This window comes from Pelodiscus sinensis, chromosome 13 (genome assembly GCF_049634645.1).
Source record: "Pelodiscus sinensis isolate JC-2024 chromosome 13, ASM4963464v1, whole genome shotgun sequence".
NCBI lineage: Eukaryota > Metazoa > Chordata > Testudines > Trionychidae > Pelodiscus > Pelodiscus sinensis.
In genome coordinates this window covers 21,931,302-22,075,176 of record NC_134723.1, presented here as the reverse complement: position 1 = coordinate 22,075,176, position 143,875 = coordinate 21,931,302, and the positions used below count along the sequence as shown (strand labels likewise).

Sequence of the window (143,875 nt, the reverse complement as noted above, 5' to 3'; positions counted from 1 at the left end):
TGCTGCTCCCGTTTGGGCAAAAGTCCTTTTCCAGAAAAACTGCTCCGGAAAAGTGTAGTGTAGGGGGCCAGTGTAGACAGCACAGTAGTCTTTTCCGAAAAAAAGCCCCGATCGTGAAAATGACAATCGGGGTTTTTTTTGTGGAAAAGTGCGTCTACATTGGCCACGGACGCTTTTCTGGAAAAAGTGCTTTTCCGGAAAAGCATCCTGCCAATGTAGACGCGCTTTTTCCGGAAATACTTATAACAGAAAACTGTCCCGTTTTAAGCATTTCAGAAAAGGGGTGCCAGTGTAGACGTTGCCTGAATGTGGAGAGAAAGGCACCCAAAAATGCAATCCAGAAAAGCAAATATACCAGGCAGGGAGTCACCAAAATTAGCCAGTGGGACATGCTGAAAAGAGGAGTGTTTCCTAAGCTCAATTCCTCTCCCAGGGTATGTCTACACTAGCCCCCTAGTTCGAACTAGAGAGGCTAATGTAGGCATTCAAACTTGCAAATGAAGCCCGGGATTTAAACATCCCGGGCTTCATTTGTATGTTCCCAGACGGGAGCCATTTTTTAAATCCTCTTAGTTTGAACTGACTGCCCGTGGCTACACGCGGCAGTCAGAAGTTAATCCGAACTAAGTCTTTAGTTCGGATTAACTATTATACCTCATTGCAGGAGGAGTAATGATCCACAGGCAAGAACCCTTTCCTGTAGTGGTGGCAGCATTACATAGACTCACAGGTGTAACTAAAGATTCAAAACGGCCTCACTTGGATTGGAATGCCATCTTCCACTCATCTCCAAACTAGATTCTGACAAAGTTATGTGCTCCAATTTTGTGAAGATCCAGGCTGATTGGAGTCTTTCCAGGGACTTATTAACATGGGGAAGTGGATATCAATTACATGCCATGATTTTATTTAGTTCCTTATAATCAACACAATGTCAGAAAGAGCCATCTTTTTAAGCTACAATGAATATAGGGTCACCAGCTGGGGAGGCGGAGAGATAAATAAACCTCTTCTGCATGTTTTCCTCTACATACTCCCAGAAGCCCTGCCACTTTGGCTCAAAGACAGTGAAAAATGCATCTGAAGAGAACCTCTGTGTCAGGGCAGAGTTCAACTGGGCAATCAGAACTACAGTGGGGTGGCAGGATGTTCACTTCCTTTTGCTTGGACACCTTGGTGAACTCTAGGTTTTTAACAAGAATCTTGGGTGTAACTGGTCCTGCTGCCCAGAGGACTGGCCAAGACCACTGATCAACCCAGATCCTGAGTCATTGGAAACCCTGCAAGAGTCTTTGTTCCCTGCAGACTGGAGAAGCAGGAACTAAGCAAGGTAGGCCCACAAGGGGAGTGGGAAGTAGTCCAGGAGTAGCTGACCCATGTCTGGCTGGAAGTGAACTGGTCAGTGTGTTGCAGCCAGGATCCCTTGTGGCAGCCTGAGCTGCCGCTGTTAGGGCCCTGGGCTGGGACACAGTGGAGTGGAGTGGGTGGGCCTGTGTCTCCCCTACTATCCCACTCCCCAGGTGACAGGCTCCCCCTGTTTTGGGCCATACCTCTGCATTTGTTGGCTCTCTGCCCAAGCAAGGAGACCCAAATGCCACTCAGTCTGAGAAAAGGCCTGAGCTCCTTAAACTGCTTGCTGCCCCACCCTGCAATAAGGCCTGGGCTTGTTGACAGCAGCTCAGCCTGGACCCAGTCCCGATCCAACTAACTCTTTGTTGCCACGTCCTGACCTAGGGCCAGGGTGCTTGGCCAGAGCATAGACTGAAGCACTGATACTCTCTGTTGCCGCTCCCTGAGCTACGGCCAGGGCAGATTGACTGTTGCTCATCCAGAACATAGGCCAGAGTTCCTGAACTGTTGCAGGCCAGCCCTGAAGCAAGGCTGAGCTGGACTAACCTAGTATGGTTGGCCTCCCTCTGCATCCAGACCAAATACAAGGCCACAATGACTCATGAAGGCCTTGAACTTGGTGTGTTCCCCATTGAATTTGTCTGGCCAAAGGACTTTGGGCTCACAGACAGCAGGTGTGAGGCTTGGTGTGGAGTTAAAGGGGCATGCAGACACCACCTGGGATAGCAGGGTTGGATTCTTGTCTCATAATGTGGCAACCTGGACCTGCAGTTCTTGTAAGGCCCTGACTAAGACTGCAAGGCTGAGGTGGGTTCCTGTTGGGGTTGTCTCAGGAAGGACCTCCATGTTGATAGGTCCATGCCCTCTCAACATCTGGTCATTAGAGCTGCTCAAACTGTACGCTGCTGGGGTTTGGGCAGCAGCCTGCTTAGTGAGTTGAAGTGTCAGTTTGAATAATAATGAACATAGGTCCAGGAGTCAAATCCCAGGCTCATAGAGCGAAGCCAGGCTCATAGTTGAAGTGCCAAGCCAAAGGTCAGAATCAGAGTTAGAATCAGGAGCAGTGTAGGAGGGCAAGTATTAGACCAGGGGTGGCCAACCTGCAGCTCTCGAGCCACATGCGGCTCTTTGGTTAATGAAATGTGTCTCTTGTTCTGAGCCATGTGCCCTAGCACCTGCTCACGGCCAGCCGCTCCGTGCACATACCCCAGCGCTTCCTCACGGCTGGCTGCTTTGCACACGTGCCCCAGTACCTGAAAACAGAAGCGCATGGCAGCGGCAGCAGCTCCAGGACCCAGGCATTGGGTTAGAGTTGCCTGGCTGTGTGGGAGAGGAGAGGGATTGGGTTAGAGCGGGGGGGTTGGGGGTGCCTGGCTCTGGAGGAGAGGAGGAGGATTGGGTTAGAGTGGGGGTGGGAGGCTGAAGTACCTTCAACTCAAAGTTTTCATGGATGCAGAATAAGACAGTCAACACAGATGTCATATTTAAATTCCAGGGCAAAAAAAGAATCAGCATGTACCTGGTTTACACTGTGTTTCTTTAAAGAATATTCAAAGGCTATTGTTAGCCAGGCTGAAGCAATTATCTGAGATATGAGTCTCTTCCTTATTGCTTTTTAACCTCTCATATTTGCAGTCTGGGACAGAACTAAATTTTTAGAACTATAAAAAAGCCATAATCTTCATAAGAAAAAAAAGGAAACCATACCAGAGATCAACAAGATGGAGAGAAAAAGTCACTTCAAATTGTGCTAATTTACTTCTCAGTTCAGTTTAATTTAAAAAAAAAAACCTCACAGGACATACTAGGGCAGTAGTGTTAAATTTAAAATATATGGTGGGGATGCTTTTTTTTTTTAAGTGTGAGAATATTACTGTATTTTTAAAGGTTTTTTTTTTAATTTGATGTTTGTTCCTTGTCAAGTTCTCTAAGGATCTATGGACTGGCTATGGACTTTTTAAGTGACTAGAGACTTTTTTTGGGGGGGGGTTGTCCGAAATGTCCTGTAATGTTATTTTTATCACTACATTTTGTGTACTATATCAATCTATCTATTGATGGATCTATAGATCAATAGATATATAGATATATAAAAATAAAAATATAATACGTGGATTTTCACACTCTATCCACAGCTATTTTGACTAGAATGAGGATGAGAAGAAGGCCTAGAGCAGGGATCAGCAATCTATGGCTCACGAGTCAAATATGGCTCACTAAGGAGCCAGTTATGGCTCTTCTAGAGCCCCAACTTAGCCCCCGTCATGGTCCCCCCACAGCAGGGAGGCAGCACTGGCACTACAGCCTTATGGCCCCACCCATAATTAGAATGCCAGCACTACCGTCCTGCAGGGGCAGGGAGAGGGGAGAAGAAAACACTGAGTCTCCCGCCAGGCCAGTATGCAAGGAACAAGCAGAGCAAAAAAAGTCTCGACGCGCTGCTCTTCTCCTTCCTTTGCATGTGGGAAACAAGCAGCCAATATGGCCTTTTACATCCCCCCAGGAAACACTTCCCTGGAGGCTTCCAGGGAATGGAAGCAGCAGAAGATCCTATTACACAGGGCCTGCCATGTGGCACGAAAACAAGTAAATTCCTTCCCACCCCTCATGCCCAGACCCGAACGCCCTCACTCACCTGCCCCAAGCCAGAATCCTCTCTGCCCCCAGACCTCCATCCCGAATCCGCCCCTTGCCCAGGCTCCCCCTGGCCAGGCAGTCAGCCCCTAGCCTGCTCCTGTCCCCTGGACAGACCTCGCCCCCTCTTACACACCACCTCCTTCCACCCAGATCCTGCACTCCCATTCTGTGGCAGCCCTGTCCCACATACTTAACCCCTCACTTTTAGCCTCACCCCGGAGCCTAGGGGGCCCACAAAATTCATTAACCCTGGAACCCCAGAAGAGTAAATCTGGCCTCACACCTTGAACCTCAGTCCTCCTTGCCCCTCCCCCACACTATGGGGCTGGAGCACCAGAGGAGTGAGGTGTTTCAGTGAGAATTGGGGGAGGGGGAGGGGTTGAGGGATTTTTTTTTTTTACTTCTCACTTGTGTGGTCTCCAACTGATTTTTATGTGAGTCAATGGCCCCCAACCCAAAAAAGGTTCCCCATTCCTGCCATAAATCAAGGCACTGTTGAAACCTTTGGGTTGGACATAATATTTTACTTTATATAAAAATGAAGCCTGGCCAACAAGCCCCCAATTAGGGCCCAGCCCCCATCTGGCTGCAGTGTCATAATACTCCTACACCTTCCACACACCAACCCTGAGTCCATCATACACTTGAACCCCTTGCCCTGAGCCTCTCATACCCCCACATCCCCAGATCCCTGCCATAACACTCCTGCAACTCCACACACCACAACCTAGTGCCCCGATTCCATCATATACCCAAATCTCCTGCCCTGAGCCCCTTGTACACCCCAACCCAGACTTCTGGACCCCCACATCACCAGTTCCCTGCCATAAGATTGACAGACGACAGCCTGAATGCATGAATGAAGTTGGATTTGACCAGTTATGATGTAAACATCAAAGAAATGTGTGAAAAGATGCAGTAGAAGTTCCATTAAATAAAGTCTGTGAGCACAATGTTTCATTTATACTACTATTAATCATTATGTCAATTAGCAATAATATTAAGTTGCATATTAAGTTGCAAGAATGCAAATGGGCATTATTATACGGCTCTTTGTTGACCACTCGTTCTGAATTTTGATGTAGTTTGGCTCTTTGGTTTGAAAAGGTTGCCGACCCCTGGGCTAGAGGCAGGCCAAAGCAAGGTGTAGAAACCACAGCAGAACAAGCACAATTACAGATGTAGAACACATCAAGAAGCAACTGTTCAGCTGCCACTGCCAGGTTCAGGATCATGACCATTTGGAGAAACCTCATTGGGCCCAGCTAAGCTTGCTGGGTTGCCTAGCAACCGGGCTGAGAGCCACTTGTGCTCCCAATGCCTACTCCGGCAAGGCACTCTCTCAGGCCTCACTAGAGTTTCCAACACGCCAGAACTGTCATGAATTCTCCAAGAATCTTTAATTAATGATTGTCACGTGATGAAGCCTGCAGAAATATGTCCAACCAAAATTGCAGGTCTACTCCTCACTTCCACAGCATTCTCCCTTGCATCTCCCTCATATACCCAGCTATAGTGACACATCTAATTCTCTCAGTTAAACTCAAACCCACAACAATACTCCAATCACATGAGATTAAATGCATTCTCTAGAGGCCTGTGCATATTGGCAGAGTCCGCACTAGGGCCGTGTCCACACTCAGGGTTTTTTTCGGGAAAAGTAGCCTTTTCCCGAAAAAACTTCCCCTGCGTCCAGACTCAAGCCACGTTCTTTCGAAATTATTTCGAAAGAACGCGGCTTTTCTTTCGATGGCGGTAAACCTCAATTTACGAGGAAGAACGCCTTCTTTCGAAAGTTCCTCTTTCGAAAGAAGGCGTTCTTCAATGTAAAGAGGCCGTCTTCGAAAGAGAGCATCCAGACTCGCTGGGAGCTCTCTTTCGAAAAAGTGGATTTCTCTTTCGAAAGATCCGCCTGCAGTCTAGACGAGATCTTTCGAAAGAGCCTCTTTCGAAAGAAGCCTGCAGTCTAGACATAGCCCAAGTGTTATTTGAAGACTGAAGTTAATGTTATGCAGTTGCCATTTTGGGGGGCCCAGGGTGGGGTGGGGATGTCATGTGTTCCCTGTTGTAGTAGCACAGTTGAAACTGGTCAGTATAAATGCACTGATTTTACAGCACTGCCACATAACATCCTCTGCATTTGGCTGCATGACAGACGACCAGTTTGATGTAAGAATCAATGATAGCCTCCACTCAGAAAGGGTTTGTGGTACTGTATGAAATAACCAGGCTTTCAGCACAGCCTATGCTGTGCTTCCATATCATATTCAGGGACTAAATGTTATTAGTGCTTTTATCCCTCTAATGCTTCAAAACATAATTGGCTACGTCTACACTGGCCCCTTTTCCGGAAGGGGCATGTAAATTTCATGAGTCGTCGTAGGGAAATCCGCGGGGGATTTAAATATCCCCCGCGGCATTTAAATAAAAATGTCCGCCGCTTTTTTCCGGCTTTTAAAAAAGCCGGAAAAGAGCGTCTAGACTGGCCCCGATCCTCCGGAAAAAGCGCCCTTTTCCGGAGGCTCTTATTCTTACTTTGAAGTAAGAATAAGAGCCTCCGGAAAAGGGCACTTTTTCCGGAGGATCGGGGCCAGTCTAGACGCTCTTTTCCGGCTTTTTTAAAAGCCGGAAAAAAGCGGCGGACATTTTTATTTAAATGCCGCGGGGGATATTTAAATCCCCCGCGGATTTCCCTACGACGACTCTTGAAATTTACATGCCCCTTCCGGAAAAGGGGCCAGTGTAGACGTAGCCAATAAGTAGCACCTCTTAACCACTAGCTATACAGTGTATCACTTATGCGCCATAGAATCCATTGCTCATAATGTTTTATTTTCTTTCCATGCCTACAACAGTAGTTACATAGTTTTTGCAGAACACTGAATGCTGTTGACTTTTTCTAGTCTCTGAGGGTATGTCTACACTTGCACCCTACTTCGAACTAGGGTTGCAAATGTAGGTACTGTATTTGAAATAGTCAATGAAGCGGGGATTTAAATATCCCACACTTCATTAGCATGATCTCGCCGGCACGTTAGTCCGATCAACAGCTGTTTCGAACCAGGAAGTGTGCACCGGGACGCGTTAGTTTGAACCAAACCTCATCAAAAAATGAGGTGTAACGTTAGTTCGAACCAAGGAGTTTGGTCCGAACTAACGTGTCCCGACGTGCACTTCCTGGTTTGAAACAGCTTTTGATCGGAGTAACGTGCCGGCGAGATCATGCTAATGAAGGGCGGGATATTTAAATCCCCACTTCACTATTTCAAATGCCTACATTTGCATCCCTAGTTCAAACTAAGGTGCAAGTGTAGACATACCCTAAAACCACTGTGCTACCTCCTTACTGTTTAATACATAACATGTGCAATGTACTTCTAAGATTCATTTATTACTAAATTGGCAAAAGAACTGAGGGATTGAAATCAATGAACTAATGAAGTTATACCAATTTACAACAGCTCATCATCTAACCATGGGTTTTCTTTCCACATACAGCTTCAATCACTCTCTTCTAGGACCACAGAGACCCTGAAAATATCCTATTCTCAAGATCAAAAAAGGAACACTAATGGAAATAGGCCTACTGGGAAATTTCAAAATACTGGCATGGCTTGATACCTTTTCCCTAACTAGGTTCTGCACAATTAAACAGTTCTCGTAAGTACATTTCTATTATTCGCATCCAATTAATGGGCCAGATTCTCAGCTGATGTAAATCAGTTAATCTGACTCTAACTCTTCTGTATTTCAACTAAGATTAAGAAGCAGGGTTTGTTGAGTGTAAATGGTAACTTGAGGTATAAAGCAATGGTAAACAGACTGAGAGGCTACGTCTACACTGGCCCCTTTTCCGGAAGGGGCATGTAAATTTCACCAGTCGTCGTAGGGAAATCCGCGGGGGATTTAAATATCCCCCGCGGCATTTAAATAAAAATGTCCGCCGCTTTTTTCCGGCTTTTAAAAAAGCCGGAAAAGAGCGTCTACACTGGCCCCGATCCTCCGGAAAAAGTGCCCTTTTCCAGAGGGTCTTATTCCTACTTTGAAGTAGGAATAAGACCCTCCAGAAAAGGGCGCTTTTTCCGGAGGATCGGGGCCAGTGTAGACGCTCTTTTCCGGCTTTTTTAAAAGCCGGAAAAAAGCGGCGGACATTTTTATTTAAATGCCGCGGGGGATATTTAAATCTCCCGCGGATTTCCCTACGACGACTGGTGAAATTTACATGCCCCTTCCGGAAAAGGGGCCAGTGTAGACGTAGCCAGAAAGTTCACTCACTAGAGTGGGACCTCCTGCTGGTTGTATCAGAAATTAGATCTCTCAGCCAGCACACCCTCTCCTGGTGCTTCTCCAGTGCCACCGCCTTCTGCAAACCCACTTCAGTCCAGGAACTGCAGCATCCTTTACATGTCTTGGTCCTCTGTCTGTGTCACTATCCATTTTCCACCATCAGGGTGGGTGGTATCTCCTTATAGTCCAACCATTGCCCTAGTTGCAAGTGGGGGGGGACCCAGACCCACACAGTACTCCTTTGAAAAGAGAAACTGCTGAGCTACAGTTCATCTTCAAGTTTGACACAATCAACTCTGGATTAAACAAAGCATACTTATATTCATGAGCCAATTTTCATAAAGCAAGGATGGGTCCATAAAAGGAATCTCCCAATCCCCCATTTTATTAATGTGCTCTTCCTAGTTTGAGCAAGTGAGTTTTGCCCATGAAAGCTCATAATGGTTGTGTGTGTGTGTGTGTGTGTGTGTGTGTGTGTGTGTGTGTGTGTGTATACAGGGCTCGACAAACACACTCGCCTGCTTGCCCGTGGCGAGTAGATTTTGCCAGCTGGCGAGTGCAGGGGCGGACTGGCCCGGTGGGCCATTGTAACAGACTGGCCGAAGCCTGCACTACGGATGGCGTGGCCCCATCCAATCCGCCAGCCAGCAGAGGAGCAGAGCACCGCTAGGGAGGGGGAACTGCGGTGATTCTCAGCGCCAGGCTGCCTGCGTGCAGCTGCGGTGCAAGGAGGCGGAGCGCCGGCAGATGTCAGGACGCTGGTGTGACGTGGCCCCGCTGATTTTAAAGGGCTGCGGCAGCTCAGCTCTGGCTGCGTGTCCCTGGCAGCTGGCTGCAGTGTGCGGCAGAGCCAGGCCCCACCCTGCCGGCTCCAGTCCTGCCACGGCCCCAGCCCCTCACCGGCGAGAGACTGCTCCCGGCCGCCCACCCGGCTCCCTGCCGCCCACCCCGCGCCTCATCTGGCTCCCGCCGCCCATTCACCACGCCACGCCTGTACCCTGCACCCCGGATCCTCTGCTCTCCCTCTGGCTCTGTGCCGCCCTTGCATCCTGCACCCCCCAATCCCTGCTCCCCCCCCAGCTCTGTGCTGCCCGTTCCCTGCACTGCCCTGCACTGCCCTCTGCCCCTCCCATTCCCCGCGTCCCATTCCCCATGCCTCCACAACACCCTGCACACTGCTCCCCCCAATCCCTGCGTCCCTCTGCCTCTGTGCCTCCTGTTCCCCGTGCCACCCCTGTCGCCCCCACCACTGTTCCCTGTACCCCGCTGGCTCTGTGCTGTCCCTGCACCCTGTTTCTCTTGTGGGTTGGGAGTGAGGGGTGCTTGTCCATAGGGAGGGGCTGGACAGGGCGGGGAAAAGGCTGCTGGAGCGCCTTTGCCTTTATGGAAAAAAATGAATGAAAATGCTATTTGCTATTTATAGGGCTAAAATGCTGGGACAAAAATGAAAACAAACAAAAACCATTGCAAAATGCAAACGTGTAAAGACAACAAAAAAAGGGGTGAGGAATGTTTTGCTTGGCCCTGGGGGAGGGGAAGCGGCCGGGCTGGGCTGTGGGGAGGGGAGGGGAAAAATATGGGGAAAGGGATTGTGCTGATGGGAGGGGAGGAGGTCAGGAGAAGAAGAAGAAGAAAGGGGAAGGCACCAAGGGACAGGGGTGCAGGAGAGACAAATTTCAGAGGGCCAAGTGCAGACAATGAGGAAAAGGGCAGGAGGGGAGGTGTCAGGGTGATGCTGGGAGAGGAGAGGGTAAGAGCTAGAGGGAGGGCTAGAGGGAGGAGGGGGAGATGCTGGGAGAAGGCTTGAAAAAAGGGGTTGGCATGAGGAAGGTGGAGATGGAGCAAGGCACGTGTGAGGGCACAGGAGCATGAGGGGAATGGGGGCAGAGAGTACTGAGGGGGTGGGTATCAGGGAAAAAGAGGGCAAAGGGGGCAAGGGCAGTGATGGAAGGGGGAGAAACCAGGAGGGTGCAGGTACCAAGAGATTCTGGGGGTGAAGCAGAAGGGCAGACATCTGCAGGGGAGGGACCAGCCTCAGAGGAGAGAGGCAGGGCGCGTGTATAGAGGGAGGTGTTAGGAGAGGGGATGAGGAGGGGTAGCTCACTTGATCAGAGTGGGGCTACTGGAGAAGTGGGCACAGGGGGGAGAGAAGGGCTGGTGGAGGGGAACAGGTCACAGGAGGGCTGAGGGCAGCGAGAAGGGCAGGAGTCAGGACAGCAGAGGAAGGTGAGGGGTTGGGGGGCAGCAGGCACCAGGGGGGTACGTCTACACTACAGCGCTAGTTCGAACTAACTTAGTTCGAATTAGTTAATTCGAACTAAGCTAATTCGAACTAACGCGTCTAGAACTAAAAACTAGTTCGAATTAGCGTTTTGCTAATTCGAACTAGCAAGTCCACATTGAGTGGACTCTGAACAGGGCTTAAGGATGGCCGGAAGCAGTGCCGGCAGGGCATAAGAGGAGGACTTAGAGCGTGGAGATGCTGTCTCAGGCTAGCCGAGGGCTGCGCTTAAAGGGTCCCGACCCCCAACCCGGACACACAGTTCTAAGGGGTGCCCCGCTTGCAAAGAAGTTCTGGCTTGGAGTGCCCGGAGTACCCACACTGGGCACATCACACCACTCGGCCATCAGCCCGGCTGCACTTGCCGCAGGCTGCCATCTGGGGAAAGGGGGTAATTGGGGGGCTGCAGGAGAGCTTCCACCCCCCAGAAGCCCGCAGAGCCAGCCCAGTCCTCCCCATCGGGGGCTCGTACACCATTCCTCCCTCACCTCCTTCCACTTACCCTTCCCTAGCCCCCCTTCTTATTGATGTACAAAATAAAGATAACGTTTCTTCCAACATTGACTCTGTCTTTATTGAAAAAAACTGGGGGAGACTGGGAAAAGGAGGTGGGAGAGGGGAAGAGAAAGGCTGGGAGAAGGGAGGGCAACTAACATGATCGGGGTTGGGAACAGGTCCCATATGAAGAAAGGCTACAGAGACTGGGACTGTTCAGCTTAGAAAAGAGGAGACGGAGGGGGGACAGGATAGAAAGGTCTCTAAAAGCAGGGGTTGGGTGGAGAGGGTGCATTCAGAAAAGTTCTTCCTGAGTTCCCATAAAGAAGGACTAGAGGACACCAAAGGAAAGGAATGGGTAGCAGGCTTCAAACTAGTAAGAGAAAGTTGTTCTTCTTCCCAAAGCAAATAGTTAACCTGCGGAACTCCTTGCTGCAGGAGGCTGTGAAGGCTACAACTAGAACAGAGTTGAAAGGGAAGTGAGATCAAGTCATGGAGGTTGGGTCCATGGAGTGGTATTAGCCAGGGGGTAGGAGTGGTGTCCCTGCCCAAAGTTTGTGGAAGGCTGGAGAGGGATGGCACGAGACAAATGGCTTGGTCACTGTCTTCGGTCCATCCCCTCCAGGGTCCCTAGGGTTGGCCGCTGTCGGCAGACAGGCTACTGGGCTAGATGGACCTTTGGTCTGACCCAGGATGGCCATTGTAAGCTCAGGGCTCAGTGTCGGGGGTCTCAGTGGACCCCCTTGATTTTCATGCACACCTGCTCCTGGGTGGCCAGGCTGGCAGCTCTCCTGCCCTAGCCGGCCACTTTCCTGTGCCTAGTGCGGAGATCGTGGACGAGGTCCACAATGTCCGCACTAGCCCAGGAAGGTGCCCGCCTCTTGTGGTCCAGGGCAAGCTCCCGGGAGCCGCCAGCCTGGTCCCGGCAAGAGGGGGTGGGCTGGGGGGCATCGGGTGGGTGGCTCTGTGCCGTGCCAGGTGCAGGGTCTGCTACCTGGGTGCTGGCAGGCTTGCACCTGGCACGGGCACCGTAGCCAGCCCGTGCCCCTTTAAGGGGTCCGGGGCCGGGAGGGGGGCATAGAGTTTCCCTGGTGTTGGCCAGAGTGGCCACCAGGGAAACCTGGGGAGGGCTAGCCTCCCACTAGTTCGAACTAAAGGGCTACACAGCCCTTAGTTCGAACTAGCTAGTTCGAACTAGGCGTTAGTCCTCGTAAAATGAGGTTTACCTAATTCGAACTAAGCGCTCCGCTAGTTCGATTCAAATTCGAACTAGCGGAGCGCTAGTGTAGCACCTATTAAAGTTAGTTTGAACTAACGTCCGTTAGTTCGAACTAACTTTGTAGTGTAGACATACCCGGGGAGCTGATGGAGCAAGGGGAGGAGACATGGCAGCTGAGGGAAAAGGTAGAAGTTTATAAGATATTTATTAATAACTTGAGTGATATTTATTAAGAACGTATTAGTAATTACTGTTCTTAATCTTGATAGGAATTTATGCCATTAAAAAAAACACTTTTTTTGGGTGGGAGGGTGGCGAGTCACTTTTTTGTCTGGCGAGTAGGGTTTTCCATAATTTGTCGAGCCCTGTGTGTGTATATATATATATATATACAGGGCTCGACAAATTATAACAATCTACTCGCCTGGGGCCAGTAGATTGTAACCCGGAAGAGCCGGGTTCTGGTGATCTGCGCATGTGCAGAACGATCTGCGCATGCGCAGCTCGCCGGACAGCGCGGCTGGCGAGTGGGGCTCGCCGCTGCTCAGTGAGCCCTGTATATATATATATATATATATATATATATATATATATATATAATGTTAGTCCCTAAGGTGCTACAGGACTACTCATTGTTCTCCCCAGGAGAGGCACTTCTCTTCTCAACACATAGGATACCATGATATTGTCTGGAAAGAGTGTCCCAATTATTGAATTGTTTCCCTCCATTCCAACTTGATGTTCTCTTTCATCCTCTTCAACAGCACATAAGCTAAGTAGGGTGGGACTGCTCTGTTGTGACCCTGAAAGCCTCATCTGTTTACCTCTCAGTCTCCCTTAGTTCATCTAGTTCAGGAGTCTTTACTGGATTTCTGAAAGCCATGAGCTTCTTGCATTATACACACACATAAGTCATGTAAAAAGCAGATAAATGTACATGCTGCATTCAGTGCAATAAACTGGATAGCTCCCACTCTGTTTCTAGACTTCTACCTTCATTATTTATACTCAAATAGAGATTTCCCCATCTTGCCCGCCTCCTTTTTTGTGGTGTGTGATGGGGCGGCCCCTCCCTGCACTCAAGGCCAGGGAAACCAGCTGGTGCAGGGGGCGGAGAGGGCTCCACCCACACAGCCCGATTGGGCATGCTCCCAGGGGAGCCAAAGTACAAGAGGCTGCAGGCCTGCTCAGAAGGGGCAGACTGCGGCTAGAGCTGGAGCTAGGGCCCAACTGCCCAAGTCGCAGACCTGACTGCCGGAGAGGGAGTCTCCAGGCCCAAGCCGGGCTCGACCCCAATGACGGAGCCGCCAGCCAGCCCCCCACAACCCAGACGCTGGACCTGCCGCCGCAAACCCCGATGCTGACAGGGGAAGTGCCGCGACAGCCACCCGACTCGCGCCGACAGGTGGGACTGCTACGGGCCGGGGGAAGGGGGTAGGAAGTGACCCAGGAAAAGCCCTTGAGGGCTCGGCATGTTGCGGGGAGGAACCCCCACTGAGCCAGTGGTGGGAGCCGCCCACCACTTATAGGGCCCTGGGTCGGGGCCCGGTGGAGAGGGAGGGCCTGGGCCCCCCTACCGCTCGTGCCCTGACCCCCGGCGAGTGGGGGCTCGGCTGAAGGACTAGGCCGCAGAGCCGGCGTACAAAGGACTAGGCTGGGAGGCCATATTTCCCCAAATACCAGGGCAGTGTACTTGGGAACTAGACCTGAGCGGTCTGAATTATGCCCCAGACAGGGGATGGCAATCCCACGCGAGGGGGGAGCCCCCCGACACGATGTCTGTGGTGGGGTGTGTTATTGGCCTAAGTTTGGAGTATGTTTGTTAGGTGAAATGTGGTTTTGTTTTCTCTCTCGCCCTTCTTGCCCTCCCACCCATGTTTTTCTTCAAGGGAGATTTTCTGTCACCCTTCTAGCAGTTATAGTTCTCAGCTAGGGTTTGACAAGAGCATCAGCAAGACTCAGGTTGAAGAGAAGCCCAGAAAAATTAAATAAAGTCATGGTCTCAAGGAACCTAAGAGGGAAAGAGGTACAAATGAAAAGGCTGACTGCAGAGTTACTAAGGGATGTCATGTAACTGGGCAACAAAAAAGGCAGATAAAATTAGATATTGATGACTGCACAGTAATGCACATTGGAAAACATAATTCCAGCCTAAGTTCCCTCTGAGGTACGTGCCTGCATGGCCACGCACAAAGAATTTGAATCCTGCTCTCCTCCTCAGCAGAGCCATGCAGCAGCACACGCCTTCCTTGAACGTGGAAGGTAAGCATCTTGGCACCCAGCTTTAGCCCTGACACATGGGACACATGCTCCCAACCCAGGAGCAGCCGGGCAGCCATCACATGTCCCTGGCCCCAGCTTTAGCCCTTTCCCAGGGCTGGAGCTGCGGCCAGGGCACCACATGGCAGCTGCCGGAGCCGAGGCCACGGTGTGGCTGGTCCTGGTGACGGGGCCAGAGTACAGTTGTCCCCAGAATCAGCCACACCATGTCCTCGGCTCCAGTCCTGGCACACACGGGGCAGCCTCCTGCCACGTGGACCCGCCCCAGAAGCAGCTAAAACTGGGACCACATGGAGAATGCATGAGTTGGGGCCGGGAAGCAGCTTCAGCACGGCTCCAGTTCCAGCCCCAGCACTCAGGGCAGCTGCTGCCACAATGGCTCTGCCCCAGGAGCAGCTCATCAGCCATCACGTGGCCCTAGCTTCAGCTTCAGCCTTTCCCTAAGGCTAGAGCTGCAGCCAGGGCTGTGTGGTGGCTGCCCAGCTGCTCCTGGGGCAGGCCGCACAGATCCATGCCACTGAGGGTATGTCTACACTACAAAGTTAATTCGAACTAACAGACGTTAGTTCGAATTAACTTTAATAGGCGCTACACTAACGCTCCACTAGTTCGAACTTAATTCGAACTAGCGGAGCACTTAGTTCAAACTAGGTAAACCTCATTGTACGAGGACTAAGCCTAGTTTGAACTTACTAGTTCGAATTAAGGGCTGTGTAGCCCCTTGATTCGAACTAGTGGGAGGCTAGCCCTCCCCAGCTTTCCCTGGTGGCCACTCTGGCCAACACCAGGGAAACTCGTCTGCCCCCCTCCCGGCCCCGGACCCCTTAAAGGGGCACGGGCTGGCTACGGTGCCTGTGCCAGGTGCAAGCCTGCCAGCACCCAGCCAGCAGACCCTGCACCTGGCACAGATCGAGCCAGCCACCCGATGCCCCCCAGCCCTCCCCCTCTTCCCGGGACCAGGCTGGCGGCTCCCGGGAGCTTGCCCAGGACCGCAACAGGCGGGCACCCACCTGGTCCAGTGCAGACATCGTGGACCTCGTCCACGACCTCCACACTAGGCACAGGGAAGCGGCCATCTAGGGCAGGAGAGTTGCCAGCCTGGCCACCCAGGAGCAGGTGTGCATGAAAATCAAGGTGGTCCACTGAGACCCCCGACCCTGAGCCCTAAGCTTACAATGGCTGTACTGGGTGAGACCAAAGGTCCATCTAGCCTAGTAGCCTGTCTGCCGACAGCGGCCAACCCTAGGAGCCCTGGAGGGGATGGACCGAAGACAGTGACCAAGCCATTTGTCTTCCACAAACTTCGGGCAGGGACACCACTCCTACTCCCTGGCTAATACCACTCCATGGACCCAACCTCCATGAATTGATCTCACTTCTCTTTAAATTCTGTTCTAGTTCTAGCCTTCACAGCCTCCTGCAACAAGGAGTTCCACATGTTGCCTATTTGCTTTGTGAAGAAAAACTTTCTGTTATTAGTTTGAAGCCTGCTACCCATTCCTTTCCTTTGGTGTCCTCTAGTCCTTCTATTATGGGAACTAATGAAGAACTTTTCTTGATGCACCCTCTACACCCCACTCGTGCTTTTTATAGACCTCTATCATATCCCCCCTCCATCTCCTCTTTTCTAAACTGAAAAGTCCCAGTCTCTTTAGCCTCTCCTTCATATGGGACCAGTTCCAAAACCCTCATCATTGTAGTTGCCCTCCCCTCTCCCACCCTCTCTCTTCCCCTCTCCCACCTCCTTTTCCCAGTCTCCCCCAGTTTTGTTCGAGAGATTCTATTTTTGAACACAATTGTCCTTTATTTTGTACATCAGGAAGGGGGGGCTAGGGAGAGGTAAGTGGAAGGAGGTGAGGAAGGAATGGGGTACGAGCCCCCGATGGGGAGGACTGGGCTGGCTCTGCGGGCTTCTGGGGGTGGAAGCTCTCTTGCAACCCCCCAATTGTCCCCTCTGCCCAGATGGCAGCCTGCGGCAAGTGCAGCCGGTCTGATGGCCGAGTGCTGTGATGTGCCCAGTGTGGGTACTCCGGGCAATCCAAGCCAGGACTGCTTTGCAAGCGGGGCACCCCTGAGAACTGTCTGTCCGGGGTGGGGGTTGGGTCCCTTTAAGCACAGCCCTCGGCTAGCCTGAGACAGCAGCTCCACGCTCTAAGTCCTCATCTGATGCCCTGCCGGCACTGCTTCCGGCCATCCTTAACCCCGGTTCAGGGTCCACTCTGTGTGGACATGCTAGTTCGAATTAGCAAAACGCTAATTCGAACTAGTTTCTTAGTCTGGATGCGTTAGTTCGAATTAGCTTAGTTCGAATTAGCGCTGTAGTGTAGATATACCCTGAGAGAGCTTCAGCTGGGAAGGGAAATGTCTTCCGGCCAGGAAACCACAGCAGGAAGTGAAGTGTGTTGGTGCATTGCTAGGAGCTGCTGGGCAGCAAGCACAGCTGGATGGGCAGGGGAGCAGCGTTAGCAACAGGACTCAGGGCTCACAAGGGGGCAGTGTTGGAGGATGGCAGCATGGATGCCCTGGCAGGACTTTCCATGGGTTTTAGCCTTTATTGTAAAGACCTCCTTCCCCAGTCAGCACCATTGGTATCACCCCCCACACTCAAGGTGCTGCACCTTGGGCACAGACCATTGCTGCACAATATTGTAGCATTTCCAAAAGACAAGGCACTAAATTAAGTGTTGTCTGTTTGTTTTGCAGGTTTTCTTGTCTCTGTGAAGTGAGATGAGCCACACTCTGCTTCATAGATAATTCAAACATCCTCCTTTCTGTCTGGGAGCGTCAGCTGTTTTTGTGATCCAAATAGACCTTCTGGTGTGAAGAATGTATGTTTAATAGCACAATAATAACTATGGAACAAAAATAAATTTAGGGGTTATAAAATCTGATTTAATTAATTCAAGCATCTTTGTAACTAGTGTGTGTTTGAAATAATTGTGTTTATTGCATTTATAACTCAATATACAGATTTGTTCAATTGGAGACTTTGCAACTAAGAGCATGGATTTAGTGATCAGACAGCAACTGTCTGCAGCTCAGAACCACCAAGATAAATGGTTGCATAATGTAGAGAAATGTTACTCACTATCTATTTTATATAAAAGAGGACCATGAAAGTTCTTGCCCTACAAGGACTTTTATCAGTTCTTGTTTTTATGCATACAAAAAGAGAAAATAATTTTCTCTGAATTTTTTGAAAGGCTTTATTAGCGGACATAAAATGAAATAAATACGATAATACGTCACTATTTTTAGTTACAGGCAGTCCCTGGGTTACGTACAAGATAGGGACTGTAGGTTTGTTCTTAAGTTGAATTTGTATGTAAGTCGGAACTGGTACATATTGTAGGGGAAACTCTAGCCAAACATTTTTTTTAGTTTTGGATAGCATAGGGAAAGGTTAACTCCCCTCTAATGTTCGTTTTGCTGTCTGTTCCCCTGTTCAGAAGATTTCACATCTATTTCTGTCCCTGTGACAAACTCAGGACTAAAGGAGTAACTCATCAAATACCAAACAGCTCTGCACCATGCTTTGAGCTAATAGCTTTATTTCCACACACCACCCAGGGTTCTAGGAGGAGGGTCCTTTTTTTGCTAACACAATGAGGCCAGCACTTTGTTTGTTTTGGTGGAGTCTTTGTTTGCCCAGGGAGCCCAGCATGTATAGGGGGAGGAGGGGCGGAGGGGCTGCTTTTGTCTGCTGTTCCGCAGCCTGTTGCTCAGGGGAGGGGGGCATCCTGTTGCTGGCAGGGGGGGAGGGGGGAGGCGTGCAGGATGCGAGGCCGCGGGGGGGGGGGGGGCAGCGGGCGTGGGGAGGCACTTTTCCTCTGCCCGGCAGCTCTGCGGGATCCCTGTCCCTGTGGCCAGCTGCTGCAGGCAGAGGCCAGTTGGAGCCGGCCGAAGAGGAGGAGGTGGTGGATTCTAGGACCCAGGTGAGCGAGCCCTGGGGACGCTGCTGCGCTCCGGGAGCCCGGCATGTATAGAGGGGAGGAGGGGCAGAGAGGCTGCTTTTGTCTGTTTGGCAGCCTGTTGCTCAGGGGAGGGGGCAGCCTGTTGCTGGCAGGAGGGTGGGGGGGGCAGCGGGCGTGGGGAGGCACTTTTCCTCTGCCCGGCAGCTCTGCGGGACCCCAATCGGAGCCGGCCCGAGGAGGAGGAGGATCCTAGGACCCAGGTGAGCGAGCCCCGGGAATGCTGCTGCGCATGTGCGGGAGTTGCCTCACCCAGTTCGTATCTAGGGATCCGACGTAAGTCGGATCCACGTAAGTCGGGGACTGCCTGTACATTGTTTTGAAGTCAATATATTTAAAATAACAGCTTTAAGAACCAGATCCAAAGTTCAGTGAAGTGAATGGAAAGATTCTCATTAACTTCAAGAAGTTTTAGAACAGGACTTAAATGTGCTTTGTTTTCTTGTCTGCTTGATTTTTTTTTTTTAAATTTAAAACTGCAAGAGATTCATTAAAACTCTCATCAACCATGTGCTTAGCTTCACATACATTCCTCTGAGAACCTTTCCATGCAAATACACAATTAATTACTTAGACTGCAGGGTTTTTGTGCAAGGAGCTTTTTTGGAAGAGATCTTCCGAAAAAACTTCTTGTGAAAGAGCGCGTCCACATACAAGTGCATCAAAAAAGCAATGCACTTTTGCGAAAGATAGTGTCCAGACTGATTAGATGCTCTCTTGCATAAAAGGCCACCCAGAACCACTTTAGCCAGGGCTTTAAGTCACCAGTTGCTGCTGAGTGCTGGTGCCAGAGCCTTGCAGAGACATGCACTTAAAGGAACCCCCTTGGACAGCCATTTTTCTGCTTCTGCTGCATGCTTGCCTACCTCTTCGAGGGACAGCAAAGTGTTAGCAGTGGCTGCCCTGTTCTTTTGGACACCACAGCTTTTTCCTTTGTGCCATGGAGCTGGAGCTGCCCCCAGGCATGTGATGGCCCCACGTGGCCATGCTGCAGTTTCTGCAGCACTTTCTGCCAGCTGCCTTCCTGGTTCTGCACAACCTGGACTCTGAACCCATTCTGGGGACCCTCTCCGTGGCTGCGGCTGCTCCACTCTGGCAACTGCAGCCCACTGTGGAAAGGTGTTTGTAGAGACTCCACACCAGTTCGGACAGCTGGTCATGGAGCGGTGGGATGACCAGCAGTGGCTCCAAAACTTCAGCATGCAGAAGATCACCTTTTTGGAGCTAAGTGTCTGGCTTGCCCCTGCCCTCCAGAGATGTGACACCCACCTGTGGCCTGCCACCGCCCTGGAGAAGTGGGTTGCTATCACCCTCTGAAAGCTCATCAACTCCGCCAGCTACCAGTCTGTGGGCAACCAGTTCGGCATGGGGAAGTCCACTGTCGTGGCCCTCCTCATGGAGGTAAGGAGCTCTTGGCCTGCAGTCCCTTCTTGGCCTCCACCCTTTGGGGTGGAGAGAGTGTTGCATAAGGGGGACCCTCGGGAAAGAGGGCAGATGGCTGTGGGGGGTGGAGTGGGAGTGCAGGGGGAAGCCCTGTTCCTGGGGGCTTGTGCTGTGGGGGGTGGCTCCTGGGGTGTTTGGGAGGGGCGGGGGGAGCAGGGTGGGCACCTCCCAAGGGCTCATGCACCCCCTCTCTCATTCTTTGTTTTGTGTTTTCTTTGCCTCCTTCTGGTTGTGAGGGCCATCAATTTGATCCTGCTGCGGAGGGTCGTCCATCTGGGAGACCTGGACATGACCGTGACTGGATTTGCTGCCCTGGGGTTCCCAAACTGTGGTGGAGCCATAGATGGGACCCACATCCTGATCCAAGCACTGGAGCATCAAATGTCCCAATATATTAATCAAAAGGGCTACTTTTCAATGATGCTGCAGGCCCTGGTCGACTGCTGGGGACACTTTACACACATTTTTGTTGGGTGATTGGGCAGGGCACACGATGCCTGTGTCTTCAGGAACTCTAGCCTGCATAGGAATCTGGGGGTGGGCACAGTCTTCCCCCGCCATGACTCTCTAGTTGGGGAGGTGCAGACACCAGGGTCTGGTGGACGTCATGAAGGACACTGATGTGCTGGCGCATCAAATCTTCATGGACCCTGGCATGCCTTTGGGTCCCCCTGGGCTCTGGCGGGTGGCTGCAGTGGTGTGGCTCACCCCTGGCTGCTCTGGCTGTGGAGAACACACAAGAGGGAGAGGTGGTCAGTCATCCCTGCAGACACTGTCCCTGAGGCCGTGCCCTCCTCTGTGAGCAGTGACCAACAGTCCGTGGCCCAGAGGAGGGGGATGTCCCAGGTGCAAGGCCTTGTGAGGCCTGCACAGCAGGCCCTGTCTCACAGGGGCCCCAACCTGCCCAGAGCACTGTGCTGCCTGCTTTCCCCTACCCTGCATCCCACAGTCAAGCAGCCAAGGGAAATGTCTGGCCACAGTGGGATCCCCTCATGGGTGGCAGAGGAGCTGGGAGCAGCCTGGGCTTCACTGGAGTACACACACACAGCTGCGGCTCACTGGCCTGTCTGTGTGAGTGGCTGCTGCCTTGCACATGCAGACATGCCCGTGTGCTGAGTGCAGCACTCCTTAGTCTGTGTGGGGTCATACCTGTGCTCTTGTGGCTAGCCTGTTTCCAGCCAGGTTGCACCCCCCTTCTCCCTGGTCCAGGACATGTGTAGCCTCCCGAGCCTGGGAGCAGGATCCCACCCATGCTCAGAGGCTACCTGCTGCATCCACATACTGCACAGTAACACAGCACATGGTTATACATGCACGGACTGCAGCATGATGTCCAGTCCAAGCAGTCTGAGCGACACTTGCCCCCCGTCCCTTGTGCGCCTGCCTTCCCTGCCCTATGTGTGTGAAAGTGAGACCACTCACCTGAAGATCCCTCCTAGGCATCCAAGGAGGCCTGGGAGATGCCCTGGCTCACTTGCACCACCTCTACCTGTCCCTGGTTCTCCGGCTTCTCTTCCATGGAGACATCTGGCCAGGCGGGAACAGCGGTCTCCAGGCCGAAGTCCACCAGGACGGGTGAGGAACATGTTTCCCTATCCCCCCAGGATTTGGTGCAGCTCCTTGTAATAGATGCAGATGTGGGGTCCTGCCCCTGAGTGGGAGCTGTGCTTGGTGGCCCGGACATATCCCTGGCAGAGCACTTTGACATTACTCTGGACCTGTTCCAAGGTCTGGGATGGGTGTCCACGCTCTGCCAGGGAGTCAGCCATCCAACCATAAACGTCTACGTTGCGGTGCTTTGCCCGGGGATCCTGCAAGGCCTCCTCCTCGCCCCACAGTTCAAGTAGGGACTGGATCTCAGGGCCTTACCAGGACAGGGTGCACCTCTTTATCCCCCTGGGTGGGTCCTGGGATCCCTGGGGCTGCTCCCGGCAAGGACCAAGGACGGTCACAGAGGGCTTGAGGCTTGGCCATCTAAGCAAGCCTGTGGCAGGGAGAGCTGCATAGAGAAGTGCTGCTCTCTGGACAGCTTCTGGCCACAAGGCTTGTCCAGGGTGCCTGCAGGTTTAAGAGGGGCCAGAAGACAAGAAATATAGAGTTGTGATTACTTTGTATCATAAAGTATCACCAGGGCACCTGTGCTATTTCCTGGAGACCTCTTCTTCCAAAAAACCCCCTCCTCCCCGTCCACACACACCTTTTTGTGAAAAAGCTCTTTCGCAGAAAAGATTTTTCCTCATAGAATGAGGATTACTACCGTCGGAAAAATCCCTCCATTTTCTCAATTTACTTGCAAAAGAATGTGATTGCAGTTTGAATGTTCCTCAAGTTTTGTCAGAAAAATAGCTGTTTTTCTGACAGAACTCTGTAGAGTAGACATACACTTAGAGGAAAAATAAGAACTCTTGTTGTTGAGTTGGATCATTTGAAATAACATAGTCAAGTGCCTGTGCACTCTGGCATAAAGCAAAGAATATCATTTGTCACCTTTATTATACATTATTTTTATTAATAGACATTCAAGCTTTGAAGAATGCTTATGAATTGATCAAATCAGACAATCAATGGAAATCTGCACTTGACTCATCAGAGAGCTTTAGCTCTAATTTATATGTTTTGTGTACAGAACAAGCATTCCAGGTAACTACATTTTCTAAATTGGCTATTTATCTGTAATAAATAAAAAAAACATGTTAAGAATTATACTGAATTGACTTCACCTCTGATCCAAAATAACATATAGCCCAGAGACACGATGTGAATGAGGAGAAATATTCAATAAGTTGTTTTCTAGGTGTGCAACGGAGAGTGTATCTTATACTAGCTCAGAAATGTTAGTTTGAAAGGCCAATTAACATAGTTCCCAAAGGATAACCAGATTTAATTGAAGAAGTCCAGATGGGTAGGGTCAGGGAGAGGGTTATAAGCAGAGGAGGTTGGCTACTGAAAATTTCACAGTATTAATTTTCTTTTTATTTCACTTAATCATAAACATGTAAAGTCATGCACTATATATATATATATATATATATTTATATATATATATATATATATATATATATATATATATATATATATACACACAAGATATTTTTTAATAACCTGGGTGCCATGATGGCACACATCCAAACAAGTGCACAGGATATCAACATTGGTGCACAAGACAAAACTCACTCTGCTCATGGATGGAAAATCTTAAGAGGGAACACTGATCCCAACCATACGTACACAATGATGGGGTCTACATTAGCTGTTAACACTAAAGAATTGTGGCGTCAATGTGGATAGTTCTGTGAAAACATTTGCCCAGTGCACAGCAGCAGTCAAAACAGATAATAGAGTGTTAGGAACCATTAGGAAAGGGATCACTAATGAGACAAAATATCATAATGCCACTACATATATTCATGGTACACCCACTCCTTTGATGCTATATTTCAAACAAGATATATTAGAATTTGGAAAGGTATAGAGAAGGGCAACAAAAATGCTAAGAGGAGGCTTAAATGTAGGGAAGGCTGATATCCTGTGAGGACCCTTGGTCAAGGAGACGTGGGGGGCAGATCCATTCTCCATTACTGGAAGGCACTTTGGTTAGAAGGGACAGGCCCTCAGGTGCAAGGAGCAGGCAGGACAGTCAGCCCTCCACACTGCCCAGAGCGCAGCGCATCTCCCCCCTCCGTGCCACATGGAGCATGCAACACAGTGTTCCAGTGGCAATTTATAGGAACCAGGGCTCTGGCCACCACCACTGCTGCATAGCAGTGACAGCAGTAGCCACGAATCCCAGCAGGCCCTTTTGAATTGCTGGCCCCTCAGGCAACTGCTCCCTTTGCCTCTCACTGTCAGCGGGCCTAGGGATATGGATTAGCATCTATAATAGGAGAAAATAAAAACAGACTGTTTAGCTTAGAAAATGAAGGATTCATGAGAGAATATGACAGAAGTTTATAAAGTCATGAATGGTGTGGAGAAAATGAGCAGGCAAGTGTTATTTACCCTTTCATACACAAATCCTGGGGATCGGCCAATGAAATAAATAGGCAGCAGGAAGAAAGTACTTCTCACAATGCTCAATCAAGTGCCATAATTCACTGCCAGGGGATACTGTGCAGGTCAAAAGTATAAATGAGTTCAAAAAAAGAATTAGATAAGTGCATGGAGGACAGGTCCATCAATGGCTATTAGCCAAGAGGGTCAGGGACACAACTCCCTGCTCTGGGTGTTCCTAAACCTTCAACTGTCAAAAGCTGGAACAGGACAACAGCGGCAGATCACTCAAAATTGCCCTGCTCTGCATGGGCGGTTGGTGAAGGTAGGGATGGGGAAGCAAGCCCCCAGCCCCACCTCCAGCCCTGCCCCTTCTGCTGCGGCCCTGCCCCTTCCTCACCTCCACAGGGAGGTGGGGCAGCATGCTGTGCATGCCCTCCCTCCCCAGCCACAGGGAGGGAAGGTGAGCGGGCGGGCACCGGGGAGGGAGGAGGGCGTGCTACACGGCCACAGCCTCAGAGCACCGGGAGAGCAGGCACTGGGGGCAGCAACACTCTGCCTTTGGAATGCCTACAGCAGGCTCTCTGGGGGGGTGGAGTGTGGGCGGGGCCATGCCTGGCAGGTTGGGAAGGCAAAGCCTTTGCCCGCCTAGGCTACCAGATGCCCATGCTGCTCTTTTAATTTCCTCTGAAGCATCTAGCACTGGCCACTGTTAGAAGACAGGGCACTGGGCTAGAGATGGACCACAGGTGTGTCCTGGCATGGCCATTCATATGTTGGCTGGAAAGATAACACCAAGTGCATGCATTTACCTGGCCTTCTAGTAGCAGAAGCCTTCTATGTTCCTCTTCCTGCCTGAAGTGTCAGGGAAACAGTCAGCACCTGAATTTGGAGATGGACGGGTGATGGGAAAAATCTATTTGAATGTATTTAGCAGGCTTCTGTTGCCTTCCTGAATCCCTCCAGAGGTAATCTTCCTCAGGCCCTTTCGTTTAGTGTGACTTTCATGCATAGCCTCAGTAAGTTCCATTTCTTAGTTGCTTTGGGCATTGGAGGAATTGCAACAGCTCCAATAACTTCAGATCATTCAGCCTTGGCCTGTAAAGGAAAGCTATAACTGAGCTCAGTGAGTTGTAGGGGAGAACAAAGTGTGTCTGTGCTTGCAGCCAGCAATATAGGGGCACTGTGAACTCATATATTTTTAAAAATCAATTTTGTCTTACCTTTTAGATTATTCAACTGAGAGGATTTTAAAACTCTAATGCACCAGTCATCATGTGTGTGTTTTACTGTTTGCTCCTTGTAACTATAGCCTGCACCAGTTGTCATACGGTGAATTTACACTGCATCCATAGGTCGAAATAAGATACTCAGTTTGAGCAACGCAAATTGTGTATTTTATTTCAATCTAATTTTGAAATAAAGCACTATTTTGACAAGTCCCTTAACCCCCACGGAATGAGGGTTACAGGGACGCAGGAACAGAGCACCCGTTATTTCAAAATCTATTTCAAAGTAACGGGTGTGTTTAAAGACACAGAATAGCTATTTCAGGATATTTCCGGTATCCCAAAATAGCACTGCTGTCTAGACGTACCCATAATAACAGAAAAGGATAAGCTGGGTGCGAGAAAGGCCACTATGTCTCCATACCACCTTTATGGAGGGTATCACTGTGAGCAAGTTGAGACAGTTTTAGGGCTGCTTTGCACCCTGGAGCAATGTAAGTGACCCCTTGCTGAGGAGTGAAGCTGTTACATTAACAAAGTATGGTAGCTGAGTGTCTCTTCCACCTGTATTAGACTGTATCTGCCAAAAAAAAAAAAGGAATCCTCCTCCAAGTGCAGGTGGTTAATTGTCCCTTCCAGCCATCTGAACCCATTCAGGGTCTCATGTAGGATGAAAAGCCCATCACAAGTAAGGAGGGGGGAGACAGTTTACCCCGAAAGTATCAGAGGGGTAGCCGTGTAAGTCTGAATCTGCATGCATCTGATGAAGTGGGTCTTTGCCCATGAAAGCTTATGCTCCTACACTTCAGTTAGTCTATAAGGTGCCACAGGACTCCTCGCCGCTCTTACCCCTAAAGTGACATTTCATTTTGAGCATTTAACATTTTTAATGAGACACGGGGAAAGTCTGAAACAAAAAGTTGCTTCATACTGAAACCTTTCATTTTTTCAAGTGTTAAAACAAAACATGTGACTTTTAAAAATTGTGTTTGTGTCTCTTCTCCCCCTCCCCTAACATGAATAATTCAACAAAACCAAAGGTTCCCATAGAATTTTGGTAACATTGAAATTGCATCTTTCATTGAAAGAGTCAGCCAAATAATTTCTTCCAGCTCTACTAGGGTATGAATTGGCTTCTTATATGGACTCACCCCAGTCTTGCTGTCCCCAGTTCTGATGCCCTAAAGAAGAAAAAGAAGGACCTTTGCTTGTCAGTACAAGTCACCGACCACCATCCTTGGATTGAGAACCACATGCTGGATTCTTCATGGGTACAGGTCAGGCAATGGCCTTTGCTGCCCTGAAGAAGGGGTCACACAGACAAGAGATCTCTAAAGTCAGGACAAGAGCAGCATGCTGCTGGGAAAACCCATTTGCGCTGTGCAGGTGAAAACTTCAGTCTACAAAGTATATAATAAACAATACTCTCCCCATGTTTCTTCTTCATCCCTGGGTCAGAGGTTGCAAAGGGATGTTTCAAGAACTTCATGCTGTTAGGATCACAGAGCTTTAAAAAATCCTAAAAATCTAATGGTTAAGTGGGCAGTATCCCTAGCCTCTGAGCTGTCACAGCTACAGAACAAGAGGAACATCTGTGAATGCTTGTTCCAAAGACAACCCCACAAGAAATACATCTGCTATGAGTGGCTCATCTCTTGCAGACTGAAGAATTACCAGGCATCAAGTTTATATGCTTTGAATATCCTTGTAGTATCTTAGTATCCCAGCTGGAGATGCCTCCTCCACTCTGGCGGTTCAAGGGATTGGCAGCACATTAGGATGCTGGGGTGCATGCAAAGTTTCTGCAAGCTGGGGCTGATAAATCAACAGGAAGGAAAGGCAGGAGCTAGCTTTGTTCGAAGAGAATGGTCATAGGTGACTGCCGCCTACAAAGGGGAGGGGGTGAGGGAAGCCCGCACAGGGTATCCGGGAGTACATATGGTGGTACATATGGGGTAAATATAGGAGTACATATGGGGGTACCCCATTCAACCATTAAAATTTTGCAAGGGACATTCTGGGGCGGTTCACTTCCAAGTGCTACCATGAGTCAGCTATGGGAATGGTGGTTTTCATTCCCCCCTTCGCTGCTGGGATGGGATAGGCTCTTCCTGGCAGCTGCTGACTACAGATTGCTAGCTTTTATTCACAATAGCATGAATAATAACCCTCCTCCCCCCCAATGCCAGAGCTGTTTTTTGAGCAGGGTTGTCCCCCTACGCTTGTATGCAGCAGGGCCTCCCCGGGCTTTCTCCTGGGAGCTTGGTTCCAGACTCAATCCAGGCCTTTTCTCCACTCTTGCAACCAGAGTGGGACTGCAGAGCTCTTCTTCTCTCTCCCTGCATTCCCCCTCTCATCTGGACTTCCTCCCTTTATGCTCACTAGGGATGTAAAAATTATCTGGACTAGTTAACTAGTTAAATGATATGACCAGGCTTCATATCACTAAGCCAGCAGTTCCCAGCTGCCGGTCCCTGGCCCTCTGCTGGGCTGTGAACTGCTGACTGCCAGGCCACAAGGGCTCTGGGAACCGGAGTCAGGGTTTCCCTGGGCTCCCCCTCCCATTCTCTTAAGCAGGTCCACCCCAGGAGCATCTGGGCAGCCACCATCCAGCCCATGTGGTGTTTGCCAGACCTGGAGCCTGGGCTGCAGTACTTAAAATAGCACCATGTCCCTGGCTGCACTCCTGGCTTTGGCCCCATCTACTCCATGACCCCACCCCTGGGAGCAGCTGGGGCAGGACCGCAGTACTAAAAATAGCACTGCAACCCTGCCTCCAGTCCCGGTATATGGGGCAGCACATAAGGGCGGAATTATGGATGTGGAGCAGGCAGCAGCTATGCATTCTGGGACGTGGCTTGCTTTTCATCCCATTTCCCAAACGCTAAGGGAGTGAGGGGAAAGTGAAGGAGCTCACCAGCCAGGTATGAGGGGCAAGCACGGAGTGCAAGCACTTTCCCCTCGCTCCCTAGCATCTGGGGGATGGGATGAAAAGCAAGCCACGTCCCAGAGCACACTGCTGCAGACTCCCTACACGCCCCAAATTCCACCCTTAGCAGCATGCTGGGACTGGGACTGGAGCCAGAGCCACGGTGCTATTTTAATACCATGGTCCTGGCTCCAGCCACCATGCAGTTGTGGCCCCAACTGCCCCTGGGGGCGGGGCCACGTGGTGGATGGGGCTGAGGCCACGTTGGGAGTGGCTGCTGCTGGGGCTACGTCTGCATGGCGGGCAGCAGCTGCTGCCAGGGACTGGGGCCACAAGGCTGCGTGGTCCATAACAGGAGGCTGGCACTGGGTGGTCTGGTGGGGAGAGGGGCTCTAATGGGCAGAGAGATGAGGGATCTGAAGACTACTGTTCGCAGTTGCTCTGGGGGGGCTGGGATTTTTGGCAGGCCAGTAACTTAATTTGAATATTTGTATATTCATATTTGCATAATTCATATGCAGATAAAATGTTGCCAGTGCACCAAAGGCTTATGAATGGGTTTGCCGGCCCCCTGGCATAAAAAAGGTTGGGAACCACTGCTCTAAGACAAAATCAAAAAATCGGCTTGGTACCTTAGAAACACTCCCTCCAGCACTGAACCAGGACTTTGGATGGACCTAGGCAGGCACATTTTACTCAAGACATCAGTCCTGGCAGACCAGTGGAGATTGTTTATACTGTGGAGCCCTCCAACCTGGCAGACCATGCTCAGCACAACTACAGGCAGTCCCCGGGTTACGTACAAGATAGGGACTATAGGTTTGTTCTTAAGTTGAATTTGTATGTAAGTTGGAACTGGCTCCAGATTCAGCTGCTGCCACTAAAACTGACCAGGGGCTGACTACAGGAAGCCGGAGGCAGAGTTGCTCTGCCCCCAGCTTCCTGGAATCAGCCTGATCAGTTTCAACAGCTACTGAATCTTGAGCCTGGGACAGAACAGCTGGGGCGCTGCCCGGTAGGTTCCCACAGGACCAACCCGGCAGCACCCCAGCTGCTCTACCCGAGGCATCCCGCAACAAAAGCCTGGTCTGCTGGGGGGGGGGGGCGCACTAGCTGCGCCCCCTCCCCCCCCAGCAGACCAGGGAGACCCGAGCAAAGCCGCACAGGCGGAGGGACCCCGCCGCCTGTGCGGCTTTGCTCCTCTCCCCCTGGTCTGCTGGGGGGGTCCTGCAAAGCCGCTGGACCCCCCCAGCAGACCAGGGACACCCGAGAAAAGCCGCCGCCTGGGCGGCTTTGCTCGGGTATCCCTGGTCTACTGGGGGGGTCCAGCAGCTTTGCTGGACCCCCCCAGCAGACCAGGGAGACCGGGAGAAGCTTTTCTCGCCCCGGAGGACACGGGTGGCGACCCGCCACCCGTGAGCTCCGGGGCGAGAAAAGCCCCGTTCGTAACTGCGGATCCGTCGGATCCATGTAAGTCGGGGACTGCCTGTACTAGGTGTACAGTTCAGTATTCACTCATATGTGTATGCTCGGTTAGGCACCTGCAATTGGCCAGGACCAGATGGCTTGGATTAAAGGGCTATCTAATTGCAATGTATACATTCAGGCTCATTTTGGAGCCTGGTCTATAGGATCCTGCAAAATGGGAGAGTCCCTGAGCTTGGACTTCAACCCAACTTCAAACTTCTACAGCCCCTTAGTCCATGTCAGCTGGCAGCGTCCAGCTGTGGGTGTCTAATTGCAGCTCAGACACACTGTTACCTGGGTATTGTTTTAAGCATCTTTGAAAATGGAGACACAATAGTGCCTACTCACTTCCAAGAAAGCAGCTTCTTTAGCAGCTCCACACCTGGCCCACGTTCTGTGGTTCTGTTGTGTCTTCACAAAAGAAGTTTCACTGACCTTTTTCACTAAGGGCTCATCTACATACACATTGTACCAGCATCATTAAAGTGGTACAAAACCCTTAGGCTACGACTACACTGCAGGCTTCTTGCGCAAGAATGGCTGTTCTTGCACAAAAACTTGTGGACCGTCTACACTGCATGCATGCTCTTGCGCAAGTAAATTTACAGTAAAGCGTCAGAACAGAGGGCTTTTTGCACAAGAGTTATTCCTCTCCCCATGAGGAATAAGCTCTCTTGTGCAAGAGCTCTTGTGCAAGAAGGCAGTGTGGATGGGCAACAGGGCTTTCTTGTGCAAGAAACCCCTATGGCTAAAATGGCCATCAGAGCTTTCTTGTGCAAGAGAGCATCCACACTGCCATGGACTCTCTTGTGCAAAAGCACATGGCAGTGTAGACGCGCTCTTGCGCAAGAATTTTTGTGCAAAACAGTTCTTGTGCAGGAAGCCTGCAGTGTAGACATAGCCTTAGTGTGGATACAACTATAGCACTACAAAGATGTTTGTAGAGGTATAGCTTATTCCTGTATAACATATTCTCCTTCCTATCCAAGTATACAGTAACTTTATGCAAGCATAACTATGTCTGTGTTAGGGTTTGTACCAGAAAAAAAAATGCAGATCAGACTAATATTTCCAAAGCTGAATGCTTGAAGTTAGGTAAACCCCTATACCTAAATAAGTAGTCTCACTTTTAAGATTAAGAATCACACTCCAACTGGAATTATTACACATACAACCTTAACTCTGTCCCTTTATGTGTGCTCATATCTTATTTCCTCACATTGTTTTGTTTTCCCTACCAATTTAGACACACATATTTAATTCTGTGCACTATTTTGTGTATGTCCAACAAACAGAATCAGAGAAAAACTCAATGAAAATCACCAGTATTTTCTTTAAAAATGTATTTAATTGCAAATACAAAAAACATCCAAGATCACTAACGCCAGGATGGAATGTGGGAAGCCCCCAAAACATTCCCTAGTACGTTAAAATACAGGATTTTAAATAAAAAAAAACAACAGTTGCCGGGAGGGAGGGGGAAGGAAAGAGCTACAGCACTGAGTTACAATGCCAATGACTACAAAAATATTTTAAAAACCTGTTTTCAACCTTTATAAAAATAATATTCACCATAAAAAAACAAAACAAAACCTATGTATTTCTATGGGAAGTCCCTGACTACAGCAATTGAAAAACAACAACAAAAAACCTCATGAGAAGCACCAGGACAAGCACAATGAGAACCAGTATCCCTGCCGTTAAAGTTAACTGGACTTAAGCATACACTCAAAAGTAAGAATATGCTTTATCGCTCTCCTGAACATAGAAGGACTTAAGAATGTTAATAAATGCCTTCCTGAATTAGGGTCTGAGACATGACTGGGGAAAAGGAAATTGAGCAAGGAAATAATTCCATGTTTCTAAATCATTTATTCCCAACTGAACTTGAACAAAAGTTGAATAATTTTAATTATTTAAGCTCTTTAAAAACCATCTCTACTTAACATTTGTGGCTTTCAACACTGAAATGTACACCTCCAAGTTTGCTCAACATTAGAACAGAAACTGTAAGTCAGATGTCTGGAAATTTCATATTCCATTCACTGTGCAGAAATTTTTCTTAAAAAAAAAAAAGAGTTAAGGACAAAAGTCACTGATTTTCAGCCAGATCTTCAAAATGGTCATTGTGGGTACCAATAGGATGACTCACACAAGGACTGCTTGATTAAGGGGTTGCTTGGCCCCCTAATATCCTTCATGAAGAAGAGTAACTATATCCAGCAGGGATGTAGCTACGGCGGGGCCTGGGTGGTCCATGGCTCACCTGCTTAGTATTCAGACCCATCCAAATCAGGGCTGGAGCCCTCCAAATTCACATCTTGGTTGCATTGCTTTCCTGGAGGCACTACATGCTGTTGCCCTAGTTTCTGGCCCCAGCACTAGCCTTGTGGGGGTGTGTCTCATGGAGGAAGGTCTGGGCTAGGGTTGCCAGATGGTTTCAACAAAAATACCAGACACGCTTGACATTACATCACAATCTACATTACATCTTATTTAGAAAATACCGGACGTTTATATTTTCTCAATTTGTTTCCCGAACAGAAAGATCAAATACTGGACTGTCCAGTTCAAAACTGGACACCTGGCAACCCTAGTCTGCACCCCTCTTGCCAGAGCTCTGAATCCCTTCTGCTGTCACTCCCCTTCCTGCCCCTCTTCCTACAGCACTGGATCCCTCCTGTACATCTGATCCTTCCTGACCCCCAGAGCCTTCCATCCCACTCCTCTGCCCCCCATCTTTGCCTGCCTGAAAGCTGGGTTTACCCACTTTTCCTGCCCTAGTTATGCCACTGGAATCCAGTTAAACTCAGTCATTAAATACATAACTGAAGAGCTGTGTTCTCATTGGCTTAGGGCATGTCTAAACTACATTCCTCTTCTGAAAGAGAAATGTAAATGAGGCTGATAGAAAATTCAAATGAAGCACGGATTTACAAATCTCGTGCTTCATTTGCATAATCATGTGACAGTGCTTTTTGAAAAAGGGTTTTTTGAAAAAAAAAAAAAAAAAAAAGGTCTATATGGAGTTCTTTCACAAAAAACAACAACCCTTTTTCAAAAGAACCCGTACTCTTTTGTATGTAGTTTAGATGTGCCCTTAGAGTACACAGCCATAGTGAGCTTTAAAATAGCTTATCTGCAAGCCGTATTTGAACAAAGAAGCTGCTTACATAGTAACCACTTCATTATTAATGCAGATGTTAATAAGGTTTGTTAATGAATATATATTTATAATGGTGTCCAACCATTTTAAGTATATGTATAGACCTTGAACTAGGGAAGGGACATGACTCTTTGATCAAATTCTCAAAGAGGAAAAATACATGTTGATCAGTACATTATGCTTTGTCTATTCAAGAATTGGCAACCCACATTGTAACACTCACATACAGAAATCAGTTAACACTTACAAAAGGATTGTCAGCAATTACTCAAGTTTAACTTTTTCTCTCCAGAGTCTTATGCTTCCTCATGAACATTTATTCCTAGTTACATGATTATATTGTCGGGCAGTAATATACAAAGCAGACCCTAAAGCAAATGGAGGAACAAGAAGCTGAGCATGATCCCATATGGGGGCACTGCTGGGTACACTCTGCTCCCCCTGAAATCAATGGGAGCTGAAGAACTCAGCTTGCAAAACTAACTCATGTGGGCAGAACTCCCACTGACTCTAATAACCCATCGTTGAAGGCATGAAGGGCAGGTGAAAATCCATCGCACCTAATTTCACTGACATAGGAGTAAATCCAGACTAGCCACTTGCATCAATGACAGTACTACACATTTCTGTTGGTATAACTGAGAGCAGGATCTTGAGCCCAGATTTACATTTGCTGAGATGTTTTACACTTCAGGCACCTTTTTAACTTAGTGCTGCATAGTTAAGTAGCCGCACAATGAGTAATAATTTACTAACATTTTAGAAGGGATAAAATGTTCTGTACTTATTTGTCAGCAGTGAATGGCAGGCAGGGAAGCATGTGTTCTGCTTTACGTGGCTATAAGCTGATTTTGTCCTCAGCAGATTCTGGTGTTAAAGATGTTCAACAGATATCAATGTCTATTAGTAACAAACCACATAAGCTAAAATGTGCGCTTGAGTTTAAACAAAGCAATACTGCCCCCTGCTGGCTGCCTGGACACACCATGCTCCATAAAAGGCAAACATCAATTAATTATAATCTAATTACACATTCCCAAACGGCCTGTGTTCTCAGCCAACTTCAGGCACGCAGCATTGCAACAGCCAAGGGATTGCTATGATTAGATTAACCCAATGGATTTGGCATTACATGAAATTCCTATGGTCCAATTTTCAACGGTAGCATTTAATAATGAAATCACAATATATGTCAGTCTATTAAGATAGTCTTTACATGCTAGTTAATTAGTACTTACATGATTTTATCTAGCCCAGCACTGCAACTGTTAATACCAGGGACTCTCTAATCAACCATTATTTTACAAATATTCCAACATTTGCAAGTTCTCCTACTCAGAAAAACAGTTCAGGCGTATCACTGGCTACATCTAAACTGCATCCCTCTGTCAACAGAGGGATGCAAATCAAGCACGTTGAAATTGCTAATGAAGCAGGGATTTAAATATCCCGCGCTTCATTAGCATAAACATGACCACCGCTTTTTTTTTTTTAAACGGAGGTTCGGAAAAAAACGGCAGTCTAGACGCGCATCTGTCAAAAATAAACCATTTTGACAGATCCTGTATTCCTCAAAAATAAGGTTTACAGGATCTGTTGAAAAAGGGTTTATTTTCAACAGATCCGCATCTAGACTGCCATTTTTCTGAAAAAGCTGTTTCGAAAAAAAGTGGCGGCCATGTTTATGCTAATGAAGCATGGGATAATTAAATCCCTGCTTCATTAGCAATTTCAGCGTGCCTAATCTACATCTTTCTGTCGACAGAGAGGTTTCGTCTAGACACAGCCACTGTATAGTACACCCAGCAGCCTGTCCTGGGGTTATAATAAGTACTGCTGTGGCAATCCATATTGCTGAATAATTGCAACTGGGATACACAAGTGGCAGCAAAAAAGGGCAGACTAAGAATATTAGGGTACGTCTACACTACATGGCTCCGTCGACGGAGCCATGTAGATTTGTTTATTGGGCAAAGGGAAATGAAGCGGCGATTTAAATAATCGCCGCTTCGTTTCAATTTACATGGCTGCCGCGCTGAGCCGACAAACAGCTGATCAGCTGGTTGTCCGCTCAGCACGCTAGTCTGGACGCTCCCCTGCCGACATCAAAGCCCTTTGTCGGCAGCCCCGGTAAACCTCATCCCACGAGGAATGACGGGGCTGCCGACAATGAGCTTTGATGTCGGAGTGTCCAGACTAGCGCGCTGAGCCGACAAACAGCTGATCAGCTGTTTGTCGGCTCAGTGTGGCAGCCATGTCAATTTAAATGAAGCCGCGATTATTTAAATCGCCGCTTAATTTTCCTTTGCCTATCTGTCTAATCTACATGCCTCCATCAACGGAGGCATGTAGTCTAGACACACCCTTAGGCTACGTCTACACTGGCCCCTTTTCCGGAAGGGGCATGTAAATTTCACCAGTCGTCGTAGGGAAATCCACGGGGGATTTAAATATCCCCCGCGGCATTTAAATAAAAATGTCCGCCGCTTTTTTCCGGCTTTTGAAGTAGGAATAAGACCCTCCGGAAAAGGGCACTTTTTCCGGAGGATCGGGGCCAGTGTAGACGCTCTTTTCCGGCTTTTTTAAAAGCCGGAAAAAAGCGGCAGACATTTTTATTTAAATGCCGCGGGGGATATTTAAATCCCCCGCGGATTTCCCTACGACGACTGGTGAAATTTACATGCCCCTTCCGGAAAAGGGGCCAGTGTAGACGAGCCCTTACTGTGTACTTCCTGGAATGTAAATAGCTTGAAAATCCTGATCTCACTGAAGTTGTTGATTATTTTGCCTATAACTTTAATGATTTATGCTAGAACAGTTCTGTCATTTTTGTCTCCTCTTTGAGAGTCTCAACATTAATGGATTAATCCTTACAACAGCTTTGTGAGGCTGGAGCATATTACTGTGCGTATATTAGAGGTGGGGAAAACAGGAACGAAGATGTGAAGTGACTTGCAAGCATAATCAGCATGTATGGCACAGCTCTGTGAAGATCTCCTGACGTCCAGTGCTGTGCTTTATCTGCAAGACCATCCTTCTATTTTGTCCCTTTATAGCATTATGGTTTCCCAGCACCCCTGGAAACTGGCATAAACAATATATTTTTCACTCTGGAATTGTTTACTAATCACAGTGAAAAGCAGCAGCCTTTCTGCTCTCCACCCCTCAATGGCTGCAGAACATACCTGGAACACCCGATAGCAGAGAAACTGTGATGCCAAATATTCCAGTGCGGTCCTTGGCACTCCATCAATGGTTAAGCAAAGTGAATGAAATTACGGCAGCACAGCAGTGTCAACAGCTTATGCTTCTTAGCTGGAATGTGTTGAAGGGTTTAATCAGGGGCAGCTCAGCTCACTTTTCCCAAAGTTCAAGGAAAGATGAATAGTACCCACAATGCTAAGTGGCCGCAGATGGTTTGGTATCTTGCACCTTTTGCCTATGCACTTTGACAATGCTATGGATGCTCAGCAAAACTCTCACCTTACAACACAGTGTTGTTCCAGGGACCCTAGCACTAGTGAAACTCCTTGGCTGTGTCTACACTGGACCCCTTTTCCGGAAAAGAGATGCAGATGAGACAAGTCGGAATTGCAAATGCAGCGGGGATTTAAATTTTCCCCACTTCATTTGTATAAACATGGCAGCCGCTTTTTTCCGGCTCGGGGCTTTGCCGGAAAAAAGCGCCAGTCTGGACGGGGATCTTTCGGAAAATAAAGCCTTTTCTGAAAGGTTCCTTATTCCTCTTAAAATCAGGAATAAGGGATCTTTCAGAAAAGGCTTTATTTTCCGAAAGATCCCCGTCTAGACTGGCGCTTTTTTCCGGCAAAGCCCCGAGCCGGAAAAAAGCGGCAGCCATGGTTATACAAATGAAGCGGGGAAAATTTAAATCCCCGCTTCATTTGCCATTCCAACTTGTCTCATCTGCATCCCTTTTCCGGAAAAAGGGTCCAGTGGAGACACAGCCTTTGAGTATGTCCCAGAGCTCATGAGGTTAGTCATTCTACATTGGACTCCAACCCTCAAGGGTGTAGCTAAAAGAGATGGCCTTGTAGCTAAATGGGGCTACTCTAACGGCAACCCCAGGTATCAGTCTCAAGTTTTCACTTAAAAAGGTAATCCCATATTGAGGGGCAGAGAAATACAGCACCCATGGGAAGTGTTGTGCAGTCCTACACTGGCTCCCGTGTGCAATGTGGAGCTAGCTACATTCTTCTCCATTCTTACTTGAGCCTACTCAACAAGACTGGCAAGAATCCAGGAGAGTATTAGAAAGGTATTACCTCTCCCACCGGCTAGGTGTCAAGGCTGTGCCATAAATTAAGGAAAGATCCACCTGGCTGTGGCATTTTATGGAGCCTATGTCATCTGCCACCTGACAGAGCCATATAAAATCCCACCTGGAGTGAAGCATAGTGAAACTGTGTTTGCAGGGAATCTGAATTGAAGTCCCCATCTGTCTGAATACATGGCAAAACCATGAGTGCAACCCTGCTTCCAGCAATTCCTCTCCTTCTAGAGCAGCTGCTCTGTGCAAATGACCTCACTATGAAAGGAATCCCATCACAGCTGAGTGCCAGGGCTGAAAAACACATCAATATAATAGAGTATGTCTCATGCCCTTATTGCTAGGGTCCTCTCATGAATGGACCATGGGTGTGTCCTGCAACCATAAAACAGACCACCACAGCTGATCACCAAGGCTGGATTCCTGTCCTGCCTCCTCTCTCTGGCATCTCTCCCGGAGGTGTGGGGTGTGTCATGTTTTCTCCTGAAGTATTTGCCCCTGACAACGATACTGCATTTAAAAGCTTACATCAGTCTAGTTGCTTCTATCAGTCAGGGCAGCGATCCAATGGCAGGATTTCTCCAGCCTGACAGGAGACTGGGATTGTTTCATATGCTATAGCTTCCCCCAACTAACGTAATGTATCAGCTAGCAGTTCAACACTAAATCTGCTCCTGCTTAATGTACAGGAACAAGAGAAGCTGGTTGTGGCTTTGAGAAAACACAGCCACCAACCTGAGAAGCTGCCTCCTGGCACCAGCTCCAAGGAGTCTAACAGCCAAACCATGGCAAGCTCTGACAAATCCTCCTAGATAAAATAAAGAGAGAAGGGCACGTCTCTCTGGAACAGCTGCTCTCAAAAACCAGAACATGAGGTCATCGAACAGAATTACTTTAAAATAAGGCCTCTCATCACTAATGGCACAATCACTTTAACTGACAGCTTAATGGGTGACACAAACCTCTTGACACTGGAGTCATCAGCTAAATCAAACCCACAAGGCACTGGGATGAGAAGGCATACTTTCCTGTTCTTCAAAGCAAATGGCAAACTTCCTTACTTGTTTGCAGTGGTTAGCCTCCCATTTCCTTCATAAGATCATCAGAATTGGACCTCACAAAGGACTGATTAATTCCCGTAGGGGGCAGCATACAGATGGCAGTACCTTACACTAGCAGTGAGAAAATAAACTTTTGAGAATACTCCATGGCTGAGTCTAGACTGGCAAGTTTTTCCGCAAAAGCACTTGCTTTTACGGAAAAACTTGCCAGCTGTCTATACTGGTCTGCCAGGACTGATGTCTTGAGTAAAATGTGCCTGCCTAGGTCCATCCAAAGTCCTGGTTCAGTGCTGGAGGGAGTGTTTCTAAGGTACCAAGCCGATTTTTTGATTTTGTCTTAGAGCAGTGGTTCCCAACCTGTCTATACTGGCCTCTTGAATTTCCGCAAGAACACTGATGATCTCATGTAAGAAATCAGTGCTTCTTGCGGAAATACTATGCTGCTCCCGTTCAGGCAAAAGTCCTTTTGCGCAAAAGCTTTTGCTCAAAAGGGCCAGTCTAGACAGCTCAGATTTGTTTTGCACAAAAAAGCCCTGATCACGAAATGGCGATCAGGGCTTTCTTGCGCAAAACTGCGTCTAGATTGGCACGGACGCTTTTCTGCAAACTTTTCCGTTAAAAGCATTTGAGGAAAATCATGCCAGTCTAGATGTGTTTCATCAAGCGGTTTTCTTATGAACTTGGCATAGCTAGTTCTGGAGGGGTTCTATCCTTTTCATTTTTAATTGACAAAGGCAAGGGGATACAGTCGTTGTGCCAGTGAGATGCTCTCCATTGTTATACGGAGTTTATTTTGCTGTAGCGATATACAGTGGTGCAGGAACTATTTTTAGGGTGGGGGTGTTGAGCTGCACCTCCCCCACCTCGACTACCCATGGCTATTGCTATGTAATGTACTAACTAAATCCCAGACTCTATTTCCCCACCAAAAGATACTCTGAAGCCAATGGGAATGGCCTGTCAGCAAGAGACGTGGGCACTGGATGAGATAAAATCCAAGTCATCTTTCCTGTCTGTACTTCAAAAGGGTGCCATCCAGGCCAAGGGACCACCATGTAGTGTTTAGAAGATTAGACACATGGGCTATGTCTAGACTACAGGGTTTTTCCAAAAGAAGTGGACTTTTTTAAAAAAAACTTCACCTGAATCTAGACTGCTGCCGCGTTCTTTCGAAATTAAAGAATGTGGCTGTTTTTTCGACAGCGGTAAACCTCATTTTACAAGAAAGAATGCCTTTTTTCAAAAGAGCTCTTTCAAAAAAAGGCATTTTTGACCGCAAACAGAGCTTTTTCGAAAGAGAGCATCCAGATTGCCTGGGTGCTCTCTTTCGAAAAAGCTGGCTGCTTTTTCGAAAAAGTTGTGGCTGTCTAGACAATTTCTTTTGAAAGAAGCTTTTTTTCACTGCCAGGTTTTCCCAGCCAAAACGCTGCCAGGAGTTATCCCACACCCCATGTGCTGGGCCAGCGAGGTGTGTTTCCCCTAGCATTGGCAGCCCTGGGCCTGGCTCAGAATGAAGTGATCACAGAGTACAAGCAAGGCGTCGAAGCGCTGGAGTCACTCTAGGACCAGGGCCAGGGCAGGAACAGTGACTGTGCCTCCCGAGGAGGTGAGGTGAGCGGCGAGCTGCTTGAATCCAGACATCCTGCTTACCAGAGAGTATGGGACGCCCAGCTCCATCCCCACATGGATGAAATTCTTGAGACCAAATAAGCCCAGGCCCAAATGGGAGCTAAGCATCAGCACCAAAGAGTGGGGGAGCTGTGCAACGGGGAGATGGCAGCAAAGTGAAGTAAGAGCCTGGGGGAAGGGTGTCCTGAAAATAAGGCAGCGAGGCCCATACCATGACCCCTGCTCCTGCCTATCTGACAAGCTGCTGCCACACTACCTTCTGCCTGTCCTCACCACGGAGGGAACCTCTGCCATGGGGCACCAATGCATTTCTTTTCAGACTGAACTTCACGGCAGCTGGCTCTCAGCCCCAGGGGAGTTTAATCCTCACCGTTAATAGAGGTAAATTAGGTGCCTGACCCACCCCTCCACATTCAAGGGAGTGTCCCAGAAGGGATGTCTTAATTAAAAGCCTATCCCCCGCATTAATATCTCAGGCCCTGGGAAAGAGGAGTCCGAGATATCTTTGTCGACTGTCGGCATCACATTGCCCAGGCCGGGGCTCTGCAATTGTTCCTCTGCCCTGTGGCCTGCTTCCATGGGAGCAAGAGTGTGGCTGAAAAATGGGGCCCAGACATCCACTCACCCTGAGTGGCGCTGCTAATCTCACGCACACGGCTGGGGACATCAGTCACTGATAAGACAGACCCCAAGGATGGGGGAGATTCATCAGCGGATGAGCGACAATCACTGGTGGTTCTTGTCAGTGCGCCAAGAGGAGCTGTCATGGTTCATCAGTGAGCTGGGTATTTCTGTTCAGGACATCACCACTCAGCTAGGGCAGCAACCCCATTAAATTCTCTCAATAAACAAGCACTTGAATCTAAGCTAGTTAGTTAATTACCAGCTGTGTTAGACTTGAGTTATGTTAATGACTAATCCATCACAAATTGGTGACAAGTCCCCGAACGACTCAGGGGACTAGGAAGCAGAGTCATTACCACACAGGCGCAGCCGTGGGTGGGTCTGAGTGGGCCGTGGCCCATCCACTTTGCACCCAGAGTGGGGGGCCACTCGCCCCCTGCCACACCACCCAGTGCTCCAGCTGGGGAGTGGGACAGGGGCACTGCAACTTACCCCAGCCCATTTTGCCCAGCATTACAGCCAGGGAGCAGGGAATCAGGGCATAACCCATCATTGGCCACATACCCGAAGTTGGAGCCCACCCAAGTGGGCCCTTCTAGCTACATCACTGCTCAGCTCATCTTTCCATCCTGGCAAACATGCACAGATGATAATGGGTGATGTATGGCTCTGTGGGTAAATGCAGAGATTCTGCTGAGTTAAGAATGTACTTGGACTTAGCCATTTTGCCAGGCCCAGGTAGGTAGTGACTGAGTTTTGCATTTTGGTGAACCACATGAAACAAGATGGTGAGTCTTAGAGCAGTTACTTGCACACAATAAAAGCACCACAATTGGTAGATTTCCTCGGGCTCTCAATGCCTGTGGAAGTGGTGGATGCTTCCCAACCAATGGGAACTGGGCTCTGTCCCCACCACATTCATATCACACAGGTCACTGAGTAGCAGGCGGTGATGTCTTTTGGTCACTACCAGCCAGTTCTGGGTCTGAACCTGTTCAGGGGTAAAAGGGTTTGTGCCCTGAGCCTCTCTGCTATCCCCTCTCCCTGTGCGAGGCCCATAGTAGCTGTTGTTCTTACACAGAGGGGGACAAGATGGGAAGAACTTACAGCCTGTTCCCCACTTTCAGCAACGGGATTTTGGAAGGATGACAATGATCCCCTTGCAGCTTGCAGAACAAGTTCACTTTGTGTTATCTCAGGGGCACCGCTCACAGGCACTTCAAGGGTTAGCTCATCTGTGTGTCTCTGAGCCGCCTGCTTCTCCACATCCTCCTGGGTTTTGGTACCTGGGAACTCAACTTGGGTGGAGAATCTCTGCAGGTCTAGCTCGGTGCACTCCACTGGGGCATGGGGCCACTTGGGCTGCATCTCGGAGGCACATGATGAGAGAGGAGTCGGGGCCTCTGTGAATCCAGCTGGGTCATGCCGGGCATCTGAGGATGAACAGCCACCTGCAGAACAGTCGCTGCTCTCTGAGTTTCTTATCAGGGGTTGGGTCTCCAAGATGCTCCTTGCCAGCTGGAATTTAGGACTGGAGCTGACGGCTATCACCTGCGCATTGGGCTGGAGAGCAGGGATGTGCAGGCCTATGGCTTCACCATCCGAAATGAACTGAACTGGCTCAACAGGACCTGGAAGCAGAAACCTCCTGGCTTAAAAGTACAGGGGTTCCCCCCCCCCAAGCTTCCCCACAGCCTGGGCTCCCTCCAATCAGCCATTCCTTTAAACCCCATCTCCACAGGGCATTGCACTGCAGTTGCTTGTCTCCAGCCAGAGAAGACAGGACTACTCAGTGCCTTTTGTCCATGAGGTGACAGTAACCATTGTTGAGCAAAGCAAGGCTCCCCGCTCTTCTGGGGCTAACCACCAGCCCTTCTCCCCAGAAAGCACTCCCTTCTCCCCAGCCCACACAGCCCCAGGTGAGACACACTGAAGCTGGCCGAGAGGAACCTACATGTTCTTGGTGTGAGTGCAAACGTCTTTTGAGTTCAAAACCATCCCCAGGCTTCCACCCTTCATCCAGAACCTAGAGGAAGATTCCTAGTGGCATTGGGCTCTTCCACCTCCATTTTCCCAACTTCTGGACACGTGGGCTATGTCTAGACTGGCATGATTTTCCGGAAATGCTTTTAACGGAATGGAAAATGGAAAAGTTTTCCATTTTCGCGATCGGGGCTTTTTTGTGCAAAACAAATCTCAGCTGTCTACACTGGCCCTTTTGCGTAAAAGTTTTGCGCAAAAAGGACTTTTGCCCGAACGGGAGTGTCAAAGCTTTTCCGGAAAAAGCACTGATTTCAGACAGTAGAACGGCCAGTGTAGACAGCTGGCAAGTTTTTCCGGAAAAGTGGCTGATTTTTCGGAAACAGTAGCCAGTCTAGACACAGCCCAGGAGTGACCCTGGTAGCAGAGATTTTGATCCCCCCAGGGGTTGCTCCTTTCTGCCTGAGGAATGGAAACTGAGCAGACATTAGCGTGTGGGGGTCACACCCCAGCCTGATCTCCCCACCCCCCCGATCCAAGCAAAAAGAGCAACAAGGGAAGTTACCTTCTGCTTGTCTGGAGCAAGGGCTCAGGTTCTCCACACCCAAGCAGCAGGGACTAGACATCTGTTCGTCACAGGGAAATCTGCTTGGCATGGCTGAGGCCTGGAACATCACCCTCTGAGCCGAGAAATTATGAGTCTTCAGAAATACTTTAAGGATAAAGAGAAATTGATATCAGCAAAAACCTGGCTTGTTCTCCCAGAATACACTAGGCTAGCAGTTCTCATCCAGCTGTCTGGGACTGTGAACATGTTTCAAGGGGTCTGCCTAGCAGGGCCAACATTAGAATCACTGGGGCTCATGGCCGGGGGGCCTGATTCCCACCTCTTGGGGCTGATGCCAAAGCCTGAACAACTTAGCTTTGCAGGCAGCCCTGTGGTATGGAGATTTGGGCCGTGCTGCTGGGCTGTGGAGTTTTCATGCCATGTTGTCGGGGTGGAGGATCCTCAGAAAGAAAGCAGCTTGAGAATCTCTGTGCTAGGCCATCTGGGGCAGCTATTTAGTTGGTGACTGTAAAAGTCAGGAGCAATCAGGGCTCACCGCCTGGCATGGAGAGGGCTAGTGCTGTGCACTGTTCCCCATGCAGCTGTGCCAATGGACCCGAACTCCTCCTCCTTCCTCCTCTTTGCCTCATCCTCTTAATTGCTTCACTCACTGCTGTTCCTGTCCTGTCCTCCCTACCCCCACAACTGCCAACATCTCAGTCTTGACCCAGCATCTGGAAGAGAAAGCATTGGCCTTGAAAGCAACAAGCCAGCGCTCTGAATCAGAGCCCTAGCACCCTCCTCCTCTTCCGTGCTATTTCTAGGGAAGACGGGGCAGGGGAAGGAGAACCAGAGGGATCCTCTGCATTCATTCACCTCGCTGACACTGGCTCTTCCAGAAGCGCTTGCCGAAGATGATGGCGAGTGCCAGCAGCACCAACACAATGATGACCGGTACACTGCTGGTTAGCGCTAGGAAGGTGGCATTTTGGGAGGGCACCAGGGCAGTCCTGGAGCTGCCTGCAAACACATCAGCCAAAGAAATGTGTCAGAGTCGCATCACCACATGGTGTGTGGCAGGATGCTACAAAGAAAGCAGACAGGGCCAGTGCAGCTTGGATCCAGCCTGGAGTGATTACTGCATGACCAGTTACCAGGATATTAAACACATACACACAGATGTCCCTTAGGACAAGAGGGCTCAACCTGCAAGTTAAAAGCACTTAAGGGGCTTAGGAGCCTACTTCCCACTGATGGTCAAAGAAAGTTAATGGACTTAGACACTTAAGTCATTCCTAAGTAGTGACTGCCAGACATAGGGGATATTTAATTACAGCCAGACATAGGGGATATTTAATTACATGCACTCTGGCCTGATCCACTCCTTCCACCTCCGGTCACTCCTAGGAGTCTAAGTCCATGAACTTTTTTTGACTGTCAATGGGAATTAGGTTCCTAAACCCTTGAGGTGCTTTTGAAAATGGAACATTATAATCCAGCGCCATTCAACAGCACAGTATTTTTAGCTCATTTACAGATGGAGAAACGGAGACACAAGCAGTTTAAGTGACTTGTCTGCAGTGAGTGTGACTCATGGGCAGAACCAATTCCCCAGGAGGACTGAGAAACAACAGCTAAAATGATCTCCCGGCTGGAGAATGATTGCACAGCGATGGGGCTGATTTTCCTTCATTTTTAACAATACAAATAATAAAACACTGCAGAGTAAAGAACAGCTGAGCTGTTGTGTCTGACCATATAGATGCCCCCATTTATCATGGCACCTCTGGCCTCACATGCCTCTCTCTTCCCTACATACGCTATCTGTGCTGCCTTGGTTAGAACTTACTGGGGTATCTACTGCATGAAACTTCAGAACAAAGACTAGACATTCACATGACCAAGTGCAGCCTCTGCAAGGACAGAAACAACAAAAACTCTTAATCTTCATGTTCCAGGGTAAAAGATGATCGACAGTGGGGATCAGGAGGGAATTTTCTTTTGCACACTTAAGGCAAGTCTGCACTACAGAATTATCGCTACGTCCCTTGAAGGCATAAAAAAATATAAACCCCAAACGACGCCTCTTATGGAGGTAAATTAACTAAGCAGGCAAGAGAGAGCTTTCCCATCAGCTTAGAGCAGTGGTCCCCAATCTTTGGGGCTGCCAGGTGCCTGGGGGGCGGGGCCACGCAAGTGCCACGTGCCCAGGGCTGGCTCGAGCCATTCCTGCGCCCTGGACAGCAGGCGTGCGATGCATGTGCGGCTCCACCCCTGGGCGCACGGCACATGCGCAGCCCCTCCCCCCCAGCGCGTTGTGCACTGTACAGCTGCAACTGGGTATGCGGCGCCTGATGGCAGCTCTAAGGGGTGTCACGTGGCTCCTGGCCCTGGCGCCTGATGGCAACTCTAAGGGGTGCTGCACGGCTGGGTGCGCGGTGCTCCTTACAGCTGCCATCAGGAGCCTCCCCACTAGGTTGGTGCCCTGGGAAGCTTCCCGGCTAGCCCCCCCCCCTTAATTTGGCCCTGCATGTGTACGGGGGTGGTGCCACACATGCGCCACACACCGAGGGGCGGAGCTGCTCATGCGCCACGTGCTCGGGGCGGGGGCTGCGCATGCACCACGCGCCCAGGGCGCAAGAATGGCTTGGGCCGACCCTGATCACTCGGAGGGTGCACATAAATGCCCCAGCGGGTGTCATGGCGCCCGCGGGCATCGCATTGGGGACCACTGGCTTAGAGTGTCTTCATTAAAGCACTGCAGCAGTGCAGCTGCACCAGAGAAGCATTTTTAAGTATAAACCTGCCCTTAGTTATACTATGAGGGGATGGACATCAGATCAAGCATGGAACAGGGCTATTGTCGGAGACAGGGATATTGACTCTCATGCTCCACTGGCCCTCTCCACGCCATCACTCCTCCCACTTCCTGTTACACCTGTAGGGCTGTACCGTGTGCCCTGTGACATGACACGTTACATAGTGAAAGGTAGCAGGTTGGAGTGCTGCTGGGTACATACATTGAGGCTCAGAGGAAGGGGTCTGCTTTGTGCAGGGGATGCATTCCAGATCCTGCAGCCCGCCAATCCGGGTTTTCCTGTAAAACCTGCCAAAGAGAAAGCAGAGAATGTTTTAGCAACTGGACATGCAGTTAAGGAATTGTATATATCATCTTTTTGAACAGCACCTCCCTGAGTCCTACACGTGCGTCTGTTGCTACTCACTAGGGATGTCAAATATCGGTTAATTGAATAGTCGAGTAACCTCATGAATTCTTATTGGTTACTTGACTATTCTACAGTCCCCGGGGGCAGGGCTGGCAGCCAGTGCTTTCCGGCCTCACTCTTGAGGATTCCCCTGTCATTCCAGGCTGCTGCATCTCTATCAGAGGCAGCAGTGCAGGGTGCCAGGTGGTGGCTGGTCCACAAGGAAAGCCAGTTTAAAAACCAGCTCCCCACACAGACTGGCTGACTATCATCTTGTGCTGCTACCTCTGATAAAGAGGTAGCAGCATGGGGTGGCAGCAGCTCCTGTCTAGGGTTGGTCTGAGCTCCCGGACCCAATGTGAGCTGCAACTAACCCAGGCTACCTGCTCCTAATACACTTTAAATGCAGAGCTGCATCAGGGGTAGGTCCCAGACCTGTTTCAAGCCAGGACTGAGCCAGACTGCTGGCAAGCCCACTAAAAAAATGTACAGGCAGTCCCCGGGTTACGTACAAGATAGGGACTGTAGGTTTGTTCTTAAGTTGAATCTGTATGTAAGTCGGAACTGGCGTCCAGATTCAGCCGCTGCTGAAACTGATCAGTTTCAACAGCGGCTGAATCTGGACGCCAGTTCTGACTTACATACAGATTCAACTTAAGAACCCCAGGCATCCCCAAGTCAGCTGCTGCTGAAACTGATCAGTGGCTGATTCCAGGAAGCCCGGGGCAGAGGCTTCCTGTAGTCAGCCACTGGTCAGTTTCAGCAACGGCTGACTTGGGGACGCCTGGGGCAGAGCAGCTGGGGTGCTGCTGGGTTGGTCCAGTAGCGCCGTCGCTAGACCAACCCAGCAGCACCCAAGCTGCTCTGCCCCAGGCGTCCTGATTCAGCCGCTGCTGAAACTGACCAGCAGTGGCTGAATCAGGACGCCTGGGGCAGAGCAGCTGGGGTGCTGCCGGGTTGGTCCAGTAGCGCCCAGAGCGGCGCTACGGGACCAACCGGCAGCGCCCCAGCTGCTGTACCACAGGCGTCCGGAGCAAAGCCGCGGAGCACACGGGCAGCGGACAGCCCAGACGCGTCTGGGCTGCCCACTGCCCGCGTGTTCCGCCACTTTGCTTCCTCTCCCTGGTCTGCTGGAGACCAGGGAGAGGTCCCCATTTATAACTGCGGATCCGATGTAAGTCGGATCCACGTAACTCGGGGACTGCCTGTACTGGCAAATGTGTGGGGGGAAGGGGGGAGGGTAGTGCGTGTAGTCTATAGCATTAACCTATACGCTTTTGGTTATCGATTAATCGACTATACTATTACATCCCTACTACTCACCCTGGCAGACATTCCCCACAGTCGCCATTAGAAGTGGCAGTGCAGTTGGATTTCTGGACTCGGTTAATGAGGAGGCAGGAAACACAAGGTTTGCAACCATGATGCCCCCAGCTGTCCTTAAACCTCCTGGGAGGGCAAGCAGAGCACAGTGCATCTCTTCCTTCGCCATAGCCACACTCCTGCAAGAGACAAGTGCAGGGCCTTGACTGAGACAAAGAAACAGCTTCACAGAGGGAAGCAGCTGTCCCATTCTCCAGAGGCAGAGAGAATTCTCGGTTGCTTTTGCACTTTGGGGATCCCACGCCTTTTCACTGCACTGAAGCAGACAGCAGCAGTACTGTGCCTGTGCAAACAAATGGGGCAGCCATTCTGCCCTCAGCAATAGCTCACACATTACCTCAATCACTTAAAACTTGTTCTATTGCGGGGAGGGGGGAGCTGGTGTAATGTGCCCCAGAGGTGGGAGGCAGGGTTGCTGTCAGCTGGGATCAAACAGTATGAGCTAGTCATAATTATAGCAAGCTCACTATCCACAATGGAGTGTGTAACTCACACCCATTCAGTGTGGCGTCCTCTCCCCTGTGAGTGGTGACTAGATCACATCTAGAGGCTGACAAGTCAACAGTTTCAGTGAACAGAGATAGCTTTTAGCTCAGGCCTACAGGCTCATTTTTAGAGCCAGGGGTCCCAGATGGACACCCTCTGCCAGGGACCCACACAAGGACAGAAACTGGGAGTGGGTGAGGTTCTGTGATCTGCAATGTGCAGGAGTTCAGACTAGATGACCAGAATGGACCCATCTGACCTAAAAGTCTATGAGACATTGCATAAACCTGACCCGGGCACTGGAGGTATCTGCCAGAGGGATCTTTGACTTCCCTTGGGAGGTGGGGACGATACACTCTTCTTGGTGTTTATGGAATAAGATGCACCAGTTTGAAACCTCTCCTGACTTACTGGTACTTCCATCTTCCCATCCTCCTAGCCCCATCCCTGCATCACTTATCATGATGAGTGGAATAGTCTAATGTCCCTAGCCAATGAAACTCTGTTCTTATGAAAGGCAAAGACACCCATATCAGAGAAGGTTCTAACACTACAGTACACTTCTAATAAAGACTAGCAGAGGATTCATCTAGCACCCCCAGTGCCAACAATCCAGGTTCACCCAAGAACAGCCAAATTACCTTGGAAAGTTCCAGTCCGGGGCCACACTCCCTACAGGGAACACACTTCCTGTGTTCATCCAGATACTCACTCTCTTGGCATTCCATTGGGTTTAGAGCAGTACCTCGGACCTGGAGAAACAACAAGGGTTATTACAAGTTCCAGAACACTCCTGAGCTGAACCAAGTGTGTCTTTCTCTGGGAAAAGCTCTCTCATTGGGAGGAACTTTCGCCTGCACTCCTTGTCCCAAATTACCATGTGCTCTAGCAGACACTTGAGCTGCACCAGGAAAACCTCACTTTAACAAGAGCAAAGCCATGTGCCTTCTTCCCAAAGGGCAGCATCAGGTGCAACTAGCTAAGCAGAACCACAGGAGGGATGTAAGTAGTGGGTCATGCATCTGCACTACCCATTCCTTGTGACATTAGGTGGCATTTACAAGGAAGTGAGGTGCAGTCTGAGGAGTCATGTTCATGTGATTTGGTGTGAAAACAGTGCAAGAGAAAATAAGTTAATGACACAGTCTTGGGTCAGAAGGCATCTGGTGATATGTAAGATGGGACACGGAACATAGCAAGGGATAACTAGCAAGGGAACCCTCCTCCTGCCAGCTCTGCTTCCAGCCCCCCCTTCCTCCTGGCCCCCTTCCTCCTGGCTTTTTGGGGGGTCTACCTGGTAACTCTAGCTATGATTAAGTTATTTATTAAGTTTTGCAATGGTAGACAAAAGTTTTGTGTGTCTGAAAACTATAGGTACAGGGGACAATTTTTCTTTTTTTGAAAAAGGGGTTCTTTATACAAAAAAAGATTAAGAAACACTGCCCTAGGCCACTGGAAAACCCACCTCACTGCTCAACCTTTAGTCCTTGGGAGTGGGACTGGATTGCACTGGCTACTGCCCCTGCCCCTGCCCCTGCCCCCAGGGACTGCAGAATAGTAGAGTAACCGATAAGATTTCATGAGTCTACTCAACTATTCAATTAACCGATATTTAGCATCCCTGCTCTCTACTTCTCTTATTCCTCCAGGCCCACAGACATAACCCATTTCTATCTATGCCACCATTAGAAGCTGTAAATGAAAAGGGTCCCTCACTAAATGTTCCTTGTTATGCCTTGTCTGCCTGCTCAGATCTGATCCCCTACCACTCTCCTGTGGGCTGCTGGACAGGCTTTTCCTACTATCCAAACCATCAGAACTCATCTGATGTGGACTCTCCACTAGGTAAGCACAAAAAGCAAGATATTAGTTATTACTAACTACTCAGAAGCACTGAGCATTATAAGCTAGAAAGAAAAGCAGCAAAATGCTATGAGGACTGCAAGCTAAGCCATGTGACAACAAGAAATTAAGGGTGCTAAATTTATCAAGCCAAGTAAAGCAACGATCGTAGGAGGGATGAGATCAGGGTCCATAAATAGCTTTAAGGTTACTGATACTATAGAGTGAATAAAGGGAATTTGTCATGGTCAAGGAAAGGAGGAAATGTTTAGGTTCAATATGAATGTGTAGTTAGGGCCCAGTTCATTAGACAAAATAGACAGGGTCCTGAACCATTGCCCCAAATATGAACCAACCACAGGTTTCAATCCAAGCTCATATCTGAAACTTTTCTCCACAATAGGCTGTATCCCAACACCCTCATCTTTGCATACATTCAGAGTTTGAAGTGCCAAGTTCACCATTGTTTAGTTTCATGGGTTTGCATCTGCCCATTGTAGAGGTAAAAACTTCAGATATGGTGGAGCCAGATATGGAATTTGGAATGGAGGTTGATTTGGGCCCATATCTATGAATAAAAACAAATGGAAGAAGAGCAAGCTCCCAAGTGACATGGAAAGGCACCCTTTACAAGGGACTCTTAAGAACAACGGGGATCTGATCTTGGTGGGGGACCCCAAGTGCTACCCTAATATAAACAATAAATAGTAATAAAAAAAGACCAGGCAAGGTGTGACAACAATAGGAACGGTGGAGGGTGTAGGCCTGCCAAATACAGTTTTATCCTGCATAATCTTTTCTATCCTTTGTATCTATGATTCCTTGCTCCTCACTCTGGTTTAGCAATACACGCTGTTGAAAGTTTTATTGAATTTCAGGTGTGAGTCACAGCAGTGGGATTTTTAAATTTTTCTTCTATAATAACAAAACCAGCGAAATCAATTTACTTGTGAAGTCTAATTTGTAAGTGATATTTACATTAAAAAAAACCAAGCTCACACATCATTGACATTGTGGGGGCCTCAAATACAGGGCACCACAGTCCCTCCTGGTCTCTGCTTGTGACACATAACAGTCTAATTTCCTGTTGCAGAGCTGAAGAATGAAATCACCCTTTAAATGAATTATAGCTACCAATGTGACATTATGTAACCTCATGAATTGCGGCCCACTTTTATAAACGGGATTTGGATTAATTTGTTGGTAATCTGTTGAGAACTACCTGTGAAGAATCTTCAGGGGGTAACCGAGTTAGTCTGTACAGGATAAACTTAAAAAGCAGCAAATGTTCTGGTAGCACTTTATAGACTAACAAAACATGCATATGGTGTCATGAGCTTTCGTGGGCACAGCCCACTTCTTCAGATGACCGGAATTTTGAGTTTAGGATGTGCAGACCCAAAATAAATAGGGGAGAAGGGAAAGAGGGGAAGGAAAAAGAAGAAGGGGGAGGGAAACAAGGAGAAGAGGGTATGAAAATATCCAAGGGAAAAACAAGTAGGCAGAGCTGGTAACCTATAAGCACCTAAAGATTGGATAGTTATTAGATAGGAAGGGTACTAACACAAGAATCTACATAGACAAAGAGCTGTTAGTACCTTCATTGAATGTTAATGTGTTACTGTAACTTTTTTGTAGTTTGTTTATATATTGTAACTGAAACCCCATTTTAAACTGTTAATACATTGTGGCTGCATCTAGACTGGCAAGTTTTTCTGCAAAAGCTGGAAAAACTTGCCAGCTGTCTACACTGGCCGCTTGAATTTTCACAAGAACACTGACGATCTAATGTAAGATTGTCAGTGTTCTTCCGCAAATACTATGCTGCTCCCGTTCAGGAAAAAGCCCTCTTGCGCAAATGTATTTGCGCAAGAGGACCAGTGTAGACAGCTAAAAATGGTTTTGCGTAAAAAAGCCCCGATGGCGAAAATGGAGATCGGGGCTTTCTTGTGCAAAACCGCATCTAGACTGGCACAGACACTTTTCCGCAAAAACTGCTTTTGCGCAAAAGCGTCCGTGCCAATCTAGACGCTCTTTTCCGCAAATGCTTTTAACGGAAAAACTTTTCCATTAAAAGCATTTGCGGAAAATCATGCCAGTCTAGACATAGCCCGTAAGTAAAGTGATTCGTCATGCATCTGACGAAGTGGGTCTTTGTCCACAAAAGCTTATGCTCCAACACTTCAGTTAGTCTTTAAGGTGCCACAGGACTCCTTGCCACTTTTGCTGATTCCATATTGTAACTGAAATCCGATTTCAAACTTTGTACTGCCTTATCTCTGTTTGGGTATGTCTACACTACCCCGCTAGTTCGAACTAGCGGGGTAATGTAGGCATACCGCACTTGCAAATGAAGCCCGGGATTTCATTTGCATAAGCGGGGAGCCGCCATTTTTAAAACCCCGCTGGTTCGAACCTCGTGCAACGAGGTGTACCGGTAGTTCGGAATAGGAATCCTAGTCCGAACAATCTAGTTCGAGCCCCGTGTAGCCGCGGGGTTCGAACTAGGAGGGTAGTGTAGACATACCCTTTGAAGTTAGGTGTGTGACTGTCATCTCATTTAAAAGTGTGCATGTTAGTGTGGGTATAAAGGGATCAGTCCTTGAAGCCAGCCTTTCTGAGTAACTAACTGCCAGCAAAATCTTGACGGCCAAAGAACAATGCAAAGCCCTGTAAAAGAACCTATCCAAGAAGCACTGACAAAAGCCCCATCAAGAAAAAAAGATTAAAGTTCCATCTGCCATTAACTGATGACTCTCGGTCAGACAGTGCCCTGGCGCAGTGAGACAGGACAAGATCTATAGACTAAAATATATAAAAACTACAGAATTAGGACTTTCAGTTCTGTAATCATCCTCCAGGAGCATCAGTGTGCACTGTCATGACCCAACTCCCCTCCTTCCCCAGACCACCTGGCCAATGGAATAACATAAACAACTGAGGCTGGTAATGATATCCCAACTTTAGAACTGTGGTGGACAATTTTGGTAGCTAGGGACTATAAATGAATTCTGCCAAATAAGATTCTGATAGTTCTATTTCTACAAGTGTAACACCGTGGACTATAATACTTGGGTTAGTTCTGGTTGTTGGATTTAATGTGAAGGTACTGCTGGCCTGTGACGTGCTAGTAGTCAAACTATATGATCTGGTGGTCTTAAACACTGTAGGTACATAGACTCATAGACTTTAAGGTCAGAAGGGACAATTATGATCATCTAATCTGACCCCCTGCACAATGCAGGCCACAGAATCTCACCCGCCCCCTCCTAGAATAATCCTCTCACCTATATCTCAGATATTGAAGTTCTCAAATGGTTTAAAGACCCAAAGATGCAGAGAATCCTCTAGCAGTGATCTGTGCCCCATCCTACAGAGGAAGGCGAAAAACCTCCAGGGCCTCTGCCAATCTACCCTAGAGGAAAATTCCTTCCCGACCCCAAATATAGCGATCAGCTAAACCCCGAGCATGTGGGCTAGACTCATCAGCCAGACACCCAAGAAAAGTTCTCTATAGTAACTCCAATCATCCCTCCATTGGCCTATTTATCACTGATAGAGAAAGGCCAATTAGTTACCAAGATCATGTTATCTCATCAAACCACCCCCTTCATAAACTCATCTAGCTTAATCTTAAAGCCAGATAGGTCTTTTGCCCCCACTATTTCCCTTGGAAGGCTGTTCCAGAACTTCACTCCTCTAATCAGGGGCAGATGACTGTTTTGCGGGGCCCCGGGCAGCATAACTCCGCGGCCCCCCCCTTTGCCACGGCGCATGCGCCGCAACGCCATGCGCATGCACGGTGGTGCCACGGCGCATGTGCGGGGCTTTTTAAGCGCGGGGCCCGGAGCGGCCGCCCCATTCACCCTGCCCTATATCCGCCCGTCTCTAATGGTTAGAAACCTTCGTCTAATTTTAATTCTAAACTTCCTAATAGCCAGCTTATATCCATTTGTTCTTGTGTTCACATTGGTATTGAGCTTAAATTATTCCTCTCCCTCCCTGGTATTTATCCCTCTATGTTTAGAGAGCAATCATGTCTCCCCTCAGCCTTCTTTTGGTTAAGGTAAACAAGCCAAACTCCTTGAGTCTCCTTTCATAAGGCAGATTTTCCATTCCTCAGATCATCCTAGTGGCCCTTCTTTGTACCTGTTCCAGTTTGAATTCATCCTTCTTAAACATGGGAGACCAGAACTGCATACAGTATTCCAAATGGGGTCTCACCAATGCCTTGTATAACGGCACTAACACCTCCTTATCTCTACTGGAAATACCTCACCTAATGCATCCCAAGACCATATTAGCCTTTTTCACGGCAATATCACAATGGTGGCTTATAATCATCCTATGATCAACCAGGACTCCAAGGTCCTTCTCCTCTTCCATTATTTCCAACTAATGTGTCCCCAGCTTATAACTAAAATTCTTCTTATTAATCCCTAAATGCATAACCTTACTTCTCACTATTAAATTTCATCCTCTTGCTATCACTCCAGTTTACAAGATCATCCAGATCTTCCTGTATGATATCCCGATCCTTTTCTGAATTGGCAATACCTCCCAACTTTGAGTCATCTGCAAACTTTATTAGGACACTCCCACTTTTGGTGCCAAGGTCAGTAATAAAAAGATTAAATAAGATTGGTCCCAAAACTGATCCCTGAGGAACTCCACTAGTAACCTCCCTCCAACCTGACAGTTCACCTTTCATAGTCTCCCCTTTAACCAGTTGCTTATCCACTTCTCAATTTTCATATTAATCCCTATCTTTTCCAATTTAACCGATAATTCCCCATGTGGTACTGTATCAAATGCCTTACTAAAATCGAGTAGATTAGATCCACTGCATTTCCTTTATCTAAAAAATCTGTTACTTTCTCAAAAAAGGAGATCCGGTTGGTTTGGCACGATCTACCTTTTGTAAAACCATGTTGTAATTTGTCCCAATTGCCATTAACCTCAATGTCCCTAACTACTTTCTCCTTCATCATTTTTTCCAAGACCTTGCATACTACAGATGTCAAACTAACAGGCCTATAGTTACCCGGGTCACTTTTTTTCCCTTTCTTAAAAATAGGAACTATATTAGCAATTCTCCAGTCAAATGGTACAAGCCCTGAGTTTAGAGATTTATTAAAAAATTTTGCTAATGGACTTGCAATTTCATGTGCCAGTTCCTTTAATATTCTTGGATGAAGATTATCTGGGTTTCCCGATTTACTCCCATTAAGCTGTTCGAGTTTGGCTTTTATCTCGGATATGGTAATATCTACCTCCACATCCTTATTCCCATTTGTTATGTTGCCATTATCCCTAAGCTCTTCATTAGCCTCATTAAAGACTGAAGCAAAGTATTTGTTTAGATATTGGGCCATTCCTAGATTATCCTTAACCTCCACTCCGTTCTCAGTGATTAGCGGTCCCACTTCTTCTTTTTTTGGTTTTTTCCTATTTATATGGCTATAAAACCTTTTACTATTGGTTTTAATTCCCTTTGCAAGGTCCAACTCTACATGACTTTTAGCCTTTCTCACTTTGTCCCTACATGCTCTAACCTCAATAAGGTAGCTTTCTTTGCTGGTCCCTCCCATCTTCCACTCCTTATATGCTTTCTGCTTTTTCTTAATCACCTCTCTGAGATACTTGCTCATCCAGCTTGGTCTAAAACACCTGCCTATAAATTTTTTCCCCTTTCTTGGGATACAGGCTTCTGATAGCTTCTGCAACTTTAACTTAAAATAATCCCAGGCCTCCTCTGCCTTTAGATCCATAAATTCTTTAGTTCAATCCACTTCCCTAGCTAATTTCCTTAATTTATTAAAGTTAGCCCTTTTGAAATAAAATACCCTAGTCTCAGATTTATTTTTGTTTATCCTTCCATTTAGTTTGAACTGAATTAGCTCATGATCTCTTGAGCAAAGGTTGTTCCCTACAACCATTTCATCTATGGTCCTCACTACTCACCAAAATCAAATCTAAAATGGCATCCCCCCTTGATGGTTCAGCAACTACTTGATGAAGGAATTCATCAGCTATCACATCTAAGAAAATCTGAGCCCTATTATTATTACTAGCACTTGTTCTCCAGTCTATATCTGGAAAGTTGAAGTCTCCCATGATTACGCAGTTTCCATTAGTATTTACTTCATTAAAAACATTAAAGAGGTCTCTATCCATATCCAAATTAGATCCCGGTGGTCTATAGCACACCCCAAGCACTATCCCAGGGGAGGATCTGATAGTTTTCTTCCCCAATGTGATTTTTGCCCAGACAGACTCTGTCTTCTCCATTCCATCACTTTTTATTTCTTTACAATCTACCTCATCATTGATATACAATGCTACTCCACCACCTTTACCTTTATTTCTGTCTTTCCTAAACAGCACATACCCTTCAATACCTGTACTCCAGTCATACCTAGTATTCCACCATGTTTCTGTTATTCCTATAATATCTGGTTTTGCTTCCTGGACCAATAGCTCTAGTTCCTCCATTTTGTTACCTAGGCTTCTCACATTGGTGTACAAACATCTTAATTTTTGCTGTTTGGCCTCATTCACATTCTTTACCCAATTTTGCATGGACATTGAGCCTCCAATATGACCTATTAGACTAGTATCCTCTCTACCCTTCTTTTTTATGTACATTCTCCTACCCCCGGCTATATCCTTTCTTACTTCGTTTTTCTCCCTCTCAATACTAAAATCCGGCATAGAGATTACCTGAACATCTCCCAACCGTCTCCCCCAAATTCCTAGTTTAAAGCTCTCTTAATCAGTTGTGCCAGCCTCCATCCTAGAAGTCTATTTCCCTCCCTACTTAGGTGAAGTCCATCCCGAGAGAACAGTTCTCTATCTGTGAATGCCTCCCAGTGGCCATACAGCCCAAAGCCCTCCTTATAGCACCACTGCCTGAGCCATCTATTGATCATCATAATCCTGTCACACCTTAGTTGCCCTTCTCTAGGAACAGGCAGAATCCCACTAAAGATCACCTGAGCATCAATTTCCTTAAGCATCTTCCCCAGCCTGGCATAGTCTCCCTTGATTTGTTCCAGCGAGAATCTAGCCATATAATTTGTTCCTACATGAAGGATGATCAACTGATTCTTTCCCACTCCCTTTAGGATCCTCTTCAACCTCAGTTCCACATCCCGTATCTTAGCACCTAGCAGACAGCACACCCTTCTATTCTCTGGATCAGCTCTGGTTACAGGCCTGTCTATTCTTCTCAATCAAGAGTCCCCAATCATGTAGACCTGCCTTTTCCTGGTAACAGTGCAATTCTCTGGTCTATCTCTTGCTTCCTCTGGATGCAAGTCCTTTCCATTCCTGTTTTCCCTTGTAATCCTCCGTGTTTCAAGGGGCAGCACATCCCTGGCTCAGCTGTGTGGTAGCTCCCCTTTGAAACACCACCTCTGCATTTCAAAGGGACAGCGTTGGAGCCGGGGTCAACTGGAGACTCCCCAGCTGATCCTGGGCTCTGTGCGGCATTTCCCCAGAACCCGGGGTCAGCTGAGGAGTCCCCAGCTGACCTTGGGCTCCGCGCAGAATGAGTCCCCCACTTTGAGTCCTTCGCTGACCCCAGACTCCGTGGCTTTGAAATGCACAAGAGCCCCCGCTGGGGCTTGTACATTTCAAAGCAGGCACCCCTGTGCAGGCTGGAGTCAGCAGGACTTCCCACTTCCCAGCAGGGGCTCTTGTACATTTCAAAGAAGGAATGCAGAAGTGCCTATTGACTAGTCAAGTAGGCAATTAACTGCAATTTAAGAACCTTCATCTAAACATTCCAGTATCAGCCTGCTCATTGATTTTATAGGGAAACATTTATATTTTTCTGTAGTAAGGAAAATCTACAAACTTGGTGTATCAAGCCTATTAAATTATTGAACCAAATGATTTCCTGATTTGTTAAAAATCTCAGTGAAAACATTTTCCCCGTATTTAAACACTTCTTTGTATTTGCAATAGCCATTCAAAATACTGCAGTAGAATTATTGTAAGATGTATCGGGAGTAGCCGTGTTAGTCTGTGATTTAAAAAATGAGTTGTCCTGTGGCACATTAGAGACTGGGGCTCGCCAAGTAGCGGCAAGCCCTGCTCGCCAGCTGTGCGGTTCTGCACTCTGTGCATGCCGCTCCCAGAGTTACGAATATATTACAGACCAATACTTGGTCCGTAACTCAAAGTGTTCGTAACTCGGATCAAATAGAGATACATGGCGACCGCACTGTAAGCGCAGATCGTCGTTCGTAACTCGGACCCGCATTTACGACCGCTTTGGTCATAAGTGAGGATGGTTGTTAAGTGGAGGTGGTCGTAACTTGGGGAGCGGCTGTATATATATATATACAGGGCTCGACAAATTAGTCAATCTACTCGCCCGGGGTGAGTAGATTTTAAGCCGGCACAGCGCCGCAGCACAGTCTGCACATGTGCAGTGTGCCAAACTGCGCGGCTGGCGAGCAGGACTCACCGTCACTTGTCAAGCCCTGTTTTTATATATATATATATATATATATATATATATATATATATATATATATATATATATATATATATACAGAGAGAGAGAGAGAGAGAGAGAGAGAAAGAGAGAGAGAGAGTCAGGGCTTGACAAACCTGGTGAGAACCACTCGCCAGCCCCGCACTGCGCATGCGCCAGACCAGCACTGCACATGCGCGAAGCACCGGTGAATGGTGCACTCGCAGCGACCGGCTGAAATCTACTCGCCACAGGCAAGTAGATTCAGCCGTTTGTTGAGCCCTGTATATAGTATTATGAGCTTTCATGGGCAAAACCCATTTCTTCAATCAAGCTCATCTGATGAAGTGCATTTTGCCCAGGAAAGCTCATTATACTATAGATATTTTTGCTAGTCTCTAAGGATACGTCTTCACTAGCTCGTTAGTTCAAGGTAGGTAGGGTAATTAGGGCAAGCAGAGTTGCAAATGAAGCCCGGGATTTAAATATCCCGGGCTTCATTTGCACGTTCCCGGGCGCCGCCATTTTTAAATCCCCCTTAGTCCGAACTCCGTGCCCGCGGCTACACGCGGCACGGAGTAGGTAGTTCGAATTAAAGATCCTAATTTCGAACTACTGTTACTCCTCGTAGAATGATATTTAAATCCCGGGCTTCATTTGCAACTTCGCTTGCCCTAATTACCCTACCTACCTTGAACTAATGAGCTAGTGTAGACGTACCCTAAGGTGCCACAGGACCGCTCATTTTTATTGAGAGTTGGATTGGTTTGGATCATTCGTGTAAAAACATTTGTTCTGGTAAACTTGCAGTTTTCTGCAGTTCCACCTTTCTTAGCCCACTGGGTTAGATTGTGGTATTTCTGCCAAGCCTCTGTGAAGGCACAGGAGACACAACCTCTCTCCGGGATGGACCAGTGACTGCAGTGGATGAATTTGATTGTCACCCAGGTGCTCCAGCCATACTCTGTAGTACAGTGCAGATGAGAGGCTGGCCCAGCCTCATCCTAAACCCCTCTTATAGATAGCTTCATACATCTCAAGGGAAGTGCAAGACCCTGCATGCTCAGAGCCCAGGGAATGCATAGACTACAGGTAAAGAAAGCCCTTAGGTAGCTGCAAAAGGGAAAGGAACCTTCATACATGCACAGCACTCCATCTTGCAAGAACCACTCACAGTATGGCCTTTTAACTGGACAATAGGATATTTCACAGAGAACTTAACAAGCTAGACTGGCATCTTGTACTACATAGATCTACAACTACAAACTGAGGCCCTGATCCAAAGTCCATTGAAGTCATTGAGAGTGTTTGGATCAGGCCCTATCTAACTCCCACTTTCCTTAAACATTGGTCAGGCTTCATATTCAACTGAAAACTTTTTTTTTTCTTGAGTAGATGCTTGATTTATAAGTATCTAAAACACTGAATTGAAATAAAAATTCAGGAACTGTTAGCAACACTGAGATTCTTTTCAGGAAGCTTCCTGGCACTTGAGAGTAGATTTTTTGGTTTATAATCTATTTTTGGTTTCTTACCCACTGATTTTAATAGGCTTACTTGCACAATGAGATATTGCTCAATATAAATAAAAAGTGGCCGATTCTTTTATCTGGGTTTGGAAATAAACATGTCTTTCATTGAACTTGTATATTTTCTCTAAGTCACAAAAAAGTCCAATAAGTGTGTAATTGGTAATCACTGAGGCTTTTAGCTTGTTTACTTGTTTGTTTTTAGAAGAATATTTTTCAGTGCCTCAAATTTTGGACAACCAACCTTAGCATCCATCTTATAAAAATCAAACCTTTTGAAAGTGTCTTAAGCTGACTTCCCACTTGTATCTTTTGAAAAGCTTGATCTGTTTTTGTCTTATTTTGACCCTTGACCCAACCATAATTAAATGGCCAGTTTCTTGAGGATTGTAACAATTTTTGTACCACCCAAATTACTCCTTTTTGGTTTTGTCCTCTTTAATATCTAATACACAGAACCACAGATAACCCGCCATTCACACCCAACTCACAGGAAAAAAATACTGACTCATTTGTAATTAATGTTAACTACATAAAAGTGCTTAGTAAATTTCAGTTGCTAGACAGAAGTATTTAAAATATTGATACAATGAAGCACACACCCATAGACAACATAATTATAAACATAGCTCAGGAAATTAATTTTTATGACTTACAGAAACCATTATTGACTACTATAAACTGCTAGCTCATAATTTATTGTTCAACTTTAATATGAAGTTTTGGAACAATGGAAAAAGTTGCTCATAGCCATTAATAATTGCAGGTGCTAATACTAAGATCAGTATCATAGTTTATAATAAATGACTAAATCACGGGATTATTAATATGCACTCTTCAAATAGTATTTTTCGCTGCCTGCAATCTCAGCCTTGAAATCTACTCTCAGAGCTCTGCCTTAGGCTGTGGTTTATCATCAGACACGCCACCCCCGCAATGGCTTACACAGTGTTCCAACTTGCAGCCCGCCCTTCCAAGCTCAGGGGCACAGTGGTGTCACCTACCACTCTTTGGCAGGCAGGCAGGGTAGCGCGGGGCTCATTCCAAAGTCTGCCTTTGCAGGGATCAAAATATCTGGGCCGTCTGCTTCCCGGAGAAAGCGCTCAGCTGAAACCCCATCTGCTGGGAGTGGGAGGCTGAGCGATGGCTCCAGACTGTACCTGCAAGTCCAGACTTGCCCAATTACCCACGTGCCAGCATGTTTCCTTCCTCGGCGGACCCTTGGCACCGGTATCCCTCGGCTCCGGTATCCCTCGGGGAACAACTGAGGGCCCGGCCTTGCAATTCAGTGCCGGGCAAACAGAACCTGGTTTGGGAGCGCGGAAAGTCGTGGAGGAGAGTTAAGAAAAGGAGCGGCCCGTAGCCCGCTTTCCTCCCTCTAGCAGCTGGGATAGGCTCGCTCACCACAACCGCCAGGAGCCTTTCCTCCCCTGAACCACGAACGGGAAAGAGCGAGGGGCGCTCCGGCGCGCTGGGATATGCCCAGGCGTGTACTCAGCACAGCGACTCTGCAGCCTGCATGAGCCGGGCACGCACCTCCCCACGCCGGGCAGACCCAGCTCGAGTGGAAGCAATGCACGGGGCCGGGACGGGCACACGCAGCCCTGCAGACAGGTAGGTGCAGCGTGCCCTGGGACCTAGCGATTACAGCCGCTGCGAGTCGGCCCTTCACGGCTGGCTTAGCATCTAGAGAGCGCCTGGCACCTGATCTGTGGGCACATCACTGCCCTGTCCACGAGAGACGGGCGGGCAAGTGCCAAAGGCATCAGCTGCCAGGCAAACCTGCCCCCTTTTACCTGCTTCCCCGCCGCAGCGACCCGATGCGGGCTCCTGAGCGAGTGGAGCTGTGCTGCTCTGTCCCCCACAGACGGGCCTGCTGGCCCAGGTCCCCACTGATGAAATCAGCTGCAACACCCCCCAGCGCTCCAGTCACCCTCCTGCCCTGGAAGGACCCACGAGAAGCGAAGTTCCACCCCGAGTCTCCTTCCCCCCAGGCAGGACCGGCTCCCCATTGGATATAAGCAGCCCTCCTGGGCGAGGCTATGCAGATCAGCCTGCCCAAAGGGGCGTGGCCTGGAGGCGCTTAGCAAAGGAATTGATGCTGAAGGAGCCTCTGGCGAGGCCGGGTTGGGGACTGTCTAAGGGGCAGAGTAAGCAGCCGTGAGGAGAGGGCTGGGAAGGGGTCGCAGCAGCATAGCAAACCCGAGTAGTTTGGGGTTATTCCTAAAACAGCAGCGATGCAGCGGGATTCTGCAGAGCAGCCGCGCGAGATGCGGGAGAACACATCAGGACAGAGCAATGCAATGAAATACAACAGCACGACCCTCACAGGGAGTAACGCCGTCCCTTATAGCCACCCAGGACAAGAAAAAGAACAGGGGAAGTGCAACGATAAGCTAGGAGAAAATAGTGAATAGAAATACAATGGAAGCATGATTAGAACATTAACACAACTGAGCTGCCTCAGGATATAGGGTGGAATATCCTGTAATGAAAACTGCACCACAGTTCAGTGACAACAATCAAGTAAAATATAACACATGACAACTATGAACCCATACACAAGAATGGCAGGGATACCAGCAAGCCATATAGGACTGCCACTTGAACAGAAGAGTCATGCTGAACACAGACAGGGAAAACCAATCACAGACATGCCCTTATTTGGGGTAGATGCTAAATATATTGCACCTGTTGGAGAAACAATACTTTGGTCCACTATTATTAATTTTTTACTACTGTACACTGGACTGGATCCCATTGTTCTAGACACTGTGCAAACAGTAGAAAAAACAGCCTCTGCCTCAAATATGTTCATAATTTAAGTCTAAAACAATAGACAAGAGCTGGAGACAGAGAAAGGGGGGAGGGTACAAGGAAATATTAAGGCTAGAAATGGTCATACAAACTTGGATGGAACTGTCAGAAAATACAGCTTGTGAACACAGAAATACTTTGTGAAATCGTATCAATGTTGCTGAGATGTTGTTTTGGAGAAATGAAGGTGAAAATTTCCCAACAATGTTGAAAGGTCCCATTTGTATAGTTTCAGCACAAAGCATTTCAATATTTTTGAAAAACTTTTTTTTTTTTTTTAATATTGCATTACTAGCAGATGTACCGGCATTGCTCAGGTCTTTAACTGAAGTAATTTTTTTAAAGTACATGCTTTATTTCAGTTGTTGTATTTTTACAAAATGAAAGTAACTGAAGGCTAGAGTGAGAGTTTGGGGATAAGGAGAGGCACGGGTGGATGGCTTAGGTCAGAAGATTGGGAAGTGGCGGGGGGAGGGCCTTAAGATATAGGAAAGCAGAAGGAGGTGGGGGGGCCTGGGGGAAGGAAATGGGAGTGCAGAAGTCAAGAAGTCCATGGAGCCTAGCCAGCACCCCACCCCCAACCCCGAGTGTCCCCTCAAACAAGCTGCAAGATGGAGCGGGGCACTGGAGACTGGGGTTAGCTCCTGATGCACCACCACCACTCAAGGCTCAGGACAGGGGGCTGGGAGGTGTGTGTGGGGGCTTATTCAGGCCGTCCATGGCAGTGAGGTTGGCGCTGCTCTGATGATGGCTCCTACCAGGGGGCCATGTCAATGCTCTCCAGCCAGCGGCTCCTCCCAAAAGGCCAGGGCTGTGTTCCCCAGAGGGAAGCACCTCCTGGGAGGGGGAGATCCAGGTCTGCACACTTGTTGGGTGGGGGTTAGAGCTCTGTGGGCTGGTCCTGGCTTCCAGCTGCCCCTGCAGCCTGCAGCTGCCTCAGGAGGGGCCTTGCTTGGGGTAGTGGCCCCTCCCATCCTACAGCTTGTTGGGGGGGAGCAATGCTTTGCGGGCTGGTCCCGATCTCCAGCTGCTCCTCCCCCCCATCAGCTGGTCTGGGGGGGGAGCAGTTCAGGGACTGACCCTGGTCTCCAGTGTCCCCCTCCATCCTGCAGCCTGTTTGGGAGGGTGCTCTGTGGGGCTGACCAGGCTCTGTGGGCTGCCCCTATCTTCAGGGGCCACCATGGTCTGACGGCTGTTGAGGTAGAAGTGAGGCTCTGGGGGCTCACCCTGACCTTCAGTAGCTCCCCTGAGGTCTGGGGGGGGAAGCTCCAGGGGGATCCCACCAGTCTCCAGTGCCTCTCCTCCTGTGACCTGCAGGCTCTCGGGTGGGGGGACAACTCTGGGGGCAGCTCCTCCCTCCAGGGGCCCCTCCACTTGCCTCCAGCCCTCTAGGCAGCCCGTACCACTCTCAGGCACAGAAAACAAGTCTGACTGGGCTTGAGCTCTGCCCACTGCTCCCAGCTCTGGCTCAGGGTCTGTCTCCCTCTCCAGCCATATCCTCAGTTCAGCTGGCATCACCCTGTCTGTGCATCCTACACCACACCCTGCTGCCCCAGTCTCTGGAGAGCTGCTCATGCCCAGCCCCATCATGCACTTAGCCTGACTCTGCTTTGGCTCCAGCATTAGCCCTGCCCAGATCCCCCCTCCCAGGGGTCACTCCTTAGCTAGGATATTTCACTCCTGCTCACGCCTGCTGTCTGGGTGGGAGGGGCTCTGGCCCTACCTGCTTTCTGTCATAGAGTTCAATTGTCCAAGTGATACTCTTGGCCACTGTGGCAGCACCTACACCTCTGCTCTGCCTGGATGTAAGTGAGAGAACTGTGGCCCACCCAGGCTCACCTAGGGCTAGACCCAGTTTGCCCCACACCAATCTGGAGGGGGTTAATGATGCTGAGATGGGGCCGATTAACCAGATAGGCCAGAGCTGAGGGGAATTAGATGGCCCATGTAATCCCCTGAATAGTGATGGAACCCAGTTGAAAAAGAAGGGGGAAGGGTAAATCCAGGAAGCTGAGAGAAAGGGGAAGGTGTTTGGGAACTATAGTGACAAGTAGCCAGCAATTTCTCCATGGGAGAAGGGAGTTTGGTGTGGCAAACCCACAGAGTTGGGGAGCCAGAAGGTAGGGCTGAGATGTAGGCAGGAATCCAGGGAAACAGCAAACAACTCTTCTCTGGAGGGAAAGCTGACCCCAGTTACAGGCATAGGCTCCCTGGACTGGAGCTTGGAGCAGCAGGGAAGCTGAGATTCCTGTACAAGCAAGTGAGGAAATGGCACAGACCAGGCGGTGGAGCACAGCCTGCCTCGGCTGGTTGTCCAGGGAGACTTTGTTGCTCCCAAGAAGGGAGGACGATAGTGAGCTGGTTGGGAGATGGAGTCATGAAGAAGGAGACCATGGGGTAAGAAACTGACAGGAGGGGGTATTAGGCCTACAACCAGTTAATCCCAGAATAACCAGGAGTGCTCTGATGGTGAGTGCTGCATGGCATAACTATCACTAGCCCAATATATGATCAAGGGACTTGTGCATATTGAGCTGAAGAAAGGAATTAATTTGTAACTCAACCATAAACTAATAGTGGACTGAAAAAACAAATAGGAAACTAAACTTTAAGGGGCTGTGCTACAACAGACATGTAATGGTTTGATCTTTTGAATTTGTTATGCCACAATAGTATTACTTTGAAAAGATTCAGTGTCTTTAAACATAGCTAACTAGAGAGAGCACTACAAATACCTAATTTTAATACTAATTCATGGAAACCTTTAATCTCTTCACTCTTGCACCAATCGATTTTTATCTATGGAACATCCTTGATTAACTGAGAACATAACCAGGCAGTGGTACAGCAATCAGGTGTATAAACTATGAGATTTCTTGATCCTGAATACTGCACCAGTATTCACATCACCCTCAATACAACCCCCAAATTCTATCCCAGAATGCACTTTGCCTCAGTATAAAATGTGGGGTGTATCCTCAGGATTTGAGTTTTCCTTTGGTTATTCCAGAATTCTGGCCAGGAAGCTGAAGGTGAACCTTCTCTTGTGCTTTACAACTGGGACATCAAGAAGGACCACATCCATTTATCTGCATGGTAAGAACACATCTCTTGGAATGCACCTTATCCTAGAAAGCAGTAAAGGGATTAGAATGGAGAATACACTGTAGCAAAAAATTCATCCTCTGGTTCCCAGAGGGAATGGACTACAAGGGATAGTAATTAGCTAACTTGCCCTGGAGCTGGCGAGCCTAGGATCATGCCAACCCTGACTACAGAATGAACCCCACCTAAGGAGAATCAGACATTTTCCTATAAAGAGCAGAAGATGGCTGCTGTAAGGAGGAAGCACAGGAGACTATGCTAGGATTTAAAGTGAGGCGCCTGCAGAGAAGACTCTTGAACTAGAACAAAATACAGGACTGTGTAGCACTTTAAAGACTAACAAGATGGTTTATTAGGTGATGAGCTTTCGTGGGCCAGACCCACTTCCTCAGATCAAACAGGGGAAGAAAATAGTCACAACCATATATACCAAAGGATACAATTAAAAAAAAATGAACACATATGAAAAGGACAAATTACATTTCAGAACAGAAGAGGGATGCGGGGGGGGGGGGGGGGGGTAGAGGAAGGTAAATGTCTGTGAGTTAATGATATTAGAGGTGGGGAAAGTATTTTGTTTCAGCTACAACAGACTAACACGGCTACATTTCTATCACTATTCTTGAACTAGAGGAATTGTTCCAGCTAGGAAGGGCTGGGAATAGACAAGCAAGACAGTAAGGACTAGTCAGACCAGGGGAGTTTAGGCTGTACCCCACTGAAGGCTGGAGAGAAGGCATTTATGTTTAGTTTTGAACTTCAAGTTAATAAAGCAGCAGATGCTAAGAAGGGTTGTTGTGAGTGGATGGGACTGGAAATTTCTGTGGGGCAGTGGTTCTCAACCATGGGTACAGGCACCCTTGGGAATACACAGAAATTTTCCAAGTGGTATGTGAACCAATGTCAGTAATGTAGGGCTGCGTCTACATTGGCATGATCTTGCGCAAAAGCAGCTGCTTTTGCGCAAAAACTTTCTGCCTGTCTACACTGGCCCCGAGTTCTTGCACAAGAACACTGACATTCTAATGTGTGAAATCAATGCTTCTTGCGCAAGAACTATGATGCTCCTGCTCAGGGATAAGCCCTCTTGTGCAACTGTTCTTGTAGACACGCTATATGAATTTCTTGCGCAAGAAAGCCCTATGGTTAAATTGGCCATCAGAGCTTTCTTGCGCAAGAGAGCATCTATACTGGCATGGATGCTCTTGCGCAAAAGCACATGCCAGTGTAGACGCTCTCTTCTGGAAGAGTTTTTGCACAAGAACTCTTCTGCAAAAGAGTTCTTGTGCAAGATCATGCCAGTGTAGACGTAGCCTAAGTACAATATTTATATTCCAGGTGACTTATTTTATAATTATAGGGTAAAGTAAGAAGTGTTTCAGGAATACCATGCTGTGACACTTGTGCATTTTTGACTGATTGTGTGAGCAAGTTGTCTGTAAGTGAAGTGATGTGTGGGGGCCTCAAGACAAATCAGACTTGTGAAAGGGGTGCAGCCGTCTGGAAAGGGTGACAGCCACTGAGTTGGTGGATCCAAGAATGGAAACTGAGATGAAGGGCAGTGTGCAGGGCTGCCGTAAGGTCAGCCTAGGGCTCTGTGAGGCAGCCACTAATCTGCAGTGGTCAAATAGGTCTTTTCCCCTTCCCCTAAATTCTAGGGACCTACCTCCTACAAGAGTATGCTGGGAATATTTAATTGATCCTCAACACCATGGGGTCTTTAACTTCCCCCTGGAGCTAAGTTCCCCCTCAGCTGCACAGCCATGCAGCTTTCCATTAAGCCCTGTGCAGAGGCTCAGGTCTGCAGCGGGGAGAGATCTCTCTCTCCCTTCCCTGCCAGTCCCAGCACAGACTGCTGGGGGCAGAAGGGGAGGCGCCTCTCCCTGCCAGCTCCAGCACAGCATGGCCACAGATGGAAGCCTCTCCTTGCTGGCCTTAGCAGGGAGCCACCCAGGTAAGCCCAACCCCTCACTCCACTGTCAGCCTTCCAGCCTTGAGCACCCTCCTGCACCCCGGAGCTCTCAGCCCCACCCTAAAGCCCACACCGCAGTCCAAATCTTTCACCCCCCCCCCATCCCCGCACACCAACTCCCAGCCCTGAGCCACTCTCCCAACCAGGATCCTCCTTCTGCTCCCCAAGCCCTTCATCCCCAGCCCCACTCCAGAGCCTGCACCCCCTGCTAGAGCCCTTGCAGTCCAACCCTTAGCCCCACCCTAGAGCCTGCGTCCCCAGCCAGAGTAACCACAGCCTTGCACCCCAACCTGTTGCCCCAGCCCTGAGCCACCCACACTCAGAATCCCTTGGCACCACTCCCACCACATGAGGTTATATGCTCCAATGTGGAGGTGACACGCAACACGTCACCTTCATATTGGTGAAATTCATTTGGCTCAGAGGTAGAAAAATTAGAGGGAACACTGCCAGAGAGCCTCCGGGTGTGATCAGAAAGGGTCTTAGTTTCACAGCGATTCCAATCTTTTTACTTATTGGCAATGCTTACGTACTTTACTGAACCAACAAAATATTTCTGAGTTTCATTTTAATACCGCTTGAGTTTGCTGATTTTTTTCTGGGTATGTTGAAAAGCACTTTTATTTCCACAAGCTTTTTAAGATAGAGCGGAATTAGCTGGGGATTGTCCGTTTTCTTTTCGATGGCTTGGGGAATAGACCTTGGTGTCAATTTGTGTGAATTTGAATTTGAATGTCTTGACATTTTGTACTTTGAGGTGCGGAGTACTATGCATATCTTGTTAGACTGTGTCAAAGTTGATTCAGGACTCACAATTTTCATAGACCACTCTGTTTTGCATGAATGACAGTTCAGAGGTTTCTCTTTCAAGTCTGGTGTTAAAATGTCTTTGAAGCAGTATGCAGGTAATCAAGTCATTGAGACAATGCCCTTTCTGGTTGAAGAAACTGTTTTTTCTTTGTGATACTGTCTGATATCCATTTTGTGTGCATTGATTCTTTGGCGAAGTGTCTGAGACGTTTGTCCAATGTACATAGCACGTCCAACTGCTATGGATATTGGACAAGCATACTGCTTCAAAGATATTTTAACACCAGACTTAAAAGAGAAACCTCTGAACTGTCATTCATGCTTAAATTTGACACTTTACGCCTGGGTCTTAACAAAGACACTAATTATCTTACACATTACAAAGCTAGCTTCCCCAATTATCACTTCTAATACCATTAGCTCACAGACATTTACCTCCCCTCCCCTCATCCCCCCCTCTGTTCTGAAATTTGATTTGTCCTTTTTATATGTGTTCACTTTTTTTGTATTGTATCCCTTTGGTATATATGGTCATGCCTATTTTCTTCCACAATTTGATCTGAGGAAGTGGGTCTGGCCCACGAAAGCTCATCATGTAATAAACCATCTTGTTAGTCTGTAAAGTGCTACATAGTCCTGTTTTTTGTTTCAGCTAGACTAGACTAACACAGCTACATCTCTATTACTTATCACCCTTAAGTGGAACATTTGTCCTCTACCTTAACATCCTTCTTCCTGCTTACACACGAACAACTTTACCTTAACATCTCTCTTCCTGCTAGAGGAACATACAACATTTCTTTAATTCATTCATTACAATATATTTTAGTCTACTTTCACAATCCCTCCTTTTGGTCAAGCTATGCCATAACCAACAATTACTGGGTTCCACATACCAACTGTTCTTTGTCTCTTTGTTCATCAGTGATATTTTAGAATCATCGTATTAGCACTCTGGTTTGGGGCAACGACCTGTGTGGCGTGCACAACTAGATTGTTCATGGCAGAAAAGGGAAAAAGGCTTACAGTAGTCAGGTAACCCTAGAGCAGGAGCAGAAGCCAACCCTTGATTGAGACACACAAAAGCTGAGTCGGCCTCAGGGGGCCATGGCATGGGATCAGGCACAGAGAACCAAGGGTATATCTACACTACAGCGCTAATTCGAACTAGCTTAGTTCGAATTAGTTAATTCGAACTAAGCTAATTCGAATTAGCGCATCTAGACCTAAAAACTAGTTTGAATTAGCGTTTTGCTAATTCGAACTAGCATGTCCACACTGAGTGGACCCTGAACCGGGGTTAAGGATGGCCGGAAGCAGTGCCGGCAGGGCATCAGAGTAGGACTTAGAGCGTGGAGCTGCTGCCTCAGGCTAGCCGAGGGCTGTGCTTAAAGGGACCCAACCCCCAACCTGGACAGACAGTTCTCAGGGTTCCCCGCTTGCAAAGCAGTCCTGGCTTGGAGTGCCCTGAGTGCCCACACTGGGCACATCACACCACTCGGCCATCAGCCCGGCTGCACTTGCCGCAGGCTGCCATCTGGGGAGAGGGGGCAATTGGGGGGCTGCAGGAGAGCTTCCACCCCCAGAAGCCCACAGAGCCAGCCCAGTCCTCCCCATCGGGGGCTCGTGCCCCATTCCTCCCTCACCTCCTTCCACTTACCCTTCCCTAGCCCCCCTTCCTGATGTACAAAATAAAGGACACGTGTGTTCAAAAATAGAATCTCTCTTTATTGAACAAAACTGGGGGAGTCTGGGAAAAGGAGGTGGGAGAGGGGAAGAGAGAGGCTGGGAGAGGGGAGGGCAACTAAAATGATCAGGGGTTTGGAACAGGTCCCATATGAAGAGAGGTCCCATATGAAGAGAGGTCCATCCCCTCCAGGGTACCTAGGGTTGGCTGCTGTCAGCAGACAGGCTACTGGAGTAGATGGACCTTTGGTCTGACCCAGTATGGGCATTCTAAGCTCAGGGCTCAGGTTCGGGGGTCTCACTGGACCACCTTGATTTTCATGCAAACCTGCTCCTGGGTGGCCAGGCTGTCAGCTATCCTGCCCTAGACGGCCACTTTCCTGTGCCTAATGCGGAGGTTGTGGACGAGGTCCACGATGTCTGCACTAGACCAGGCGGGTGCCCACCTCTTGCGGTCCTGGGCAGGCTCCCAAGAGCCGCCAGCTTGCACCTGGCATGGGCACCGTAGCCAGCCCGTGCCACTTTAAGGAGTCCGGGGCCGGGAGGGGGGCATACGAGTTTCCCTGGTGGTGCCCAGAGTGGCCACCAGGGAAAGCTGGGGAGGGCTAGCCTCCCACTAGTTCGAATTAAGGGGCTACACAGCCCTTAATTCGAACTAGTAAGTTCGAACTAGGCTTAGTCCTCGTGGAATGAGCTTTACCTAGTTCGAACTAAGCGCTCCGCTAGTTTGAATTAAGTTCGAACTAGCGGAGCGCTAGTGTAGCGCCTATCAAAGTTAATTCGAACTAACGTCCGTTAGTTCGAATTAACTTTGTAGTGTAGACATACCCCAAGTGAGTTCCTGGAGTGGCTTAGCGAGAGAAGTATATTGGGAAATCCATTGCCTGCGAAACCCAGCCATGCCCAGGAACTTCCGGACCTGGCATGAAGAGTTCGGTCGGGGAAAGTTAAGGATAGCTTGAACACAGGCGGGAGAGAGTGTACGAGAACCATGAGAGAGGAGAAAGCTGAGGTACGTGACAGAGGGTTGACAGAACTGTAGCTTAGAGTGATCCTTGTGGCCCTTGTTTGCCAGGGCAGTCAGGAGCACTAAAATATCAGTTTCTGAAGCAGACAACAAAGGGGAACAGAGGAGTAGATCATCTACATATTGGATCAATGTGGACCCAGAGGGGAAGACAAGGTCAGCGAGTTCTTGGGCTAATGTTTGAGAAAAGTAAGATGGGCTTTCAGTATACCCCTGTGGGAGCATGATCCATGTATAATGCTGCCCCTTGTAGGTAAAGGCAAAAAGATACTGGGAATCAGGGTGAACTGGGACAGAAAAGAAAGCAGAACACAGGTCAACAACAGTAAAATGAGTTGCATCCGGTGGGATAGAAGCCAAAATGGTTGCTGGGTTAGGGACAACAGGAAAGGTGGGCATAACAATTGACAGTCAGGACACATTCACCCGTAGGAGACAGCAGTAACAAGGGGGCCAAAATTTCCTGAGGTTCCCCTAGATCCCGTCATTGCTGGGGAGTGAAGTATGGTTGGGGACCAGCGGACGTAACATAACCTTGTTGATCACTTACGGGGCCATTAGGTCAGCTCGGACACTGGTTTTTCCAGTGTCCAGGTAGCTTACAATAATTACAGACACCTTCAAATCCTGAAAACCCCTGCGGCCCCTGTATTGTCTTCCCCTCCCCGAGTAATGCTGTATCTGGAATGCCATTAACTTTTGGGAAGACTGTTCCTCTTTTCCTTTTAGAGTGAGGTGGCAGTGCTCTGCCACTGCTCGCAATTTGTCCATGGTCTTGGTCTCCCATCCAACACTTATTCACTTTAGCATACTGCCAATAGCAGGTAGGAGGCCATTAACAAATGCATGCGCCAGGGTGCCCTGTCCATTTTCACCTGGTCACTGTATACCAGAATGTTGCAGAAAAAAAAACATCAGTCAGTCGGGTGTGATAGTTGCCCGGGCTTTCTCCCTGTTGTTGTTTACTGCATTGTATGGTTGTCCAGTTGGTTTTTGGAGTCCATACTTGGGGAATGGCCTCATGCAGGTGCTTAGCTTGATCCTTACATTTGCTCCGGTAGGCAGCGTCAGGACCAGTGTCTGGCAAATTAGAATGATGCTCAGCGGTGGGCCAATTTGCTGTCGTGAGCCATTTTTCGTGCTTGCTAGGGGTTAGAAGTAGCTTACACTGTTGCAGGAGGTCTGCCTCAGAGGGTTCATAGGCGTTGCACACTAGCAAAAATTCCTCTGCAAATTTGGTAGGGTTTTTTTCTGGGGCTTTGAAAAACCTTTTACAATTGAGTGGAGCGCCGTATGGGTCCAGGGTTTATAGTTCCAAGTGGGACCGGCCTGGGTCTTCTCGGAGGGCAGGGTAAAGGGGAGCGCTCGGTCTGGTGGTGGGAGAGGAGGTTTCCCATAAAGCTTTTAACTTATCATTAGAATCTTTGAGAGACGAGTTTCTATTCTGTCCACCAACGATTTGTGTCTTCCCACCACTGCATGAAACAATCGACCTCTCCTCTAGCCAATTTAGTTTTTGGTTGGCCGAGTTTGTCTTTTAAGACATTCACTCGGTCTTTGTCCCAAGATCCTAACAGTGGCCACTGAGTTTTGGGATCCCCCTGAGTTAGCCTAGATCATTTCTCCAGAAATTTACAGGAGACCGGACCCTTTCTAAAATACATAAACTGAGCGGATTTAGACCTCTGATTTCCCATACAGGAGGACTTAACACACATCACTCACACAAGAAGGAAAATCGGGTTCGTCAGAGTGGTGCCCGGTGCAATACACAAAAGAAGCCCACAGGCTACTGCCTCAATCGCCCTTGCATTCACTCCAAGGATTTTATCCAAGGCGCGGTGCAGCTGCGATTGTGCAGATTCCAGTCACACAGACCGTGGGGACAGGAGCCCCTTGATCGGCCAGTCCCTGGACAGGGACGGTTCCCAGACTCACTTACACCACAGGGAAGACAGATAGACACAGAGACAAGTCAGTCCTCAGGTTGGACCAAATACCAGAATACCAGAGGTAATTACCTGACCAGATGCCAGATTCCAGATCCCGGGATTCACCAGAATAGAGTGGAAACCTACAGGTTCGATGGCGTAGACTTCACTGCAGAGCGGAGGACCGTTCGGGCCAAAGTGCCCGGGTGCCAGCTACCACGGTCGTCTGTTAACTGTCAGTACACAGGATCCAGCCTTTTTCTCACAACAACTATTTGCTTTTTATAATACACTGATCTGGCTGAGGAAGACAATCATAACACAATCCTCACATGAAGCAAATGAGAACAAATCTTGTAATATAAAAGAGCAAGCATGATTTCATCTTTTGTGAGGAGCTGCATGTCTCCTGTGATTCCAGAGTCTGATGCAATTGACCTGTGCTGATGCTTGTCTTGCATCATTTGAATGAAAGAGTGCATCCAGCCAGTTATAGAATCATATAATACTAAAACTGGAAGGGACCTTGAGTGATTATCAAGTCCAGTCCCCTGACATCATCCTTGACTGATATCTGTCTAACCTGCTTTTAAATATCTCCAATGATGGAGATTACACAACTCCCCCCTCCTCCACCTTCCCCAAGCTATTTATTCCAGTGTTTAATCACCCTGACAGGCAGGAAGATTTTCCTGATGTTCAACCTAGACCCCCCTTGCTGCAGTTTAAGCCCATTGCTTCTTGTGTGATCATCAGAGGCCAAGGAGAATATTTTTTTTTCTCCTTCTTCCTTATAACATCCTTTTAGACACCTGAAAACCGCTATCATGTCCCCTCTTAGTCTTCTCTTTTCCAAACTAAACAATCCCATTTCTGTCAGCCTTCCCTCATGAGTCATGTTTTCTAGCCCTTTAATAATTTTTGTTGGTCTTCTCTGGACCTTCTCCAATTTCTCCACATCTTTCTTGAAATGTGGTGCCCAAAACCGGACACAATATTCCAATTGAGGCCTGATCAGTGGAGAATAGAGTGGAAGAATGACTTCTCGTGTCTTGCTCACAACACTCCTGTTGTAAGCTCATAGATGGGACAGGTCAAGAAATTTACATGAGCTTCTGCAGCCAGTTTCTATGACAGACTGCAGTTCTGTTCTTTCCTGGGCAGCTATTTCAATAATATTGAAAGTTTTGTAGCTAGTGCATAATGCACAAATTGTATGAGCTGACCATAAGTCTTGCTAGTACAAGACTCTGAGAGTAGTGTGTCAGTCTGCCCATAGTCAGTGCTCTTCGTTGCTGGAGAACTGTCAAATAATGTATGTGATAACTTCCCAGATGTGGTGCACAACAGTCACAGAAGTCCACTAGGTCTAGAAAGCTTTGTACTTCTGTGTGCTTTATAGTTGGGGTTGTCAGTACAAAACTGTCCCTTAAAAACCACCTCTCATACTCACTGTGCACTGTCATGTTATGCTCTTGAAGTAACACTGTTATAAGGTGAGAATTATGCTCTTCCAATGTTTTCCTGCAGGCCATGGTGTTTGAAACTCCAGATGGCACTAAGGCTGCACAGATTGTGTTTTGAAAGAACCCCGCAGGTGAAGAGCTTCTAAAATCATGTGTAGCATGGCAGGCATTGTGTATTATGAATGTCCTGGACCTGAACTCCTGGTGAAGCTCAGTTTGGTGATACTCTGATGCAGATACTCTGATCCATTTAGCTCATTTGTTGTCTGATCCAGAATGTGGTGGTGGTGTTCTCAGGCCTTACTCTTTTTTAGGAGGTGCCTCTTGACATGGCTTCAGATCTTGCCTTCGGCTGTGTCTAGACTGCATCCCTTTTCCGTAAAAGGGATGCAAATTAGACACATCACAATTGCAAACGAAGCGGGGATTTAAATCCCCCTCCGCTTCATTGCATAAACATGGCTGCCGCTTTTTTCCGGCTCGGAGCTTTGCCAGAAAAAAGCGCCAGTCTAGACGCGGATCTTTCGGAAAATAAAGCCTTTTCTGAAAGATCCCTTATTCCTCTTAAAATAAGGAATAAAGGATCTTTCAGAAAAGGCTTTATTTTCCGAAAGATCCGTGTCTAGACTGGCGCTTTTTTCCGGCAAAGCTCCGAGCCGGAAAAAAGCGACAGCCATGTTTATGCAAATGAAGCGGGGGGGGGGGGGAGGGATTTAAATCCCCGCTTCATTTGCAATTGCGATGTGTCTAATTTGCATCCCTTTTACGGAAAAGGGATGCAGTCTAGACACAGCCTTCATGTTTTTAGTTTTTTAACTATCACAATAAGAGACACCGAGGGGGTGAGGCCTTCTTCATTAAACATCGAGCTTTTCCAGGCACATCGGTCCTTCTTCCCCAGTTTCCTGCTGTGGATTAGGCTTCTCAGTTGTGTAAGTTGACTCAATTTCCTCTCTGCTTCCAGTGCCTTGGAACAGAGTGTGTTTGGCAGAATTGAGTCAGTAGTCACATGTCTCAGCATTTACTGCATGTGCCCATCCTACCTCAGTGGCTGTTGTTTCTGTCCCATGATCACTTGTTTAAATTGGGCTTTTCATAAGATTACCTCATGTTAGCTCTGACTCCACCACATACACTGCTGGTGATTGCATGTGGACAAATTTAGACTGTTGCCTTTTTGCAGAGGTATGAAACTCTTTTGGCCTACTTGCTTCCTGTGTTATTCCAAAATCCCGGTCAGGAGCTGAGACAGGATTTTTCTTAAGATATTGCACACAGCGTGGTGTCATGGTTTTGCTATGGCAGGGGTTCTCAAACTTTTTGATACCGCGACCCCCTAAAATGCTCATTGAATTTGTGTGACACCCCCCCCCATCAAAGTTGTTAAGCAAAAGAAAAAAAAAAGGTGGGGGAGCCAAAGAAAGTTATTAAGCAAAAGAAAAAAAAAAGCCCCACTCACACTTGACTCACTCCTCCTGCAGTCACTGTGCTGCAGGGAAGCCACCGGCACTGCGCTTCTCCTGCGGGGCTGACACCCCCTCCCACAGCGTGCCCAGCATGCTACACAGCTGTGGGAGGGGAGCGCACATCCAGAATCCCTGGAAGTGATGCGAAGAACCCTGGGGAAGCCGGCAGCTGCGACCCCCCCCCAGGGTCACGACCCACACTTTGAGAAATGCTGTGCTATGGGACTCAAACTGGCTAGCTAACCTAGAATAGTGTTTCTCAACTAGTGGTACGAGTACCCTTAGGGGTACTTGAGAAAAGTCTGGGGGGTATGTCAACACAACTGAAATTTGGAGAAAACTGAATTTTTGATTTAAGTTTTACAGTATTTTATTATTTTTGTACTTTTTACACCCAAAAATTTAATCATCCGCCCAGCTATGATTAAGTTGTTCAAACAAATGTGTTGTGATGGTAGGGGGGGGAAATTGTGTGTCTGAAAACTATAGGTACTGGGAGGTACTTACAGTTTTTTTTTAAAAGGGGGTGCTTTATAAAAAAAGGTTGAGAAACACTGGCCTAGAAGTAACTAGTGACAACTAAGTGCACAATTAGCTTCAAACCCCAACAACCAGGCCAGCATAGGCTCAGTCCTGGGTCTTTACCAGTGATTTAGATAATGGCATAGAGCAAGGGTGGGGAACCTAAGGCCTGGGGGCTGGATACAGCCCCAGAGGCTTGGGGCTCCCCCCAGCATTGGGGAGCCCATGCTGGTGAGGGGTGGGGTTTTTTTGTTTCTCACTTGTGTGCAGCCCCCAACTGATTTTTCTGTGGGTCAGTGGCCCCTGACTCAAAGGTTCCCCATCCCCAGCAGAAAGAGCACACTTATAAAGTGTGTGGCTGTTGGGAGGAGTTGCTAATCCTTTGGAGGACAGGATTAAAATTCAAAATAATCAGCGCCTTTTTCCAGTGTGTCCAAAAGTAAATGCAGGTCGATCCTCTCTAACCCAGGCCCCAGACTTCCCTAGTCTGGCAACATGCCTGGTCCAGCATTGTCGGAGAAAAGCTGTCAGGTTGGGTCCAGGAGCATTGCTGGAGTAGGGGAAGCCTCTGGCCAGCTGCAGCAGTGGAGTCCCCTGTTGACAGCAGCAGAGAAGCCCCCATCCAGTCTGCAGCTGGAACAGCAAAAACATGGCACCCCAGCTTCAGAGCAACAGCACCCACGGTCTGCAGCAGAGCTCGGGTTGGGGAGGCAAGAGCCTTGGTACTAAAAGCAGTGAAGTCCCAGAGGGGGATCAGCGGCTAGGAGTGGAGAGGAGAGCATTGGCCTCCCCAACTCCTGCGAATTCCCTGATTCAGGGCTGGTCAGGTCTCAAGGGTGCCGGACCAGGGAGTTTCAATATGTAGGATGAAATTCCCTAAGGACAAATGCAAAGTACTCCAGTTTGGAAGGAAGAACAATCAATTGCAGACCCATGAAATGGGAAATGACAGCCTAGGAAGGAGTATTACAGAAAGGGATGCAGGGGTCATGGTGAAAAACAAGCTAAATATGAGTCAACAGTATAAAACTGCTGCAAAAAAAAGTGACTATTATTCTGGGATATATTAGGAGGGGTTTTGTAAGTAAGACAGCAAATTCTTCCACTCGACTCTATGCTGATTAGGCCTCTGCAGCAGTATTGTGTCTAGTTCTGGCTGCCACATTTCAGGAAAGATGAGGGCAAACTAGACAAAATTTGGAGGAAAGCAACAAAAATGACAAAAGGTCTTGAAAACATGACTGCTGAAGTAAACTAGGGTTGTTTAGGCTGGAGAAGAAAAGACTCAGGAAGGGACATAATAATTTTCAAGTACATAAAAGATAATTACAAGGAGAAGGGTGAAAAACTGTTCTCACTAACCTCAGAGAATAACACAAGCAGTAATAGACTTAAATTGCAGTAAGGGAGGTTTAGGTAGGACAATTAAGAACAGCTTCCTAACTGTCAGAGTACTTAAGCACTGGAACATACTGCCTAGGGAAGGTCTGTGATTTAAATAATTTCTAACCTGTTCTTAAAAACCTTTAAACATCTGTCAGGGATGGTCTAGTAAGTTGTTAATCCTGCCTTGAGTGCAGGAGGATGACCTGATGAGGTCCTTTCTAGTGCTAGGACTCTATATTGATGGGATATGTTTATGATCTGTTGATCTCCACATTAGAAGACATTACCTCTACATTTACTTCATCCTTAGGCCAGATCTACACTATAAGCTAAGGTGGAAGTTAAGCACATTAGGTCAATTTTATAACAAATGAGTCTACACCACCAAGTCCCTTCCATTGACCTTAAGGACTTTTAAAGTTGACTTTGGTACTTCACTTTCACAAGAGGAGAAGTGCTAAATTTGACCATTCATGATCAAATTGGGGTAGTGCAGACACAGTGCTATTCAAGCTGATATTCGTGGGCTCCAGGAGGAGTCCCACAGTGCCCCAATGTGACTGATCTGGCCAGCACTTTCAACTCTGCTGCACTCCCAAGTGCACAGGAAAAGCTCGGAAACTTGAATTTCATTTCTTGTTTGGCCAGTGTGGGGAGTCCAGCAGCACACCTGACCATGAATGCCCAGGGTTGCAAATGAGCTCCAGCATGGAGCATGCAGGAGATACTGGATCTGATTGCTGTGTGTGGCGAAGCATCTGTGCAAGCAGAACTCTAAAGCAGAAGAAGAAACACTGATATCTATGCCAAACTTACACAGGGCATGCTGGAAAAAGCATACAGCAGAGATCCCAAGCAGTGCTATGTGAAAATAAAGGAGATCAGGCAAGCATACCAGAAGACAAAGGAGGCAAATGGTCAGTCCAGGTCAGAACCTTAAATTGGGCTTAAATTGCAACAAGGGAGGTTTAGGTTGGACATTAGGAAAAACTTCCTGTCGGGGTGGTTAAATGGTGGAATTAATTGCCTAGGGAGGTTATGGAATCTCCATCCCTGGAGATATTTAAGAGCAAGTTGGATAGATGTCTATCAGGGATGGTCTAGATGGTACTGGGTCCTGCCGTGAGAGCGGGGGACTGGTCTTGATGACCCCTCCAGGTTCCTTCCAGTTCTAGTGTCCTATGAGTCTCTGAAGGTCCAGGTTTCTGGCCACATTCACTCAGCACCCACTCCCTACCATGCTTTCTTATTTGGAGAAGACTGATCTCCTGCATGGTAACCTGGATGAAATGGGAGAAGTTCTGTAACTGATAGCTCTGAAGCAATCCAGCTCAGTTTGCTCATCCCCAACAAATTATAACACCAGGTTTGCTGCCCTGTGTGCAATGGGCTGAAGGGATCATCTTGGAGAACAGCCACGCTGTTCTGGGGGGGGGGGGGGGGGGGGAAAGGGCATCAAATGCCAATAAAAGATAAATGGCACAAATCAGAAATCAAGAATGGTCACACCCAAAAAACTTGTAGGGGAACACCCCATGGGAATTCAGTAATGGATTTAAAAGTAGCATCCTTTTCCAAAAGAATTTCAAAACCCGATTACAAAGTAGCAAATACAATACTGACAAATTAGGATTGAATAAGGATCTAGATGAGTCTCATTTACACAAATACTGTCTTTCTTTTGTCATATATATACAAACTATGTAAACTCCACTCCAGTTCATCTGATGAAGTGAGTTTTACCTACAAAAGCTTACGCCCTAGTAAATCTAGGAGTCTCTAAGGTGCCACAGGACTCCTTGTTGTTTTTTGCAGATACATACTAACACTGCTACTCCACTCAGACAGATTAGCAGGTGAAAAAAGCATACACAGGATGAAATATGTTTAACAAGCTCATGCAATCTTCCCGCACAGATAGGGATTAACTGAATGCACAGAGGTGAATGTTGTTAGAAGTCATCCTCACCAAACAGGAGGACAGGAAAAGACACATGAAACATGAGCATAAGATGCAGGAAGAGATGTTGAAGCTCATGGAGGGGGGCAAACAGCTGATGAGGGGCCTGGTAGAGGTGCAGAAAAAGCAGCTGGGTTCATTCTATAACCCACCTTCCTTCCTCACCAAGTTCCATAGCCTCATCTCCCAGACATCCTAGCAGGCTGATTAGGGGAGCAGAGGGCAAGGCCCAACAAGCCTTTCACTCAGCTCTCTGGGATGGCTCCTGGAGCAGAAGGCTGTCATTCCCACAGTTTTGATTGCTGCACAGGGAGATTGTAATAAGCCACACGTCTTTGTGCTCCCTCCCTCTGTTATCAGACCTCCTGCCAACAGCAGCTCTTCTGTCAGTGTTCCATGTGTTTCCAAAATAAAAAGACATTATTTCACAACAGGTTCCTTATTCATTGAGCCAACTGCATTTGGGAAGGAGGAATTGGTCTACAGGGCAGTACACATATAACAGGGGATAGCTTGGTTAGCGCAACATACATAACTATCACATCATTGTCTGATCATTCATGAAACTGATGTTCAAAGTTTCCCAGATGCACAGTGCCCCTCAATGCGCTCGCCTTATTGCCCCTGTGTCTGGCTGCTCATAACTGGCTGTCAAGCAGTCTGCTTCAAACACTTCCTCCCCCTATCATGCCAGAAATGTTTCCCATTACTTTCACAAATATTATGCAGCACACAAAAAGCAACAACAGCAATGGGAATATTGCTTTCTCTGAGGTCTACTCTAGACTGCCAATCAGTGTCCCTTTAAATGGCCAAAGGCACATTCTACCACAATTCTGCACTTGCTCAGCCTGTAGTTGAACTATGCCTTACTGCTGTCCTCATTTTTTGAGGAAGAACGGCTCTTGCGCAAAAGGTTTTTTTTGTGCAAAAAAGCACCATCTATACGGCGCCTTTTCACGCAAAAAACTCTTGTGCAAAAGGGAAAGGAAGAGGAAATGCAAATGAGAGCACAATATATGCAAATGAATGCTCCATTTGCATTTGCTCTTCTACAAGAAGATCATAGTTTAGACGTAGCTTAGGTGTGTGGGATACATAAGCTTCCACAGAGTTATCACCATTTGCTTCTCAACCGTCAGAGCAGGTCTCATTCTGGTATCACTGCACTTCGGGGGGGAAAGCAATTTACAAAGTTCCATAAAATTGTCCTTATGCATGCAAAAGCTTTGCAGCCACGGGTTTTCATACCATAGACGCATAATTATGCAGTCCCACCAGTCTGTGCTTGTTTTCCAGGACCAGAATCAACATTCCACTGTGTCAGCATGCCCGACTGCTGCCAGCATATGCCAACTGCTCCATTCAATGGGTTCTTGCACATCTTTGCACATGGCCTCCTCACATTCTTCCTCGTGCCAACAGCTCGTGGCTACGCTCTGGACAAACTGCCACATAATGTGTGAGGTGTTTGCAATGCTTGCTATAGCAGCGTGCAGCTGAATGGGGTGCATGCTTTACATACTATGGCATCTGCACAGATAACAAGGGAAAAAAGGTCACAAAACAATTGTTTACCATTGCTTTTAAGTAGAGAGGGAGGAGAGAAGTGCATCATGGGAGGCTGATGATATGTACCAGAACCACCCACAACAATGATTTTGTCCCTTCAGGCATTGGGTGCCTAATCCAGAATTCAAATGGGCAGCAGGAACTGTGGGATGGCTACCCACAGTACATCAAAGATAGAGTCAAAGATAGCCATGATAGTGGGGATGCCCTTCGACCTCCGGTGCCTAGTGAGGATGTGCATCTTCAACTTTGTAATCAGAGGCTCAATGTTGACCTCAATAAATTTTACCTAATTTTGAGGTACAGACAAACACTGAGTTACTTCCCAGATGTTATTTTACCTCTTTTCCAGCAGAGGGTGACCTATGTCTGCTATAAAATAGCCTCTGAATCCTTCAGTCTAGTAGCATTCCATCTTCACCCTCACACTGGCAGTCCCAGAAGAACAGAGGAATATAGTTTATTCTAATAGCAGTTTGGCCATGGCACCTACTTGAACTTGAATCCTAGCAGGTGCAGATGTACACTTGTAGAGAGGGGCATAAATAGGAAATAAGACCTAAACCCTCAAGAACTTTAGGGACGTTCAGATCCAAATCTGGTTTAGGGTTGGATTTTTGTGACTCAGGCTCAACTGTTTCTTTCCTTCCTCCTCTCCCCCAGCTGACAAGGGAATCAGAAGATTGGGGATTTTTAGTGCTTTTAAAAATGCCTGTGACAACTTTTGGAGGGCTTTGGCACATAAGCTGCCTTTTGCCCAGGAGAGGGCACTGAATCTCTACTTTGAAAGAGCAGCCAGAATAGCTGCCCAGTTGTGCTACTCACAGGAAAGTCTTTGGAATAATTTTGTTCTCGTTGCTGAGTCTAGTTTTGAGGATCTCATGATCTCGCTCACAGAACTCATTTTCTTTAGCCTCTGGCTCTACTCTCCCTGCCTATTCCAGGCCCTCACTGATCTGCTAACATTTATCCAGATGCCCTCTTTCAACTGTCTGCCTACCTCACTGTTCACCTTATTCTCTGTCACCCAGAAGACAGGGTTTTCTAGACATCTCTAATCTCCCTCCCCCTTCCCCCGCAATGCCTTCAGTGCTACTCTTTGCCACATCTCCCCACAACTGCTGCAGGCGCGTGACCGGGCAGAGCAGAACAGCCCTGCTACCACTCTTTCACAAAGATATATACAATATGCAGTTGTATTTATAAGGCTAGCAGGGAGCTCCAACAGAGGGCCTCCACTGAGATAACTGGATGTTTGTGAATTGGCCCTTGGGAGAACATGCCACAGGTCTCATTGTCAAGACAAGCTTCCTAATATCCCCCCTCTCTTTGCCCTCTTTCAACTTCATCCCTTTACTCACTTGTGGTGCCACTGAATGTCCTGTCTTCTCTGTCCTTGGTGTGTATCATCCCCACCCAACCCTACCCTCTTCAGACATGGTTAGAATGTAGCCCACTTAATGACAGCTGATTAGACAACAGAGATGGATTTAGTCCTTCTCTGTCTTTGTAAGTCAGTGCTTCCAGTTTTTACATCACTTGTATTGAACTCCATTCAGTCTGTCAATCTCTCTGGCCTTGAGGTGGCCTGAACTAAATTTCACGTGGTTCTCTTCTTCGCTGACTATTCTCACTCTCAAATTGGCCTTACTGCATTCTCCAGTCCAGGGCTACTCAATTTTGGAAACTCTAGGGGCTACAATGATACTCACAGCACATGCCGAGGGCTGCAACTTAAGTGTGGTTGCATATACATACAAATATATATTCAAATAAATGAAAATAGCTTCTTTCACACTGATGGGCATGAATACAAAGATTAAGGCAAAACTACACAACACGCAGGCCCCATTTAAGTCAGTTCTGCTGATATTAATAAAATGCAATTTTGACCCATTTTCCATCCCTATGACAACACTTTTAATGAGCAATGACAGTCCAGGAATTGAACTACTAAAATGCATATCAACAGAAGACCATTATATTGACTACTTTTTTATTTTGGCTGCCACCCGCGGGCCATGTGTTGAATAACCCTGCTCTAGTCCATCAGATTATTAATATTATGGTAACGACTAGAATCTCTGAGAGCACACCTGGGCCCCATTTGTGATGTACCAGCTCATAGTGAGAAACAATTCCTACACTGAAAAGCTTACAGTCTAAATAGAGGCAGACACAGCTATAAGGAAATAATAAAGTGACTGGCCCAAAGTCACAGCCCAAGCAGAGAACCATATCTGAAACTCTTGAGTCCAGTGCTCCGACCACTGGTCTGCACTGCTTCTCAGGGCATGTCCACACTAGGAAATTATTTCAAAATAACTAAGTTCGAAATAAAACTCCCAAAATAACAAAATAGAAATAGTGTGTCCCCACTACAAGAGAGCCTCAATTAGTCTGAGGCAGGCTCTGTTAATGTGGATGCACTACCTTGACTCAGAGCCCCAGGAAACACTGGGGAGTAATTACTTTGAATGACTCTTGAGGGTAGTTATATTGAAATAGCAGCAGCAGAGCATCCACACTATTTTGAAATAAGCATTATTCCTTGTGGAAAGCAGGAGTACAGCTTTCAAAATAACGGGCTTGGTAGTGAGGGGAGACTGCTTATTATTTCAAAATAAGCAGGGAGGGGAGTCATTTCAAAATAACTCCTTAGTGTAAACCAGGGTTCAGAGTTTGTTTTCTACCCAATTTTCCCCAAATATATTAACTTGACCCAAGATGAGTCCCTATTCCCTTTTCCTGCCCATGGGGTCTCACCTCTTTAGACTCCTTTGTGGTGTTTTATCTGTCCCCACTCATTATTTACAATGCCTCTGAACATTTAGTGCCAGTTCCAAAAATCACTGAGATGCTGTTTATTTGCATAAAGCTCTCATCTTCAGGACCATTAATGAGGTTTTAAACAAGAGTACGTATAATGATGGTAAGTTGCTAAACATCTCCCCCTCCCCAATTCGTTATTACTTGTGATTTGCATTTGGCTTTTCAGTCAAGTCTTCAATCATCTCACAGTGCTGAATATAGAACTGTGAAAGTAAAATGTCATGATACGCTTGAACAAACGCATTACTAAATACAAAACACGGACTCTTAAACTGCTGTTCTCTGAAAAAAATTAGTCATATTTTCCCAGCATGATTTTATATAAGTCCAAATTGTGTCCTCTGTGACACTTCTGCAACCCCTGGTGTGTTTGATGCAATTATACAGATGTAGTAGTTTGGCCTTATATCCAGAACACAGGACATCTTCCAGCCCCTGTTGACTTCAAAGAAAGCAGGTTCAGACCTTTAGTAAACAGTAATAAAGATTTTTCTTTTGTCACTGGAGGGAGCAGATGTGTCCCAGGCTCCCTGTCAGTGTCCTGAGTAAGAAGGAGCTTTATTGTTATACTGCCATAATATTTCAGAGCAGATCAGCACTTTTAAAAAAATGATCCTATTATCATGTCCATGTCCATTTTTCATTTGTAGCAGATACAGCTAAGTGAATAATAACTTTCTGGGATAGTGGCTGAACCAAAATATTGCATATATAATTTTGAGGTGAACATTTTTGTTTGACCTGAAACATTTTTTTTATTTTGTTTCATTAATGGATGTCCTTCAGCATCTCTCCTTTAAAAAAATATTCCGTAAATTTCAAAATGAAAAGCCAAAACCATTTTCTGAAACAAAAAGGCTTATTTTTCAATTTTTTCTTGTATCTATATAAACTTTGTACTTTTAGAAACTGATGACAGAGGTAAGATAAATATACTAACTAGAGGAATTAATGCCACATGGAACTTCAATTAACTCAGTGGGTGAAATGCTAGACCATCTACTTATCCACCGCCTTTCAGTCTAAGGTTTCCTAGAGCATCTTACGAACTTTCAGTGTAAGAGTATTACTGTTGTGCATATGACCTATCAGATATCTAACATTTTTGTTTCTTTCTAGACCTCTTCAGTCTCCACTAGATGTTTCTTAAAGGGAGAAGAGTGGAGAAAGTTCCACCCAATCCTTCAGTCTAGTACTTGCTTTTTGCATGGTTAAAGTCATGAGTAAAAGTGGATGTAAAATGCCTAAAGAACACTAGGGGAATGACTGCAATTGGGAACATATTGGTCATTAAAGCAGAAGTGTTTCCTAGTGGATTTGTTGTTCAAGTTTTCCACCAGATGTTTGCAGCTCTCTAAGTTCAAAGCACACGATGCTCACTTGCATTAGCCCAGTTAAAAGGACAAGGTTGCAGTCTCCCCTTCATGTTTTTTTTCACCCTCACCTTCTCCACGTCCAGTGCCTTAGATACGAAATGAACTCTTCCTCCTTCCTTGGCTTCATCTGGGGCACTCTTATCTCGTAAAATGCCAATAGGGCTGCAATGGAGGGTCACATTTGTGTTATCAGAAAACACAATGAAAGGAAACTGAATTTCAAAGGACAAGGGCTGTTTTTAGCTTTCTTGCATTCCCAGACTGAAAGGCGAAGAGCTATGTCCTAGGAGGGGAGAGCCCACATGCCAGCCAGTCATAACTCCAGCCCAGCTGGGTCATAAACACTAGCAGAGTAGACCGGGTGTGTTGAATGTTGTATTTTGATATCTGTGTTGCAGTTCTGTGTGAGTTTGTCAGCTATTACCACTTGATGTTTATTTACTGGCTGAGGCAAAATCAGTCGTGGGTGAAGGACTTGTCTGCATGGTGGAGTAATGCACTTCCGAAATTACATCCTCATACAGAGCACTAGCATTTGTCATTGGAGCACTACCATGTTGTCCATGGAGACCCTTTGCCAGTGCACTTTAATGCAGTGCTGTTTGAAATAGTATTAAGCTGAAGCATAGCAGGTAGCACATAGTCTATGTCTGCACTATGCAGCTTATAGCAACAGAGCTGTGCCACTAAACCCATGCCACTGCAGGACACGCAATGTAGCCATTCTTTTTTGAGAGAGCACTCTTGCTGACAAAATAAAACCACCCACCAAAAAGGGCATTAGCTTTGTTGACAGAACATGTCCTATTGACAAAGCACTGTCCACATCGGTGCTTCTTGGCATTCAAACTTTTGTTTGTTAGGGGTATTTTTTTTACACTCCTGACCAACAATTTTTATGACAGAAGTGCAGCTTAAACATAGCTGCAGTGAGCACCAGCTAGGTTGACTGGTCTAATTAATATGCCACAAGTTAATGTGCTTTAGAAACTGTCAATGTAGAACCCATTACCCCACCACTTTAGACAAGCCCCATCAATCCCATATCTGGTTGGCACGTGTCCATGTATAGAAACTCTCCCTCCGCTCCCCCCTCCACACACCCTTGGTAACTGTATAAGGGTTAAAACTGATACATCCATATACCCAATAGCCTTCCACCACTCAGCCACTGAAAAAAAACCCCAAACACAACCAAGTCAGAGAATCAAAATAAATAAACCTAAGAAGAGGCAGAGACTCCATGAAGGTCACCACATAAACTTCACTGTTACTGTGGGGCGGGGAGAGGAGGGGGTAAGACGTCCTGGCTCATACAATCACCCGTTTTATTGTGTCCTCCGTCACCTTTACAACCCCCAACGGTACAGGTCCCATACAGTTCCGTTTGACAATTACACACAATGGACAATCGCACCGGCCTGGGCACCAATATTTGATCTCCAATGGTGGAGTAGGGGGACCTGGGCCTGCCCACTCTCCCGAGTCCCAGCCCAGGGCCCTAAGGTAGGGAGCTTGGCTCCCTAACCTAGCAAATGGGGGAGATGCCCCTAAACTCGTTTGCTCGCGAGCTGCGTGACCTCGCCCTGGGCCACTTCCTACCCCCTCCATCCAAGTCTCTCCCTCTCTTTCCCTTGAGAGGGGGGCATCCCCTCACAGCCCTGGCAACCTCCTCCTCCTGTTCCCCTCCCTCACCTTCAGTGTCAACGCCTTTTATCCCCGCCCTGGCGTTTGGCGGGTAATGTCATGCCGGCTCCTGCACCCACTCCCCCCCCTTGCTCATTTCCCGGTGCCGGTTCGATGTCATGCCATATTGGCGTATGATGTCATCCCCCGGCTCTGTGTTTGTGGCCGTTCTCGGGGCTCTCACTCCCAGCATGGCCCCTCCCCCTTCCCCGAGTGGAGCTTCTAAATCCGGCCCCGCCACTTCCCAATCATGGTGGGTGCCAGCCAGCCTCGGCTCCTGAGACTCCCCCGACCCTGGGTTAGAGCGGGGTTGCTTCACCTCACCACACTCCTCCTCCCTTAAATTGTCCCTTATACTCACCCCTCTCCTATTTTCATATTCTGGAATCTGCAAAAGGAAGTCCACATTTTGATTCTCCATCCCTGCTCAGTGTACCACTTCAAAATGGTAAGGCTGAAAGCTCAGGTACCACTGCAAGATTCTGGGGTTTGTGTCCTTCATCGTTTGGATCCATTTCAGGGGGCATGGTCTGTCATCAGCGTGAAGTGGTTTCCTAAAAGAAAATAACGCAGAGCATCGACAGCCCCCTTAATGGCTAAGGCTTCCTTCTCTATAGTAGCATAGTTTTTCTCTCGGGAGAATAGTTTCCGACTCAGGTACAGTATTGGGTGCTCAGCCCCCCCTTCCTCCTGGGCTAGTACTGCTCCAAGACCCACTTCAGAAGCATCGGTTTGGAGTACAAAGGGTTTTGTTAAAATCCGGTTGATGTAACACCAGCACAGCAGTTAAACATTTTCGTAAGCTATTGAAGGTGCGAGTGCCCTGTTCAGTCCACACAACCTTTTGAGGCTACCCATTCTTTATGAAGTCTGTCAAGGGGGTGGCCAATGAGGCAAAGTGGGCTATAAACTGCCGGTAGTTCCCCTCCAGACCTAAAAATTGGTGCACCTGCTTTTTTGTCATCGGAAGGGGGTAGTCCTTGATAGCCTGGACCTTGTCTACTAGGGGTTTTAGTCGGCCTCTGCCTACTGTATACTCCAGATACGATACCTTGCTCTTACTGAAACAGCATTTCTTAGGATTAGCTGAGAGACCGGCCCAGATTAGGGCATCTAGGACCGTGGCTATATGTTGCAGGTGCTCTTTCCACGATATACTGAAAATTACAATATCGTCAATATACGCTACCATGTATAGACGATGGTCGTTTAAAATGCAATTAATCAATCTCTGGAAGGTGGCTGTGGCCCCATGAAGTCCGAATGGCATATTTATAAAATGGCATAGGCCAAAAGGCGTCGCGAATGCTGTTTTCTCTCTAGACTCGGGGGATAGTGGTATCTGCCAGTACCCTTTTGTTAGGTCACTCGTTGACAGGTATCTGGATTGCCTGAGTTGCTCTAAAAGTTTGTCTATGCATCAAAGCGTGAAATGGCATTGACCTTTCGGAAATCTATGCAATATCGCATGGATCCATTGGGTTTTGGCACTAACGTGATGAGGCTTCTTCACTCACTATAGGACTCTTCAACCACCCCTACCACCGTATCATGGATTGTAGCTCTGTGTACACCATCTCCCATAGCTTCTGGGGCACGGGTTGGATCGCGTCACATACCTTCTGCCCGGGTTCGGTGACTATAGTATGGTTGATCAGGTTCATTTTTCCGGGTCGGCTGTTGAGTCCTTGCTGGAACGTCGCGAGTACCTCTCGTAGTTCTTTTTGCTGGGCCACATTTAGGTCCTCTCCTACCTGGATTTCTTCTACGGTTACTTCTTTCTCACCCCAGGGGCCAAATTCCACATCTCTCGGCATGGGGTTCAATGAAGAGCGCGTCTCAGGGGATCCACTTCTTTCATAGATTTACATGGTATATTTAAGTACTTTTTCTCTTCCCGTTCAACTGGAACTCGTAATTCACTTGTCCCATCCGTCTCACTATTTTGAACAGCCCTCGCCACCGTGATAATAATTTGGGATCTCCTGTGGGCAGTAATATTCAAACCTGATCTCCGGGTTCAAATTCCCTCATTTGGCATTTTGATTATACTGGAGAGCTTGAATCTCCTGGGCTTTCTGTAACTTCTCTTTAGCCCACTTGCCCAGGGAACTGAGTCTTTGTTTTAACTTTATCACATACTGGGCTGAACCCATAGCTGGGGAGTTCTGTTCCTCCCACCCTTCCTTATCACTCTATAGAGTCAGTCCCCTTGTACCTCAAAATGGGGGCCCTACACGGTGTGCAGGTCGTCCCCTTCCTGTCCTTCCTCCAGTTGTTGAGTGTTTTCCCAGGCTCTCTAAAGAGTTGGATCCTCTTGCTGGAGTGTCAGGAAGTTGCCCGCTTCTGGCTCTAGGGCTATGGGCAGTAGCCAATTGTCCTCCCTGGTCTCTCATGTGGTGGAAGGACTGGGGTCTTCTTCTATCTGTGCCACCCAGGTAGCTTCCACCTCTGTTTCCCTGGCCTTTCCTTCTCTGGCCGCTCCCCACTGTCATAACAAGCGGTGGAACCCAGGCCAGTCTCTACCCAACAGTACGGGGTGCACAAGTCAGGGGGCCACCTCCACCTTACACGTCGACTCCTCCCTTCCATCACTGATCCTGACTCAAGCTGTCAGGTATGGGCGTGTATCGTCATGTATGCACCGTATCCAGAGTTGAGATCCTCTAGATAAGTGGGGTCCTGCTAAGTCTGACCTAATCATTGTCTGTCCACACCCCGAATCAATAACTGCTTCCACCGGTCTCCCATTTACTCTTACACTTTTCATTACTTGCCGATGACTTACCTCCCTTCGTGGGACTCTTCCTGGTGTCGTCTATCCAAAGGTGCAGTCCATGAGGGGGCATTCCCTCTAGAATCATAGAATCATAGAATCATAAGACTGGAAGGGACCTCGAGAGGTCATCGAGTTCAGCCCCCCGCCCTCAAGGCAGGACCAAGCTCTGTCTACACCATCCCTGAAAGATGTCTATCTAACCTGTTCTTAAATATCTCCAGAGAGAGAGATTCCACCACCTCCCTTAGCAATTTATTCCAATATTTGACCACCCTGACAGTTAGGAATTTTTTCCTAATGTCCAATCTAAACCTCCCTTGCTGCACTTTAAGCCCATTACTCCTTGTCCTGTCCTCAGAAACCAAGAGGAACAAATTTTCTCCTTCCTCCTTGTGACACCCTTTTAGATATTTGAAAACCGCTATCATGTCCCCCCTTAATCTTCTTTTTTCCAAACTAAACAAGCCCAGTTCATGAAGCCTGGCTTCATAGGTCATGTTCTCTAGACCTTTAATCATTCTTGTCGCTCTTCTCTGTACCCTTTCCAATTTCTCCACATCTTTCTTGAAATGTGGCGCCCAGAACTGGACACAGTACTCCAGCTGAGGCCTAACTAGTGCAGAGTAGAGCGGCAGAATGACTTCACGAGTTTTGCTTACAACACACCTGTTGATACAACCTAGAATCATATTTGCTTTTTTTGCAAATATGAAATGTCCCTCCTGCCCACACGGGTAGCAAGCTCCCTTTGGGGTGGGGTTCACCTTGGGATTCACCCCTTTTTCTTCTCTACCTGCTGTTGCCCCACTGTCCCTTGTCTCTGGCGTGCACCATATGGGGGCCAGCCTCCTCTCTACTCCCGGTCCGGAAAACGGTTTCGGGGTAGGTGTAGGGTCACTGCGGTTGTCTCTTCCCCAAGTGGGAGGAGCAGGTCTGTGCCCTGCATTGACGTTCGGCATCTTCTCCTTCTTCAGCAGCTGTAAAGTGCTCCATGAGGGTGACGGCTTCCTCTAAGGTGGTGGGAAGGTGGCGTCGGACCCACCGTTGACCTTTGGAGGGTAGGATCTGGACATACTGCTCCAGAATGACCAGTTCCGCTACTTGCAAAGCTGTTTTATTTTCAGGTTCCAGCCATCTCGTTCCTGCCTCCTTTACCCGCTGAGCTACTGCCCTCGGTCGTTCACCTGATCCGTAGTGTGCCTCCTTGAACCTTTGGCAATACGTCTCTGGTGACACACCAATCTGGTCCAGAATCGCTTCCTTCACCTGGTCCAGAATCTCGTCCCTGTCTTACATGCTCCGATAGGCCAGTTGCGCTGGCCCCAACAAGTAGGGGGCCAGCTGGGGCCATTTCGCTGCCGTGGCCACTCTCTCGAAGGTGACCAGGAACACTTCTGGATCATCCTGCGGTCCTAACTTCGAAAGTCGAATAGGTAACTGAGTGCCCACATTTAGGCCTTTTTCCCCACTCACTAGGCTGGTGCCTCCTCCACACTGTCCTCTCGTCGCGGAGACTGTCTCTTTTAATTCGTGGACAAGTTGGTGCTGTTGTTCCTGAAACTAGGCAGCAGTTTGCTGAGGCACTTGGGTCTGCTGCTGCTGTTGCTGCCGCTGGCTATCCATCAGCCACTTCAGGAGTTTGTTCAATTCCATCTCTATTTCCCATTTAACCAAAACCATAACCACATCAATCAGTTCCTTCCCACAGGGCTGGAATCGAGTGCCTGTATCCTCCACCACGTGTAAGAAGTCCTGGCTCATATCTCATACAATCACCTGTTTCATTGTGCCCTCCATCACCTTTTCAACCAACGTACAGTGCCGTTTGACAGTTACACACAATGGACAATCGCACCGGCCTGGGCACCAATATTCTATCTCTGACGGCGGAGTAGGGTGACCCAGACCTGCCCAATCTCTCAAGTCCTGGCACAGGGCCCCAAGGTAGGGAGCCTGGCTCCCTAACCTAGCAAATGGGGGAGATGCCCCTAAACTCGTTTGCTCGCGAGCTTCATGACCGTGCCCTGGGATACTTCCTAGCCCCTCCATCTGAGTCTCTCCCTCTGGGTATGTCTACACTACAAAGTTAGTTTGAACTAACGGACTAACGGAGCGCTTAGTTCGAACTAGGTAAACCTCATTCCACGAGGATTAAGCCTAGTTCGAACTTACTAGTTTGAATTAAGGGCTGTGTAGCCCCTTAATTCAAACTAGTGGGAGGCTAGCCCTTCCCAGCTTTCCCTGGTGGCCACTCTGGCCAACACGAGGGAAACTCTACTGCCCCCCTCCCAGCCCCGGAGCCCTTAAAGGGCCATGGGCTGGCTACACAGTTTGTGCCAGTTGCAAGGCTGCCAGCACCCGTGTCAGTACACCCAGCAGCTGACACCCTATGAGCCAGAGACCCGATACCCCCCACCCCTCCCCCTCTTCCCAGGACCAGCCTGGCGGCTCCCAGGAGCCTGCCCGGGGCCACAAGAGGCGGGCGCCCACTTGGTCTAGTGCGGAGATTGTGGACCTCATCGAGATTTGGGGGGAAGCCTCCAATGTCCACGATCTCCGCGCTAGCCACAGGAACGCAGCAGTCTGGGCCACCAGCGCAGCCGGGAGCAGGTGCGCTGGAAAATTAAGGACTTGCGGCAGTCCTACTCCCGGGCCTGCCTGCCAGGGGCCGACCCGGAGGCGTGCCCCCACTTCCAGGCTCTGGACCTCATCCTGGGGGCTCATGCCGTCCCTGCCCCCGGGAGGTGATAGACCCCGGGGCAGAGGGACCGCTCCCAGACACGGAGGAGGAGGGCTCCAAGAGCCAGGAGCCTGCCGGCAGCCTGCCCAGGACCCAGGACCACCGAGGCACCCCACAGAGCCGCTCTCCTGTGTCGTCCAAGGCCGGGGAGGCGTTCACCTGTGAGTACCATCGTGCTCCCCTTATGTGTACGGGGGGCTGGGGCAAGAGGGAGCCCCGGGACCGTGCGCCTGGGCCTTGCCCACCACGGAGCAGGAGCTGGGGATCCTGCAGGGGCCCTGGCCTTGCAGAGGGGAGCTGGGTTTCAAATACCTGTGCCTCTGGGGTAATTGACCGCTGTTCTTGTTTCACCACAGCCGCAGCACCTGGGACTGCAGGGCGCACCACCCCGCCTGCAGCAGCCTCCCACGCCCGGGCCAGCAGGAGAGCCAGGAACCAAGAGGACTACCAGAGGCAGCACCTCCGGTTCCTGGAGCACCAGCTCCGTATCCAGGACCACTGGGTCCAGGAGGACCTGAGGCTGTGCTGGAGGAGCTTGGAGGCACTGGAGGAGCAGGGCCGTGCCCTGCGAGGCCACCTTCAGAGCCTGCTTGACCGCTTCCCAATTCCTCCTGCTCCGGCTCCTGCTCCTGCTCCTGCTCCCCCTGCTCCCCCTCCTGCTCCCCCTGATCCCCCTGCTCTCCCTCCTGCTCCCGCTCCTGCTTCCTCCACACCCTCCGTCCCTCCTGCCCCACCCTCCACAACCATTCCCCACCAAGGCCCCCGGACCTGCAGTGTGGCGAGACAGGAGAAGCAGCCGGACCCCCCACCCCTGAGCTTTCCTTTTCCTTCCTCCCTTCCCTCCCCTTCCAGCTCCCTCGTCACAGGTTTCCCCCTCCCCTCTCCCACCCTCCTTCCTCCCTCCCCCCACCCCAGTTATGTTAAATAAAAAGACGTTTTTGTTTGAAAAACAGGTGTCTTTATTTGACAGTAGGTAGGGAGGGGAAAGGGGAAGGGGGTAGGGTGGAAGAAGGCTCCAGTGGGGCATGCAAGGGAGAGGTCAGTCCTTCTCCTCCACCAGGAAGCTCTCCTGCAGGGCTTCCCGGATCCGGACGGCCCCCTGCTGGGCTTCCCAGACAGCGGCGGTGCGGGGCTGACCGTAGTGGCCAGCCATGCAGTCAGCCTCAGCCATCCAGGCTGGCAGGAAAGCCTCCCCCTTTCTCTCACATAAATTGTGGAGCACACAACATGCTGCCACCATGGGAGGGATGTTGTGCTCGGCCAGGTCCAGACGGGTGAGGAGGCATCGAAAGCGGGCTTTCAGTCACCCGAAGGCCCCCTCCACCATGATGCAGGCCCTGGTCAGTCTGGCATTGAAGGCCTGGCGGGACGGATTGAGGTACCCCGTGTAGGGCTTCATCAGCCACGGCTGCAGTGGGTAGGCGGCATCCCCCACCAGGCACACGGGCACGTCCACGTCCCCGACCCTGATGTGGCGGTCGGGGAAGAAGGTCCCGTCCTGCAGCCGCTGGCAAACGGAGGAGTTGCGGTACACCCGGGCGTCGTGTGCTTTGCCAGACCAGCCCACATTAATGTCCGTGAACTGTCCCCGGTGGTCACACACGGCCTGCAGGAGGATGGAGAAGTACCCCTTGCGGTTGACGTACCGGGACGCCTGGTGTTCCGGGAAATGGATGGGGATGTGCGTCCCGTTGATGGCCTCCCCGCAATTGGGGAAGCCGAGGGCGCCGAATCCCCGGATGACGGCGTCCGGGTCGGCGAGGCGGACCACCCTGCGGAGCAGCACTCTGTTGATGGCCTTGACCACCTGCGGAGAGAGACACAGCAAAGCGCCAATCAGTGGGGTGCCCGGGTGGCTGGGAGCATTTGTGCCCTGGCAGTGCCCCGCGCCCCACTCCCGGAAGCAACCCCCCTGGCGGCGTGTAGTACGGCCGGGACAGACCGACCCCTCCGGTGCGGGGTGATTTCGCCTCCTCCCGCCTCCCCTTTGTCCCTGGGGCGGCCCATCCCCTCCTTGCAGCCCCCCTTCCTCCCCAGCGCAAAGGCCGACGAGTGCCATACCTGCATGAGCACCGCTCCGACGGTGGATCTCCCCACGTCGAACTGGTTCCCGATGGATCGGTAGCTGTCCGGCGTGGAGAGCTTCCAGAGGGCGATGGCCACACACTTCTGGAGGGGGATGGCGGGCCTCATGCAAGTGTCCCTTCTGCACAGAGCAGGGGCGAGCCACTCGCAGAGCTCCAGGAAGGTGTCCTTCCTCATCCTGAAGTTCTGGGTCCACTGTCGGTCTTCCCAGCGCTCCAGGACGATGCAGTCCCACCAGTCACTGCTGGTGTCCAGACGCCAGATGCGATGGGGCACGCCGGTGCCGGGGCACTGCTGCGACTCCTCCTCGGCCCCCAGGGCGGCCAGGTAGAGAGGCAGGGGGCTGACGTGCACCAGGTGGTGCCAGGCAGCCTCCAGCCATTGCTGGCAGGCTTGCAGCAGCAAGTCCAGAAAGTGAACCAGAAGGTGCAGGGCGAGCTGTGGCTCCATGTTGCCACCTGCAGTGGCGGCCCCGAAGGGAAGCACCGACACAGACGGGCACAGAGACCAACGCTTTGCTGTCCCTCGGTGAGGTTGGCAAGCAAGCAGGAAAAGCTGAGAACCGGCTGTCCAGGGGGGTCCCTTTAAGCACGAGCCTCAGATAGCCTCAGACAGCAGCCACACAACGCAACTACTGACCTGATGCCCTGCCGGAACCGGTTTTAGCTGCCCTTAAATGCCCCCCTGCGTCCAATCAGTGTGGACGCGCTAGTTCGAATTAGCAAAACGCTAACTCGAACTAGTTTTTAGTTCTAGATGCGCTAGTTCGAATTAGCGCTGTAGTGTAGACATACCCTCTCTTTCCCTTGAGAGGGGGGCATCCCCTCACAGCCCTGGCAACCTTCTCCTCCTGTTCCCCTCCCTCACCTTCAGTGTTGGCGCCTTTTATCCCCGCCCCAGCGTTCAGCGGGTGATGTCATGCCGGCTCTTGTGCCCATTCCCCCCACCCCCGCTCATTCCTCGGTGCCGGTTTGACGTCACACCATATCAGTGTATGACATCATCCCCGGTGCCGTGTTTGAAGCCGTTCTCTGGGCTCTCGCTCCCAGCATGGCCCCTCCCCCTTCCCCGAGCAGAGCTTCTAAATCCAGCCCCGCCACTTCCCAATCTTGGCAGGTGCTGGCAAGCCCCGGCTCCCGAGACTCCCCCAGCCCTGGGTAAGAACAGGGTTGCTTCACCCCGCCACAGAGGGGTTTTTTTTTTATGTGGTAACTGAGGAGGACAGCGAGTGTATGGACCATGGAGTCTGAACTCCAGTATTGCCTATAGCCAAAAAGGGATGGGGAGGAGCAATGTAGGAGTATTGTTCAGTGCTGCTGTTTTTGCTATACCAGGAGCTATATCTGGAACATCAGTTTGCAGGGCTGTTAATCCAGCAGTTTTTATTAGCATTAAATAACGGAGCAAATCACAAACTAGATTTAATTAAGTTCCTGCTTTATTGACTGCATAGAAAGTAATCATCCTGAAGCAACCATCCAGTGCTAACGCAAGGCCCTTCTTTGAGTATGAATGAGTTGGCGATCTTGTCATTGAACATTATCCACTGTGCAGAGAGCCATGGGATTCTATGAGAAGAACCAGAAAACCAAAATCAAACCCAAAACTCCTGAACATAAAACAACCCTAAGATAGTATTACTATACATGGATGGTTTATTAGGTGATGAGCTTTCATGGAGCAGAAGTGGGTCTGCCCCACAAAAGCTCATCACCTAATAAATCATCTTGTTAGTCTTCAAAGTGCTACATGACTGCTTTTTTTGTTTTCCCTCGATCAGACTAACACGGCTACCTCTCTGTTACTCTACATGGGAACATTCTCCTGCAGCTTTAAAAGCTGCCTATCAAGTTGGAATACCCAGTTCCCATTAACACAGGGGTGGGCAAAAAGGCCTCCGTGTGCTAGATCCAGCCTGCCAAGTGGGTTGATCTGGCCCATGGAGGCCCTGCCCTCCTGCCCCTAGGCCAGTTAGGGCCTGGGAGCAGGGGGGAAGAGCACAAAGTTTCCTCTGCTCTGCCAGGACTGCTCCTAGCAGGGCAGGAGGAGACTTTGCTCACCACCCCACCCCCAAGCCTTGACTGGCCTGGGGGCAGGGAGAGCATAAAAGGTTTCCTCTGCCCTGCACCACGCACTCCTGGCGGGGCAAGAGGAGGCTTTGCTTGCTCCCCCATCCCCAGGCCAATCAGGGCCTGGGGACAGAGGGAGCATGTGACATTTCCTCAGCCCTGTTCCTGCTCTGCTAGGAGTACATGGTGCTTAGAAACAGCACAAGGCAGGGCGGGAAGTGACCTTGTGCATGCTCCCCCACCCCCTAACCCTGAGTGGCCTGGGGACAGAAGGGGGAGTGCGCAAAGTCTTCTCTCATAGCCAGGGGCATGGGCACCTCAGGGGAATCTCTGGGGGGGGGGGGGCAAAAATGCTCCCCCACCCCCAGACCAATCATGGTCTGCGGGTGGGGAAGCAGGGAAATATCTTGGTGCAGCCCGGGGCCACTTCAAAAATTTCTGTAGTGGCCCCCGGCAAAAAATGATTGCCAACCCCTGCATTAACATTAACTGAGACTTTGGCATTCTAGTTCGTTATATGTCTTTAAAACTTTTCAGCATTAGAATTTTACAGGTAATATTCAGACACACCCCTACCTGTGGGCCACAGACACAATCACACATAAGCAAGGACAGAAGGAAAGAAAATAATATGCCAATGAATCTATTTGAGAGATAGGGTATGTCTACACTACCCTGCTAGTTCGAACTAGCGGGGTAATGTAGGCATACCGCACTTGCAAATGAAGCCCGGGATTTGAATTTCCCGGGCTTCATTTGCATAAGCGGGGAGCCGCCATTTTTAAAACCCCGCTGGTTCGAACCCCGTGCAGCGCGGCTACACGGGGCACGAACTAGGTAGTTCGAATTAGGCTTCCTAGTTCGAACTACCGTTACTCCTCGTGAAATGAGGATACACAGATTGAAAACCATTGATCTATATACCAACTTCCTGAACACTTACCTCTTTCACATTATAGCTATTTCATTGCTTATGTGCAATGTTTTCTTAAAGGCTTCTAATTCTTCCTCTGGGCTCCTCTGCATATACCATCTAGTAAATTGTATTAAATTGTAAGCTCTTAATGGTAAGGTCTGTACTCATATTTTGCATGATGCTCTACAAGGCACAAACCACAAAATAGCACCTAACAAATAATAGAATCAGGGTGTAACTTTTTGTTAATTGGGCCTACTCATTTGACCTAATTGTGAGCTCAATTGTAAGAAGTAAGTAAAAGGTATTAACAAATCACAATCTGTAACAATCACTGTTGAGGGGGAAAAGATGCATAAGAAAGACAGACTGAATTTGCACAAATAAATGGTCTAAGGCAGTGGTCCTCAATGCGGTGCCCGCGGGCGCCATGGCGCCCGCCGGGGCATTTGTATGTGCCCGCCGACAACCCGGGCTGGCCCCGTCCCCCAGCGCACGGCGCACTGGAGGCGCTGGCCCCAGGCGCGCGACACTCACCGGCGCCTGGTGCGCGGCGCTCGGGCAGCCCCAGCCCCGGGGCACATGCGGGCGCGCGGCGCCGGTGCCGGCCCCAGGCGCGTAGCTCGGGCTGCGGCGCCAGCCCCGGGCCCACGGCACAAGGGGCTCAGGCGGCCCTGGCCCTGGTGTGCCCCAGGATGCGCGGCCCCGCCCCCGGGCACCCGGCGCGTGAGTGGCCCCGCCCCCGGGCGCCCGGGAGCCCATAAATGTTGGGGACCACTGGTCTAAGGATAGAACACAAGGACAGTGTTAATATCCTGTCTGCTAAACAAGAGAAATGTGGGCCTGAAAATCAATAGACCACAATCGGCATGTCAGAAATTAGGCCTAATTTGATTAGCAAATTAACGAGAGGATCAGCTATTCTGCACATCACTCCCGTTATGGGTCTTTAAAAAAAAAGATGACGGTGGAGGGGGAGGTGGCATGATGAAGACAGCAAACTAGTTAATATAACAGTTTCTGACTGAAAGAAGAAGAAGGAGCGTGCATCACCATCAAGATTTTCACCCTCGCCGTCTTCTGGGACTCTGGGATCCACCTGGACATTGTTAAGTCTTTGTCTTGATTCCAAAAGTGGACGGCCTGGTCAGAGCTTGAATGGAGACCAGGTGATACCGTTACATCCACTGGCTTTGGCTAAATTCCAAATATCATTTGAGATGTGCGCTTTTGTCTTTCCTTCTTTGTATGTCCTTTTAATTTCTTTTCTTTCCTATCATTCTCCTTTTGCTTTCCGTCGAATGTCTCATTAGCCAAGAATGTGTATTCCACAACACTGCTATAAGTCTGTCATCACCAAGAGGCAGTTAAAAGAAATATTCTATCTCACCCAGCTCTGGCACAAATTTGCCATGTTTCAGAGTAGCTAATAAGGCTACTTCTATACTACTGTGGGGATCGATGTTCTGAGATCTATCCACCAGTGGTCAGTTTGACAGGTCTAGTGAAGACCTGCCAAATCCACTGCAAATCACTCTCCCATCAATCCTATTACTCTCCTCTGGACAAGAAGGCTATGTCTACACATTGTGCTCTCATTTGCACATCTTCTGCCAATCCTTTTTGCGGAAGAGGTTTTGCCGATAAAAAGCCCGTGTACATGGAGCCATTTGTCGGAAAAAAACTCCTTTTTCGCAAGATCCCTTATTCCTCAAAAAATGAGGTTTACTGGATCTTGCAAAAAAGGGATTTTTTTCCGACAAATGGCCCCGTCTACATGGGGCTTTTTAGCGGCAAAACCTCTTCCGCAAAAAGGATCAGCAGAAGATATACAAATGAGAGCGCGATGTGCATCTCTTCTGCCGAAAAAAATGGCAGTGTAGACATAGCCAAAGACTAAAGGAAGTTGACAGGAGAGATTCTCCCATTGACTCTTCACCCCCATGGTGTAGAGTGATCCCTGATAACTTGACTTACAGTACATTAACTCCAGCTATGTTATTCATGTAATTGGAATCGTGTACCTTAAGTCAACTTTCTGCTGTAGTGCAGATGTAGCCTAAGATTGCATGTTGCACCATTGTTTCTTTCCGGTAAGGCCACATCTGGAGTATTGCGTCCAGTTCTGGGGCCCCCCACTATAGAAAGGATGTGGATGCACTGGAGCAGGTCCAGTGGAGGGCAACCAAAATGATTAGGGGGCTGGAGCGCATGACCTATGAGGAGAGGCTGAGGGAATTGGGTTTGTTTAGTCTGCAGAAGAGAAGAGTGAGGGGGGATTTGATAGCAGCCTTCGACTTCCTGAAGGAAGGTTCCAAAGAGGATGCAGAGAAGCTGTTCTCAGCAGTGACGGATGGCAGAACAAGGAACAATGGTCTCAAGTTGCAGTGGGGGAGATCTAGGTTGGATATTAGGAAAAACTATTTCCCTGGGAGGGTGGTGAAGCACTGGAATGGGTTACCTAGGGAGGTGGTGGAATCTCCATCCCTGGAGGTTTTTAAGTCTCAGCTTGACAAAGCCCTGGCTGGGTTGATTTAGTTGGGATTGGTCCTCCCTTGGGCAGGGGGCTGGACTTGATGACCTCCTGAGGTCTCTTCCAGCTCTATGATTCTATGAGAAGCTGCAGTTTCTATCTTTACTATTCTTTTCTCTACCCTCATGTGTGCTTGTCATGTTTAATCTTGTAGGATATGGGAACAGACTTTACCAATAGCAGCCCTAGCCCAGCTCAATTAACTAACTTCAGTTCCTGCCATCTTTAATACTATGTGAAAGATTGTCGGCCAGTGAACAGGAGGTGATGTTAGACTTTCTTTTTAACTTCATACTTTACATTTTGAATGTTTTAGCTGTTTTCCTTTTTCTGATATCTTTAGTAAAAGGTTAAAATGGTTTTCATGGTGGTTTTGCCATAGTAGTAAACCAGCTGAGGCCTTTGCATTCCATTCCTGGATTAGCATTGTTTAATATTGGAGAATGACAGGGACATGTAACAAACCTTTGGTTCTTTGGGCCCATATGTTCTATCTAAATGAAAACATGCTCAACAGCCAATGAAACAGTGAAAGTGTCCATGTCCCTTGTCGTCCTGAGTAATTCATGCATCTCGGTGTGATTACAGATTGGCCATTGCAAACTAGGAAATGCTGAGTCATGAGCTCTGGCTTCACTGAGATATCAGAGGGTACGTCTACACTACAACGTTAATTCAAACTAACTTAGTTCAAATTAGTTAATTCGAACTAAGCTAATTCGAACTAACACATCTAGAACTAAAAACTAGTTCGAATTAGCGCTTTGCTAATTCGAACTAGCGCGTCCACATTAAGTGGACCCTGAATCGGGGTTAAGGATGGCCGGAAGCAGTGCCGGCAGGGCAACAGAGGAGAAATTAGAGCATGGAGATGCTGTCTCAGGCTAGCTGAGGGCTGTGCTTAAAGGGTCCCGACCCCCACCCCGGACAGACAGCTCTCAGGGGTGCCCCGCTTGCAAAGCAGTCCTGGCTTGGATTGCCCGGACTGTCCACACTGGGCACATCACACCACTCGACCATCAGCCCGGCTGCACTTGCCGCAGGCTGCCATCTGGGGAGAGGGGACAATTGGGGGGCTGCAGGAGAGCTTCCACCCCCAGAAGCCCACAGAGCCAGCCCAGTCCTCCCCATCGGGGGCTCGTGCCCCATTCCTCCCTCACCTCCTTCCACTTACCCTTCCCTAGCCCCTCTTCTTGATGTACAAAATAAAGATAACATGTCTTCCAAAATGGAATCTGTCTTTATTGAACAAAACTGGGGGAGACTGGGAAAAGGAGGTGGGAGAGGGGAAGAGAGAGGCTGGGAGAGGGGAGGGCGACTACAATGATCAGGGGTTGGGAACAGGTCCCATATGAAGAGAGGCTAAAGAGACTGGGACTTTTCAGCTTAGAAAAGAGGAGATGGAGGGGGGATATGATAGAGGTCTATAAAAGCACGAGTGGGGTGTAGAGGGTGCATCAAGAAAAGTTCTTCATTAGTTCCCATAAAGAAGGACTAGAGGACACCAAAGGAAAGGAATGGGTAGCAGGCTTCAAAGTAGTAACAGAAAGTTGTTCTTCACAAAGCAAAGAGTCAACCTGTGGAACTCCTTGCTGCAGGAGGCTGTGGAGGCTAGAACTGGAACAGAGTTTAAAGGGAAGTGAGATCAAGTCATGGAGGTTGGGTCCATGGAGTGGTATTAGCCAGGGGGTAGGAGTGGTGTCCCTGCCCAAGGTTTGTGGAAGGCTGGAGAGGGATGGCACGAGACAAATGGCTTGGTCACTGTCTTCGGTCCATCCCCTCCAGGGTCCCTAGGGTTGGCCGCTGTCGGCAGACAGGCTACTGGGCTAGATGGACCTTTGGTCTGACCCAGGACGGCCATTGTAAGCTCAGGGCTCAGGGTCGGGGGTCTCAGTGGACCCCTTTGATTCTCTTGCACACCTGCTCCTGGGTGGCCAGGCTGGCAGCTATCCTGCCCAAGCCGGCCACTTTCCTGTGCCTAGTGCGGAGATCGTGGACGAGGTCCACGATGTCCGCACTAGCCCAGGCGGGTGCCCACCTCTTGCGGTCCCGGGCAAGCCCCCGGGAGCTGCCAATCTGGTCCCGGGACGAGGGGGAGGGCTGGGGGGCATCGGGTGGGTGGCTCAATCCGTGCCAGGTGCAGGGTCTGCTGGCTGGGTGCTGGCAGGCTTGCACCTGGCACGGGCACCGTAGCCAGCCCGTGCCTTTTTAAGGGGTCCGGGGCCGGGAGGGGGGCAGACGAGTTTCCCTGGTGTTGGCCAGAGTGGCCACCAGGGAAACCTGGGGAGGGGTGTGTAGCCTCTAGCTACACACCCCTTAATTCGAACTAGCTAGTTCGAACTAGGCTTAATCCTCGTGGAATGAGGATTACCTAGTTCAAACTAAGCGCTCCGTTAGTTCGAATTAAATTCGAACTAGCGGAGCGCTAGTGTAGCGCCTATGAAAGTTAGTTCAAACTAACGTCCGTTAGTTCAAACTAACTTTGTAGTGTAGACATACCCAGAGTGTGTAAGTGCAGCCTGGCAGTGGGGAACAGTAACTCCTCTGTTACTCCTCCTAGTCTACTCTACACACCCCTGTTGATCTAAGATATGCAACTTCAGCTTAAGGATGTTAAATGTAGATTAATCGGCTAATCAAATAGTCAATGCAATTTGCGGTTGCTGCTACACTTCAAAGGCAAAAGCGTGCAGGGAGCACGGGGCTAGTGGGGATCTCAAGCAGTGTCCCGCTGGCCCCGTGCTTCCCACAGAGTTTCAAAGCGGCAGTGCCACATGGAGCCTGGAGTCAACAGGGGAGTCCACAGCTGACCCCGGGCTCCATGTGGCACTGCTGCTTTGAAATGCTGTGTGCAGCCCAGGGCCAGCTGGGGACTGACCCTGGGATGCATGCAGCGTTTCAAAGCGGCAGCACCACGTGGAGCCCAGAGTCTGGCCCCGAGTTCCACGCAGCGCTGCCTCTTTGAAGTACCCCTTCCTCTTTCCCCTGCCCTTGCTGTCTCTTTCTGATAGAGGCAGCAAGGGGAGGGAGAGAGAAGCGACTAGTCAATTAGGGTATGTCTACACTACAAAGTTAATTAGAACTAACAGCCGTTAGTTCGAATTAACTTTCACAGTGGCTATACATGCAAACTGCTAGTTCGAATTTAATTCAAACTGGCGGAGCGCTTAATTTGAACTAGGTAAATCTATGAGGAGTAACGCCTAGTTCGAATTAAGTAGTTCGAATTAAGGGCTGTGTAGCCACTTAATTCGAACTAGTTGGAGGCTAGCCCTTCCCAGGTTGCCCTGGTGGCCACTCTGGGCACCACCAGGGAAACACGTCTGCCCCCCTCCCGGCTCCGGAGCCCTTAAAGGGCCACAGTCTGGCTACAGTGCCTATGCCAGTTGTAAGCCTCCCAGCTATGTTATCCATGTAGCTGAAGTAGGGATGTGAACACTAAGAGTATGACTACACTACAGCACTAGAGGACAGCAAATGAAATTAATGGGCAGCAGGTTTAAAACTAATAAAAGGAAGTTCTTCTTCACACAGCACATAGTCAACCTGTGGAACTCCTTGCCAGAGGAGGCTGTGAAGACTAGAACTAGAACAGAATTTAATGAGAAGTTAGATAAAGTCATGGAGGTTGGGTCCATGGAGTGTTATTAGCCAGGGGGTAGGAACGGTGTCCCTGGCCTCTGTGGAAGGCTGGAGACAGATGGCATGAGACAAATGGCTTGGTCATTGTCTTCAGTCCATCCCCTCCAGGGTAGCTGGTGTTGACCACTGTTGGAAGACAGGATATTAGGCTAGATGGACCTTTGGTCTGATCCAGTACAGCCGTTCTTGTGTTCTTCTGTTCTAAGCTCAGGGCTCAGGGTCAGGGGTCTCACTGGACCACCTTGATTTTCATGAGAACCTGCTCTTGGGTTTGCATGTGGCCTTTGGTGGCCAGGCTGGCAGCTATCCTGCCCTAGACGGCCACTTTCCTGTGTCTAGTGCGGAGGTCGTGGACGTTGGAGGCCTCCCCCCAAACCTGGAAGAGGTTCACAATCTCTGCACTACACCAGGCGGGCACCCACCTCTTGCGGCCCCGGGCAGGCTCCTGGGAGCCACCAGCCTGGTCCCGGGAAGAGTCATAAGGCTGGGTGGCAGCGAGTGGCTGGCTCATGCCGTGCCAGGTGCAGGGTCTGCTGGCTGGGTGTTGGCAGGCTTGCACCTGGCACAAGCACTGTAGCCAGACCGTGCCCCTTTAAGGGCTCCGGGGCCGGGAGGCGGGCAGAAGAGTTTCCCTGGTGTTGGCCAGAGTGGCCACCAGGGCAAGCTGGGAAGGGCTAGCCTCCCACTAGTTCGAATTAAGTGGCTACACAGCCCTTAATTCGAACTACTTAATTCGAACTAGGCGTTAGTCCTCGTAGAATGAGGTTTACCTAGTTCGAATTAAGCGCTCCGCTAGTTCGAATTAAGTTCGAACTAGCGGTTTGTATGTGTCGGGCCTATGAAAGTTAATTCGAACTAACGGCTGTTAGTTTGAATTAACTTTGTAGTGTAGACATACCCTAAGAGAGCACTCCGAGGTTGATTTATTGCATCTGAGCAGACATTGATCCACCATGTAGTGAAGACAAGCCCTCACCCTGAAACACTAACAGCCTGATTTGTCCTGTTCACTAGGTGTGAGGAGCATTAGATCATTGTTTTTCACCCTCTAGGCTATGACTCATCTGCTAGAGAGTGCTTTGATCCAAGCCATTCCCATTCCCCATCTCCAGTCTTCCAGTGAAGTGAATTTGCTAAACTATTTGCAGCTAAATCTACCTTAGGTTTCCAAGACATTTCATAAACCATTGCATCAGTTCCTCTAGAATGTCTATGCGACACTCCTTGGAAGGGTTCTCTTTGCTTGGTCTGGTCACGAGCACTAATAAGCAGGAATTCAGCTGTCTTGTTAAGGTCTTCTTAAATGAATTACAGCTCATGCCTTTTGAGTATAGAAGGAATTGTCTGAGAATGTGCGGGAAGCAGAGTGGAGCCAGTACTACATAATAGCATGCTGCAAAATAGCCAGAGTGGTGGCAGAACTTCCTAGCCCAGTGGTCACCAACCAGTAGATCGGAATCTACCGGTAGAGCTTGGAGCCTTTGACGGGTGATCCTGACTGGTTTGGCTGCCCCTCTCAGCACTGCCATGCTGCTCCTGTCCTCTGCCTTGGAGCTTCCCCCTACCCCCACCCATGGGAGCCTCTTGCTTGATATGCAGGGCACAGGAAGAAGAGGAGGGGGTGCCTCTCCCCCACCCTATACCCCATCTCCACAGAGCAAAGGAGAGCAGGGATGGAGGGAGTTTGCTAGCTGCTTTTTGGAGTGGTGCAGGGCCAGACTAGGGGTGATCCTGCCTTAGTCCCCTGCACCATCACCCAGAAGCCGCATGTGGTAAGCAGTGCCCAGTTGGAGCCTGCATTCTGAACCCCTCCTGCACCCAAACTCCTGCGCTAACCCTGAGTCCCCCTGTACTGAAACTCCCTCAAAGAGCCTGTACCCTGCACCTCAACTCCCTGCCCTGGGCTCAGCTCCAAACCCCTCCCACTTTCCAAATCCTTTAGCCTAAGATCAGAGTCTGCATCCCCCTCCCCTGCACCCCTCTGCCCCCAGCCTGATAAAAGTGTGTGAGGATGAGGAAGGAGGGTGGAGTGAGCAGGGGCGGGGCCTCGGAGAAGGGGCAGGAAGGAGGCAGGGCAAGGGTTTGAGATGGATCCTGGATTGCACTTAAATTCAAAAAGTGATCTCATGCTTAAAAAGGATGGAGACTACTGACCTAGTCCCAGATTCCTCCAGCTTGGGAGATTCCTAAAGTGGTGCAGAGTCAGCTCCTATGTCAAAACCTGCCATAGAATATGCAATATGGGTTCTGCTCGGGACATGTTTGAGGGTCAGTGTTGTTGGATTAAGCTATGTGGTAGCGATCTCTGACTAGCAGGTAGCAGAGATCCAGAGGCCCTTTTCTCCCTCACCTCATGCTTTGCCCCAGTAAACAAGAAACTAAATAATAAACATGAAAAGGAAGAGCTTGAACTAACCCAGGCTTGGGAAAGACACGGCCCGTGGGCCACATCCAGCCCACCAAACCACCAGATCCAACCTGCAGATGCTGTGGAGAGCCCCAGGCAAGCTTCCCGCTTGCCTCGCCTCACCCACACGCCTCTCAGAAATGTGGCTGCAGGGCAGTTTCACTTTAAAAACTGAGCCTGGAGGGGAGGGGGACAGGCTTTAGGAGCTGCTCCCGCCCCCAGCACAATCCCACTGGCCAGCTTCTGGCCAGAAACCGGCCAATGAAAGATGCCTATTTCAATAACAGTTAGGAAGGATGAGGGTCTCATAGGTATTCACAGAGCACATAGCTGCAGCCTGTGCAGGGGCGGGGCAGGCAAGGAGGCTTGTTTGGGAACGGGCTGCTGGCTGGTAAGTCTCCTGGTCAGAGCCTGCCCATGGCACCCTATCCCCTCCTTTCCCCAACTCTCTGCCCCCCATTCCTGCCCCCTACTCCACATACCCAAATCCTCTGCTTCCCTCCTGCACCCATATCCCCTCCCAGATCCAGCACCCCCATCTCCTGTCCCAGATCACAGTCCTCTTCTGCCCTAGCTCATAACCCAATCCCCTGCACCTCCTCCTCTACCCCAATTCCCTGCCCTAGGTCACAATCCAACCCCCTGCAACCCAGTCCAGTGCCCCAGGTCACAACTGCCTCCTTCATCCAAACTCTCTCCCTTACCCCAAGCTCCCTTCTGAGCCTAACCTCCATTCCAGACCCTGCATTTCCTCCATTAATATCATGGAAGAGTGCGGCCCTTGACCACTTTCCAAATTCTTGGAGTGCCGCCCCACCCCCATCAAACGTTATTGCCCACTCTTGAACTAGCTTATCATCATGCTGTCTGCATGGTGCAGCACTTTAACTCACCTATCCTCTTTATTCCTTTGGGTTTTCAGATAGTAAAAATTGTCTTTTACTACTGTGTTTTATGCAGTGCCCCAAAAAACAAAAAAAACCCTACATTTGTAAATTGCACTTTCATGATAAAGAAATTGCACTAGAGTGCATCTGTGAGCTGAATTCAAAATACTATTTTTTTGGTGTTAGCAGTGCAAATATTTTGTAATAAAAAATAATGTGGCCAGTCTAGACTTTCTATTCTATTTTATAATAGTAATCAATATTTGAAAGTGTAAAAAACATCAAAAATATGTAATAAATTGTAATTGATATTTAATTTTTAATAGTGTAATCCAACTGCAATTTTTAAAATAATTAATTTTCAAGATCATTGTGTGAGTCAGCTCGATTCATTGTTTTAATATAACATCAGTGTGGCATCTAAGCCCTGCCCTCTCAAGATGTGGCTCAGGGAAATATGTTGGCACATCAGTGTAATCAGTATACTAATGTACTAAGTGTAATCAGTATACTAATAACATGTTTGTTCTTGCTGGTGTGTAGCATCCTGGCCATCTGTGATGCATAAGAGGAGTACTTTCATCCCTGGGTCAAACTGACCGGCAAGGAAGAAGTTACTTCCCTCAGGGTATGTCTACACTACCCTCCTAGTTCGAACTAGGAGGGTAATGTAGGCATACCGCACTTGCAAATGAAGCCCGGGATTTGAATTTCCCGGGCTTCATTTGCATAAGCGGGGAGCCGCCATTTTTAAAACCCCGCTGGTTCGAACCCCGTGCAGCGCAGCTACACGGGGCTCGAACTAGGTAGTTCGAACTAGGATTCCTATTCCGAACTACCGGTACACCTCGTTCCACGAGGAGTACAGCTGGTTCGGATTAGGAAGCTCCCGGGAGCCGCCAGCCTTGTCCCGGGACGAGGGGGAGTGCTGGGGGGCATCGGGTGGGTGGCTCGATCCGTGCCAGGTGCAGGGTCTGCTGGCTGAGTGCTGGCAGGCTTGCACCTGGCACGGGCACCGTAGCCAGCCCGTGCCCCTTTAAGGGGTCCGGGGCCAGGAGGGGAGCAGACGAGTTTCCCTGGTGTTGGCCAGAGTGGCCACCAGGGAAACCTGGGGAGGGCTAGCCTCCCACTAGTTCGAATTAAGGGTCTACACAGCCCTTAATTCGAACTAGTAAGTTCGAACTAGGCTTAATCCTCGTGGAATGAGGATTACCTAGTTCGAACTAAGCGCTCCGTTAGTTCGAATTAAGTTAGAACTAACGGAGCGCTAGTGTAGCGCCTATGAAAGTTAGTTCGAACTAACGTCCGTTAGTTCGAACTAACTTTGTAGTGTAGACATACCCTTATAGACTAACTGAAGTGTTGGAGCATAAGCTTTCATGGGCAAAGACCCACTTCGTCAGATGCTTGTAGTCACACAAAATCCTGTGTGTCTGAACACAGAAGGAATCAAATAGCAGGAAATAGCTTATATTACTTACAGCAGCAAGAAAACACTCTTTTCAGTCCACACCCCTCACCCAAAAACTTCTCCCCAGGTTTTTTCCAGGGTTAGATTTTTTTATTTTCAGCTGCTCTTGTTTCTATCTGATTTTCTGTGGTCTGCCTTCTCTCGTTCACACACACCCATATGTCCCCTCCATCCCAGCTTCCAATAGTAAAGAAAAACTCCTGGGTGAGGTCACATACTCCTTTTGTCCTAGGTGAGGCTTATCCTTACAATTTATCCCATCAACCTCCCACTGTGAAGACAATGCCAAGCTCAGCTTAAGGTATGTCAACTCCAGCTATGTTATTTATGTAGCTGGTATTGTGTCCCTTAAGCCAACCTTCTGGGTCTAGTATAGACCTGGCCTCAATGGAGATTTAACTCACCTCTTAACAAGGTTTCTTACAGCTCCTGGCAACTAATTTCCATCAACACACAATTTGATCCAGGATTTCTGTGTGTCTCAGATGCTGTTGCAAAACAGTATTGCAGACTGAAAATAATTAAGCAGAAACACACATCAACCCTAGTGTATTGACATCTATTGAAACCAAGTGCCATCAACCACCTGAGATAGGTGCCTATCCCGGTGCATGGTCTGTCGCTCTCACTACTGTGTGGTGTAGTGTGAATATTATTAAACTAGCCAATTAGCCCATCATAAGACAGGATTTTCAGGTCTCTCCTTCACGTCAATCTTCACTCCTGAGCCTCCAGTCTCTTGCTACATCTCTCTCTCTCCTCCTCCTACTGCGTCCCCCCTCTCTCTCAGCTTTCCTCTGCCTTCTGCCTCTCTCTCCATCTCTCTCTTTGTCTTCTCCCTCTCCTGCCTCTCACTCTCCCTTTCTCTTCTCCTTCTCCCCCTGTCTCTCACTCTCTCTCCGCTCCGTCTCTCTCTTTCTCTTCTCCCCCTCCTGTCTCTCACTCTCTTTCTGCTCTCCTCTGCCTCTGTTGGGGATGCACACTAGTCCAGGCCTCGCCCCCTGGGCATGTACATCACCACCCTGCCACCCTTCGCCTCCCCCTGTGGCGCTCAGCTGACTTCTGCACCACTCAGCTGGGCTGCTGCGCGGGAGCAAGAGGCGCAAATGGCCTCTCTCTCTCTTCTCCTCCTCCTACTGCCTCACCCTCTCTCTCTCTCAGCTCTCGTCTGCCTCCTGCCTCTCTCTCCATCTCTCTCTCTTTCTCTTCTCGCCCTCCCGCTTCTCACTCTGTGTTTCTCTTCTCCTCCTCCTGCTGCGTCTCTCTCTCTCTCTGTCCTACGCCTCCTCCGTTCTCCTCTTTGTCTCCTCCACATCCTCTGTGTCTGCTCCACTTTCCTCCTTTTGAATCTGGCACCCTTTCCTATTGTTAGAGACACTCGCTCATCCAGGCCCCACCCCCTGGCTGTTCCCTCTGGGCGGTGCTGTTGCCTCCCGCCATGGCACTCGGCTGACTTCTGTGCCACTCAGCTGGGCCGCCGCGTTGGAGCAAATGGAGCAAGCGACCATTTGGGCCCTGCGCTACCCATGACGCACCCCCTTGCTGCATGGGGATTGCGGACCCCAAACAGCCACTTGCGCTGCTTGCTCCCATGCGGCAGCCCAGCTGAGCAGCGCAGAAGTCAGCCGAGTGCCACGGCAGGAGGCAACAGTGCCCAGAGGGAACAGCCAGCATTACAGAGTCACAGACATTGGGCTATTATATATATGATATTTCAGTATTTGACCAACATGTAGATTAGTTTAGTTTCGTTTTATACATAATCATTGCATGATGTTACCCAGAACCAGCAGGGGAAAAGTTCAGGCTGGCATTGAAGAATAGGGCTTGAGTCACTCCTAGAAGGGTGCTTTTAGCAAACTGATACGTACCAAAGCATAAGCAAGACTGCCTGGCATTGGAGGCAGGGGAAAAAAAGGTCACTTAGGCTACTCTACACTTCAGACTTCTTGTGCAAGAAGGTTTTTGTGGAAGAGATCTTCCACAAAAACTTCTTGCACAAGATTGTGTCCACACTCAAAAGCGCATTGCAAAAGCGATGCACTTTCGCGAAAGAGTGCATCCACACTCATTGGATGCTCTCTTGCATCTAAAGCCTCCCAGAACTAGTTCTAGCTGGGCTTTAGGTCACCAGTTGTTCTCGAGTGCTGTTGCTGGAGCCCTGCAGAGACACGCGCTTAAAGGCACCCCCCTGGACAGCTGTTTTTTTGTTTCTGCTGCCTGCTTACGGACCCCTGTTGAGGGACAGCAAAGCTTCAGCAGTGCCTGCTGTGGTTGCCCTGTTCTTTTTGGGGATGCCAAACCTTTTTTCCTTGGTGTGTGCCATGGAGCCGGAGCTGCCCCTAGGCTTCCTGCTGCCTACATTTTCCTGCTGGATGTGGACTCAGAACTCCTTCTCATCACCCTCTACGTGGCTGCAGCTGCTCCAGTCTGGCTGCCACAACCCACCATACATAGACACTGGCATGATTTTCCGGAAATGCTTTTAACGGAAAAGTTTTCCATTAAAAGCATTTGCGAAAAAGAGCGTCTAGATTGGCACGGACGCTTTTCCGCAAAAGCACTCCTCGTGGAATGAGGAGTACAGCTAGTTCGGATTAGGAAGCCTAATCCGAACTAGCTACTCCGTGCCGCGTGTAGCCGCGCGGCACGGGGTTCGAACTAGCCGGGATTTAAAAATGGCGGCGCCCGGCTTCATGCAAATGAAGCCCGGGAAATTCAAATCCCGGGCTTCATTTGCAAGTGCGGTATGACTACATTACCCCGCTAGTTCGAATCAGTGGGGTAGTGTAGACATACCCTCTGTGTTTTGTGTGTTTCTTTATCTCCTTCTGCAGGTCGTCCAGGCCATCAACTGCCTGCTGCTGTGCACAGTGATCTGTCTTGAGGACCTGGACGCAACCATGGCCGGATTTGCTGCCCTGGGGTTCCCCAACAGCAGGGGAGCCATCGATGGCACATACATCCCCATCCAGGCCCCAGACCATCAAGCAGCCCAGTTTATTAATAGAAAGGGCTACTTTTTTGTAGTCCTGCAGGCCCTGGTGGACCACCAAAGCCAATTTACAAATGTTTATGTGGGGTGGTCGGGCAGGGCACAAAATGCCTGCGTTTTTAGGAACTCCAGCCTATGTGCCAAGCTGGAGGCGTGCACCTTTTTCCCCAACCGAGATTTTGCAGTAGGTGACCAGAACATGCCAGTGAGCATAGTGGGGGACATGGCATACCCACTCATGCCCTGGCTAATGAAGCCATACATCGGCCACCTCGATCCCAGCAGGGAGCTTTTCAGTGCCCACCTCAACTGAGCCCAGATGCAGGTGGAGTTTGCCTTTGGGTGCCTCAAGGCAAACTTCCGCTGCCTCTTTACTTGCCTGGATGTCAGGGAGCAGAATAACCCCGAGGTGGTGGCGGTATGCGGGGTGCTCCACAATCTTGTGACATGCAAGCAGGAGGCCTTCCTCCCAAGGCAGGAGGTAGATCCCAGCCACGAGGGCCAAGAGTTTGAGCAGCCCCAGACTGCTGCCACTTGCCAGGCCCATCAGGCTGGGGTGCGCATCAGGGAGGCCTTGGGTATGTCTACACTACAAAGTTAGTTCGAACTAACGGACGTTAGTTCGAACTAACTTTAATAGGTGCTACACTAGCGCTCCGCTAGTTCGAATTTGAATCGAACTAGCGGAGCGCTTAGTTCGAACTAGGTAAACCTCATTTTACGAGGACTAACGCCTAGTTCGAACTAGCCTGTGTAGCCCTTTAGTTCGAACTAGTGGGAGGCTAGCCCTCCCCAGGTTTCCCTGGTGGCCACTCTGGCCAACACCAGGGAAACTCTATGCCCCCCTCCCGGCCCCGGACCCCTTAAAGGGGCACGGGCTGGCTACGGTGCCCGTGCCAGGTGCAAGCCTGCCAGCACCCAGCTAGCAGACCCTGCACCTGGCACGGCACAGAGCCACCCACCCGATGCCCCCCAGCCCACCCCCTCTTGCCGGGACCAGGCTGGCGGCTCCCGGGAGCTTGCCCTGGACCGCAAGAGGCGGGCACCTTCCTGGGCTAGTGCGGACATCGTGGACCTCGTCCACGATCTCCGCACTAGGCACAGGAAAGTGGCTGTCTAGGGCAGGAGAGCTTCCAGCCTGGCCACCCAGGAGCAGGTGTGCATGAAAATCAAGGGGGTCCACTGAGACCCCCGACACTGAGCCCTGAGCTTACAATGGCCGTCCTGGGTCAGACCAAAGGTCCATCTAGCCCAGTAGCCTGTCTGCCGACAGCGGCCAACCCTAGGGACCCTGGAGGGGATGGACCGAAGACAGTGACCAAGCCATTTGTCTCGTGCCATCCCTCTCCAGCCTTCCACAAACTTTGGGCAGGGACACCACTCCTACCCTCTGGCTAATAGGACTCCATGGACCCAACCTCCATGACTTGATCTCACTTCCCTTTCAACTCTGTTCTAGTTGTAGCCTTCACAGCCTCCTGCAGCAAGGAGTTCCACAGGTTAACTATTTGCTTTGTCAAGAACAACAACTTTCTCTTACTAGTTTCAAGCCTGCTACCCATTCCTTTCCTTTGGTGTCCTCTAGTCCTTCTTTATGGGAACTCAGGAAGAACTTTTCTGAATGCACCCTCTCCACCCAACCCCTGCTTTTAGAGACCTCTATCCTGTCCCCGCTCCGTCTCCTCTTTTCTAAGCTGAACAGTCCCAGTCTCTGTAGCCTTTCTTCATCTGGGACCTGTTCCCAACCCCTGATCATGTTAGTTGCCCTCCCTTCTCCCAGCCTTTCTCTTCCCCTCTCCCACCTCCTTTTCCCAGTCTCCCCCAGTTTTGTTCAATAAAGACAGAGTCAATGTTGGAAGAAACGTTATCTTTATTTTGTACATCAATAAGAAGGGAGGCTAGGGAAGGGTAAGTGGAAGGAGGTGAGGGAGGAATGGGGTACGAGCCCCCGATGGGGAGGACTGGGCTGGCTCTGCGGGCTTCTGGGGGTGGAAGCTCTCCTGCAGCCCCCCAATTACTCCCTCTCCCCAGATGGCAGCCTGCGGCAAGTGCAGCCGGGCTGATGGCCGAGTGGTGTGATGTGCCCAGTGTGAGCACTCAGGGCACTCCAAGCCAGAACTTCTTTGCAAGCGGGGCACCCCTTAGAACTGTGTGTCCGGGGTGGGGGTCGGGACCCTTTAAGCGCAGCCCTCGGCTAGCCTGAGACAGCATCTCCATGCTCTAAGTCCTCCTTTTATGCCCTGCCGGCACTGCTTCCGGCCATCCTTAAGCCCTGTTCAGAGTCCACTCAATGTGGACTTGCTAGTTCGAACTAGCAAAACGCTAATTCGAACTAGTTTTTAGTTCTAGACGCGTTAGTTCGAACTAGCTTAGTTCGAATTAACTAATTCGAACTAAGTTAGTTCGAACTAGCGCTGTAGTGTAGACGTACCCCTTGAGGGAGAGGTTCTCTCAGGCCCCCCAGCAACTCTCCCCAGGGCCTCCCCAACGGGGACTTCTGCCTTTCTGCTCTATCCCTTCCCCCTCTCACCTCCTCCTCTTGCCCCTCCCTGACCTCCCAATAAACACACGTTTGGGTTTCACAACAAAAGGAGTCTTTCTTTATCATACATGAAGAAAAAGTGGGCAGAGGGAGGAGGGGGATCCTGAACTGGGAGGAGGGATTAGGACTGGGAGGACTAGTGCCTCACAGTGCCACCTTGGGTGCGGGGACTCTTTGGAGTTGAGAGGCTCTGGGGATCACAAAGGGGTGGACAGGAGGGAGGATAGCGTGGGGGCAGAGTTTGCGGGGGGGGGAGGAGCAGGAGAAGGGGTCATAGGCATCACTTGGGGAAGAGGCATGGGCATTGCTATGGGACGGAGCAGAGACAAGGCATGAGGAGGGATCAGAGGCATAGCAGGGGGGCAGGCAGATGGGCAATGGCCATAGAAGAGGGGGCAGGAGCACCCAGCATGTGGGACATGATGCCACGTATGGTGTTATACGACACCATCATTTGCTCCCAGGCATGCTCCTGCCATTCCAGGTCCACGTTGATCCTGCACGACAGGGTGTCGTGGATTTCTCAGAGGATGCTGACATGTTGCTGTATCAGGTCCTCCTGCACCCTAACTCGTCTGCAGGTTCCCTGGCAGGTGGCTGTAGTGGTGTGGCTAGGCCTTTGTCCCGGCTGGTTTGGCTGTGGAGAACACACAAGAGGAGAGGCCGTCAGTCATCCCTGCACATACATTTCCTGAGGCCATGCCTTCCTCTGTGAGTGGCGACTAACAGTCCGCAGCCCACAGGAGGAGAATGTCTTGGGAGCAAAGCCACGTGTGGCCTGTACAGCACGACCTGTCTCACAGGGGCCCCGATGTGCTCAGAGGACTGTGCTGCTCACTTTCTCACACACACACACACCACGGCCAGGCAGGCACGGGAAGTGTCCGGCTACAGTGGGATCCCCTCATGGGCGGCAGAGGGACTGTGAGCAGCCTGGCCCTCCCTGGGGTTTGCACACACAGCTGCGGCTCACTCTGCTGTCTGTGGGAGCGGCTGCTGCCTCACACGTGCAGGCATGCCTGTGTGCAGCATTCCTGGGTATGTCTGGGGTTGGGTCTGTGCCCTTGCAGCTAGCCTGCTTCCAGCTGGATGCACCTCCCCTCCCCTCTAGGGGCAGGACGTGTGTGCTCTCCCCTGAGCCTGGCAGCAGGATCCCAGCCATGTTCAGGGGTTGCCTGCTGTGTCCGTGTGCTGCACCCTCCCACTGTACATGGTTGCACGTGCACAGACTGCAGCACCATGTGCTGCCCAAGCGACACTCACCCCCCACTTCCTGTGCGCCCGCCTCCCCCACCCTGTGTGTGTGTGTGACAATTCACCTGAAGATCCCTCCCAGAGCCTGGGAGATGTCCTGGCTGGCTCTCACCGGCTCCACGGACAAGGTCACTGTCCCTGGCTCCTGCTCCTCCTCCTCCTCCAGCTGGGGCTGGCCCTGGCCCTCCGGCTTGTCCTCCGGGGCAACCTTTGGGCAGGTGACAACCAGGGTGTCAAGGCCGGAGTCCACCACAATGGGGGGGGGGAAGAGGTTTCCCCTCCCAAGATGTGGTGGAGTTCCTGATTGCAGGGACATGTGTGGGGGTCCTGCCCCTGAGCGCATGCTGCACTCAGTGGCCCTGACATACCCCGATGGAGTTCCTTCACTTTTGCCCGGACCTGTTCCATGGTCCAGGTAGGGTAACTTCGCTCTGCCAGGGATACGGCCATGTGCGAAAAAATCTGTGTGTTCCGACGCTTGGCCCAGGGATTTTGGAGTGACCTCTCCTCACCCCACAACTCCAGGAGGGTCGCTATCTTCGAGCCAGACCAGGTCAGGGTGCGCCTTTTTGTCCCCGGGGGGAGGGGCAGAACTGGGACCCTGGGGCTGCTCCCTGGAAGGGCCGGGGGTCTCGGCGAGCTTGCTGCTCTGCCATTTCTGGAATGAGACAGAGCCACATGGTGCAGAGACCTGATCTCTGCAACTTCCTGCCACAAGGCTTGTCCAGCTTTAAAAGGGGCCAGCAGACAGGAACTATAGAGTTCTGATTATCTTGGATGAAGTGGCCAAGAGGCCACCTGTTTTTTTTCCTGGAGGCCATTTCTTGCACAAAACCTCCTGTTGCCCATCCACACACACCTTTTTACACAAGAACTCTTGCGAAAAAAAGGAGTTATGCCTCATAGAAAGAGGAATACCTACACCACAAAACCCCCTCTGTTCTGTCAATTTACTTGCGCAAAAACTCACTTGAGGTATGGACACCCCACGAGTTTTTGCGCAAAAAACGGTCATTTTTGCGCAAAAAACTCTGTCATGTAGATGTAGCCTTACAGTCCTGGTATCCTGAGAAGCATCTAGCAAGCATCCACAGTTGTCCTGTTGTACAGCAATCCCAGTGTTTCTTCAACAAGAGGGAAGGCAAAAAGGAAAAATTATAAATAAATAAAAAAAATTATAAATAAAAAGGAAAATTATTTTTATCCCCTTCTCAGGCTCCATACTTAGCCAGGCTGCCATTGCTATGGTAGTTTAAAGATGTGGACACATATCTTTTAGAAAATCAGTAGGAACAACAAATCTATCTTCTCTTCTGACTCAGCTCGGGATTTGTGCATAGATTTCCAGAAGTAAGAGACTAAGTTCTTCAAAATTCTTGCCTCTATTTCCCTACGAGGGTTGTAAACCTGAACATGCTTTCTTTGATTATTTACTGTGTCCTTTGCCACATGGAACGAGTAATTTACAGGACCCAGAAGACTCTTCCCAAGCTGAGTAGCATGTGTGTGAGGGAGAGATGTGGTTAGTTATGCAACTTCTTATTTTATAGACCTTATTTATGGTGGCATTATTGTTTGGTGGCCTTTTGTCCTTTTTTTTTCTGGCAGTGACAATGATTTTTCTGCTGTAATATAAACCAGGAGCTGTGTCCATGAGAGTATTCCAGGTCATTTTCACAGTACACTGCTCATAAACACTGGGCAGACTGCTTGCCAGAAGTTCCCTGCCTGACATGGGGCAGACAGCTCTAGTATTGCTGTGCACAATGGGACCATTATAATATATGCTTTTTAAAAACAGAAATTTTATTTTAAAGATGGCCCAGAACCAAAATCTCCCCCCTCTCCCACTCTCCTGACTAGAAGCCCAGGACTGAATTAATAGGAGATGCTGCAGGTCAAGCCTGAGGTTCTTTGGCAGAACTATGGGAGGGTCTATGACTGCAGTAGCAGGCGCTGCAGGTCAGGATGGAGATACACAAGTAAAGCTTCCTATAGGAAGCCTTCAGAGTTCCTGCCTGCACTGAACTTGCCTGTAGACTGTCAGCCCAGCACTTGCATGAATACTGCATGCCTTCAGAACTTTACATTTAAAAAAACCTCTCTAGCTCCATGGCAATTAGTCTCACCAGGAAGCTTACTATCATTTTCCCACTGTCTGCCTTGTTCTTGGACTCATTTTCCTTTGTGAAGACAATAGTGAATCATATAATTTGCTACTTCCTGCCTGCAGCCTATTTCCTTTGTCAGAACGGCAGAGAAATATTTGAGCAATCTTTGGCTGTGACTTTGCTTGCCCAGCTCCAGTCTTCACAACTCTGGGCAAACATGAGAGCTGGAGGATGAAATGCATCCCGAGAAAACCTCCAATCCAGGGAATTCCCAAAGTGTGAAATTGATTTACTCAGGCTGTCTAGAGTTCAGCAGCGAACTCATTCCTAGCCATTTCTCCCTGATTGAATATCACCAATAACAGGTGGCAGGGTTAGGAAGAAGCAGTAAAGAAACCAAGAGAAACAAGTTGTAGGCTGTGGAGACTCTGGGAGATTAGGGAGGAAGATGTGGGAAGAAGCTGACCTGTCAATTGGTTGAGTATTAAGGATCGGGATCCATTGGAATTAGTGGGTTACTTGCACTGGAGTGAGAAGGAGAAGAAATTCTATAGGTGGGGATAGGTCTTCACAGATGGGTCTCACCCCAGCAGGACCATTCTTTTGAGGTGGGCCCTTCACACATTTTATACAATTGGACATGATCCTGTGAGCTGCTCAGTGCTCTCAACTCCCATCGTGGTCCTGTCAGAGTTGAGAGCACTCCAAACCTAGCAGCTTGCAAGACTGGGATGAATATTGGCAAAGGCCATGCTCACTCTAGAAAAAATGAGGGAGGGCTTGATTTACCTGGGAGGCAAATCATAGGAATTTGACCTGAGATCCCAGGAGGACCTCTCTGGGAACACAAAATGAACTCGGCTTAGGGAATATGGAGCGGGGGGGTCCTTTTGCTGCTCCACTTATCCTACCTGAAAACAATAGATTAATCAATCATTTCATTCATTGCAGCTGATTTTGCCCTTGACTCTGTTGATCTTTCGAAGGCAAATATCAAACAGTTTTGGCCTTTCAACTGTAGTGAAAACAAGCTTTCAGTGATTTATTTCTGTAATACTTAATTAAAAATGTCTTTTGTAGCTGCTCACTCATATGAAACACCCTTGGCTTCCAGAGGAGTTGGGAACATAGCAATGAATACAGCCTGGGTTTCCTTATGGGTGGCACTACCTCTTGGCTCAGACACAGCTAATTCATCTTCGCCCAGAAGATATAAAGGGTACAGCTTGCTCAGGAAGGATAGACAGGGAAAAAAGGGAGGAGGTGTTGCCTGATATATTTAAAATGTACACACTTGGACTGCGGTGAAGATAGACGTAGGAGACGGAAATGTTGAGAGTCTCTGGGTTAGGCTAAAAGGGGTAAAAAACCAAGGGTGATGTCATGCTAGGAGTCTACTACAGGACACCTACCCAGGTGGAAGAGGTGGATGAGGCTTTTTTAAAACAACTAACAAAATCATCCAAAGCCCAAGATTTGGTGGTGATGGGGGACTTCAACTATCCAGATATATGTTGGGAAAATAACACCAGCGGGGCACAGACTATCCAATAAGTTCTTGGACTGCATTGGTGGCAACTTTTTATTTCAGAAGGTTGAAAAAGCTACCAGGGGGAAGCTGTTCTAGATTTGATTTTATCAAATAGGGAGGAACTGGTTGAGAATTTGAAAGTGGAAGTCATCTTGGGTGAAAGTGATCATGAAATCATAGAGTTCACAATTCTAAGGAAGGGGAGAAGGGAGAACAGCAAAATAGAGACAATGGATTTCAGGAAGGCGGAGTTTGGTAAGCTCAGAGAGCTGGTAGGCAAGGTCCCATGGGAATCAAGACTAAGGGGAAAAACAACTGAGGAGAGTTGGCAGTTTTTCAAAGGGACATTGTTAAGGGCCCAAAAGCAAGCTATTCCACTGCATAGGAAAGAGAAAATATGGCAAAAGACCGCCTTGGCTTAACCATGAGATCTTGCATGATCAAAAATAAAAAAGGAGTCCTATAAAAATGGAAACTAGGACAAATTACAAAGAATGAATATAGGCAAACAACAGTGGAATGCAGGGGCAAGATTAGTAAGGCAAAGGCACAAAACGAGCTCAAACTAGCTACAGGAATAAAGGGAAACAAGAAGACTTTTTTATAAATACATTAAGGTGCCACAGGACTCCTCTCTGAGTACGGTTATCCAGCCAGTTATGCACCCACCTTATAGTAGCCCCATCTAAGTTGTATTTGCCTAGTTTATTGATAAGAATATCATGCGAGACCGTATCAAATGCCTTACTGAAGTCTAGGTATACCACATCCACCGCTTGTCCCTTATCCACAAGAGTCATTATCCTATCAAAGAAAGCTATCAGATTGATTTGACACGATTAGTTCTTTACAAATCCATGCTGGCTGTTCCCTATCACCTTGCCTCCTTCTAAGTATTTACAGATGATTTCCTTAATTACTTGCTCCATTATCTTCCCTGGCACAGAAGTTAAACTAACTGGTCTGTAGTTTCCTGGGTAGTTCTTGTTTCCCTTTTTTATAAATGGGCACTATATTTGCCCTTTTCCAGTCTTCTGGAATCTCTCCTGTCTCCCGTGATTTTCCAAGATGATAGCTAGAGGCTCAGGTACCTCCTCTATCAGCTCCTTGAGTATTCTAGGATGCATTTCGTCAAGCCCTGGTGACTTGCAGGCATCTAACTTTTCTAGGTGATTTTTAACTTGTTCTTTTTCAATTTTATCTTCTAAGCCTACCCCCTTCCCACTAGCATTCACTATGTTAGGCATTCCTTCAGACTTGTCAGTGAAGATTGAAACAAAGCAGTCATTAAGCATCTTTGCCATTTCCAAGTTTCCTGTTACTGTTTCTCCCTCCTCACTGAGCAGTGGGCCTACCCTGTCCATGGTCTTCCTCTTGCTTCTATAATCTAACCAAAGTGTTGGAGCATAAGCTTTTGTGGGCAAAGACCCACTTCGTCAGATGCATGTAGTGGAAATTTCCAGAGGCAGGTATAAATATGCAGGCCAGAATCAGGCTAGCGATGACAAGGTGGATCCAATCAGGAAGGATGAGGCCCACTTCTAGTAGCTGATCTAGAGGTGTGAATATGAAGAGAGGAGAAGCTGCTTTTGTAGTTAGCAAGCCATTCACAGTCTTTGTTTAATCCTGAGTTGATTGTGTCAAACTTGAAGATGAACTATAGCTCAGCAGTTTCTCTTTGAAGTCTGGTCTATAAGTTTTTTTGCTGCAGGATGGCTACCTTTAGATCTGCAATTGTGTGTCCAGGGAGATTGAAGTGTTCCTCTACAGGTTTTCGTATATTGCCATTCCTAATATCTGATTTGTGTCCATTGATTCTTTTACGTAGGGACTGTCCAGTTTGGTCGATGTATATAGCAGAGGGTCATCACCTACAGTCCCCAGCTAAAACCTCTCCAGCACATCATTAGTGATCTACAACCCATCCTGGACAATGATCCCTCACTTTCACAGGCCTTGGGAGGCAGGCCAGTCCTCGCCCATAGACAACCCGCCAACCTGCAGCATATTCTCACCAGAAACTATACACCTCACCATAATAACTCTAACTCAGGATCCAATCCATGCAACAAACCTCGGTGCCAACTCTGCCCACATATATGCACCAGCAACACCATCACAGGACCTAACCAGATCAGCCATACCGTCACTGGTTCATTCTCCTGCACATCTACTAACGTAATATATGCCATCATGTGCCAACAATGCCCTTCTGCTATACACGTCCGCAGGGGCTGGAGCAGCAGGAGGCAGCAATTGGTCCACCAGGGCCTGCAGGTGCTCGCGGAGGGCATGACCCTCCTCCCGCAGCTCCCATAAGCTCTCCCACCGCAGCTGCAGGTCTTCTTGCACCCATTGCTCCTGGCTGTGGACCTGCCTTCCCTGTATCCGCAGCTACTGCCTCTGGAACTCCTCCTGGTTGCGGGTGCGCCTGCTGACCCGGCTGCGGGTGGATGTTCCAGGAGGGGTGGTGCATTCTGCACTCGCAGGTGCTGCGGCTGCGGTGAAACAAGAGAAGTGGTCAGTTCTCCCTGGGGACACAGTGGAGGCCCCCTAATTCGAAATAAGTGCTCCACTATTTTGAATTTATTTCGCAATAGCAGTTTGGCTGTGTAGATGCTATTAAAGTTAATTTGAAATAACTGCTGTTACTTCAAATTAATTTTGAAGTGTAGAGATACCCAATCTGTTCTATGGGCTACCAATGTTCCATGGACAATAAGGGTGTGTCTAAACTACATGGCTCCGTCGATGGGGCCATGTAGATTAGGCTGATCGGCAAAGGGAAATGAAGCCGCGATTTAAATAATCGCAGCTTCATTTAAATTTAAATGACTGCCGTGCAGAGCAGACAAACAGCTGATCAGCTGTTTGTCGGCTCAGCGCACTAGTCTGGACGCTCCTGCGTCAACCTGAAAGCCTTTTATCGACCTCCCCGTTATGCCTCATAGGATGAGGTTTACCGGGGAGGTCGATAAAGGGCTTTCATGTAGGCAGGGGAGCGTCCAGACTAGTGCGCTAAGCCGACAAACAGCTGATCAGCTGTTTGTCGGCTCAGCATGCCAGCCATTTAAATTTAAATGAAGCCACGATTATTTAAATCACGGCTTCATTTCCCTTTGCCAAACAAACAAATCTACATGGCTCCGTCAACAGAGCCATGTAGTTTAGATGTACCCTAAGAAAAGAATGTCCACTGTTGGAAACATTCTAAAGTATGTTTTAGAAATACTTTATCCAGCTCTTTTATATCCTTCTTTCATATGTGTTCTTACCTATAGTTTTCAAAGGTCATATTAACCACCTCCATCCAGTGCTACCAGAGTAGAAATGCTATATGAGCTCGGTATCACAAAGCTGACATGCTAGGGTAGCTCTAGTTAATAACTTAATCATAAACCAACGTAATCTTCATATTACATGAATTTTCATATGCTATTTTCATGGTAGTGAGGCTGCATATGCAATTTTCACACTGCCAAAGCAGTGTCATATAATACTATCTTTAGGGACCTTGACATTTTAATTTGTCTGTAAAATTCCATGAACATCTCTTGCACTCTATAAGTAATAGAAATTTGACCGTATTTTGAGGTTGTTCAAGGGACAGCAGTATGAAAATAATATTGCAACAGAGAGAGAAATGTTTATTGTATACAAATGATCAAATTGATCCTACAAATTCATCCGGGGAAATTAGAGGTGTCATTTCAGAAAAATCCAGGGGAGGGAGAAAAGTTGTGATAATATATATAACATGATGCGATTATGTTATATTTGTAAAAGGAAGGGAATGCAAAACGTGGCAGACTTAGTGAAGCATATAGACCTATAAGAAGTTAGGGTAAGAGCAACTGCACCCCTTGCCTTTTAGCAAATGATGCTCCGATGGAAATAGCAAGATGGCAGTGCAAGATGGAAGCATGTTCTACATTGTCTGAAATACATTACCTTTCAGAAGGGAAGTGGGTTTTCTTTAACATGCCATCTGTGGTGCTAGCCAGTGTTGTGGATCAAAATATTCTTTTGCCTTACATGTACATATACAAGACAGTACATCTAGTATGTTCCTTCTTAACTTCAGTCCTTATATACTGGAAAGAGAGCAGAACAGTGTCAGTCATGAAAGAGAAAGCACAATTATCTTTTTGTATTTAACCTTTAAAAAAACCACTCTCATTTTGGCTGATGATTAGCCCGTTGGAAGATAGATACAGCATTTCCCCAGTTCACATTGTTTCTTCTCTGTTGCATCTGCAGTGTTGCTCTGAAGTGCTGGGCTCACATGGGTTTGCTGTTGAAAGGTTGTTGTTTGAAAACATTTTCTTTATGCCTTTATTTTGAAACAATGTCCCATCCTGGGTTGGTTTTGCTAGCTAAGGGCTTCTGTAAGCACAGTTCCCAGTGATAGAGAGAGTTTCCCCTTTCCCCTCTCTCAGAGGCAGGAACAGAGGACGTGATAAGGGGATAGCTGGCAATAAGTCCTTTCTCTGGGGGCAGCTGAGGTCACATTCTGAGCTGTGCAGCATGATATTGTTCATTAATAAATGAGATTTAAATAAATTCATCAGAAGAGCTTTGTAAAAAACTGAAAAAGTGTATCTGATTTCCCTTCTCGTCACAAAGAGCTTCTACCTACTACACATATATATTCATTCTATTCAGCTCACTTTCACTCCTCAGCCAGATAATCCACAAACAAACAGAGAAAGCCAGGAATTCATACAGTACTGACAGAGCAACTGGAAAGGCTGTTTCCCCAGTAAATCATGGCTGAGCCTTGGAGTGGTTGTCTATATTACAGTCTTGAGAGCTAGGGAGGTCCTGTGTATCAAATCTTCATTTATAATCTGTCCAAGGAACACTGCCATGTTTACAAGGGTGTCCTTGCTGCCAAGGAACTCTGTTGTGTAAACAAGGCAAAAGCAACTTTGAGATGCATCTGAACCACCTTCTTGTCTCCCCAATAATTAATAAGGCTTTGAAGCAAGAAGAGGAAGCAGGAAAAGATACATTTACCAAAAAAGGGGCAAGCACTTCAGGAAAACCAAAGACATAACATGTACTGTCTGACCTCTACAATGGGGGCAGCAAGAGTGATGCCAGTAGAAGAGTGCATTCTTAGTAAAGGAATAAACTTTTTTATAGTGAAGTGTTTTCTTTTTACAGATCTCAAAATGCCTTTCAGCAGTTTTTTTTTTATTTAATAACATATGTAGTGTAGCCCTGCTACTCCCTTTTATTGTCTGCCCTGCTACTTTCCATCTACTGAGGCTTCATCCTAAAATTCAAAACAACCAAATCAAACATTTGAACCATCAACTTGTATGTGAGGCTAAACTGAGTAAGCCTAGCTCCCTGATCTATAGCCCTCCCTGTCTGGCATTATATTCCCACATCTGTCAGTTAGGTCTCAGTTCAGGAAAGCACTTAAATTTCTGTTTAACATGGGACTTCAATATGAGCAAATAAATCATGTGTTTAAATGCTGGCTCGAATATGCTTTCCTGAACCAAGGCCCAAAATGTGTGCCACTCAGAGAAGGTGTTTATTATGAAGTATCTATGCTGTTTGGAAGCTCTATTGGAAAATAAACACTGTAGTTATAGGTTTACAGTTCTGCCATTAGCTGTGTATATAGAAAAATGCCTGATGCAAGAGTACATAACACAGCAGCCTGCTCAAAGAATGAAATGTAAAGATCTTGGGGCATAGGTGTGACCCAGAATGAAAGCCCTTTTAATGGGAGTTTCTCAAGACATTTTGCAAATGTTAATTTTAAGTCTCACCTGTAAAAGAACAGCATTATATGGATACTATAATTCTGGGAACCACTGTGTAGTGCTGGCTAGCGTAATAGGGTTGTAATTAGAACACTTCAAAAAGTCACACAGCTCTACATAGCCCATGTTCTCATTGCTGGTTTTCTAATCTGCACTTTTGGTCCCTTTTGTCTCATCTACATTAGACCTAAACTTCCTAAAGTTTCCTACCACTGGTACCATCAATGTTAGCAAAGAAGGTGTACTTAGGGGGAATAAACAGATGGTGCTTCATTCATGATGACACCTAGCCTGGTTCTGGACTAGACAATAAAGAGGATAAAGTGAAGACTGCCCTCCACATTTAGCCTCCCACTTTGCTACTGCCACTGGAACTGCCCAGTGGCTAGCAAAGAATTTTGGAAGGGGAAGAGGTAAGTTCAGGCACTCCCATCTTTATTGTGGGTTATTTCAAAGCCAGAAGCTAGCTCTTAGGTCAGTGCAAACATTCTATCTGTGACCACATGGAGAAGATCTTGTTCACCAAGGCTGTGTCTACACTGGCATCCCTTTCCGGAAAAGGGATGCTAATGAGACACTTCGGAATTGCAAATCCGCGGGGGATTTAAATATCCCCCCACGGCATTTGCATTTACATGGCTGCCGCTTTTTTCCGGCTCGGGGTTTTTGCCGGAGAAAAGTGCCAGCGTAGACGCGATTCTCCAGAAAATAAGCCCTTTTCCGGAAGATCCCTTATTCCTACTTTCAAGTATTCAAGAAAAGGGCTTATTTTCCAGAGAATCGCGTCTACACTGGCGCTTTTCTCCGGCAAAAACCCCGAGCCGGAAAAAAGCGGCAGCCATGTAAATGCAAATGCCGCGGGGGATATTTAAATCCCCCGCGGATTTGCAATTCCGAAGTGTCTCATTAGCATCCCTTTTCCGGAAAGGGATGCCAATGTAGACACAGCCCAAGGGTACATCTAGACTGCAAGCTTATTTCGAAAGAGAGCATCCAAACCTCAAAACCGGATCGAAAAAGGGATCTGCTTTTTCGAAAGAGAGCGTACAGACTGCATGGACACTCTTGAAAGAAAGCCATGATTGCTATTCACAGAAAGGCCAGCAGGGTCCCTGTGCTTTTTTCAATTGCCTCTTCTTTCGAAAAATGCCTCTGTTCTGCGTCCACACACACCTTTTTTCGAAAGAACTCTTTCGAAAAAGGTGGTCTTCCTCGTCATTTGAAATTTACCAATGTCAAAAAAACCCTGCATTTTTTCGATTTAATTTTAAATGATAGAATCATAGAATACTAGGGCTGGAAGGGACGCGATTTTGAAAGAACGCAATTGCAGTGTGGACACAGGTGAAGTTTTTTTCAAAAAAGGGCAGTTTTTTGAAAAAACAATGTAGTCTAGACATACCCTTAGGGCCCATTCGTGGAAGACACTGCCTGCAGCTTCAGAGGGTATTGAAGGTGCTCTGCACCTCTCAAAATCTTGTCTTAATCAAGGCAGAAGAGCTTTTCACTTTAGGAAAATGTCAGCATGCATAAGTAGCTCAGTGAAGTGCTGCGGACTCATGCTATGTTAAAGTCAATATTGGTTCAATTTTTGTGATAAATTCTGTTATGCTGGCAGGTCTGCTAGGCATTTCATGTTGATTTTTTACTTGCTTCAGTCAAGTTAGAGCCTTTGTATGTTGGCTAGAGATGTCTAAAAAGTGCACTTGGATTGCAAATTGTTTTAGCCGCTTCTGTGCTGTGAGTGTCTATGGAACATACAACCCAGCCGCCAGCTTCAACATGAACATATTCAATGGTGCTAGTGTTTTACACATTCCACTGGCTGCACATTTACTTCTGGAGTAAATTCCAAATCATATCTTAATCTACAAAGCCTCGAACAGCCTAGGACCCGATTACCCCCGACTGCCCTCATCTAAGACAGCTACATTCCATAATGATGAAGCCTAGCACAAGGTCTGACGGAGCATTCCCGTCAGCTGTTTTGGAATTCCTTCCCAGAGGGGAACAGACTGAGCCCCAGACTAACCACATTTAGGTCAATGTAACAGAGTCACCATTGGGTTAAAGTTTTCGGCCCAGTAACAACTTGCCTAGGGCTGGCAGGAAGCCAAACTCTAGTTTAATATTTGCTAAAATGATTTCAGATTATTTGGAAAGAAAACTGGGACTTTTGGGGAGAGAGAACTAAATTTTTTCTCAAATTTACATAGCAGTTGAAGGATTAATTGGTGGCAGGTGGTGAGCGTTGACCTTTGGATGTATCTGAGCCCTGGGTGTTTTCAATAATAGCTATGACTAAACATTAACACGTGACTACTAACTTGTTGGTGTCCACAGCAAATGGTGATAGCAGTGACAGGAGACTGAGAATGGTATAAAATGGCCAAATGTACGTGGCAGGAGAATGACACAGCATTGCCAGCTAACAGAGAGACACCATTAAAATAGCACTTCTTTGATATTCCTTGCTCAAAGATTTTATCTTGAGCATATACAGAGACACCACCACGCCCTTTACAACTGGATCTGTGCACGCGCGCACACCAGTTAAATTGCTTATAGTAGAACAAGTAAATTTCACCATTTTAATCTCTTTTGTCCCAGCTTCCTGTTCCCCTTCCAAATGTTGACATGGCACCAATATGTTCTTCTTGAAAAGGGCTGAATTCTGTGCTTGGAATATGCAGTGAGAGAGCAAGCATCAGTATTCAAGGGCATTTGCAAGCTGGTGCCATTACTATCAATGCCAGACACTTAATGGACTTAATTTTCCACTTCTTTTCTTTGAAAGACCTTGTCTTACAGTGATGCGCTCACCTCCTGCAAATGGAACAGTATTTGTTCTCTACGGCAGATATTTAAAATTTAAATGGTAAATTCTGAACAAAAGTAAAAAGGCAACATACCTAAGCAAATAATCAGCTAAACATTTCTTTCATTGTTCCCAGAAGGGAACACCCGAGACGCCTTGCAGTCATAAAACCTGTCTGAAGAATTTCTGGATCTTTAGTTTTAGACATATTTATTAGGTTCTCAAAGGCTGCTTATGTTACCTTGCTGGGCACAAACTTATTTCTTGCAGTGACAATGAGTTTCAACTTCAGCGAGATGTTCAAGTTAAGGGCAACATTTTCAGAAAGATGCTGCATCCTGTATATGACCCTGGCATAAAACTGAGTAGAACTCCCTGTTCGCTGTTTAGCTATATGGTGCACTTGATCATTAATTTCTGATAAAATGGTCTCAAGATGATTACTGAAGGTTTGGTAAAAATTCACTTGATAGTTTTAGTTGTTGATAGTTTTAGTTGTTTCATCTTTAGGTTTATTTTTTCCTGGCTGTTACTATACAGATAAGCCTGCCATGAGTGCAGGGAACAGGACTAGGGGTGTGTCTAGACTACATGCCTCCGTTGACGGAGGCATGTAGATTAGCCAGATCGGCAGAGGGAAATGAAGCCGCGATTAAAATAATCGCGGCTTCATTTAAATTTAAATGGCTGCCCCGCTCTGCCGATCAGCTGTTTGTCGGCAGGTCGGGGCAGTCTGGACGCGCCGCACCGACAAAGAAGCCTTTCTTGATCGGCACAGGTATGCCTCATGAAACCAGGTTTACCTGTGCCGATCAAGAAAGGCTTCTTTGTCGGCGCGGCGCGTCCAGACTGCCCCGATCTGCCAACAAACAGCTGATCGGCAGAGCGGGGCAGCCATTTAAATTTAAATGAAGCCGCGATTATTTTAATCGCGGCTTCATTTCCCTCTGCCGATCTGGCTAACCTACATGCCTCCGTCGACGGAGGCATGTAGTCTAGACACACCCTAGGTGTCCCCTTGAGGTCTCTTCACGACAATGTTCTACAGAGAGTGTTTGAAGGCGCGGGCGCGCGCGCGCGTGTGTGTGTGTGTGTGTGTGTGTGTGAGAGAGAGGCATATAGGAGAGGACTCATCTGCAGTGAGAGTTGAATGCCCTCCTGTCCTTTGAACTTTAAAAAAAAAACCTTCCTTATTGTTCTAATTTTTCTTCCTTGGATTATCTTCCTTGTAGTCCCCATTGTCAAGAAAATCTGTTAGTTTGTGATGCCATACGAGCGTCACCCGAACAGACAGATTTTTAAAACGATGATGAAAGGTTTGTTCATGTGAATTTGCATGTCTAATTAGTACACGTACCTACTACCCTTACGATAGTACTGACTATGCACACAAACTCTAAAAATCTCATCCTTTTTGGATCTGTTTCCTGTGAATTGCTGGAGATGGAGTCAGGTTGATGGAATAAATAGAATCAAAGTGCAAAACTGAATAGTGCTGATGTTATTTCATTGAGGTGGTTGGTGTCAGATTTTTAAAAGATTATCTGTCCTAGATACTTGTGTGGCCTCTTATTACCATACAATAACTGAGTGCTTCACAGTCTTGAATGAATTTATCCTCCCACCAATTCCATGATTTAGGGAAGTGTTGTTACCCCCATTTTACAGACCAGATACATGTCTTCCATTAAACCTTCAACAGGGAAACAGCAAACAGGATAGAAGAGGAAAGAAATGTACCAGGAAGCGAGGAAGGTGTTGGACAACAATATGGTCTCCTGGTGCTTCACTTCCCATTCACTGCATGGTCTCCTTTCCTCATGCTCTACTTGCATCTCCTCCAGCAGCGTATTCCTCCACTCGCTTACGCACTCCCGAAGTTGGTAGATTGCATTTGCTCCTTGAACATTTTTCCCTACCTAGTCCGTTTTCACCTGTGGATTTGTGCCAGGCAGACAGCTGGCGGGACCAGGGGAGTGCACAGCAGGTTTCTTGCTGTTCCCGCTGTAATGAAAAATGAAGGGCAGACTTTACAGGGGATAAATTAATCTGTTAGAATAAAATGAAAGTCTGTCTAAAGTCAATAGACATGTGTTATGTACAAGGCCACAGTTATGCTTGTAGGTGATCACGTTGCAGCAGGTACACTGCAGAGTTGTGAGGGAAGCAGCTGGACTCGATTAAGAGGCAAGCATGGCAAGGGAAGGCTGGGGCTCGAGGCTGCGGGGAGTAAGGGTCCAGGCATGATGGCAGAGTACTACAAGGGTTCTTTAGGGACATTTAGTGCCCATATGCTTGGAATTCCCCATTTGCTGAGAGAAGGTAACTTTCCCTTGCTGCAGGAGCAAGCGAGCGAGCAGGCGGGTGGGCAGGCAGAAAGCGGGGAGGAAGTCTAGGCATGGCAGCAGGGCAGGGGGTCATGCCATGCTTCTCTGGGAATGAGAAAATGGAGGTTTACACCAGAGGCATCAGCTAATAGTTTCCCCTGCTTCATCCAGGTTGCCACCAGTCTTCTTTGAATCGCCAGAGTGATAGGGAGCAGATGCTGACAGTGTGGCCAGAAACCTGGATCTTATGCTGCAATGCTTTGTGCTGCAACAATGCCAGACCACTTACTGCTGGCTTGGCATGGAACGGTGTCCTACTGTGGAGGAGAGAGTAAGGCAGGCCACCCAGAAACCTTGCAAAAAGGATTAAAGAGTTTTTCTATCAGAGCTTTATGAGATGTGCAGGGAGGATTCCCGCTCTGTTTCCAGAGTTGTTAACAAGCTGTTCTGGGGACCCCCCGCTTTGAACACAGTGGCCACCACAGATCCCATCTAATTGCCTTAGCCCACTTGTAGCATGATAAAAAATGTGAACTCACCAGAAGTGCCTTCCCCGGGATCAGTGCCCAACTATGAGACTGCCTGGGAGGAGGGGGATTGTCTCCAAAGTTATAAAAAGTTCTTGTCTCTCAGTGACCTCGGTTGCTCCTCTCATCTGCTCCTTCCATTCTCCTTCTCCTCCACCATGCTGCGCTTTATGCCATTGCCTGAGGGTGCCTGAGTGTCTTGGGAGAAGTCCATGGACTGGTTGGGGAAGCTGGTTGGGTCCCCCCCGAGAATTGTATGCGGCTGCTCATAGAAGCAGCATGTTTGCAGTGATGACTCAGACTGTCAGTTTCCCTCCTTTGCCTTTTGACATGACTGCCTCAGCTCCTTTATTTTTACGTGACACTTCTGGGCATCTCTGGCATATTCTTTCTCCTCCATGACCCTTGAGATCTTGGCATAGATATCTGTGTTTCTTTTGCTGGTTCATAGTTCTGTGAAAACAGATTCCTCTCCCCACATAGCAACGAGGTCCAGGATTTCCTGCACACTCCATGCCAGTACTCAGCTGCAATCCTGGAAAATCATGGAGCTCATGGAACTCATGACCAGGTGTGCTGCCTGCTCTGAGGTCTGCTCACCATGCTAGCCACACAGGAAAATAAATTCAAAATTTCCCAGGGCTTTCCCTGTTCACCTGAAGAGCAGTAGAGTTGGAAGTTGTGGCCAGACTGTTCACTGCAGGGCACTGTGGGATACCTCTTGGACACCAAGAACATTTACTTTCATAGCACTGTATCTGAGCAATCAGAAAGAACTATGCAAGATCAGATTTAGCGGTTACTCTTGTGAAAGCACGAGTATAGAAATTGACTTTAATGGCCTTTAAAGCTGATGGAATGAGCTTGATAGTGTAGACTCACTTTTTAGAAAATTAACCTAATGCAGCTAAGTTTGACCTGAACTCCCAGTGTAGACCAGACCTTAATGACTTTTCCACTGTCACGTAAAAAGTTGTGGCATAGAAGTGAAGGGAATCCAGAAATCTCAGGTCTCCAGCTACCATCCTGAGCACTTTATCTGACATTAAAATAATCCCATGATAAAAAGTGTAAAATAAAGTTTTTTAAAAAAATTAAGATGAAACAGCTGTTTGTGTATCTAATAACTAGTTATAGGGGGACCGCCATAAAGTATAGCTTCTTGATTTAACTTAGACCTTAGAACTCGTGACTGCCTCAAAACAGGTGTGTTCTGATTCATTTTTATTTATTTTAATTTTGTGATCATTCTAGAAGTTGGGTAAGTGTAACTTTCAGGCAACCATCTTTAGTATTTGCTAGGTACTATTCTCCATTTAGTTAGAAAAGCTAGCTCTTTTGATTCAGAAACTCTATTTTCTTTGCAATTTACCTTTGAATAAAGAGAGAGAAAAGAGTAATGCAGAAAATGAGCTAGAGAAATAGGATGGTTCCTGTTTAAATTGTTTTCCAGGAGGCTCTGGAAGTAAAATAAAAAAAGGTCTAGCCACAGGAGGCTTATGGCTATAAATGGAGACAGCGCAAGTATTAACAAGTCAACAACTTCACAATGCACACACCAGTTTCTGGATGTTATTCTCAACAGTTTTAACCAGTGTGGCAGACTGTTAAAAGTCCATGCCAGCGGGAGGCAGTGCTGACTCCCTCTATTGCCCCATTAAAGGGCAATTGCAATGTCACAATCTATAAACAAGCAGTTTATAAGGCCCAGCTCTGTGTCAGGGTGGGGCAGAAAGACAAAAGTTTACTGTGGGTGGTTTGATAACAGTTTAAGGCTCCAGCCAGGTGGGGGTCGGGTCTCCTAGCCGGCAGAGAGCAGACAAGCACAGGGGTTTTGCCTCCACAGGGGAAAGCCTGCTACCTGAGGGGAGGGGTGGCGGGGATGAATGCAGCCCATCCCCTCCATTGAGTCCCAGCCGAGGGCCCTGACTGTGGCAGCACAACAACCACTGGGTCAGCAGGGATCCAGACCACAACTCGCCGGCCAGGTCTGGGTCAGCAGGGATCCAAGCCGCAATACATTGCCCATCCGACCTCCCTCTCCTCAGCCACACCAGGGCTGCTTCCCAGTTCCCAATGGGGTCTACCTGCCTCGGGCACTGCTCCTTGGGGTTAGCCGGGGACAGAGGTACTGGCAGTGTGTCCATCAGCTCCTGCTCCAGCAGGGGTCCAGGTAAACCAGTCCAGTCATCAGGTCTCAGAAGGGGTCCTGGAGGTCTCAGCAGGGCTTCAGGCCGTGACAGCAGTCTCAGTGGCTTGGGCCAGTACTCAAGGTCTGGAGGGGTCTTGGCAGCCCAACACAGTCCTCCCATTGGGCACAGCATGGCTGGGATTTCACTGCAGGAGCTAGGGCTGAGTATCTGACCTGTTCAGCCACTGGGCTCCAACTGAATGCTGAGCTCTTATACCCTAGGTCCCATCTCCCTGCTTCCTGCAGGCGGGGCTGGGTGAGGCTGGACCCGCCCACCAAGGGGTCATAGAGGGCCCTTCTTCCGGTTCAGAGGGAGATCATGTTGCTGGCCTAGACTCCTTATACAGACCAAAGACAGCAGGCTGCAGTAGTTTGATGGAGGTCAGGGAGAGGGGCAGTTAAGTGAGCAGGTTCCTGTTCCCTGAATAGACTTCTAGAGACTGCTGCCCAGCAACTAAATCAGGCAGGCACCTAGGATTCGTTAAGAGCTGGCCTGCAGCAACAGGCTAGTGGGACACCTGCGGCCATTTAGGGCCTCCTGGTCCATTATAAAAGGCTTCCCCTATGGCAAGGAGAGGGGAGAAGAAGAGAGATGGGCTGGAGAGGAGAAAGTGCAGAGTGGAGACAAGCTGCAGACTGCAAGCAGGAGAGGCTTTTTCCAAGAGGTCAGGGAGAAGGAACTGTCGGAGCAGCTGGGGAAGTGACCCAGGGAGCGACTGCCCTTCTGTGGGGATAGGGGCAAGAGCCCCATTAGTGGCTTCTTCCTAGGGCCCTGAGCTGGAACCTGGAGTAAGTGGGTGGAACTGGGCTCTCCGTAACCCTCCCCATACCCAGTGGTCTGCCACTAGGGGAAAAGGGACTTTTGGACTGTGGAGGGGTTTTTCCCCTCCATGCTAGTGACTGGCCTATGATGAAAATGGTTCATTAAGTAGGGAACCCTTGCCTCTGAGAAAAACAAGAGGCAGTAGGAGGGTCACCATGAGCCTCTGAGTCATCTTAAAATCTGCCAGGAAGCGCAGGACCCAGGGATCACTCTGAGAGCTCTGCCACACCAGACTGTTACTGTTCCTGCAAAAACATGCCATTAAAAGAAACTCAAGAGAAGAGTTTTATGCCATTGCCCTTCCTCTATCAGTCCCGACCACACTTGGATGTATGTCTAAGCAACCATTCCTTCTCTGCATTGTAGAGAAAGAGAAAAGTATTCTACCTGCTCTTTGTATTTTTGGCCAGAAATATCACCATAGTATTTGAGCACCGACTCACACAGCATGGGAGTGTAATATTACTGAAATGGATGGTCCTATCCTATTGATTTCCTCATTCTCACTCTCAAGCTTTTTCTCTTAGGCCTTCCTCCCTTTCACCTCTATTTCCTCCTTCTCTTCTGACAGCAGCACAGACAACAGTGAACTCAGAGAAACGGCTCAATTGGGGAATATAGACTTTAGTTTGTTAGTTTATTTACTCCTTTTTACTGCAATACCTTTGCCTTTCAACAACATCCCCGGGGGTCTCTACTTCTTGCTTACCTGATATGGCAGTAGTTTCCAAGGATGTGAAGTGAGTAGAATTGCTAGGTGTTCATGGGCTAAAGCAAGAGTCAATCAGCATTAGAATCACAGAATCATAGAATACTAGGACTGGAAGGGACCTCAAGAGGTCATCAAGTCCAGTCCCCTGCCCTCATGGCAGGACCCAGTACTGTCTAGACCATCCCTCATAGACATTTATCTAACCTACTCTTAAACATCTCCAGAGATGGAGATTCCACAACCTCCCTAGGCAACTTATCCCAGTGTTTAACCACCCTGACAATTAGTAACTTTCTCCTAATGTGCAACCTAAACCTCCCTTGCTGCAGTTTAAGCCCATTGCTTCTTGTTCTATCCTCAGAAGCCAGGAAGAACAATTTTTCTCCTTCCTCCTTGTGACACCCTTTTAGATACCTGAAAACCGCTATCATGTCCCCCCTCAGTCTTCTCCTTTCCAAACTAAACAAATCCAAATGGCTGGACTCTAAGCTAAGTTTCAGGGGTAGTTCAGAAATTGTCAGCTCTTCCCTGCCCTGACTCCAATCAGCTGCTGGACACACAGGTGTTCTATGAGTCACTAGATCAGAGGTGAACTTCTAAAGTTCTCATGAGTACCAGGTATGAGACTAAAAGGTGTCATGCTTCCCTAGGCTTCATGGAATTTTATACCTGGTGTTTATTCAGCTCTGATTCACTTCACATTTTTGAATATTAAGCAGGTCAGGGCTTAGGTTTCTGCTGCACATGAAAAAGCAATTGTTTTCAATCCCTTCAAAGGAAACCAACATCATGGTTATATAAAGTCCCTGCCTGCTATGAGATGTCTGCACAAAGAGTTGTAACTGCTATCTCCACAGAGCCCTCCATAAAGTCTATCTCATCCATGGGTGTTCTGGAGCAAACACTGCATGCAACCTTTCAGAGTGGAATCCATTTTACCACCATGACACACACTACAACAGGCTGGCAGAAAAATCCACCATGATTGGAGGTGTTGATCCTACTTGAGGCTTTAAAACTGTGTTTTGCTGACCCTGGTGCAGGTGGTTCATTAGCCTTCCCAGGTACTAGGGGACTGGGAGTATTTCTCTTCAGAACAAGGAATTAGGACATGGACCAAGCAGACCTTGAATAGGAACCCTTGTGCCATCCAAGCCTGTGCAGGATTTTGTTTTGTTTCATTTGGAGTTTTTTTGTGTTAATAAGGCCAGATCTACACTACAGACCTATAGCCCTATAACTATGTCACTCTAGGGTATGAAAAATCCACACTTTTTACTGACATGTTATACTGACCTAATGGCCAATGCTATGTTGACAGGAGAGCTTCTTCTGTTGATATAGTTACCGCCTCTTGAGGAGCTGGATTAACTATGCTGATGAGAGCTCTCCTGTCAGTAGTAGCAACTTCACCAGTACATTTCAGCAGCACAGTTCCCCTGCTGTAGCACTATACATGAAGACAAGCTCTAAAACCAAAGTAATAGGAAGGGTGTTTGACCCAACGCAACCTGCATTGACTGTAGATGGAGCAAGGTCAGAAAAGAGGCTCACACAAACACATCCCATATAATTTCTTGGGTTGAGAGTGAATGACCTGGCTAGCCAATTAAAAAACAAGGCTCTGACACCTTGACCCTGAATGACAGCTGGTCAAAATTCTAGTGATTCAGAAACTTACCCAGTTAGATGTCAGAGGAATCGTAGCCACTCTGTAGAAATGTTCAAGCAGTTTAGACAGATCTGGTGATGTGCTAGTTTATTTCTCTTCAGACTGATTCCTGTAAGCTAGCACCTGCCCTAACACAAAACGTGGTCAGTCTTCAGATGAAAGTGCAGTCATTAGTGAGTAGAATATAGAGGATTTAGAGGTAATTAATTGTTGCAATGATCTATGAACTAAATGTTCTAGTTACCACAGGCTACATCTAAACTACTGGCGACTTGCGCAAGAAGCTTTTTTCAAAAGAGATCTTCTGAAAAAACTTCTTAGGAAAGAGAGCGTCCACACTGCAAAAGTGCATCGAAAAAGCGATGCGCTTTTTTGAAAGATAGCATCCAGACTGCCTGGATGCTATCTCACATGTTAGCAGTGATTTATATGGACAGAATGACCACCAGGGCACCTGTGCTCTTTCCTCTTCCCTCTTCTTTAAAAAAACTCCCTCTTCCCCATCCACACATGCCCTTTTGTGAAATATCTCTTTCTCAAAAAGACATTCTTCCTCGTAGAATGAGGATTACCAATACCGCAAAAATTCTCTGTTCTTTCAATTTACTTGCAGAAGAACGCAATTGAAGTATAGACGTTCCTCAAGTTTTGTCATAACATACATAAGAACATAAGAACATAAGAACGGCCTTACTGGATCAGACTAAAGGTCCTTCTAGCCCAGTATTCTGTCTACCGACAGTGGCCAGCGCCAGGTGCCCCAGAGAGGGTGGACTGAAGACAATGATCAAGCGATTTGTCTCCTGCCATCTCTCTCCAGCCTCTGACAAACAGAGGCCAAGGACACCATTTTATCCCCTGGCTAATAGCCTTTTATGGACCTAACCTCCATGAAATTATCTAGCTTCTCTTTAAACTCTATTATAGTTCTAGCCTTCACAGCCTCCTCTGGCAAGGAGTTCCACAGGTTGACTACACGCTGTGTGAAGAAGAACTTTCTTTTATTTGTTTTAAACCTGCTACCTATTCATTTCATTTGGTGTCCTCTAGTTCTTCTATTTAGGGAACTAATAAATAACTTTTCTTTATCGGCCCTCTCCACACCACTCATGATTTTATAGACCTCTATCATATCCCCCCTCAGTCTCCTCTTTTCTAAACTGAAAAGTCCCAGTCGCTTTAACCGCTCCTCATATGGGACCCGTTCCAAACCCCTAATCATTTTAGTTGCCCTTTTCTGAACCCTTTCCAAGGCCAAAATATCGTTTTTGAGGTGAGGAGACCACATCTGTACACAGTATTCAAGATGTGGGCGTACCATAGTTTTATACAGGGGCAGTAAGATATTCTGTGACTTATTTTCTATCCCTTTCTTAATAATTCCTAGCATCCTATTTGCCTTTTTGACTGCCGCTGCACACTGCATGAAAGTTTTCAGAGAACTGTCCATGGTAACTCCAAGATACCTTTCCTGATTTGTCGTAGCCAAATTATCCCCCATCATACTGTACGTATAGTTGGGGTTATTTTTCCCAGTGTGCATTACTTTACACTTATCCACATTAAATTTCATTTGCCATTTTGCTGCCCAATCACTGAGTTTGGTGAGATCTTCTTGGAGTCCCTCACAGTCTGCTTCTGTCTTGACTATCCTAAACAGTTTGATATCATCCGCAAACTTTACTACCTCACTGCTTACCTCTTTCTCCAGATCATTTATGAATAAATTGAAAAGGATTGGTCCCAGGACTGTCCCTTGGGGGACACCACTAGTTACCCCTCTCCAATCTGAAAATTTACCATTTATTCCTACCCTTTGTTTCCTGTCTTTTAACCAGTTCGCAGTCCAAGAAAGGACCTTCCCTCTTATCCCATGGCCATGTAATTTACACAAGAGCCTTTGGTGAGGGACCTTGTCAAAGGCTTTCTGAAAATCCAAGTATACTATATCTACTGGATCCCCCTTATCCGCATGCTTGTTAACCCCTTCAAAGAACTCTAATAGATTAGTAAGACAGGATTTCCCTTTACAGAAACCATGTTGACTTTTGTCCAACAAATGATGTTCTTTTACATGCTTCACAATTTTATTCTTTACTATTGTTTCAACTAATTTGCCCGGTACTGAAGTTAGACTTACCGGTCTGTAATTGCCAGGATCGCCTCTAGAGCCCTTTTTAAATATTGGTGTCACGTTGGCTACCTTCCAGTCATTAGGTACAGAAGCTGATTTAAAGGATAGGTTACAAACCACAGATAATAGCTCAGCAATTTCCCATTTGAGTTCTTTTAGAACCCTTGGATGAATGCCATCTGGTCCCAGAGATTTGTTGACATTAAGTTTTTCTATTTGTTCCAAAACCTCCTCTAATGACACTTCAATCCGGGACAGTTCCTCAGATTCATCACCCACAAAGGACAGTGCAGATTCGGGAATCTCCCCAACGTCCTCAGCCGTGAAGACTGAAGCAAAGAAATCATTTAGTTTCTCCGCAATGGCTTTATCGTCCTTGATTGTTCCTTTTATAGCTCGATCATCTAGGGAACCCACAGGTTTTTTAGCAGGCTTCCTGCTTCTAATGTACTTAAAAAACATTTTGTTATTTCTTTTTGAGTTTTTGGCTAGCTGTTCCTCAAAATCTTTTTTTGCTTTTCTTATTACATTTTTACACTTGATTTGACAGTGTTTATGTTCCTTTCTATTTATCTCACTAGGATTGGACTTCCAATTCTTAAAAGATACCTTTTTGTCCCTCACTGCTTCTTTTACATGGTGGTTAAGCCACGATGACACTGTTTTAGGTCTCTTGCTATGTTTTTTAATTTGGGGTATACATTTAAGTTGGGCCTCTATTATGGTGTCTTTAAAAAGTTTCCATGCAGTTTTCAGGGATTTGGCTCTAGTCACTGTGCTTTTTAATTTCTGTTTAACTAACCTCCTCATTTTTGTGTAATTCCCCTTTTTGAAATTAAATGCCAGGGTTCTGGACTGCTGAGGTGTTCTTCCCACCACAGGAATGTTGAATATTATGGTCACTATTCCCAAGCGGTCCTGTAACGGTTATTTCCTGGACCTGATCCTGCACTCCACTCAGGACTAAATCGAGAATTGCCTCTCCCCTTGTGGGTTCCTGCACCAGCTGCTCCAAGAAGCAGTCATTTAAGCCATTGAGAAATTTTATCTCCGCTTCTCTTCCTGAGGTGACATGTATCCAGTCAATATGGGGGTAATTAAAATCCCCCATTATTATAGAGTTCTCTATTTTGGTAGCTTCTCTAATCTCCCTCAGCATTTCCATGTCAGTATCGCTGTCCTGGTCAGGTGGTCGGTAATATATCCCTACTGCTAATTTCTTATTATTGGAGCATGGAATTACTATCCATAGTGATTCTATGGAACGTGTTGATTCATTTAATATTTTTATTTCATTTGATTCTACATTATCTTTCACATACAGTGCCACTCTGCCACCCACCCGGCCTGCTCTATCCTTTCGATATATTTTATATCCCAGTATGATTGTGTCCCACAGATTTTCCTCATTCCACTAGGTTTCAGTGATGCCTATTATGTCAATCTCCTCATTTAATACGAGGTACTCCAGTTCACCCATCTTATTAGTCAGACTCCTAGCATTTGTGTAGAAGCACTTTAAAAAATTGCCACTGCTTATTTGTCTGCCCTTCCCTGATGCATTGGATTCCTTAGAATGCGGTTGTTTGTCTGCTCTGGCCCATGGTTTGTCCTCTCCCCTCCTCTCTTTGGGTACATCTAAACTACATGCCTCCGTCGACGGAGGCATGTAGATTAGCCAGATCAGCAGAGGGAAATGAAGCCGTGATTAAAATAATCGCAGCTTCATTTAAATTTAAATGGCTGCCCCGCTCTGCCGATCAGCTGTTTGTCGGCAGATCGGGGCAGTCTGGACGCGACGCGCCGACAAAGAAGCCTTTCTTGATCGGCACAGGTAAACCTGGTTTCACGAGGCATACCTGTGCCGATCAAGAAAGGCTTCTTTGTCGGCGCGTCGCGTCCAGACTGCCCCGGTCTGCTGACAAGCAGCTGATCAGCAGAGCGGGGCAGCCATTTAAATTTAAATGAAGCCGTGATTATTTTAATCGCAGCTTCATTTCCCTCTGCCGATCTGGCTAATCTACATGCCTCCGTCGATGGAGGCATGTAGTCTAGACACAACCTTTCTGACTACAGCTTAGAGAATCTCTATCAATGGATTCTCCTCTAAAAGAAGTCTCCCTCCGATTTACGTGCATCTTTGCACCAATCGGCTTTCCCCCAAAAACTTCCAACAAAACTCTGAACTGTAGACATACCCACAGTGAGGAACCCTAGCCAAAATTCCAGGGTCTTATTCCTTTCAGATAGTGCTCAGCCCTTTCATAAATACAGATGACAGAGTCCAAAGAGGAATGTTTCTTGTTTGCACAGTAATAGTCAATTTCCTTACGATTAGAGGGCCTTGAGTCAGCCAAAGTAGAGACTGAATAGATTAATCAATGTGGGTATCCTTCTGAGTATCCTTCAGTCAGTACTAGTCACTGACTGAAACTCTTTGGAAGCTATAGAGGGAGTAAAGAAATTCTCCTTTGCTGCTGCACAGCCACAGAGCAAGAATTCAAAACAACGTCAGTACACAATTGATCAGTTTCAGCTCTGCTTTTCTACTACCTGTGTGCTAACTGTTTTCTCCTATAGTTCACCTTTCTTAGACCACCTGTAATCCAGGATGGCCTGGAAAGAAGAAGCTGGAAAGAGATACTTCATCAAAAGCCGAGAGCAGAAGAGAATTCTGAAGTCATCGGTGGAGTGGCTCTGCAAAAGGAACAGGACTCTCCCAGGAAAGTCAGTTCAGGAAACAGCATTCTCACTAGGGGTATGTCTACACTACAGTGTTATTTCGAAAAATCTTATTTCAAAATAGTTAATTCAAAATAGTTTATTTCGAAATAACACATCTACACACAAAATGCATTTTGAAATAGCGTTTTCCTATTTTGAAATAGCGCATCCACACTGAGTGGACACTGAATTGCATTGAAGGCCGGCCGGAACCAGGTCCAGCAGGGCATCAGATCAGGAGTTTATTTGTGTGGTTGCTGCCTGAGGCTATCTGAGGCTTGTGCTTAAAGAGACCTTCACCCCAGACAGCCAGTTCTCAGCTTTCCTTGTTTGCTTGCCTACCTCGATGAGGGACAGCAAAGCATTTCTGTCTCTGCATGCTCTGGTTGCCCTCACTTGGGACACCACAGCAACATGGAGCCAGAGCTGCCCCTGGGCACTCTGGTGCTTCTCGTGAACAAGTTGATGCGAGCCTGGCTGCACTTTCTGCAGGCTGCCATCCAGGAGGTCCATCAGGGGGCTGTCAGTATCCAGGAGGCCCTGCGGGAGAGCTTCCACCCTGAGGAGCACTAAGAACCTCCCTGGTCTGCTCCGCTGGGGGCTTGTGCTTCATTCCTCCCCCACATCATTCCACTTACTCTCCAAGCCCCCCCTTCCTGATGTCAAATAAAATACACGTATTTTCATGAACACAAGCTCTTTATTTAACAAAACTGGAGGGGGAGGGAGTGAAACTGGTGAGACTGGAGAAAGGAGGTGGGAGAGGGGAGGAAAGGAGGTGGGAGAGGGGAGGGGGAATCCTGGGAGGAGGGAGGTGGAGAGGGAAGCAAGGGGAAGAAAGCGGAGGGGAAGCTCAGGGCTCAGGGTTGGGGGTCTTGCCAGACCAACTTGATTTTCATGCAAACCTGCTCCTGGGTTCTCCTGTTGCCTTTGGTGACAGCTATCCTGCCATAGATGGCCGTGTTCCTCTGTCCAGTGCAGAGATCATGGACATTGGGGGCATCCCCCACAAACCTAAGTAAGGTCCACCCTGATCTCCACCCTAGACCAGGAAGGCACCCACCTTCTCCAGGCCCTGGCAGGCTCCTGGGAGCTAGCAGACTGCTCCTGGGGAGTGGCAGAGGGCTGGCTACCAGCCAGCTCATGTTTTGGGGCCACTGGGTCAAGGGCAGTGACTGCTGGCTCTGGGCCGGCAGGCTTGTAGCTGGCACAGGGACTGTGGCCAGAGTCAAGGGCTCTGGGAGGGAGGGAAGGGAAAGGAGTGTTCTTGTTGAGGCTGGAGTGGCCACCAGGGCACCCTGGGAAGGCTGGAGGCCCCCTATTTCAAAATAAGTGTCTACACAGCACTTATTTTGAATTAGCTAGTTTAAATTTGGGGTTATTCCTCATAGAATGAGGTTTACCAAATTCAAAATAAGTGCTCCACTATTTCAAATTTATTTCAAAATTGAGGTTTGGCTGTGTAGACACTAGTAAAGTTGTTTTAAATTAACTTTGATGTGTAGACATACCTTTGGTGAGGAATCCCTCAAGCAATGGATCTGGGTTTTGTAAAACCAAAGTGAGAGGTGCTTTCCCCCTGGAGGGTGAAATAAAAGTGTTATTTGTTCTCCCTTGAGCTGGGAAACGATGTGCATCACAACATTCCAAACAAAAAAACCCCCAAAGACAAAGTTCCCCAACCAGGAATTTTCAACCTGCAGTCCCCCAGTGTTTAGCCCTAGCTCATGGAACTTAAATGCCCCCAGCATTCATTTTCAGAAGTCCAGTTGCTTCCCAGTGTTTGAATGGTCACCTCATATCATGTGCTTTTGCTCCTTTCTTAGATCAGGAGAGCTATTTTTCTCCTCTTTTCCTGATTGTCTCCAGATTCTGCTTTTTTCAATAAGCATTACTTGGCCTATCAGGATTAAACTGGGGCAATCAGCACCTGGTGTTTCAGGCCAAAGGTCCAAGCAAGCCAATTCAATCACAGGCATCAGGCCTCTCCAATTCCCAAAAGGAAATGGAGCAGAAAAGCCTATACCAGGGACAGACATAAAGTAGAGGGAAGAGAGGGGGGAAAATAAGACAAGATGATTTTTTTATACTCCATTTGTATCATATTCATTTAATCATACTACATGCAACATAAAACTTCCTCTAACCAACCCCACAAACACCAGACCACCTTGTCACGCTCCCTTAGAGTGAGTTATGTCTTTCTCTACAGGCATCTCATACTGATTGAAACTCAGCCAACTGCAATGTTGTGAACTCAGAAAGTATAGCATCTCTCTCCAGGCTATTGCAGGAAACAACTTGCCTATATAATCTGATACTTTACTCTAGGCAGTAGACAGGACTTTCCTGCTACTTTATCCCAGGTATACTATTATTCTAGAAAAAATATTGAATATTATTTTAAATGGTGATTGGTGCCTGATGCCTGCAATTCAGTTGGCTAACTTGAACATTTAGCCAGAAACGCCAGACGCTGATTACCCCAGGACTCTATGATTCTTTAATGGGAAACCTTATTTAAATACATATGCAAAACAGGGCAAAGGTAATGACAGTGTAGAAATAGAGGAAGGAGAGGGGCAGGAATAGAGCTGTGATTTTAGAAATATGGAAAGAAGAAACTCGCTCTAGGTTTCCTAACTGCTGAGTGTTAGAAAAAACAGCCATTAAGGTTCTGCTGCCATAGGCTTTGGGTCTGGATTTGAAGCCCAAATCATCCTGCACGTTAATAATTCATGCTCCTTGTCCAGGTCTACACTTATGTAGAAGAGCGAATCATCC

The 143,875-nt window shown here is 48.2% G+C and overlaps 1 protein-coding gene and 1 long non-coding RNA gene across 5 annotated transcripts; one reads left to right on the top strand and one right to left on the bottom strand.

The window, feature by feature from the left end:
- Window positions 1–39,828: 39,828 nt before the first annotated feature.
- Window positions 39,829–61,808, bottom strand: EDA2R (ectodysplasin A2 receptor). Of its 3 annotated transcripts, none has more exons than XM_006125243.3 (7): window positions 61,601–61,808; window positions 48,590–48,700; window positions 47,403–47,581; window positions 45,894–45,979; window positions 43,750–43,893; window positions 42,892–43,038; window positions 39,829–41,977 (listed from the first exon to the last, which is right to left on the bottom strand). In XM_006125243.3, exons 2-7 carry the CDS (start codon window positions 48,674–48,676, stop codon window positions 41,313–41,315), a joined length of 1,308 nt encoding a protein of 435 aa, XP_006125305.1. In that variant the 5' UTR covers window positions 48,677–48,700; window positions 61,601–61,808; the 3' UTR covers window positions 39,829–41,312. The 3 variants fall into 3 exon arrangements, with proteins under 3 accessions (XP_006125305.1, XP_006125304.1, XP_075796935.1); XM_006125242.3 differs by lacking the exon at window positions 61,601–61,808 and adding an exon at window positions 60,809–60,945; XM_075940820.1 differs by lacking the exon at window positions 61,601–61,808 and adding an exon at window positions 60,750–60,858.
- Window positions 61,278–141,771, top strand: LOC142831217 (uncharacterized). Of its 2 annotated transcripts, none has more exons than XR_012906881.1 (3): window positions 61,278–61,418; window positions 65,632–65,717; window positions 140,948–141,771. It is a non-coding gene; the product is annotated as an uncharacterized LOC142831217 (long non-coding RNA). The 2 variants fall into 2 exon arrangements; XR_012906882.1 differs by lacking the exon at window positions 140,948–141,771 and adding an exon at window positions 85,476–93,837.
- The last annotated feature ends 2,104 nt before the right edge of the window (window positions 141,772–143,875 follow it).

Excerpts from the sequence above, each read along its gene's own strand:
- EDA2R (XM_006125243.3), bottom strand. The coding sequence starts at position 48,676 with ATGGAATGCCAAGAGAGTGAGTATCTGGATGAACACAGGAAGTGTGTT. Across the intron at positions 45,980-47,402 it reads TGTGGGGAATGTCTGCCAGG|GTTTTACAGGAAAACCCGGA; the intron begins GTGAGTAGTAGG and ends TCTCTTTGGCAG. Across the intron at positions 43,894-45,893 it reads CCCTTCCTCTGAGCCTCAAT|GCAGCTCCAGGACTGCCCTG; the intron begins GTATGTACCCAG and ends ATGTGTTTGCAG.